The 142,813-nt window shown below is 35.5% G+C and overlaps 15 protein-coding genes and 1 non-coding gene across 23 annotated transcripts in view; 7 read left to right on the forward strand and 9 right to left on the reverse strand.

Annotated features, from left to right (window-relative positions):
* The first annotated feature begins 6,660 nt into the window (after positions 1-6,660).
* LOC122281902 (transcription factor ORG2-like) lies at positions 6,661-9,113 on the forward strand. The gene is made up of 3 exons (XM_043093764.1): positions 6,661-7,133; positions 8,354-8,722; positions 8,804-9,113. Exons 1-3 carry the CDS (start codon positions 6,822-6,824, stop codon positions 8,930-8,932), a joined length of 810 nt encoding a protein of 269 aa, XP_042949698.1. The 5' UTR covers positions 6,661-6,821; the 3' UTR covers positions 8,933-9,113.
* A 10,395-nt stretch (positions 9,114-19,508) lies between these two features.
* Positions 19,509-26,646, forward strand: LOC122281806 (cyclic nucleotide-gated ion channel 4). Its single transcript, XM_043093607.1, has 7 exons — positions 19,509-20,162; positions 22,067-22,282; positions 23,657-23,970; positions 24,626-24,734; positions 25,317-25,553; positions 25,706-25,792; positions 25,902-26,646. The coding sequence occupies exons 1-7, from the start codon at positions 19,593-19,595 to the stop codon at positions 26,418-26,420; spliced, it is 2,052 nt and encodes a 683-aa protein (XP_042949541.1). The 5' UTR covers positions 19,509-19,592; the 3' UTR covers positions 26,421-26,646.
* A 1,517-nt stretch (positions 26,647-28,163) lies between these two features.
* Positions 28,164-33,521, reverse strand: LOC122280923 (dynein light chain 2, cytoplasmic-like). The gene is made up of 2 exons (XM_043092056.1): positions 33,166-33,521; positions 28,164-28,638 (listed from the first exon to the last, which is right to left on the reverse strand). The coding sequence occupies exons 1-2, from the start codon at positions 33,301-33,303 to the stop codon at positions 28,447-28,449; spliced, it is 330 nt and encodes a 109-aa protein (XP_042947990.1). The 5' UTR covers positions 33,304-33,521; the 3' UTR covers positions 28,164-28,446.
* A 4,836-nt stretch (positions 33,522-38,357) lies between these two features.
* On the reverse strand, positions 38,358-38,464 carry LOC122283501. The gene has a single exon (XR_006230903.1). It is a non-coding gene; the product is annotated as a small nucleolar RNA R71 (small nucleolar RNA).
* A 14,298-nt stretch (positions 38,465-52,762) lies between these two features.
* Positions 52,763-55,505, forward strand: LOC122281191. The gene is made up of 2 exons (XM_043092523.1): positions 52,763-53,508; positions 54,663-55,505. The coding sequence occupies exons 1-2, from the start codon at positions 53,050-53,052 to the stop codon at positions 55,020-55,022; spliced, it is 819 nt and encodes a 272-aa protein (XP_042948457.1). The 5' UTR covers positions 52,763-53,049; the 3' UTR covers positions 55,023-55,505.
* Positions 55,506-55,677: 172 nt separating this feature from the next.
* On the reverse strand, positions 55,678-59,188 carry LOC122281192 (vesicle-associated protein 4-1-like). Its single transcript, XM_043092524.1, has 7 exons — positions 58,509-59,188; positions 57,925-57,995; positions 57,610-57,691; positions 57,316-57,434; positions 56,468-56,545; positions 56,262-56,381; positions 55,678-56,168 (listed from the first exon to the last, which is right to left on the reverse strand). Exons 1-7 carry the CDS (start codon positions 58,768-58,770, stop codon positions 56,109-56,111), a joined length of 792 nt encoding a protein of 263 aa, XP_042948458.1. The 5' UTR covers positions 58,771-59,188; the 3' UTR covers positions 55,678-56,108.
* A 2,134-nt stretch (positions 59,189-61,322) lies between these two features.
* Positions 61,323-61,812, reverse strand: LOC122281217. The gene has a single exon (XM_043092564.1). It carries the CDS (start codon positions 61,661-61,663, stop codon positions 61,400-61,402), a length of 264 nt encoding a protein of 87 aa, XP_042948498.1. The 5' UTR covers positions 61,664-61,812; the 3' UTR covers positions 61,323-61,399.
* A 1,154-nt stretch (positions 61,813-62,966) lies between these two features.
* Positions 62,967-65,636, reverse strand: LOC122281215 (PAN domain-containing protein At5g03700-like). The gene has a single exon (XM_043092562.1). The coding sequence runs from the start codon at positions 64,045-64,047 to the stop codon at positions 63,100-63,102; it is 948 nt and encodes a 315-aa protein (XP_042948496.1). The 5' UTR covers positions 64,048-65,636; the 3' UTR covers positions 62,967-63,099.
* Positions 65,637-65,778: 142 nt separating this feature from the next.
* Positions 65,779-66,319, reverse strand: LOC122281216. Its single transcript, XM_043092563.1, has one exon. The coding sequence runs from the start codon at positions 66,201-66,203 to the stop codon at positions 65,937-65,939; it is 267 nt and encodes an 88-aa protein (XP_042948497.1). The 5' UTR covers positions 66,204-66,319; the 3' UTR covers positions 65,779-65,936.
* A 1,564-nt stretch (positions 66,320-67,883) lies between these two features.
* LOC122281214 (diacylglycerol kinase 5-like) lies at positions 67,884-74,911 on the reverse strand. 4 transcript variants are annotated; one of them, XM_043092559.1, is made up of 14 exons: positions 74,506-74,911; positions 73,405-73,506; positions 73,024-73,231; positions 72,775-72,897; positions 72,511-72,639; positions 72,064-72,149; positions 71,840-71,963; positions 70,387-70,435; positions 69,750-69,832; positions 69,378-69,445; positions 69,219-69,290; positions 68,821-68,908; positions 68,567-68,683; positions 67,884-68,431 (listed from the first exon to the last, which is right to left on the reverse strand). In XM_043092559.1, exons 3-14 carry the CDS (start codon positions 73,216-73,218, stop codon positions 68,105-68,107), a joined length of 1,461 nt encoding a protein of 486 aa, XP_042948493.1. In that variant the 5' UTR covers positions 73,219-73,231; positions 73,405-73,506; positions 74,506-74,911; the 3' UTR covers positions 67,884-68,104. The 4 variants fall into 4 exon arrangements, with proteins under 4 accessions (XP_042948493.1, XP_042948492.1, XP_042948495.1 ...); XM_043092558.1 differs by having other exon boundaries at positions 73,366-73,506; XM_043092561.1 differs by lacking the exon at positions 73,405-73,506 and adding an exon at positions 74,017-74,229.
* Positions 74,912-101,462: 26,551 nt separating this feature from the next.
* Positions 101,463-103,833, forward strand: LOC122280337 (transcription factor MYB41-like). The gene is made up of 3 exons (XM_043091186.1): positions 101,463-101,741; positions 101,951-102,080; positions 102,745-103,833. The coding sequence occupies exons 1-3, from the start codon at positions 101,609-101,611 to the stop codon at positions 103,604-103,606; spliced, it is 1,125 nt and encodes a 374-aa protein (XP_042947120.1). The 5' UTR covers positions 101,463-101,608; the 3' UTR covers positions 103,607-103,833.
* Positions 103,834-106,042: 2,209 nt separating this feature from the next.
* LOC122280336 (probable serine/threonine-protein kinase abkC) lies at positions 106,043-111,181 on the forward strand. 3 transcript variants are annotated; one of them, XM_043091185.1, is made up of 6 exons: positions 106,601-106,872; positions 107,753-108,713; positions 108,861-109,094; positions 109,587-109,856; positions 110,569-110,715; positions 110,987-111,181. In XM_043091185.1, the coding sequence occupies exons 1-6, from the start codon at positions 106,829-106,831 to the stop codon at positions 111,104-111,106; spliced, it is 1,776 nt and encodes a 591-aa protein (XP_042947119.1). In that variant the 5' UTR covers positions 106,601-106,828; the 3' UTR covers positions 111,107-111,181. The 3 variants fall into 3 exon arrangements, with proteins under 3 accessions (XP_042947118.1, XP_042947119.1, XP_042947116.1); XM_043091184.1 differs by lacking the exon at positions 106,601-106,872 and adding an exon at positions 106,043-106,572 and having other exon boundaries at positions 107,753-109,094; XM_043091182.1 differs by having other exon boundaries at positions 107,753-109,094.
* Positions 111,182-111,472: 291 nt separating this feature from the next.
* Positions 111,473-113,274, reverse strand: LOC122280338 (cytochrome b6-f complex iron-sulfur subunit 1, chloroplastic-like). Its single transcript, XM_043091187.1, has 5 exons — positions 113,114-113,274; positions 112,716-112,957; positions 112,240-112,357; positions 111,825-112,007; positions 111,473-111,733 (listed from the first exon to the last, which is right to left on the reverse strand). Exons 1-5 carry the CDS (start codon positions 113,150-113,152, stop codon positions 111,632-111,634), a joined length of 684 nt encoding a protein of 227 aa, XP_042947121.1. The 5' UTR covers positions 113,153-113,274; the 3' UTR covers positions 111,473-111,631.
* Positions 113,275-113,898: 624 nt separating this feature from the next.
* Positions 113,899-126,542, reverse strand: LOC122280335 (ubiquitin carboxyl-terminal hydrolase 14). Its single transcript, XM_043091181.1, has 20 exons — positions 126,243-126,542; positions 125,378-125,549; positions 124,590-124,702; positions 124,164-124,500; positions 121,356-121,450; positions 120,807-120,940; positions 120,677-120,733; positions 120,510-120,587; positions 120,189-120,243; positions 120,067-120,105; positions 119,610-119,690; positions 118,112-118,310; positions 117,973-118,030; positions 117,778-117,900; positions 117,241-117,329; positions 117,073-117,162; positions 115,550-115,720; positions 115,255-115,382; positions 115,005-115,134; positions 113,899-114,383 (listed from the first exon to the last, which is right to left on the reverse strand). The coding sequence occupies exons 1-20, from the start codon at positions 126,336-126,338 to the stop codon at positions 114,205-114,207; spliced, it is 2,424 nt and encodes an 807-aa protein (XP_042947115.1). The 5' UTR covers positions 126,339-126,542; the 3' UTR covers positions 113,899-114,204.
* A 5,515-nt stretch (positions 126,543-132,057) lies between these two features.
* On the forward strand, positions 132,058-134,123 carry LOC122280939. The gene is made up of 2 exons (XM_043092073.1): positions 132,058-132,753; positions 133,417-134,123. Exons 1-2 carry the CDS (start codon positions 132,421-132,423, stop codon positions 133,990-133,992), a joined length of 909 nt encoding a protein of 302 aa, XP_042948007.1. The 5' UTR covers positions 132,058-132,420; the 3' UTR covers positions 133,993-134,123.
* A 315-nt stretch (positions 134,124-134,438) lies between these two features.
* The window catches only part of LOC122281563 (tRNA (guanine(37)-N1)-methyltransferase 1), an 11,028-nt gene continuing 2,653 nt past the window's right edge, over positions 134,439-142,813 (forward strand). The window contains exons 1-4 of one of the 3 annotated variants that reach the window (XM_043093163.1): positions 134,439-135,423; positions 135,784-135,882; positions 136,706-136,825; positions 136,979-137,145. In XM_043093163.1, coding sequence (XP_042949097.1) covers positions 134,560-135,423; positions 135,784-135,882; positions 136,706-136,825; positions 136,979-137,145 — 1,250 coding nt within the window. In that variant the 5' untranslated portion in view covers positions 134,439-134,559. Of the gene's footprint in view, positions 135,424-135,783; positions 135,883-136,705; positions 136,837-136,978; positions 137,146-142,813 lie in introns of all 3 variants that reach the window. The other 2 variants (XM_043093162.1, XM_043093164.1) reach the window with 2 other exon arrangements.

The raw sequence follows: 142,813 nt of genomic DNA on the forward strand, positions 1-142,813 counted from the left end.
GAGTACTCCAATGGTTGCTCAATAATTTGATGAGCAGAAAGATCCATTTCATCCTTGTGAAGACAATAAAGAAATTCTTGGTCCTGAAATATCTTATCTCAGTACAATTGAAGCCATGAATATGTGATTATTTTATCAACATGGATCAAGTCCACAGTTAGTTGAATATACAGACACGAGTTATCTTTCAGATCCACACAAGAAGATCATTGCTATTCACGAGAAGAAATGTGAAATTGATACGGTCAAGTAATAATCTGGCAAATTTATTCAATAAAGCATTACCAACTGCAACATTTAAGAAAATTGTGCAGAACATTGGAATGCAGAGACTTGAAGACATATTATCATGCACTTTTTAGGGGAAGTAATGTTTTGAAGACTTGTGCTGATTGTACTCTTTTTCCTTCGCTAAAGTTTTATCCCACTGGGTTTTTCTTTGCAAGGTTTTAATGAAGCAATCTTAAAGCACTTGATGATATACATGAATATTGTACTATTTTTCCTTTGTCATTGGTTTTTTTCCACTGAGTTTTTCCTTGGCAAGGTTTTAACGAGGCATATTTTTTATGTATGGTCATCCAAAGGGAGAGTGTTATAAACTTATTGTATGACCATACATAGCCATTAATTAAGACCATTGAAGTCATCAATGAATACCAATCTTTAGCCATTAATTAAGACCATTAAAGCCATCGATGAAGACCAATCTTTAGCCATTAATTAAGACCATTGAGCTATACCTACTTATTTGTACTCCTATATATATGGGTATCATTCACTTGTATATAATCAAGTTTTGCATTTGAATAACAACTTTTTCTCTTGCAATATTCTCTCTCTTTCAATATCATTTCTCTTTTAGTTTTATAACAGTTCACAGTAATATTTTATAAAAATAAATTTTAGAAACTGATTTAATTTATTTTATATACTATATCTATTATAATATATAATTTAACGTACGTTTATGTCAATTTGTGAAATTTTTTATTATATGAAAATTGTCTGTGAATTTTGTAATTCTCTGAAGAAAAATAAAAATTATAAAAATTATTTTCTATCCGTGTGTTTATTCTACATATGCAACAGAATTCTAATATTAGAATCAAAGTTTTGAATACTGTGCAGAATGTCGTACCGATCAATGTACTAGAACAAAATATTTTGATACCAGTATCGTTTAGAAATAGTCGATATATAAATAAATTATATATATAAATTATATTTTAAAATAATAGTCTATATATGAATAAATTATACATAAATACATATATATAAATTATAAATAGTCTAGTCTGAATTGAGAATAAAAAAATAAGCTTACAGTTTGAAAAAATGATAAAATAATATAAATAAAGACTGAAATACCGACTGGTACGAGCTGGTATGTAGGCCAATATTTGAAACGGTACGAAACAGATATAATACTTATACCATATCAATAACCAGTATAGTATATTCCAATCGTACCGACCAGTATGGTACGGTATTTGAAAAAGTGATTAGAACAAGTCAAGAGGTAACTATAGAATATTAGAATATTTCATGTTCTGAATTTGAAAGAAAGGTATTTATATACAAAGTGAGTGCATAGAAAATGTAAGAATGATGAATCAAGTTTATTTATTTATTTATTGGCACAGGTGTTTGAGAATAGGTCTTGACTAATTAATTAACTAATTTATTTCCAATTCGATAGTTCTTAAAAATTATTTACAATCGATCATATTTCGAAAATAAACAAAGACTACTAAAAAATTATTTTATTGATTGCTTCCCGATACATTCAACACAGCACTAATTTATAACTCTTTAATATCAGCTAGCATGAAAAATATTAATATTTTAACTTTTATTTAATTAGAATAATTAGGAGAAATAGTACGGTAGTGAGCTTATAACAAGGGTAAATTGGGCTCCAAATGCATGCAGTTGCTTTTGAATGACCAAACAAGTGAATCATAAGAAACTTGAATCCTTATTTCCAAACAGCACTTAAAACCCTTATCATGTCCATGTTTGTATTGAAGGAATGCCTACGACTAACCGTCTAGATATCCCTCCTACGACTCACCATCTTGATATCCCTCCTTAATTAATAACTCTATACCATGTAGAGATTAACGTATATACCATGTATTCATTAAATTATCACTTATTTCAAAAATTAAAACTGATCGTGTGAAAATATAAATTTAATTATTTGTATTATATTATTAAACAAATATTAATAGAGAAGGAAATTTTTTAAACTCACTCAACCGAGTCTAGTGTCGTTTATTGCTATATATATATATATATAATTACATGTGTATGTTAAAGGAATATACAACTTTAGGAAACTAGGCTATACATGGAAAGAATACAATCCTAGATGGTCTATTGCATGAGTCACGTGGCCTTGTCTTGTACAAGTTAGGTGATGACATTGATTTCCTTATTAAACACTCGTTACTCTCACACCTCATACTCTTTTAACGGATGATTTAATATGTGAAATATTTAAGTAAATAAAAATTCAAAATCTTCGCTTTAACACGTATTATATGAAATCAGAAATACTTGTCTTATGAAATATAGATTTAAGCTAATGAAAAAATATAGATTTAATTATTTATATTATATTTTTAATATTAATTCGAAAGTTAGGTCGTTGGAAAAGATTATATATCCTGAATTTCTCAAGAAGAGGATGAAGTACAGGTGACTATGTCCAATATCTCTCGATATTCTCTCTAGTTATTGAATTCACGAGCATGGTTAAAATGTTTGTCAAAAGTATATTAGGTTATACGGTGCAAGTTTTCTTTATAGATGATCATGTCTCAAATAAATACTTGCAATAAAACATATTTTCGATCGATTCTAGAAGACTCGACGATGGACTTCGTCGTGAAGAAGTTAATTCTGATTAGCTAATTACTACGCAGTACGTTATTGAATTTGTCAATAATGTGAAAGTCTTTGAATCGAACCAATTGGAAGTTTGTCAATGGTACATTTTTCTATTGTTTTTATTTGTATTGAGCTTTGACTTCGATGCCGACCTCCTTTGCCGTAGTCCCAAGGCTTAAGCGCGCCAACGGGCATATATGCCGGCCGGCCAGCTGCCATCCGTGCATGGGATTTTTGTAATTTGCTGATCGGAGTTCAGGCAGCTAGGTTCCGTATGTTAGGTTGCCGGTGGTGCAAATGCATGGCCACGCATTCAGCTTCCTTCTGAACTGGGAGATATCTCGAGTTTCCGGCAACTTGGTCTGCAAATTGCGATATCTAAATTTTTCGTCATCATCCGAAACTTGATTTGAAAAAAAGACTTTAATATATGGAGAATATATATCTCCAGCGAATCTACAGGGAGATATTCTCTAGATCCTCAATGGAGAATGCGTTGACTTAATTTTATATATGCTTACAGAGAAAGAACTAGTGAAAACTATAAACTAAAAGCAAGAAGATTGACAAGATGTAAATTTCACAAGAGGAAACTCCATCTAATCATTTGTTGTCTTTTAATTAGTTTAAAACAAATATTTTTGACTCGACATCTCAATTATTCTCATAATTCTCTGAACATCTCATAATATATTTAATATTAGATAATTAGAAATTATTTATTAAATTTTATTCTTAAACTTATTATTTAATGTCACATTATAAGATAATAAGAGAATAATGAGAAATGTGATGATGAATAGATTTTTTTTAAAATAATATTATATACAATCACTTTTACGTACTCCACTCCACTTAAGTTATTCGTTGCGTCAATTTTTTAATATACAATCAATTACATCGATAAAATACACAAAAAAATATATAAAAGTAATTGTACATAAAATTTATATTTTTCTTTTATTGCAATACATTTGTTTTGTTTTGTATTGACCCTACAAACCCAAAGCAGAGCTGGCTACTTTTGTACACGTGGATAAGGTGCCATGTCACTAGGACTGCATTTGCAAGCAAGCACGTACTCTTATTGTTCCTCGCTTAGCCCTCTTTTTAGTCGATTTTAAAATTATTTTTATTATAAAATAAATTTAATTTATCTCAATAAATTACATTAATTTATGAGTTTATTTTTATATATGTAATAGTTCTCTTAAAACTAATGTCAACCAAAAAACAAATGGTTATGACAATTTATGTACAATCAATAATTTAATAAAAAAATCTACACAACCTCCCAACACCCCAACATCCCACCCTTTTTCAATTTTTTAATATTTTTTTAATTTTTTTTTTGAATTTATTTTTTTTAAATTAATTTAATTATTTTATTCATTATTTATATATTAAATATTTAATAAAAAATAAAATAATAAAAATTAAAAAAAAGGTAGGGTGTTGAGGTGTTGGGAGGTTGTGTAGCAAAACCCTTTTTTGTTTGCCTATATTAAAAGAAAAATTCTATTTACAGTCCACACTTAAAGATTACATGTGTAGATACTTTATTAAATAAGAAAAAATATTATTTTATGGTGAAAATTTTTGTAATTTAAAAAAAAATTTAAAGATAAAATTGCTTACGTCTACATAGCAGTCTCTAAATGGGAACTATTCGTAGCATTGCTCTATATATAGATATTGCTAGTGAGCCGCCCAACATTTATTGCTCGTTAGTATATTTTAAAAAAAATCTTTTATTTTTTTAATATCTTTTCAACATTTTTAATTATTTAAAAAAATTAAAAGTTATACAACTTTATTAATAATCACTTACTTAACCATTAAATAAAAACAATGAATGAAAATAAGCAAGCGGTAAGTTTGAACGATAAATTTGAGGGCTTCCACTGACATTTTTCTACATATATATATTTTGAAAAATAGTGAAACCTTATATAGCTTTTGGTTACAGTAAAAGCATCCACATTTGGTATAGACATATGCACATGCAAAGTCATATTTATATAATATGAGTCTAAATTTATCTTCATTAGATTATGCATCTTCAAATATTTACATAACTATAAACAGTATTTTTACATATTTGAAAATCTACTATTCATTTCCCAAAACATATTTTACTCATTCACTCTTCAAAAAATATTTTACTCAAATATTTTACATATTTGAAGATCAAACTCGTGCATATCTCTCTCACAAGTTCTGAGTACATGTATTAGATGTTAATTGCATATATTAAAACAATACACGTATTAACTCAATATATGGAAATTGTAAACTCTATAAAAAAAAAGGTAAAAATAAAATAATAAAATGATAATATTTTATTATTATTTTATTTCAAATATACATAAGCTAATGTGTGTTTTGTTTGAATGGTAAAATAAATCTTCAAAAGAGGTGATTTGCATATGCAAAATGAATCAACGTGGATGCTGGTAGCTAGAGCATATATATTTTGACTGGCCTTTGTAATTTCTACCCAACGATAATAGTAAGGGAGAGGGGGTGAGAGGATTTCTTTGGTTCCAATTAGGGCTGTAATCGAGTTAATTTTTGACTTGTCGAGCTCTCGACTCAAAATATTTGAATTCGAGCTCTAGATTTCTTTTTAAATTTTTGTTTGAGTTCGACTCGATAAGTTAAAATCTCAACTCAAACTCGTCCTACAAACGACTTCGAATCGAGTCGAGCTCGAGCTTGAATTTTTTTTTTTTTAGGAATAAGATTTAATAATTAATAAATTAAATAAATAAATAAAAAGAACTAATATCAAATTTATAAAACTAACAAGTAGAATCTCTATTAAATTATAAAATTTTAAAAAATTTATAAATAATTAATATCTAACTAGTTAATATTTATTTAAAATAATATATTATACGCCTACATATATTATAAATACATACACTTAATATGATAGCATATATTTATTTCATTATGGCTCCCACATACTATTATATGAAATTATTAAATTTTATCGACTAATTATTATACAAATTATAAAATATATTTATGAAATATATTCACCATATAAACATAAGTAATTAGAATATATATTATATATTTAATTATAAAAGTGATATGTTTATATTATTAGCTAATACATATATATATGCATAGGTATATTTATATATTTATTAATATATGAATGAGTTTTAATCGAATCGAATTAATGAGTCGACTCGAATATAAACAAGTAAACCTTAATTGAATCGAATCAAATTTTATCAAATATATGTCATATATAGATCGAGTAGACATCTATTTTTACGAACAAATTGTTTTTTTCACGAATTGAATTTAATTCGATTCGAATTTGACAATCGAACGGGTATCGAAGAGATTTGCTCATTTAAAGCTTCCAATCTTCTGAGTTCCGCCTGGTTGCTCTTTTTCTCCTTTAAACTTGTTACGTCAGTCGATGTCACGATGACATGCCTCTCTCTCTCTCTCTCTCATACACGCAATGACGCTCGCACATGGCACATCCCTTTAAACTTGTTACGTCAGTCGATGTCACGATGACATGCCCCTCTCTCTCTCTCTCATACACGCAATGACGCACGCACACGGCACATCCAGGGAAGATAACGTGTCATTTTCCTATCCTTTGTAATTTATAAATGGAACTAATTAAATATATATATTGACCAGACAAAAGTATATACATTTGGTAGGTAGTGGCACATGTCACATAAATATATATATATACTCTATTAAAAAAATAAACATATCATTGACGTCTTCCAAACCAATATACTTTTTAACTTCTATTTTATACATTGCGGTCACTCAGTGATTTGCAGAATTTTTTCTATATTTATACCATTCAGAGTCAGCCCAGTTTCTTGGAAGATCGACACGCCCAATCTGCCATAGACAGATGTACAGACTGATCTATCATGTTTGCACCACCACCCACTTCCCTTTGCACGATTGCAAGTCCTTCAGATCATGAGGATTTGAGAAGCCGTGCGCAGGTCAAAAGCTACGCCTATTCAGAAATTAAAGCTTCAGAGTTATTTGGTGGTCATTACCCGCCACCAGAGCCAAACGCCGAGCTCAATCGCTCAACACCATGCACGTCAATTAGCAGCGACCCCACCATGATAAAGAAACTTTACCACAATGCTAACGAGCGAGATCGTCGTAAGAAGCTCAACAATTTGTACCTTACGCTGCGTTCTTTACTTGAGCCTGCGGCTGATCAAACGGTACACAAAATCTTTCTTTATTTTTGTTTATATTTTTGTTTTGGATTTCTTGAGAGTTTCATGGGAACAAATTAAAGGAATAAAACTCAAACAAGTGTTAATGTCAAAAAGTGCACAACAAGTCGAAATGATAAAAAGAATCATTCTTAGTCTGTAATAAAGATTTAGATCTCGATCGATATGATCTGCAGCGCTCAGCGTGGTCCGGTGCGGCTGTGTGAATGTCTATGATAGTGAATAAAAAATAAATACTGAAAATATAAAAAAAAAAATATACACAAATTTACGTAGTTTGGTATAAAATATAAGTCTACGAAAATTTTGAAAATAAAATATCTATTATAATAAGTCTATGTAGAGTCTTTTGTAATCTCTCGTCATCATTGTATAATAGATATCAGTGGTTTATCTTTTGATTAAGAGATTGTTGTTGGAGTTTATCTCCTCTGCTTGAAAAATCAAAGTCGAGATTAAAGAAGAAGTCTCTTTTAGCAGTCTGATCCTTTTTCTTTTATCATCTGCTTCTTTCTTGTTTTACGACGTTATATCACTCCACACTTATGTCACATATTTTCTTTTTTTTCTTGACATCTTTCTATCTTTTCAGCCTTTTCATTTTCTCTTCCTATTCTTGTCTTTTCTTTTTTCCTCCTAACGAGACCCTTGGACTGGACCTAGTAGACTTATTTTGGGTCTAGTATATTTTATTCATCCAAAAGCACTAGAAGAGTTTTCAATGCTGGCCTACTTTCATTGTCATGGCAAGTATTTGAGTAGGGGAAAACATAGTTTTAATTCCTAGGAAATTAGGGATGAACTCCTTTCCCTTGATATCTTGCCAATACGGCCCGTGTCGAGATTCTCTTTTGCGAAGCAGCTGGTCATGTGACGTGCTTATTTTAAGAATTATTTCGAGGAATAATTCTACTATCATCTCTATATTATATACTTTCTTTTTTTTTTTCTTTGACAAAATAAAAAGACTCATAATATATATTTATATATATATATATATATAGTCACGACAGCAGATTCAATTCATATTCTTTCTAACCATCTTTTGTGTTGTAGCCTTCGATCGACGACTGAATCTGGTCTGGTGCTCTGCTGGGTAAACAACAGAAATAATTGGTGTTTAGCACAAGAACTTATTAAGCAATATTAATATATCCCATTTATTTGTGGTTTTCATGTAATCATGATTGCTGATGTTTTTGCAGAAAAAATTAAGTATTCCGGCCACAGTTTCACGCGTGGTAAAATTCATACCAGAACTACGACAGCAAGTAGAGGGACTGATTCAAAAGAAGGAAGTGCTTTTATCAAGCATTCCTAGGCTGCATGGAGAACAAAATCATATGCAAGAAGATCGAAGGCATGATATGTCATCTCGCAACTCTTTATCTGCTGTTTCGACAAATTGGCTTAACGATAGCGAAGTTGCGATACAGCTATCCACATATAAAGTTCAGAAGAGTCCATTAGCTGAGATCTTGTTTAGTTTAGAGGAAGATGGGTTTCTACTGCTAAATGCTTCTTCCTTTGAATCCTTCAGATCAGGAAGGGTCTTCTATAATTTGCACCTCCAGGTATATATGTTTTCAGTCTATTCACTTGTTTCTTAAACAATACGATATACTTATTTATATGTATTTTGGAATATTCTACAGGTGGAAAGGACTACTAGTAGATTGGAGCGTGAAGTTTTGAATGAGAAGCTCCAGTCATTGTGTGGAAAGGGAAAAGAGTTCAATCACGAATATATTGGCTCTATGCATTTCAACGATTTGCCTATTTAAGTCTTAATGGGATTATATGTTTATTGATCCTCCTTCGCTTACTTAAGATGATTAGGCAGAACCAGTCGAATTTGATTCAGTTATGTTTTTTTAATTTTATTCGAATATGAGTTGAGGTTGAGCTCATTATCATTTGAGCAAGTTCGAACTTATTAATAAACTCTTTAATAATAACAAAATATGTTCATGTGTCTTGTAATTTTATATGATAACTGATACAAACCTAAAAAGATTATATAAAGTAAACTCATAAATTGATGTGGTTTCATAGAATCTGTTAGATCTACTTTATAATAAAAGTAACTTTACAATCTAATATATTATACCAAGTCATATTAATTTGTAAGTTTATTTTTGTGTAATATTTTTGTGGTTAAAGTGTTTTTCATTTTTTTGTAATACTTGCAATATTCTCATTGTAGAGTAAAAAATGATACTAAAAATTAATAGATACAAAATTATTCAGATTTATACAAGCATATAGGATTCGAGTCAAGTTTTATACATATTATAATTTAATAACTAATCATAATTTTATTTAAAATAAATAATTTTGTATTTTAGTTTGAGAGTCGAGACAGTATTGGAACATGGAGACTCCGAATCCCTAACGTAATAGAGAGAAAAACTACATGGTAGGAGGCCATAGCCCATAGGTTGGTTACCTACCGCACATAATACTAGGTTGTACATATGTCGCTCCTTAATACCATAAGGCAGGGCCATGGATTCAGCACCACGGCTAGAAAAGAATAGGCCCAAATCAAAATCTACGGGCCTATATTTTCTTCTTGGACCGGTTTTTTTGTTTCCATCAAGTTGATCGAGTGCCAGTTCTGGGTCCAAAGGACCATGATATATAGGTGTCCACGTTGTTCTCTAATGAGATAGATTATGTGTGGGGGATAAGAGTTTCTCATGCTATGGTTTGGTGGAAGAAAACTTGAGCGGTGGGAATTAAGAAGAGATTAATGAATGGAAATTTTATATTTCGCAACATAAGATTTACGGAGGAAATTGACAGCTCAACTTATCAACTTGGAAAATCTTTGGAAGTTACGCACTCGGCTTCAAAATCAGTCAAAATAAATTCAGCTTTTCCCGGAAAACAACAATATTTTGAATATGGCCAAACACAGTTACACACTGGCTGCATTATGAAGGAAACTTCAACCCGGTTTTTCCTGTGGTCTTTTTCTTTTTCTTTGCTTTTCCTCGTGACCTCAAATGATCATCTACATGGGACATGCATGGTAGGGATGATAAATGTGGTCCTTTTCGAGAAACGATAGATTCGACTATCGGACTAAATATTAAGTAGGCCAGGGCTAATTCATAGAATATTGATACTCTCTGCGAGGAAGAATTATTATGTATACGTCAAAATACGATTATTATAGTACGGCTACTGCTACACAGCCCACTCTTACACCGAATTTGTACCCGATTTTTATTTTATTTTATATTATTTTCACTTTTTCGATATAAAATCCAAGAACTGAAAAATAAAAAAATAAAGAAGTAAACAAAAAAATGTCAAAACATTTTGGTTTGAAGGGTTGTTCAAGTATCATTTTTCCTTAGACTAATGCTCTATATAACACGTACGTACACTTGTGCCATGATGTAAAATGTAAGACTTTTATTATTTTTTAATTATCTTTTATTTTTGTAAAGAAAAATTCAATGATTATTGGGCAGTGCCACACTGCCAGCCCATCATTTTCCTCTAATTCCTTATTAATTATAATCCAATAGTACCACATTTGTGATGTCTAGCTAGCTTGATCAAATGATTGATCTCGTCCCTTACATAAATGACACTTTCTCGTCGGTCTTCAATATTGGAGGTATATATGCATTTGTGCCCTTTATTTGAAACAACATTGTTTATTTGAAACATTTTCTCGAAATTGGAGTAAATTAGAATGGAAGACTAGAAAGGCGAGGCCGGAGAGCCAAGTCTGCAAAGGGCACTGGATATTGGAAGGTGCTAGTATTATAAAGAAATTATAAAAAAACAGTACACCTTGTCATAGTTTGACTTAATATATGATATCTGTTATAAAATTAAAATAATTTTGAGATCTTAGATTATTAAATTCGTTTAGTTATACAATTTAGATAAAATTATATTTTATTAATATTTAAATAAAATATTATTATAATATAATTTTTTAACATTAATTTTATTTTAATATTTATAAAAATAAAATTATTTATTATATTTTATATAAAAATTTAAAATAATTATAATAATTATATTAAATAAGATAAACTAATTAAGATAAAATAATTTAATTTTATAGAACCAAACAAACGTAAGTTTTCGCAATTATTTCACGTGATCGAGGATGGTCCAATCCCAAAAAGGAGACACTGTGTCCTCGTGGAAGCATTCGTGACCATCAATCAAATAATAGAGTGTTTTTTTTATAATTTTTCTAGTTTTGTCTTGAAATCAATTGTTATAAATTAAAGAAAAAATCTTCTTGTCATCTTCATACTTCACATATTATATTTATTTTAATTTTTTTTCATTTTTTTATAATAAATATGTAGTGTGTGGATGATAAAAAGAATAATTTAATTAGTTTAATAAGAATAAAATAAAATAAAAAATAAAAAAATAAAAAATAATATTTTAATATATAAAGTGTGTGGTGTAGCTTATAGGATGATATGTAACATTTCTCTAAATCAAAATATAGAGGCTGTCATGGTTCTTCAATGCGGAAGCAACCGAAACTTAGCCTTGTTTATTTTTAGAAATAAGATGAATTGAATAAAATATTATTAAAATATATTATTTTTATATTAAAATTAAAAAAAATTATATTAAAATTTGAAAAAATTAAATTATTTATTTTATTTTATATAAAAATTTTAAAAAATTATAATAATTAAGATGAGATAAAATGTCACGAATCAAATTATATTGTGACCGTTAGATCATATATATAGACGATGCCAGAGGAGTTCCACAATATTCGTTGATGTATTTTAATTTATCTTTTTAATTAATAGTTAAAGAAGATAAGTAAGAGATTGTTGATAAAATTATATTTTTTTATTTAATAATTTAAAATTTGAAAAAATAATTCTCATATTTGTGCTAGCTTACATCCAGAAAGCACTGGACGCCGCGCTTGCACCATCATACATACATACATACATACATATATATATATATATATATATATAATAGTACTGCTATTATATATGTTATTCAAGTTTGTTCATTTGGTGTATCTCTTAAATTGTTTAGATAGTGAAATTAAATTAGAGAGTTTTAGATGAAAGATGAAAATTAAATAAAATATTATTATAATATTATTTTTTAATATTATTATTATTTTAAAATTTTGAATTGTTTATTATATTTTGTATAGAAATTTGAGAAAATTGTAATAATGAGATGAGATGAAATAATCCAATCGGTCTAGTGTATATTGTACTTTTTTATTTTTTACATTTTATTTTAAATATTTTTTAAATATATTTAAATATTTTTTAAAAAAATACAAATATACTAATAGTCACTTATTTAATCATTAAATAAAAATAATCATTTAAAATAATAAAATAAAATATATGAGCGATCAAATTAAAGTGTATAAGTTGCTATGTAGCAGTATCCTTAGTTTAAATTTTGTAGAGAAACGATGATTTTACATAATATCAGAACAAAAGTCTTAAAATCGATTGAGCCTATATTTCGTCAATTTAATTAAATATTTTATATATTATGCTTAATTATATATTAAATGAGAGTTTGATCCACACATAAAGAGGATATTAATATAAATATAAATAATTTAATATTTCTCTTTCCACGAGCTTAAGGACACAAGTGATTGTTGACGAAAAACGTCTCTTAGTTTCAAAATGTCTAGCTTAATGTTTATATAATTTTTATTGTCACTGTTTGCAAAATATATTCTGCCCCGTCATAAAGTATTGCTTTATTTACAATGCAAAATATTCTTCAAAACCCTATATATATCGAAGGAGAAAGGAACGCGATACGAATTCATAAGCAGCAGCCAAATTGTAGTTATATATATATATATATATAAAAAATAAAAATACTGATACTCATCATTCTCACGTATCAAATATTATTTATTTATTTTTTACACCTTCAGTTGCGGGGACTGCATGAGTTGTTTGTCAGGAGTACTACGTGGCCACGACATACTGAATAATGAGCCAAATCATATTCAAGTGACCTTGTATTCTGAAGATCACATGCAATATTTCTGTTTTCTGTATTTTTTTTAATATATATATATATATATATATATAAAGCCTAGTATCCTTGATCAGTTACATGCCATGGCCTACAAGCTGGGAATTAAAACGACGTCCGTTAGCTAGTACTTACGTTTATGTTTTGTCACATAGAAGTAAAATTATATACTAATTTATATATTAATATTGATTTATTTATATTTAAAATTTAAATTAATATTATTTTAATAAAAATTATTTATTAATCAATCATATTAAATTAATATATATATATATTTATACATAACTAAAATTATAATTAAAATTTTCCATTGTATATAACTGCGCCTACTCGGCAGACTGCAGTGTCGAATTATACAGCTCACGATCTATCAGTTTTCTCTCTCCTTGGTACTGAATTAGCAAGAAAACAAAGAAGTTGTCATGACGTCTAAATCAGCCAGATCACAAATCTATACGGCCTATCAAATTGATGCGCTAATTGATGGGCTTTCATTGTCATTGGGCTCATGAAATTTACCCTCGCGTTTCTCATAAAAGCTAGGTAATTTTTATTTATTTACTTTCTGTCTGTTATACAATAAATTTCAAAATGGAGATGATGCATCACATGAATATAGACAACAGGTCAGCATGCAGATCAAGGAATATTGATTACCATATATTCGAGCTGGCCTTCCTTTCCAAAATGACAACCACAACTACATACACATATATAGATAGAAAGATCATACTAATTAGTATGGAGTTTCCTAATCCCTACGTAAAGTTCGATCTTGTGCAGGAAGTTGAAAGCTCCGCCAAACTGAATTACTAATATTGAACAATATGTTGATCACTGCCCTTTGTTGGACTACGTACGTACTGCTAGGATAGGGACTTTGGGGTTGGTGTGTTAATAATTAATGAATATTGCTCGATTTCTTTTTAGTTATTTCTTCCACGCGTGCCGTTGATAAGAATGTGTGTGTGTGTGTGTGAGAGAGAGAGAGAGAGAGAGAGAGAGAGAGAGAGAGAGAGAGAGAGAGAGGACGTTCCATGTTGCAAAATAGAAGGTACATAGTAGTACTAGTTGATGAGTTCGAATGGCTAAAGCTACTCCTCGATCAATCAGGCAAACTTGATAGGTCAAGCAACCCATGCATTTAGGATAATTGATGAAGAAACAAACAAGATAACGAAGCTGCATCGAACCTGACCTTTCCGAACTTATTTGCGAACCAACTCACATCCCCTAGTCCCTTTCCTTACCCTCCTTGCGCTACCCATTCTCGTATATTAATCTCTCTCTCTCTCTCTCTCTGGTCTATTACGTTCCCGAAATACCCTTAATTTCTTGTAATATACCCTTAATTTCTTGTAATATCAAGTTTATGGCATGATGAGATAAATGATGAGATTGTGATCAAAATGATTAGGTTTTCATGCACCATAAAGAATTTAGCTACTATTTCTTTTTCTAAAAGATAAATTATTACAAACGTACTTTAAAATGTAGCTACGTTATAAAATGATGATATATTTATTTTTATAAGTTAAAAATACTTTTTATTTAATGCATAATTGGGTAAAAAATTTAAAAAAAAAAAAATTATCGTGTACTTATCATGAACCGTGCTCATGTTGAAAAAAAAAAAAATTCATGAACCTTGCTTATAATCTTCCATACATATGCATATATAGTTTCTGCCGATGGTGGAGAGAATGGGATTAAGATCAAAAGACTGGAAACTTTCTTTTAGATTTTATAAATTCAGTAATTTTGTATGGTTTAATTTCCATGATCTTGAGTCTTTATTAATCATTAATGTCTGACAAAAATGGAGCCAAATCAAGCCTTAGGAGGGGCCCTCTAAAGGAAAATCCGAGGTTCTGGGGCCTTCCCAGAATATCGTGGCACATGTGGTTATTTTTGAGGGGCGCATGAGTTAGTGCCCCTCAAAAATAATCGTGGTAAATGCCTATACCGTTAAAAAATGTGCTATATTTTTTTCTTCCTGATTTTGTGGTCTCCTGTATGGAATTGGTGCTTAACTTCCAGAAAATTTACTGGCAAAAATGATAGCACGTTGAACTTAGACACTTTGTATAAACAATACTTTCTTCTTAAAATAAAAAGTTACATAAATAATTAGGAGGCTAGGCTAGGCTTAACTTGCTGAAAGTTGCATTCAGTGACAACTTACCGGTCAGCTAGCTAGTGCATGCATGCACACCTCCTCATGCCAGCCGGTGGAAAATTGATGGTGCAGAAGTTCGGAATATTATTGGAAGGATTTTCAACAAGTTAACGCATGTGATGATCAGAATTGTCGACTGAGAGACTATATATAGTATGAAATTTTACTGTACGTTGAGGTTTAATTTAGAGACAAAATCTAGATAAATTTTTGAAGGAAAATCGTTCATTTTAATTTAGTTTAAGAATATGCAGATCCTCAAATATTGTAAAACCAAGTTCAAAATCTCAAAAGGCTCATTTTAGTCGACCATATATTATATATATATATATATATATATATATAAGTCCCCACAGAATACGTCCGGAGATGCATGAACTGTATATATAACTGATCGAGCTGCATAATAGCAATTAGAAAACTTTAAATGATAATTATACACACCTTAAAGAAAGATATAGGAGAGGTTTGGATAATAATTACTTCATCAAAATGAGTTTAGATGAGATGAAAGTTAAAAATTAAATATAAAAAAATTATTTTTTAAATTATTTTTATTTTAAAAATTAAAAATTAAATTATTTATTATGTTTTATATAAAATTTTTAAAAAGTTATAATAATTAAATTAAATGAGATTAATTAAGAGGGTCTCTCAAGTAATCCAAACAATCTCGTAATATAACTATAAAGCTGTTTACGTACATGTAAGGTATAGTGGAGAATGATAAGACTTAGAGTTGTACAATGGTCGGTCCGGACCAAAAAAATCGACAGGATTGATCGATTCGGTCTGGTCTGGACTGGACCTAGAAACACGAGGTTCGGTTTTGGTCCAAGACTTCTCAGACAAAACTCCACAGTCTACGATTTCTCGGACTGAATTGGACCAGACCGACCGAATTAAAAAATATATATTTTTGATTATATATATATATTATTTTATATAATAATTATATAATTAATTATGTAATTTTCATCTAACTTATTCCAATTTATAATATAAAATTTTAAATATATAATTATAAAATAATATTATACTAATTAAGTAGTGTATATTATCAATTAACTTATAACTAATTCACCATTAAGTAATTATTAACATCTACATTTGTATCTAATTAAAGTTATTAGATAATTTTTTTGTAAATTACCTAAGTTGTAAGTAAATATAAAGCAATTGGTATATATAATTTATAATATGTATTATGTATATATATAATTTATAATTTATAATATATATTACTGACTATATAAAATATTTTTTTAATAAATAAATTAGTTACAGAATCTATATTAATAATTCACTTAATTTTAATTTAGTAATTTAAATAAATTTTTTAATTAATTTATTTAAAAAAATAAAAAAATAATTAAACTAGACCAAAAGGACAGATAAAATGAGACTGAACCGAATACGGACCAAACCGATTGGATTAACTAGATGTTTGATTTGAAAAAAATGATGACTGAATCGAACCGGACGATACCAGACCGTTTTCACCATTAAGACTTGACTGCCCCCACGCATCTGCTTCTTTTTAGGCACTCGAATATTCTAGCTTAGCTTTTTACCTATCACAAGCCTAGGATTTGAGAACGGATTAATCATCCAACACCAGCCAGCGCTTCCCGTCTTTTCCACAGGGAAAAAGCGCCTCTCCTTAATTTGCTCTCAAATAATATACTTTGCGGATGGAAGTAACATCGGGAATCCTAGAAGAAATGGAGGTTGAAGAATTATTAGAGATGAAAAGGGTCACATGATATTTATTTTTGGTAAATATTATAGTATCAGTTTTAACAATGTATATATCATTGTGATTTGAATTCTCTCGGATGGGTTGAATCTCTGTGCATATAGCTTACGTTGAAGTGAAAATTGATTCTCAACTTGTGGTAAACTGGTGGGAGAAGGGTGTGCTTGTCCCTTAGAGGAGTCAGAAGTACTAGAATGAAAAGCTAAATTGATGGCACATTCGATATTGGAGGTAGGGGTGTACAGAAACCGACACCACCGGCCGCCTTCGACGCAAACCGACCGGCCGCGTCAGGAACCGGCCGGAACTGCCTGTGAACCGGTCGACGGAAGGTAGCTATTCTTCAAAATCGATCAACGTCGATTCGGCAGCGGTTTGACTCTAGTTCAAACCGCTGAACCGGCCGACTTAATAAGGTATATGATTTTTTATTTATACCTTACTTAAATGACGCCGTTTTACTTAAATAAGTGAAACGACGTCGTTTAATATCTGAAGTTTTAAAAAAAAAACTTAATGAAACGGTGCCGTTTTATTTTAGGGTTTAAAGTCCCCCGGTACCCTTCTTCTTCCTCCTCTCTTATTTCATTTGTTCAACGCCGCCCTCTCTCTCTCTCTCTCTCTCTCTCTCTCTCTCTCTCTCTCTCTCTCTCTCTCTCTCTCTCTCTCTCTCTCTCTCTCAGTGTCGCACCTCTCGGTGTCGTCTCTCACGGTCTCACCTTTCGGCAGTCACTGTGGCGTCATCGCCTGAAAATAGGCTCCGTCGCCACCGAAGACTCCGATGAATCGATCGGAGTGACGCCGAGACTGATGTAAACGGTTTTCTCTCCTTTAAACGGCCAGTTTCGGTCGAGATTCATCATCTTTCAATGATATCGGTTCGGTTTCGATTTTGGTCCAAAACCGAAACCGAATGATCGGTTTTCACCCCTAATTGGAGATTAAAGAATTATTAGAGATGAAAAGGATCACATGATATTTACTTTTCGTAAATATTATAGTATCAGTTTTAACAATATCATTGTGATTTGAACTCTCTCGGATGGGTTGAATCTCTGTGCATATAACTCATGTTGAAGTGAAAATTGATTCTTAACTTGTGGTGAACTGGTGGGAGAAGGGTATGCTTGTCCCTTGGAGGAGTCAGAAGCACTAGAGTGAAAAGCTATATAAATTGATGGCACATTCGATATTGGTGGTTCGGATTTTCTACTCTATTAGATAAACGAATCACGCGCAGAGAGATTAACCAAGTTGGATTCTATTGGTAAATGAATCATTTTTTGAGAATAAAAACAGCTTGGCGCCTAAAGACATCCTGAGAGCCATTAGCATGGATCAATGGTTTACACGTAATTTGACATAAATAACATGCTTGTATACATGCTTAGTTAGTTTTATTTTATTAAGGTATGTATCTTGCTTTCCCTTTTCGTTTTAATGCTTATTTTATTATCTTGTATAGTACTTGTTATTTATATAATTATTTTTTATGCATGTATTTGGATTTTATGATTTATTGTAACCACTAGGCGTCGGTTGTAACTACTATATTTCTCCACCATAAGTAAAGGTTATCAATAAAATTGGGATGCCGTTCTTTTCCTAAAAAAAAAATACTTGCATTGCTAATATTGATTCTTATTTTCTTTATATATATAGACCACATGATGATGATCTAATTGAATCATCTTGGAATGTGATAATCTCTCTCGTGAGTTACTGGAAAACAATCTAGTAACGGACTCATGACATTATAATCCTGGAAGCCATGAATTAGTTGTTGGATGATATTAATGCAGTACTGATTCAAAATAATTACCACATGATCACATGGAACTGGAGCTTCTCGTCCATTGCATATGATAGATCATATATATTTTGTGGCTCAACATGCAATTTAATATCAAACCGCATGCAAGCTATATATTAAGATTCGTATATAAAAGTACCAACTACGCGCATTGCGCACAATCTGATAAAATGGGCCGCAGCTTCCAATAGTTCACGTGGAAGCATTCTCAACATGACCAGGCAACGTACGTACAGTTGAATTTGAGCATGGCATTTTGTGCATTCTGTAGATATGTTGCTCATGAATCAGGAAATAATTAACTCGACTGAAAATCCACTCACCATAGACATCGATGTTTCTTACCGTTAGACCCTCAGGTAAATGTGTTCTCAAACGTATAAGAGTCTAACGTCCTAATAACCTATACGTATTCGTATAAATTATTTAAGTGGAAAAGTAATTAATCGCCAGGGGATCAGAACCGGAGGACAATCTGGTACATTCAACAAAATTTGTCATTTTCCTACTACTCTATCAGTTCCACCTCTCCAATTATTGTTTCCTTTTTATGGGCTTTCCATCCCACCCTGTAAATATCTGTGCTTGCTCCATATTTACTTCCAAATTAAATAAGCTCTCTCTCTCTCTCTCTCTCTCTCTCTCTCTCTCTCCATGGCTAGTGAGCAGGAAATCTCAAATGCTTCGCGCATGCACTATATGACCGATGACGACCACAGCGATACTAGCAGTGAAGAGGAAGAAGTAGCAGAAGAAGAAGATCATGGAGACGAAAATGAAAGCACGAATATTAGTGATTGTAAAAACAATATGTATTTCATGTGCGTGCCTCGCCGGAGGCAGGGAGGGTGGTCCCTAGGGCAGGTCTTGGACCCGAGGACCAAGTGGGTTCAAGAATGGAACAGGGTTTTCCTCTTGGTGTGCGCCACGGGACTCTTCGTCGACCCTCTCTTCTTTTACGCGCTGTCCATAAGCGACACCTGCATGTGCCTCTTCATAGATGGGTGGTTCGCCATCACGGTCACGGTGCTCCGGTGCATGACCGACGCCTTGCACGTCTGGAACATGTGGTTGCAGCTCAAGATGGCCGAACGGTCCTTTTCCGCCGGGGGCATGAGTGGGCTGCTCAGGCCGGATACCACTCCTCGCTCTGTGGCTCTCCGGTACTTGAAGGCCAAGAAGGGTTTTTTCTTCGATCTCTTTGTGATTCTTCCACTTCCACAGGTGAGGATTTTCTTTACATAATTAACCTCATCAATGATAACTTGCCATCTTTGTCGTGTCCTCATCAATATTATTTATTATAAATTTCATTGCCAGAAGGATTCCGATTATAGCCACACAAACATATCATGCCATTTTGTCAGCTAGTGTTCGAGGCGATGACAAGTGCATGACATTAGTTGTTTTATCCATGCAGATTGCCCCTCACTCATAATCTGCATTAAGAACATGTGATGTACCCATGTCCTTTCCTAGGTGTTTTAGAAGGGCTATAATTGGAAATATGAAACTATAATTTATTTTATACTTGTGGGAATTAGTATTAGGCCGCTAATATAATTTTTGAAGAGCCGGACTCCAATGATGTCACTAAAAGACATTAGGATTTTAGTATGTCGTTGCTAGTGGTAGATTATTTAGATGGTCGCAATTAATTTTTTTTTAATAAACTAGGAGGCATTAAATATATAATTGTGATACCACATAAAAAAGGTAATGATGGTTGTATAAATTAAAGGACATAATAATATTTTTCCATGTTTTAAAGTTCCATTCATATAATTTCTCATTTTAAGTAATAATATTAAGGGCAATAATTCTACACAATTTTTATTTATTATTCACATGTTTCTTAAATATTGTGTGCGCATTAACTTTCATGACAGGTTCTTAAATCTTAATATTCTCAAGTTAAATAGTTTATACTTACTTAGCCGTCTGTTCTAACTTTTTCTTCATTGATCATTAGTGTATCTTACTAAGTTTTTATTTTATTTTTCCTTACCAACTTCTATGTTGATATGCCTCTCGTCTTATCTTTAATTTTATTAGTAATATTATCTTGATAAAAGAGTGGTAAACTGATATAACAAGTTTTGAGTGATCTAATTAAAAATACGAATAGAATTTTAAGAAATCTATCGTGAAGTTTCCAAAAAATTAATGGTAATCCGAAAATATTTGATGAAATTTTAAATGTTCAGAGAATTAAAAGCAGCCTCTGGTCTTTTCAAAGATCAGTTACACTGGCCTCTTTTCATGAAGTGTAGGCAATTTTTGAGCTTGAGACTTCCCATTTCTAACTCAAGTATGAGAAGTGTACCTACGTATGCTTAGTTTTCCATCAATATTCGATACTAGCGACTGATGATCTTGTACTTGGGGAATAGGATAATTGGCAAATGCATGGCTCGATCGGCCTTTTTTATGAGAAAAAAAATTGATCAATAATTTTCTATACAAAGAAAATGATGTGAACAGCATCAGGTCCTTGATAAAGTAGATCGACAGCAAACTAAAATTTACGATAAGCAATTAAAATGCAAATATGCTCAAGTTTGACTGGAAAAAAAACTATGTTATCATAGAAGCACATGCATGCATATTGGTCTGCAACTCTCCCCTAAGCCACAGTACTTCACAAAATATCTAACTCAGCTTTATTCACTGAAGAGACCAGCTAGCTGTCTACATTTTTCCAGATTACGCGTCATGTCTAATATTTTTCTTGTCCACGACCCAGGCACAAAAACCTATTAATGGATCCATCCAGCTAAGGTTGATTTGATGTTGAATAATATATATCATTTCTCACATAGCTAGGAGTCCTTTAAATACTAAGAGTCTAGGGGCAGGCACGTATGTATAGATGAAGCCGAATGTGCTATATCCCCACATTTGGAACGAGCTAGTAATAAATGCCTTCAATGAAATTTGGGGTACTTTTTTTTCTGCCCTGCCAATAATTTCAAATACACACACATATCTATATATATAGAGAGAGAGAGAGAGAGAGAGAGAGAGAGAGAGAGAGAGAGAGAGAGAGAGAGAGAGAGAGAGAGAGAGAGAGAGCTTTTATTGTTTAATTATACTATAATACTACTAACAAAATGAACATAATGCAGGTTGTTTTATGGGTAGCTATTCCCTCTCTTCTGGAAAGAGGACAAATAACCGTTGTGATGACGGTTTACTTAATCATATTCCTTTTCCAATATCTACCAAAGATCTACCATTCTGTCTGGCTCTTGCGTCGCATGCAAAACCTCTCTGGCTACATCTTTGGAACAGTTTGGTGGGGAATAGCCCTCAACTTGATTGCATATTTCGTAGCCTCGCATGTAAGTTCCCCTTTTTCCGGTGCAGTATTTAATTAGTTCCTTTCCTGTGAAGTTATAATCCCTTGATTTGTCGCTTAGGCTTTAACTAGTATCATTTCAAATAAAGAGCTAGCAGTAAAAATATAAAAGCTAGATGAAAAGATTGGGAAATGTTACGAACGTTTGTACAAAGCTAAACCATTAATTAGTTATGCGCCATGTGAACCAAAAAAAGGTATCATCCTTGTCCTTCTTTTTAATAAAAAAAGAAATAAACGAGAATAACGATGTAACGTAAGTACTTATAAAGACTAGATAGAATCTTCATGTTAATTATGCAGTTGAGTACTTTAGTCTATAGTATTACAGTTCCAACTGTTCAAGTCTTAACGTTGATTTTGGGGTTGATCTGGAAGCGAAAAAATGTCTTGCCTTAGGCTTTAACAGGGAGAGAAAGTAACCAATTAAAAGAAAAAGCCTTTCGCAAAACAAATGTGAGAGAATTTTTCGAGGGGTGAAAATACAGGAAGTGGGGCATCGTGATCCATGTGATATATGGTAACTCGATCCTGAAAGGTAATATATATATATATATATATATAATTAAGCTAAAAGACTTGCAAATGTTTATTCACATACCGACATACGTACATGAGAAGTTCTATGTCACATTCAAACAGTCATGAGCTTGTGATGTTTCTTCTTTTGCAATCTTGGTACGTAGCAGGCACTAGGCCTAGGTAAAAGCCTCATCATTGAGGCTCTAGGCCTTATTTGGTTAACTAAAATTAAAAATCATATCTCATCTTAATTCATCATTACACATTTTTCAAATCCCAATACAAATTATAATAAATAATCTAACTTTTTCAAATCTCAATACAAAAATAATATTCAAAAATTATATTATAACAATATTTTATTTATTACTATTTAAAACATCTCATTTCATCTCATCTCATCTGTGTAACCAAGCGGGGCCAAGTCTCATTTCATTTTATCATTATAATTTTTATATAAATATAATAAATATTTCAATTTTTTTAAATTTTAAAATAAAACTAACATTAAAAAATTATATTATATTAATATTTTATTCAATTTTTTTAAAAATATTTCATCTCATGTGTATAAACAAACAAGGAATAACAAGATCGTGCTTTACTACATGATCTATAGGACTGCTAAATTCCTAATTACTTCGAAAAGAATATTTCCGAGATTGATCTCATCCTTTAATTTCTCTAAAATAAATAAAGAATGGCTTTTTGCTGAAAAAAACTCTAATATTTATGAATATGAACTCCATAATCAAATAAATCTTGTTAGAAGTTGACCTCTGACGCTCAATTTTTTGAGACTATGTTTCACTGTTTTTTCCTCTATACGCGTCAGGCGGCGGGAGCATGTTGGTACTTGCTAGGAATCCAAAGAGCTACACAATGCCTGAAAGAGCAATGCAGAGCAACTAATAGTTGTGGTTTCAGAATGCTATCTTGTAAAGAACCCATATATTACGGAACAACAAGCATGGTGAGAGATGGAGCTAGATTGTTATGGGCAGAGAACAAGCAGGCAAGGTCTACCTGCTTAGAAAGCTCTGAGAATTATCAGTATGGAGCCTATAAATGGACTGTTCAAATTGTTACAAACGATAGCCGCTTGGAGAAGATACTTTTTCCCATCTTTTGGGGTCTAATGACTCTTAGGTACTACATATTTTCTCCCCCCTCCTACGTTTTTGGTTAATCCTTCAACAGTAAGCGTTAAGTAATGTCTACACGTTTTCTTAAGTTGTTCTTTTCCAGCTTGTTTTGTTTGGTAGTTAATAATTAAGCAGATGGAGTGGACATTGGGGTGAGAAAAAATGGAGCATAAACAGTTATTTAAACAGTTCTTAAAGTGCTTTAATTATATGCCTAAAGGTACTATGTCTTATGCATGCACATCGCTTTTTACCTGGCCTCTCAAAGCATATATCTTTGACGTATATATATGCGTGGGGCTAGCTTCATGTGTGGATAGACACAGACTTGGATGGATGCTAGCTTTTTTCTAGAGGGGCATATATATTCGTCAAAGCAGTTCTTTTTGAGCATTAGGATATTGCTCATCAATCATTATCTGCATAACGATCATTTGGGAATATTAAAAACATGAAGAGTATTTTATATTCCTAATGATTTTGGCTTATGCGCGCGCATGCATCGATCGCCTTTTGTCCTTTCAAATCATCGGTGTCTTTGACGTATATATGCGTATGTCTTTTTCACTTGCATGTGAATCATAAATAGGTTCGGTCAAAGCACAGTTCTTTTCCGAACATTTTGATATTGCTAATCGTTTCTAGCTTGTTATGAGCAGCACCTTTGGGAACTTGGAGAGCACTACAGAATGGTTAGAAGTTGTTTTCAATATCATCGTTCTAACCAGTGGACTCCTTTTGGTCACCATGTTGATTGGAAATATCAAGGTAATGCTTCATGCCAAAATTTAACCGCACAGTGAGCTCTGCATATTATCATATAGAAAAAAAACCTATATTCATAAATTTTTTCCCAACAGTTTGAGACTATTGAGTTTATGGCATAAGTGGATATTATATTTGGCAAATCATTATATTAATCTATCAAATTAATTGAAAAGGTGATTTTCTGTTAGTAAGATGGAAAATAATAGTTCACTTTTTGCTTCTATTGAAGGGTGAAGCGTGCGTGCGCTCATATATATATATATATATATATATATATATATAATATACACCATAAGAGGAGTGCTACATTCATGGACAAATTATATAAATGTAATCCTACAAACTAACGTGATTTTATTTGATTTAATAGATATATTTTATATGATAAAATAACTTTACATTATGATGTAACACATCAGATTACGTCAATTTGTAAAATTACTTTTGTGTAATCTTTTATGAATAGAATATTTTTTGTACGTAATGATTGTTAGCTAGATAGTTGTTTTTTCTTTTCTTCTGTTTTTGTTTCCTAATAACAAATGTTGTCATAGTTAATCCTATGGCCATGTATACATGCAGGTGTTCTTGCACGCAACTACGTCAAAGAAACAAGCAATGCAATTGAAAATGAGGAATCTAGAGTGGTGGATGAAGAGGCGGCGGCTGCCTCCAGGGTTCAGGCAGCGAGTGCGTAACTATGAGAGGCAAAGATGGGCTGCAATGCGTGGAGTTGATGAATGCGAGATGATAAGTAACCTCCCTGAAGGCCTTAGGAGGGACATCAAGTACCATCTCTGTTTGGACTTGGTTAGACAGGTAATTAATTTTTCATTTTTATTGTTTTTTGCTAGACAGAGATAGGTGATTAATTAACATCATATATATATTATCGATATTTCTCACCACATGAATTTTCAAATGGCAGTCTATTAATTAATAAGCTGCTAACTTAGTCGAATCCGTTTCAGGTCCCATTGTTCCAGCACATGGATGATCTGGTCCTAGAGAACATCTGTGACCGTGTGAAGTCCCTCATATTCACCAAGGGAGAAACAGTAAGTAGCAAAATTCAAATATTTTCATCGCAACATCACTACGAAAATAAGTAATATTGGAAACCTAAGTAGTAAAGGTTAACCATGAAGTTGTGTTCCATGCATGCAGATAACTAGAGAGGGCGACCCAGTTCAGAGAATGCTATTTATAGTGAGGGGTCATCTTCAAAGCAGCCAAGTTCTTCGAGATGGCGTTAAGAGTTGCTGCATGTTAGGCCCCGGAAACTTCAGTGGTGATGAACTTCTTTCATGGTGCCTCAGACGACCTTTTATCGAGCGGCTGCCGTCATCTTCATCGACATTAGTGACTATCGAAACAACAGAAGCGTTTGGGCTAGAAGCGGAGGATGTGAAGTATGTTACGCAGCACTTTCGTTACACATTTGTGAACGAGAAGGTTAAGAGGAGCGCCAGATATTACTCGCCCGGATGGAGAACATGGGCGGCCGTGGCGATTCAATTGGCATGGAGGAGGTATAGGCACCGGTTGACGCTGACATCTTTGTCATTTATTAGGCCCAGGAGGCCCGTTTCTCGGTGTTCTTCAATGGGAGAGGACAGGCTCCGGCTTTATACGGCTTTGTTAACTTCACCAAAGCCCGATCAAGATGATTTCTTCGACTATTGAAATTAATCGATCAAAAGCTAGCTACCTAGCTGTACGCAGGCTTCCTGAATATTTCACTTAATTTGCTTGATTTGGCAATAAGTACTTTACACTTCCATATTTCCATTACTGGGGAAAGTTTTTGATAGAGGAAAGGAAAACATGGCTCCTAGCTTGTTCTTGATTCCTAAAATTACTTTTAGGTTAAAAATTAATAATGGGAGGTTCAAAAGATAGTAACTGCTAATTTCTTGAGGCCGTCTTTACAATTTGATCGAGGTGCATGAATGATGTTCTTCTTCGAAACCAGTACTACACGTTCATTCCCTCGAAGATGGATTTACTTGGCCGTCTTTCAACTATCATGTGGTGTAATACATATGGTACCACGTTACCTGAACGCAATTAGCTTAAGTGTTAATGATCAATGGATTTGAGAATGGCTAAAACCGTACCCACCATGCTTAAACAAATAATGTTTAATCAAGTTGAAGCATAGAGAATTTTGGGATAATCAGATCTTTCGGATTATTTTTTTTATTTTGGATTAACTACTAAATTAATGGTTCTTCTGCTAGGCCTTAAAAATAACAATTTTGCTATATATAGTTACTTTTATATATTCTTTATGTATTTATTTTATATATAAAAAAAAAGTGACGCAGTCAATCATATCAACAATATGAACAAAGAGTATACAAAAGTAATTACATATAAAATTTTTGTAAAAATAAAGTTACTCCATGCCTTTAAATTATGGGTTATACTCCGCCCGTGTTTTTAAAATTGATCCAATTAATTATTATGTAAACTAAACTCTGTTCCTAAACCATTAAATTTGCTACTGTGTGACACTATTACACCTGGCATGCCAAGTGTTTAATTTATTTCTTTTAAAAAAAATGGAAATAGACAATAACATACAAAGATTATATTCCAAACTTCATCGAAATAACAAATTCCATTCAATATGAGTTTCTAAAAAGTAACAATAAAATATTATTATTTTTATTAAAAATAAAACTATATATCCCACTTGGCCCACTCAAGGGGAGGCCACCGGCCCACCATCGGCTACTCCCAGAGTAACCTAGATCGGGCCTCCATGGCTAACCCAATGGGGGTTGGGTGGACCTGAACAGCCACTCATAAGGTTCCCTAAGGTGGACAGATCCGTGTGCACAAGGGTCAAGCCTAGAAACACCAAGAAGATCAGGTCGCGTCTCCTGTTTTTTTTTTTCCCTTTTTTTTGTTTTTCAAATGAAAATGTGCAAATTATTACGTGGTTAATTTGGTAATTCACTGCGTCCATGAGAACCTTGACTTTACGAAAAACACAAGAAAAATAAAAAAAGGTTCTTGATTATAAGATATATATGAAGAATTGATATCTGCGTGGATAGCTTGCTGAATTGATGAGTCAATTGTAGGGTGATTTCTCCAGTAGTCGAGATAATTAACCGGCCCTATCGTGCATTTCTACTAGATAAATTTCTGCTTTAATAGCTAGCTTGCCCTACTGAGAAGTTCAAGACCCATTGGTTTATGAATTTTTACCCCTTTATCAGGAACTTTTTCTAATTTTTTATGTACGACAGGTTTACCCCTCTTTTCAACTATAACTTGTGATTTTGTGAACAAGGCTTTGTATTCTCATTGACCATAGTTATATTATTATCACAGTCTTCAATTACAAGGGACAACAAATGGCTTGGACCTTGCGTACGTAGACATCAAATCATGTTGACTTCCTCGCTTCTCATGCCTATATTAATCTATGTGCTTGCACTGATCATGAAACTGTTATATAACTATATGTTTCTCAAAATGGTAATCAGCTGCAAGTTTCAGGGGCAGCGCCTTGGGCTGAGAAGGTACAGAATTCCAGGACCAAAAAATGATTGGAATACGAAAATAAAGATAATATTGATGGATGGATTTAGGATTTTGCCCAAAAAAAAAAAAAAAGATCTTTCAGGTCTACGAAGTTACGAACAAGTTGGACCGGATTAGAGAAGATGAGTAATATGGAGAAGAAATAAAAAAATCAAGCTTTCACTGTCTCTAGGGCTGCAAAGTGGCTTGTCTCAACTTCTGGACCCGCAGAGCCCCTGAAGAGCAAAATGGCAAGGATGCCTATGCAAAAATAGATGAAACAGCCAGAGCAATGGGTGACAAACGAACCAAAATCTGTCCCGACAATGCATTGCCACCCAGGTCCGTATGCACCATCAAATTCCTACAAAATAACAATCCCAATCAATAATCTAGAAGACTAGTCATTCCGATGTTTCACTTTTGCATAGATGCATGGACCTTTAGGGAAGTTGCATCCATTATTCATTGGTTTTGCCAGCTAGTATGAACCGATCATGCATTCATGTTCGTAAGTGTAAAGCTGCATTCATATGTTGATTTTGAGGCAAGTAAAAAGCTGGCCTTGGTGTACCTCATTTAAATTTTGACTAGGTTTTTGTTACATATTATCAGAAGAATAAAAGTTGTTGAAGATATTCCTTTGTATTCATTGTATATAACATTGTGCCCATAGACAGAGTATATATAGGCGTGAGGTACAGCTAGTAATAACAGAAAGCACGTAAAGGAAAATGATGTTGGTTACAACAGAATCAGAATAAAAGGAAAAATGCATGAAAACTCTTAAAGGTTCTAGAGCTGCTGAGATGGCTTCTGCTGCTTCTTATTTTGCTGAGTGGCATTATCTTGGCTTAGGCTAATACGCCCTCGCTAGTCAAGTGGGGTGTCAAGAACATAAAGACTCGATCGAAGAAGAGAAAAACGATCAGAGACCAATGGTTTTGTGAACACGTTTGCCAGTTGGTCTTTGCTGCTGCAGAATTTGACTTGTAATGCTTTGACAGCTACTTTGTCTCTCACAAAGTGAAAATCAATGTCCAAGTGTTTTGTGCGAGAATGAGACACATGATTATAAGTCAAATATGTGGCCCCTAAATTATCGCACCATAAAACAGGTGGCATTAAGAGAGAAAAGTCAAGCTCCTTTATTAAGGTTTGTAACCAAATAAGTTCTACAGTGGTGTTGGCTAGTGACTTGTATTCCGCCTTAGTGCTAGAACGGGCAACAGTACGCTGCTTCTTTGAACTCCATGAAATAGGATGATTACCCAAAAAAATACAATAGCCTCCAATGAATTTTTTGTCATCAGGACATCCAGCCTAGTCCGCATCGGAATAGGCATGTAAGTTGAAGGATGATTGTTTTGAGAAGAAAAGACCATAGTTGATGGTGGATTTTAAGTAGCGAAGAATTCGCTTGACTGCTGTCCAGTGAGAGAGTTTGGGTTCATGCATAAATTGACATGCCTTATTGACAGAGAATGAGATGTCAGGTTTAGTTAAAGAGAGATACTGCAAGCTGCCAACAATGCTTAGATACAAGGTGACATTTTCAAAGGACGGAGAATCAAACTTGGAAAGTTTTGTCGAGGCCGACATGGGTGAGGAAATAGGATTAGCACCACTCATACCAGTTTTTTTTTAAAAGATCAAAAATATATTTCCTTTGACAGATGAGAAGCCCGTCCGAGATATACTCAAGTTCTAACCCAAGGAAGTAAGACAATTTTCCCAGATCTTTAACTGGAAAGGCTATACTGAGTGAGGCAATAAAAACATCAACAGCCAACGAGGAAGATGAAGTAATTATCATGTCATCAACATAAACCAGGATGAACATGCAAAATGTATCTGTGTGCATTATAAAGAGTGAGAGATCAACCTTTGATGCAGAGAAACCATAAGTAAGTAACCATGAGCTCAGAGTTGAGAACCAAGCTCAGGGAGCTTGCTTAAGGCCATAGATGGCCTTGTTTAGTTTACAAACAAAATGGGGCCTTAATGGATCAACAAAGCCTTTCGGTTGTTCCATCAAAATTGTCTCAGAGAGTGGAACATGAAGAAAGGCATTTTGGATGTCAATTTGCCTTAAACACCATCCATGAGTAATGGCAGTAGAGAGCACTGACCGAATAGTGGTAGGCTTTACCACTGGGCTGAAGGTGTCGGTATAGTTTATACCAATTTGTTGATGAAAACCCTTAGCCACAAGCCTCGCCTTCCTTCTTTCAATAGAGCCATTTGATCTCAGCTTCATTCTAAACACCCACCTGCAGCCAATTAGGTTAGAAACAGAGGAGGGAGAAACTAATGTCCAGGTATTGGTTTGGACAAGGGATTGGTATTCTTGGGACATGGTTGTTGTCCATTCGGAAAATTTTGAGGCTTCTGTGAATGAGGATGGCTCATCAGGTACCGTAGTAGTGGAAACGTAGCATTGCTGAGAAGGGTAATGGACAGTGCCATCGGTGAAAATGCGTGGGCGAGAGGAGTTAGTGAGAGATCGTGTAATAATCAGAGATCTGGAAGGGATTAGAGTGGTGGGGACAGGAAGAAGTGCATTGGACTAAGGAGAATGATTTTCTACAAGGGATGAAGACGAGGAACTCTGGGAAGAAGATGAGAGTGAATCGGACAGATGTGATGAGGGAGATACGTCACAAGATCGGCCAAAAGTGAGTTGTGTAGGACTTGGACCAGAAGTGAGTTGTGTAGGAGTTAGGTCAGAAGTGGGTTGTGTAGGAGTAGATTGTCGTGGGCTAGGGGAGGATTGTGTAGGAGTTAGGCTAGGCTGAGGTGGCTCAAGAGTATTTGTTGAGTTGATGTCTTGGGTTGCATTAGACGGGGAGGGTTATGGGCTAAGAATGGAATTGGAAAAATGGGGAAGAAGAGTGGTAGTAGAGGTAGGTAGAATAGAGAGAGGAGCAGAGCTGAGTGTCTTGTGTGGAAAATTCATTTAGTTAAAAATCATATCAAGGGAGATGTAAAGATGATTTTTATGATAATCAAGACACTTGTATCCTTTATGAGATGAGCTAAAGCCAAGAAATAAGCAAGAAGTGGATCGAAAACTTAGCTTGTGGCAAGGACGGAGATTGGGCCAACATTTACAACAAAAAATTTTTAGAAATGAGTAATCAGGTAGTTTATGATAAACCATGAAATATGGAGATCGGTTTTGTAAGACCGGGTTAGGTAGCAAATTAATGAGATAAGTAGCAGTTTCAAAAGTATCGGCTCAGAAAGAAAATGGGAGAAAAGCTTGGGCTAGTAATGCAAGCCTAGTTTCCACGATGTGGCGATATTTACATTCAACTAGACCGTTTTGTTGATGTGTATGTGGGCAAGAAAAACGATGAGTGATGACAAGATTTTTACACAGAGCATTGAAAGAGAGAAATTCGCCTCCGGCATCAGTTTGTAAGGAAATGATTTTTGTGTTAAAGAAGCGTTCAACAAATTTAATAAATGAAATAAAAACTGAGTGGACATCATACTTATTTTTTAAGGGAAAGAACCATGTAAATCTTGTGAAATGATCAACAATAGAAAGATAGTATTTGCAACCAGTTCTTGAAACATAAGGTTGGGCCCCATACATCGGCCCATAACAGTTCTAATGGTTTGGCAGATTTCGTATCACTAAATGAAGGAAATGGAAATTGATGGGCTTTTGCAATGGGGCATTCAGGACATACAAAAGATGATTTACTAGGAACATGAGGCAAACAATTCTGATGCAAAACACCAGAGACGATATAATCAGCTGGATGACCAAGTCTGAGATGCTAGCAGCTTAAGGACATTTCACCGAGATGGATAGAGGATGAAGACAGCGGCAGGGAGGAAGGAAACTTGTAGAGGCCATTATGGGTTGGTCCGCTAATGAGGAGCCTCCCTGTCAGTTTGTCCTTCACAGAGAAATGTGTATCATGAAATTCAAAGAAACACGAATTGTCAGTGCAGAATTGTAAGACCGAAATCAAATTTTTGGTGATAGATGGAACATGAAGAAGATTATGAAGTTTAAAGGAAGAGGAGTTGATGGAAAAATAAGATTCACCAATATTTTGAATGGGTAGACTTGTACCATTTCCAACCCGAATATGCTCATTTCCACTGTAAGGTTCTGATGAGAGGTTGAGTTGAGAGAGGTCATGGGTTATATGGTGAGTAGCACCACTGTCTAGGTACCAAGTAGGATCTGTGATAGCTGATGGGGAGGTATGGTTGGCAGAGAATGAGGTGGGCGGATCATATTGGTAAGCATGATCAAAACGATAGTAATATTGCAATGCAATATGCCCAGTTTTATTACAAACTTGGCATGTGGGTCGCTGGGTGGTATTCTGAGAGGAGTTTCTATAATTGGTGGAAGACCGCCCTCTGGAAGGAGGGAATCTGCCACGGCCTAGATTATTTCATCCTCCACGATAGTATCCACGGCCTCGTTGGTCTCTAGTATTGGCAGTGCTAAGATTTGCTGAGGGTTCAAATGGTGAGGATTTGAGGTTACGATTGGCTTGGCTTAATCTGTTCTCATGAATGAGAAGGAGAGTTCATTGGAGGATATGGGCTTTGCTCGAGTTGTAATGGAGGTGACAAAGTATTCATAGGTTGGACCTAAGCCATTTAGCAGGTAGGTAACATATTCTTTTTCAGAAAGAGGTGTTTCAGTTGCAGCAATAGTATCGGCAAGCATCTTTACTTTGCTGAAATATTCAGTGATTGATTGGTCACCTCTGGACAGATTTGTAAATTGAAATCTAATTTGGAATTCTTTGGCTTAGGCTAATACATATACAGGCTAAGGTACTAGGCAAGATTTTGTGCAATTTCATCTTTTAATTAACATGTTGAAGTATTGAAAAAGTGATATATACTGTACCTTTTTAATGAAGCGGGCAATCTCAGTGGCCTCGGTGACATCGAAAAAGTCGAGCACTTTTTTTGCTAGATCAAGGGCATCATGCTGCATGGTTTGGAGCATATCAGTCTCTCCAATAACTACTTTTCCTTCTAGCATGGTTAATACAGTAGAAAGAAGAAAACTAATTACTTTCTCTGAGACAGTACTCGGACTTGGTGGTGGTACTCTTCGCAGTAAAGCGACAGAAGCAAATTCTGAGACTGGATTTGAGGATGAGGGTATGATGGCATGCACGGAGTGGTAGAGATTATATAGAGTTTGGAAATAAAGGGGCCGGTGCTAATGAGCCAGCCACGCATATTCTTTCCAAAAGAGCAAAAGGGTTAACCACGTATTTCGATCCTTTGTTTGTGGTCACCAAAGTATGCTGTGGACTTGACTCTACCTTAACTTGCCACCGTTATGCTCAGCAGCACATGGAGTAGATGTCTGGGGAAGAGAGCCTGGTAGTCCCAGGCTCGATACACGAAAATTAACCACGAATTTTCTGGTCCTACTTTATTTTGGACACTTCATTCTTTCTTTCTTTATGGCTTATGATCAGTAAGACTTTGCCATGTGTATAGCACACCATGCAAGTGGACGCTGCTTAATTATTTAGTCAGTATCCTATAAAAGAAAGAGATCAAGGCATTGTACGTATAAATAGCAGGAACTGTACATTGTCTCAAATTCACCTACTGGCTCAAGAAAAATTTGGTGACTATATATGTATACCTCCGGTTTCAGAAATGATATTTGAATCTCATCTTTTATTCTTGAAATCAAAGGCCCTCTCATTTCCACTCGTGTTTCTTTCTTTCCGTTTTATGTGGTGTATGGGAAACCTGGCTATTTGTCTGAATAGACACCAAGGGCGTACTCACTATCATTGTCCAAAAAAGAACATCAACTTTGGCAGGCCACCATTAAGGGAGCTTGGATCTTCTAGCGACCTAAAAGTCTAAGAATTTTATCTCCATCACATAACGACTCCTATGGGCATCCTTACCTTTTCTGGCTCATTGTGGTCCTTAATATTTATTGCTCAGCTTCTACAGTTAGTAGGGGTTCCTGTAATCTTCTATATGGCATAGCACCTTGTGTCTCTCATGAACTCTGATACTTTTACACTTGCAAACATGTCAGCCAAATTGTGCCCTTAACAAGCAAGTTTTTTCAAGAACTTGAATCACTAAAAGTATAAAAATAGATTCTAAAATTGAAAGAATGTAAATATTGGTCTTCAAAATTATTCAAGTCTTCAAGATATGGGAGAAAAATAACGCATGGCTGAAATTCTTGGGATGCTTTTCAAAGTATACCACGTCGAATTGTGCTGTCTATGCTTCTATGGAAGATATCAATAACCAAGTAACAACAGATATCCATCTAGTGGTGTAGTTCGCAATCAAACAACTACTTCAAAAGCCCACAGACAGAGAGAGAGCAGTTTCAAAAGTTGCAGGAATGTTAGTCTGTTTATTGGGCCCTATTTTACTTATTTTGGGCCACATTGAAGCCCATATGAATAAATGGTCTGAGGATGCATCGCGCATTCAAGCATACGCGTCAAACGACAAGAAAGGGAACGAGAAGCTAACAAAGTTTGAGCGAGTACCAAGCAGCAATACGTAATTTCAAGTTCCATAGAAATCCAATCCTTATTATGTACCAGAGTAGTTCTACGGAGCATCCACTGTAGCAGTGCACTCAGTGCACTCACTACGTGGATGATACTGTAGTAAATAATTTAAAAAAAAAAACCCAAAACATGCGTTTTGATGGGTTTTGAAAGTTTGTTTCTTTGCATTCAAAATCACCCTGCGAAATTGCTGGCCTCCTCCCTCGATAGCAACCCGCGCTAGGTTCGACGTACCCAGCTCCACCAGTCAACACCGGTTTTCTCGTCAGCGCCACCGAATGAAGGTCGTCCCTCTGGCCAACGCCTCTGCTCCCTGCAAGCTTGTTGAATAGATTAGTAATTGTGTGCATCCAGCGACAGTGCTCTGGTGGAGGAAGGTTTCGCCGGCGCCCCTACTCTCGCCGTTAGTTAAGAGTCTAAGGTCCATTTTTTCTTCCATATAGAACTTTGTTCTTGTGTACTGAGATAGGTGAATCTAGGGTTTTATGAGATGGATGTTGCGGGTTTTAGGGCATGGAGAAAAAATTATTTTGTGTTTTTATTTTTCTGAACTTGTTGTTCATGATGGAAAGGTTCCGATTTTGTTTATTTTTTACCTTTAGTTTGCTGTTTCCGCATGGGGATACTGACTGCATTTTAGCTGGTATACGGGCAATGGATTTCTGCATCACGCACATTACATGATGGCCTGTTGTTGGATTTCTCTGTTGGGCCCCTGAAGATCACTTCCTGAACTTTCTTCAATGGATAGATGTAATGAAACCGTGCAAAAAATAGGAAACTCTCTGGCATAAATGAATGACATGATGAAGTTTTAAAAATGAATGGTAAATAGAATATGAACACAGATTTCAACTTCCTGTCGAGTGAAAAACACCACATAGAAATTTTTTATTATGTCGAGTGAAAAACACCACACTTATTGTAATTGATTTTATCAAAATATATACAAGTGTACATATTCTATTTTAAGAAGGAATGCTAAACTCATATTCTATTTTAAGTTGGAATACTACACTTAAGCCTACAATTACTAAGCATTTAGCTAATAAATATGTAGCTGTTACAGAGTATTTGGCTGCTGTTACATGTACATTTTCAGCCTTAAATCAGGTCTTGTGAGCTTGATCTTGATTTTCTTGATTTGTGGTGTGGTGTCTTCCCTTATATGGCATTCACACATGCAACGGATTTATATGAGCTGGATAAATAAATATTTGGTTCTGCATCCAATATTATTTACTTCAGATTTATTTACACCATAAGTTTGAAAGTTTTTACAACAGATTAATGTTTAAGAGTAAATAAAACGATTCAAGGCCATTTTAAGTTGGAAAAAATGTGTGCTTTAATAAGGACAGATGAAGTAATTGTTCTTGGGTTCCACACACAAGGAACCCTTTATTTTGAGAATTCTCTACAAGACAACTTGAACTTTTTTATAATAATGCACACTAATGATAACGCACAGTTTTGTAATTAAAGGCATCTTATATAGTTATTTGGCTTCAGCTAGCCTATCCCATCAAAAAGTGCTTATTATATATATATATATATATATATATATATATATATATATATATATTAACGGGCCATTGATGACTTGTAAAATTTCGTATTGCAAATTTACAAGATCGTTCGAGCGGAGGCTTTAGGCCGCTCAAGCGAATTCAGGCAGATTCAAATGCTCGATTGCCGCTCGACAGATCGCTCGAGCGGGTTGCGGGAAAACAAAGATCGCTCGAGCGGAGGCTTTTGGCCGCTCGAGCGAAATCAAACAGAGTTGAACGCTCGATGTTCACTCGATAAGCTGCTTGAGCGAATGTAGGCAGAGTCGAACGCTCGATGCTCGCTCGAACGAATACCGTATTTTTTCAGATCTAGGGTTTTCCGCCGTCAAAGCATATAAAATGGATTTTTCACCATATGGCTGTACCTTTTGATTGGAGAACACTTTTGGGACAGAAAAACACAGATAGAAGGATTCAAATAATCTGTTTTGGAGAGGGAAGTCCATACAGTGCACGTACGTTGGAATCATACACAAGCACAAACGGGAGAAAAGCATTGAAACATTTCCTTGAGTTTTTGAAGACGAGTTGCGGCTGCGAGGAGTATTTTTTAGCGTTTATTTTCTTCCAATATTCTCAGAACAATTATGATGAATTCGTTTATGTTGAATTCCTTTTCTAGCATGAGCTAAATTTTATTTATTTTAGGAAAACGATATAACCTAGTTCCGAACTATGCTTGATTGTCTATGCTAATTTAAGGCAATTCTCTCTTTATTTATCTGATTTATTCTGAATTTATTACTTCTAATTAACTGGCCATTGATTAGATGATATTTAATCTTGTGATTTGCTATCGAAAGAGGGAATCATAGGGTAGATCTTGAATATTTCAGCATAGGTAAGTATAGAGATCGAAAGTCTTGTATGAACCTATGTAGTAATTAAATCATTGGTCTTATTGCTTTCTTGATTATTTAATTTGTATATTCTTATGCGAATTAATAAACAAGAATAATTTCCAATCGACTATCGAAAGAAGCTTTTGGATGAATTAGAGATTTGCTAATAGACAAAAAGAATTAAATTAAATTAGTTGGATGAGTAAAGCATAGTGAAGAATTAGGTGAAATTGGTTTCCTAAAGGTTTTCTTTCCCATTAATTTGATCTTCGAACGTCAGTTTTATTTCCTTTGCGTATTTCTCTTTGAGTCGATTTTAGTTTAAATTGCAACTACAAAAATCTTAGTGATTCCTTTAGATAAAATCGAGATTAGTATAATTTTAGTATTTGGCAAAAGTAATGTACCAATTCCTGAGAACGATACTCTTCTTATCACTTTATTATAAAACTACGATACTGTGCACTTGCAGTTTTGCACTGGTCAAGTTTTTTGGCGCCGTTGCCGGGGATTGGTTTATTCTTATTCTTTTTGTCAATATCGATACTAAGTAATCTTGGTTTTAATTTAGAATTTTATTTTAAATTGTTCTTATATTTTATTGTTCTACAGGTGTGTTTTTGATGTTGGATGCACCGTGCTAGATCTCGTGATATTATTCATTTTGATTCAAAGATTGAAAGAACTCTTAGACCACGAAGAAAAAATAAGATACTAGCTATGGCTGAAAAAGAAAATGAGGCACTGCCACGCACCTTGAAGGACTATGTACGTCCAGTTGTAAATGGAAATTACTCGAGTATAAAGTGCCAGACTATCAATGCCAACAACTTTGAGGTCAAACCAGCTTTGATTAGTATGGTGTAGCAGGCTCAATTCAGCGGATCACCACTTGATGATCCTAATATTCATTTGGCAATGTTCCTGGAGATTTGCGACACTGTAAAGATCAATGGTGTTACTGAAGACACCATGAGACTGAGATTATTTCCTTTTTCTTTGAGGGACAACGCTAGAGGTTGGCTACAATCTCTACAATCGGGAAGCATCACTAGTTGGTAAGACATGACTGAGAAGTTTCTTGATAAATTCTTTCCTCCTGCAAAAACAGCCCAACTCAGGAGTGAGATTGGTCAATTCAAGCAAAATGATTTTGAGTCACTCTATGAAGCGTGGGAAATGTATAAGGACTTGGTTTGACATTGCCCACAACATGGATTGCCAGATTGGTTACAATTTCAGATGTTCTATAATGGGTTAAATGGGCAAACTCAAACTATAGTTGATGCTACTTCTGGTGGAACTTTGATGTCAAAGACAGCTGATGGTGCTACTGCCCTTTTGGAAAAAATGGCTTCAAACAACTATCAATGGCCAACTGAGAGGACTTTGACTAAGAAAGTTGCTGGAATTCATGACTTGGAGCCGATAGTAGCCCTTTCAGCTCAAGTTGCTACTCTATCTCATCATATTTCAGCCTTGACAACACAAAGGATACCACAAAATACTGAATATGTTGCATCTACAAGTATGATAGTTCCAAGTAATGAAGCGAGTCAAGAACAAGTTCAATACATCAACAATCGGAACTACAACTATCGTGGTAATCATATGCCAAATTACTATCATCCAGGGCTTCGAAATCATGAGAATTTGTCATATGGAAATACAAAGAACGTGTTGCAACCTCAACCTCCTCCAGGATTTGATAGCCAACCAAGCGAGAAGAAGATGTCACTTGAGGATGCCATGGTTTCCTTTGTTCAGGACACCAATGCAAGATTTAAAAAGACTGATTCACGATTGGATAACATTGAGACTTATTGTAGCAATATGGGAGCTACTATGAAGAATCTTGAAGTGTAAATTGGGCAACTAGCCACCACCATTAATGCCCAACAAAGAGGAGCTTTTCCTAGCAACACTGAAGTGAATCCAAAGGACAATGCAAGACCATCACACTTAGGAGTGGAAAAGAAATTAAGAGGTCACAATTAAAGGAGAGCAAGACCACCACTACCGCTGCGAACATTAATGGCCAAAGTAAAGATCAAGTAGAAGAAGAGGAGATTGTCAATGATACACTAAGAGAGGCAGACTTGCCTCCAGCAATTTCATTTCCTAACAATCCTCCTATTCTTGCTCCTCCACTTCCTTATCCTCAGCGTTTTCAAAAGCAAAAATTAGATAAGCAATTTTCTAAGTTTTTGGATATTTTTAAGAAAATTCACATAAATATTCCTTTTGCAGATGTCTTGGAACAAATGCCAAATTATGTCAAATTTCTGAAGGACATAATTTCCAAGAAGAGAAGGTTGGAGGAGTTTGAAACAGTGAAGCTTTTTGAAGAATGCAGTGCCATTCTTCAAAAGAAATTGCCTCAAAAATTAAAAGATCCGGGGAGTTTCACTTTACCTTGCACTATTGAAAATTCATTTTTTGATAGAGTTTTATGTGATCTTGGTGCTAACATTAATCTTATGCCACTTTCTGTTTGCAGGAAATTAGGAATTGGAGAGATGAACTAAACAACAATTTCTTTGCAACTAGCGGATCAGTCCATCAAGTATCCACCTGGAATCATAGAAGATGTATTGGTAAAGGTGGATAAATTTATCTTCCCTGCTGATTTTGTAGTGTTAGACATGGAAGAAGATGAAGAGGTCCCTCTAATTCTTGGCTACGAGAAGAGTTTTGATTGATGTTCAAAAGGGTGAATTAACATTGAGAGTTAATAAGGAAGAAGTTATGTTTAATATCTACCAAGCCATGAAATTTTCAGAAGATCCAAGTACTTGCTTTCGAGTTGATGTCATTAAGCAATGTGTAGAAGAGACATTTCAAGAAAATATGCCATCCGATCATCTAGAACGATCATTGCAGTAGGTTACATCACTTAATAATGAAGTGGGGAAGCTAGAGCCGGTGGTACCAAAGATTGATTCTATGAAAGCGGAAGAATAGATTCAGCAAAATACAACTCCGGAGTTGAAGCAATTACTTGAGCATCTTCACTATGCATTCTTGGGTGATAGTAATACATTTCTAGTGATTGTTGCTACATCACTCACACCCGAAGAAGAGGAAAAGTTGCTGCGTGTATTGAGGGAGCATAGAACAGCCTTGGGATGGACTATTTTTGACATAAATGGAATAAGTCTCTCCATTTGCATGCACAAGATTTTAATGGAGAAGCTTTACAAACTAACGATCGAGTACCAAAGAAGATTAAATCCAGCAATGAAGGAAGTTGTGAGAGCTGAAATTTTGAAATTCCTTAATGCTGGAATCATTTATGTTATTTCAGACAGCTCATGGATAAGTCCAGTACAAGTTGTACCAAAGAAGGGTGAAATTACGGTGGTGAAAAATGACAATAATGAGTTCATTCCTACAAGAACGGTCACAGGATGACGTGTATGCATGGATTACCACAAGTTGAATAAAGAAACAAGAAAGGATCATTTTCCGCTTCCATTCATTGATCAAATGTTGGATCGATTGGCTGGGTACTCCTACTATTGCTTTTTAGATGGTTATTCGGAATATAATCAAATTGCCATAACTCCTGAAGATCAAGAGAAAACTACATTCACATGCCCCTATGGAACATTTACTTTTAGGAGGATGCCCTTTGGATTGTACAACGCCGCTGCGACATTTCAACGTTGCATGATGGCTATCTTTTCTGATATGGTGGAAGATATAATGGAAGTTTTCATGGATGACTTTTCATTTTTGGTACATTTTTTTATCATTGTTTGCATAACTTAGCTCTTGTTTTGCAGAGATGTGAAGATAAAAATCTAGTCCTGAACTGGGAGAAGTGTCATTTCATGGTTCAAGAAGGAATCGTGCTTGGCCATAGAGTTTCATCTAAAGGAATTGAGATGGATCGAGCCAAAATTGCAACCATAGAAAAACTACCACCTCCAAAGAATGTGAAGGGAATCAGAAACTTTTTGGGACATGCGGGATTTTATAGAAGATTTATCAAGGATTTTTCTAAACTCTCTAAACCTTTATGTAATCTTCTTGAGAAAAATTCTGCATTTGACTTTGATGCTGTTTGCTTGCAGGCCCTTAATGCAATCAAGGAGAAATTAATTTCAGCACCAATTGTGATTGTGCCTGATTGGAGTAAGCCTTTTGAAATTATGTGCGATGCAAGTGACTATGCAATTGGAGTAGTGTTGGGACAAATGCGAGACAAACTGTTTAGAGCCATCTATTATGCAAGTCGGACATTGAATGAAACTCAATTGAATTATAAGACAATTGAGAAGGAGATGCTTGCTGTGGTGTTTGCTTGTGACAAATTTCGATCTTACCTCATTGGTACAAAAGTAATAGTGTTCACTGATCATAATTCGTTGGATCCTCATTCTTCAAGAATTTGATTTGGAGATTCGAGATAAGAAAGGAAGTGAAAATTTAGTGGCTGATCACCTCTCTCGGTTAGAGCAAGAGGAAGAAAAACCAGATTCAGTGATCCAAGAGGCATTCCCTGATGAGCAGTTGTTTGCATGTGAGATCAAGATTCCGTGGTATGCTGATATTGTTAACTACCTAGCTTGTAAAGTTTTACCACCTGATCTTACTTACCATCAACGCAAGAAGTTTTTGCATGATGTGAATTATTATCTTTGGGATGAGCCTTTGTTGTTCAAAAGATGCTCAGATCAAATCATTCGAAGATGTGTGTCGGAAGAAGAGATGCAAGACATCCTCCATCATTGCCATTCCTCATCATATGGAGGACACTTTGGAGCCACCCGTACAGCAGCTAAGGTACTTCAAAGTGGGTTCTTTTGGCCTTTTATTTTTCGTGATAGTTACACTTTGGTGAAAACTTGTGACCGGTGCCAACGTATGGGGAATATTTCAAGGCGTCATGAGTCACCACTGAAAGGTATTTTAGAAATTGAGTTGTTTGATGTTTGGGGAATAGATTTTATGGGGCATTTTCCTCATTCTTTTGGTTTTGCTTATATCTTATTAGTAGTTGACTATGTGTCAAAATGAGTGGAAGCAATTGCTACAATAACAAATGATGCAAAGGTAGTGTTCAAATTTTTGTACAAGAATATATTCACAAGATTTGGCACTTCACGAGCTATTATTAGTGATGAAGGGACTCACTTTTGCAACAAATTGTTTGATAATCTTCTTTCTAAATATGGTGTAAAGCATAAGATAGCACTTGCTTACCATCCTCAAACTAATGGCCAAGCTGAAATTTCAAATAGAGAAATCAAGAACATCCTTGAAAAGACCGTCAAAACCAATAGAAAGGATTGGGTGAAGAAGCTTGATGATGCTTTGTGGGCATACCGTATAGCCTGTAAAACACTTATCGGGATGTCTCCATACCGATTAGTGTTTGGAAAGGTATGTCATCTTCCTGTGAAGTTGGAGCATAGAGCTTATTGGACTGTAAAAAAGTTTAACTTTGATTTGAAGGCAGCAGGTGAAAAGCGACTTCTTCAATTGAATGAGATGGAAGAGTTCCAGAATGATGCATATGAAAATGCAAAGATCTATAAAGAAAGGACGAATAAGTGGCATGACAAACAGATTCTTAGGTGAGAGTTTGCACCAGGACAACAAGTTTTACTCTTCAATTCACGACTCAAACTCTTCCCAGGAAAGTTAAAATCAAGATGGACAGGTCCTTATACAATTCATGAAGTTTTCTCTTTTGGAGCAGTAGATTTGAAGGACAAGACAGAGAATATTTTTAGAATTAATGGTCAGAGATTGAAGCATTACTATGAAGAACAAGCGGAGAGGAAGTATGCATTTATTCCTCTTGGAGATCCCAATGGATGAAAATTGAAAAGTCTGGCTGTAGATTTTAAAACAAGCGCTTATGAGAGATAACCCATAGATCTATCTTTCATTCTGTCATTTATTTTATTATCTTTATTTATTAGTTTTAATAATTTAATTTTTGATGCAGCTTTATTTAGCATGAATAAAGAGCTGAAAAATTTTAAACTACGGAAGATTCATCATGAAACCAGTGAAGTTCCTTTTATTTCTTTAATCCTTTTTATTTTTGCATTACAATGAGGACATTGTTTAGTTTAAGTTTGGGGGTGTAAACTCCTATAGTTATTTGATCCTCTTGTTTTCTAAGTCTTGGGTTGTTGATGGGTTGTCTGATTCTCTTACCAAGCATCCATTGGAGTAAGATTTAATTCTCTATGATTCTGAAATTTGTGATTGAAGATGGTTTTGAGAGAAATTTTCAAAAATTTCTTTTATGTCAAGTGGAGTTTTGTGGGTAATTTGGTTTAAATCTTTGACCTTGAATATAATTGAGCACATAGTCATTTTTCTCTTATTCCATTTTGCTTATGAAGAGAAGAAGTTGAATTAATTGAAAGAGAGAAGTTCGATTTTGCTTTACTCTAGAATCCGTTGATGGGTTCTTGAGGAGAAATCCTAGTTGAGACCAAATATTAGAGAAATGATCTAGGCGTTTCTTTGGCATAACCAAAAAACTTTTCCAGCCGCCCTAAATATCATGCCATCATTACATGATGTGTTTCCATAGTCAACCCCATTGAGCCTTCATAAGCCTTTATTTATTTTTTGAACTACATAAACCATGTCCGCTTTAAGCCTGAAAAATAATGAATCTACCTTTGATAGTTTGAGAAAATACTTTGGTGGAGAGTTACATTTAAAAGAGAAAATTTGTTTCATAATGAACTGTATTATGTTTGCTCTATTTGATCAAAGAAGAAGAAGAAGAAAGAAGAAGAAAGATAGTAAAAAAAAAAAAAAGTGAAAAAAAAAGAGAGAAAAAAACAAAAGAAAAAGAAGTCATTAAGCGGAGTATGTATCACCTCAGATTTTGTTAAAGGAATTGTTAGTATTGCTTCAGTGATTACAGCAACAATAATGCCACAAGTATGAGCATATTGCCAAGAAAGAGCTATGATTTGAATCATGTGGGTATCTCTTTTAGTGTTCTTTTCACTAAGTATTTTTCCAGTTTGTTTTGATTTTCCATAGCTAGTTCTTTCTTAACCCTCACCCTGTGGCCCATCATTACAACCTTATTAAAGACCTTTTGATCTCTGATTTTTGGTATTGACTACATTAGTAGATATGATTTCTGAAAACTGGACTTATGAGGTTAAGTTTTGAGAGAATTCTTCTGATTTTAGTTGTTCTACTTTTATCTGAGTTTGCAGGTGGTTTGAGGTTAAATTGACTATATCACATGCACACTCAAGGTCTTAGCTTTAGGTTGAAATAAACGCCTAACTCTTGCTTGACAAATTGTAAAATTTTTGATTGATTTTCTTGTTATCTTTGATGTTAAAAGAGTAAGATACTAGTGATGAAATCTAAATTCATAAAAACTTGGTGAGTGATGATACTTCTCTTTGGGGTCGAGTTGATATTGCCTAAAGTATCAATTGCTTTTCTTTTTGTTTGACGACAAACAAAGTTGTAAGTTTGAGGGTATTTGATGACTTGTAAAATTTCATATTGCAGATTTATAAGATCACTCAAGCGGAAGTTTTAAGCCCCTCGAGCAAATTCAGGCAGATTCAAAAGCTCGACTGCCGCTCGACAATGAGCTTAAGCGGGTTGCGGAAAAACAAAGATCGCTCGAGCAGAGGTTTTTGGCCGCTCGAGCGAAGTCAGACAGAGTTGAACGCTCGATGTGCGCTCGATAAGCCGCTCGAGAGAATGTAGGCAGAGTCGAATGCTCGATGCTTGCTCGACACCTCGCTCGAGCGAATACCGTATTTTTCCAGATTTAGGGTTTTCCGCCGTCAGAGCATATAAAAGGAATTTTTCACCATATGGCCGTACCTTTTGATTGGAGAACACTTTTGGAACTATAAAACACAGTTAGAAGAATTCAAATCATCTGTTTTGGAGAGGGAAGTCCATACATTGCACGTACGTTGGAATCTTACACGAGTACAAACGGAAGAAAAGCATTGAAACATTTCCTTGAGTTTTTGAATACGAGTTGCGGCTGCGAGGAGTATTTTTCAGCGTTTATTTTCTTCCAATATTCTCAAAACAATTATGGTGAATTCATTTATGTTGAATTCCTTTTCTAGCATGAGATAAATTTTATTTATTCTAGGAAAATGATGTAACCTAGTTCCGAACTATGCTTGATTGTCTATGCTAATTTAAGACAATTCTCTCTTTGTTTATCCGATTTATTCTGAGTTTATTACTTCTAATTAACTGGCCATTGATTAGATGATATTTAATCTTGTGATTTGCTATCGAAAGAGGAAATCATAGGGTAGATCTTGAATATTTCAGCATAGGTAAGTATAGAGATCGAAAGATTTGTATGAACTTATGTAGTAATTAAATCATTGGTTTTATTGCTTTCTTGATTATTTAATTTGCATATTCTTGTGCGAATTGATAAACAAAAATAATTTTCAATTGACTATCGAAAGAAGCTTTTGGATGAATTAGAGATTTGCTAATAGACAAAAAGAATTAAATTAAATTAGTTAGATGAGTAAAGTATAGTGAAAAATTAGGTGAAATCGATTTCCTAGAAGTTTTCTTTCCCATTAATTTGATCTTCAAACGTTAGTTTTATTTTCTTTGCGTATTTCTCTTTGAGTCAATTTTAGTTTAAATTACAACTACAAAAATCTTAGTGATTCCTCTAGATAAAATCGAGATTAGTATATTTTTGGTATTTGGCAAAAGTAAGGTACCAATCCCTGAGGACGATACTCTTCTTATCACTTTATTATAAAACTACAATACTATGCACTTGCAGTTTTGCACCGATCAGCCATACATCAAAATGTGTGTGTGTGAGAAAGAGAGAGAGAGAGAGATGAAGGAAATGAAAGTTCAAATGGGCCATACATGTTTTTTTGTCTTTTCTTGATTAAGGTTGTGGGTTTTTTCTGGTCTTTTCTTGATTGAATGGGATTATTTTTTTTAACAAATTTACTTGCTTTATGATAGGTAGCTAGAGTCTACTTCTACTTTCTGTAAAGATGTCATACCCTATGTCACACAATCCGGTAGAGTTTAACCCATTTGATGATTCATTTCGGGTTCATTTATTTGAATTTTTAAATTCCATACATCTACATTTTATAAAGTTTAGAGTATTTTACCTAACAATGTGTTTGTTTGAGCAGATGCCACCATATATACGTTCCGTGCCACTGAGTAATCCAAACGACCTGAGTCAAGAAGCGCCGTCGGCGTCGACTGTGCATACTAGTGTAGAATTTGAACAACATGTTGGAAGTCCATTCATGATGACTGATGAAAATTTGCATGATGCTGATGGTATTAGAGTTTTGTTTGCTTAGATTTTTCGCTAATTTCAAAACAATACTAATCGCTACTAATCGCTCCATATGTTTATTTTTTTTAGAAATGCTCTTCGACATAAATGAAGATATAGATGAAGAAGAGGATTTAGAGAGTACTACTGTTGTTTCGGATGATGAGGTACGAGTTGAAGCACCAAGGTCGGGTATGGAATTTGACAGTGCGAAAGAGGTTATGACCTACTACAAGCAATATGCCAAGCAAGAGGGTTTTGGTGTGCGATCATTTAGGACTAGGAGAGATGATGAAGAGAGACCGGTGTATGTGACATTTGGTTGTTCCCGTGGCGGGAAGTACCAACCTAAGGGTAATAATATCTCGAGGCCATGGCCAACAACCAAAACAGATTGTAAGGCGAGGGTAAATGTGACCTTGAATAAGAATGAGAAATGGGTATTCACCACTGTTGTAAATGCGCACAACGACATCACTGTGAGCCCCAAGAAGACAAGACTTTTGCGATCTCACAAGTGTCTTGATTAATACAGTCAAAGGATTCTCGAGCTTAATGATAGAGCTGGTATATGAATGAGCAAAAATTATTATTCGCTTGTCATTGATGCGGGGGGTTTTGACAATCTTCAATTTCAAGAGAAAGATTGTCGAAATTTTATTGATAAGGCGTGACATTTGAGGTTGGGCAAAGGAGGTGGTGACACCCTTAATCAGTATTTTCAAAGAATGAGAGATCAGAATGATGGTTTCGTTTCTAATATGGACGTGGATGATGATGGAAGGTTACGGAACATGTTTTGGGCTGATGCTCAGAGTTGAACGACCTATGAATATTTTGGCGACGTTGTAACTTTTGATACAACATACCTAACAAATAAGTACGGGATGCCTTTTGCCCCGTTCGTTGGTGTTAACCATCATGGGCAGTCCATATTATTAGGAGCAGGGTTGCTTTCAAATGAGGACACAAATACTTTTATCTGGTTGTTTCAAATGTGGTTGGATTGCAGGAATGGTAAGGCACCCAAAGTTATCATAACTGACCAAGATCGGGCAATGAAGAATGCTATTGCAGGTGTATTCCCCCAAACTCGACATAGATATTGTTTGTGACATATTATGCGCAAACTTCCAGAAAAGTTAGGATCTCATGTCAAATTCAATGTCGGGTTGAAGACTGACATTCAAACTGCATTATATGACTCACAGACCACTACAGAATTTGAGGAAAGTTGGGGTCAACTACTTGTGAACTATGATTTGGTCGGCAATAAATGGCTTCAATCCTTATATGAGGAAAGGTCTTCTTGGGTTCCAACTTACTTGAAGAGTGTATTTTGGGCTGGTATGAGCATGACCCAAAGGTCTGAAAGCATGAATGCTTTTTTCGAAGGGTATGTCCATTCTGGAACGACGTTGAAACAATTTGTGGACCAGTTTGATAACACCCTTAGAAAGAAGGTCGAGGTAGAGACAAATGCGGATTTCAATTCTACCAACCAAACTATTCCCTGCTTGTCTCATTTTAATATCGAGAAGCAATTTCAAAACTTATATACAAATGCAAAGTTCAAAGAGGTCTAAGGAGAGTTGCTGGGCCTAATGTGTTGCAATTGATGGTTGGTAAGCACACACGGGTGCATTTTAAAATATGATGTCTTGGATGAAATATCTATTGATGACCACATTAAAACAGTCCAATACTCTGTTTACTACAACGAGGAGGAGGTGGAGATAAAATGCACATGTGCATTGTTGGAGACGTGAGGGATTCTATGTAGGCATGCACTTAGAGTTTGTTAGTTGAAGAAAATTAATGTGTTGCCTGATGTATATGTCTTGGATCGTTGGAGAAAAGATATCAAAAGGAGATACACTTTACTTAGAAGTAGTTACGATGACCAGCGGGACAGATCAGATGCAAGGAATTATGAGCTTGTGGTTAAAAGATATTCACAATTGGCAACCAAAATTTCCTCAGATAATGAAAAAATCAGTGCATTCCTGCATGTTGTTAATGACTTTGAGACAAAATGTGAAGGTTCAACACTAGAGTCGACATGTGAGCAAACGAAGGCACAACCAAATGTGGTCTTGGAGAAGGGTAAGAAAATATTAAGTTCCATCGTGGTCTGAGGGAAAGGGAGACCCCCAAGTAAGAGGAAGGTTCCACCTGTGGAAAAGATGGCAACAAAGAGGAAAAAACTGTAATTACAAAATTTGAGATATGCCTAATCTTGTTTTCGAATATTCTGATTCTAATATATGCTCACTTTTGTTTTCAAACATAGACATGCAGGAAAATTTTGGGGGATGCAGATGCAACACAATTGGAAGACTCATCGAGATCTCAAGAACCCCAAGTTGATGATGGAGTTGGTGTTGGAACGCAAAGCAACATTCTTACACAATCAACCCAGCCGTCAAATGAGGTTAGAGAAAAGACATCCTGTTAGAGATGCTTGTACTTAAATTGCATGTGTATTGGTGGCTGGCTTTAATTTTTATTACCATAAAAATGTTGAAATGCTCAAGTATAAAATACACATCTAACACGCGTGCTTAAAAATGAGGACTCAGAATTGCATTTAATTGTTCAACCAGTATTTGTAGCAATTAATGCACAGAAAATACATTAATTGCACAATTACCATTTCAAGTTTCCTGCACCTGAATTGTGTCTAACGGGATGCATTTATAGTTTCAGGGGTGATAAATAAAGAAGGCTGTAAATCTGGAGCAATTAGTGCTGAAATCCGGAGCAAAGATTTCACTGATTTGAAATGCCCAATTTCTTGCACCTGGACTTCCACTTCTTTTTGATGAAGATGTAATTACATTCTTAGCATTTTTTGTACACCTGAATTGTAATTCAAGGCTCTAGGATTCAATGCTTAATGTAAAATTTTGTAATTATTATTTTTTGGTAAAAATAACTCTCGGACATTTGATATGTAAAATCAGGGAAATCAAAATCAGGAATATGTAATTACATGGTGTGCATTTTTTGAACACTTGAATTGCAATTGTAGGCTAGCTATGTATTTCAATGCTTAATGTAAAGTTTTGTAATTGTAACTCTTGGAATGTAAAATCAGATTTGCTTAAATTTTATTTACAGTCTACTAACAACAGTTACAGTTTGTAGTCTCAAGAACAATACATAACAACAGGAATTTTGATATTTATAGAGAGCTTGCAATTTACATTACAGTACACTTGAGACAGGTCCAAGATGTTTCTGCAGATCATAGTACGTTGGACTTCCACAATACATTCTACCAACATTTACATTCTAACAAAAAATCAGTTTGGTATTAGAGTTATCAAACTATCCAAACTAATCCCAAATAATTACAAAAATCACAATCCAATACAAACATAATAATTTATGATTTTCCCTACGAAGACTTGTCTCTCGCTCTCGCACTTTATCTTCCTTTTTACGAACCTCTTTCTCGCGCACCAATATGTCATCCAACATATTCCAAACTGACTCTCTCTTCTACGAATGTTCTCCTCTACCAAGTGAAATATATCTGCCCAAATGAAAAATTCACATTTCCTAGTTTCAAGTTGCACACAATAAGAACATTTAATTAAAATCAAACTCACTATACTAATTAAGATTAAATAACTTGCTTTACCGTCTTATAGTTTGGGCAGACGAAAAATTTCCTTCCCGGATTTTTCATAGTGTGCGATGTCTTTAGGGGTGCTTTCAAACCACACCAACAACTTGGTGTTTCCAACACAAATTCATCAATTACAGACGATGATGATTGTGTAGAAGCCATGAGTGATTAAAAAGACACTGCACAGAAGTTCAGATTTGTATAAACATGAAGTTACTAAAACAGGAATTTCATGTTACTAAAACAGGAATTTACTAACACATATTAGTACTAAAACATATTAGTAAAAACAGGAAATTAGATAACAGAGATTAGTTTAGTACTAAAATAGCTTACTAAAAACATGAATTTACTAACACAAATACATACTAAAACAGATTAGTAAAAACAGGAATTTACTAACACAGATTACTACTAAAACAGATTAGTAAAAACAGGAATTTACTAACACGGATTACTACTAAAACAGATTAGTAAAAACATGAATTTACTAACACAGATTAGTTTAGTATTAAAACAGATTACTATCGACATAAAGTTACTAACACAGATTACTACTAAAACAGTCTAATAAAAACAGGAATTTACTAACACAGATTAGTACTAAAACAAATTAGTAAGAATAGAAATTTACTAACACGGATTAGTACTAAAACAGCTTACTAAAAATAGGAATTTACTATCACAGATTAGTAAAAACAAGAATTTACTAACAAAGATTAGTAAACAGGAAACAACTTGAACTTCTTTCTCAAATTCTCCTGTTTTTCTCAACTTTACATTTCAATCATTTCCATATCAACACTTTAACTTCATGCATAGGTAATATTGTTATGAGGGATCAGTGCACCATACAACAATTTAACTTCAAATAACTGTGGCAAGTAGAATGCAAATTGGAATAAATAATCACAATGCAACTTGGAATAAATAATCAGGATGCAAGATTTTACACCATAACGCAGAACCATAGCTATAACACAAGAAATTTAAACAAATCACCATAGCATAGCGCAGAACCATAGCTATAACACAGGAAATTGAAACAAATCACCATAACGCAGAACCATAGCTATAACACAAGAAATTTAAACAAATCACCACGATCCATAAAGAAATAAACAAATTTAAACCCTAGAATCAGAAATTCCCTCACGCAGATCTTTTCGCCTCGGTGCTATTAGGACTTCGGGACTGAGGGAATAAGGGGTTCGGTGGACTGAGGACTTGGGGACTGAGGGATGGTTCACCTCATAGGTTTGAATGGACCGACCTTCGAGATTGAGGGATGCCGCGATGGGCTTCGATGGCTATCGACGAAAACGTGATGCCCAGATGGGTTAGACGAGACGCTGCGAAATAGCTTTGATGGCCTTCGTCTTCTCTTTAGGAGGGCAGGTTATAGAGAGTGGGAGATGCTGGGGGGTGAGAGTGAAACCCGATGGCCTTCGAAGAAGACGAAGTGACGAAGGGCTCTCAGGGCTGAGAGAGTATGGGAGATGAGTGGGGGGTGAGACTTTGGAGTAGGTGAGACGTATTGATGGAAACCGGTTCAGTGTTTAGTGATCCCGGTCCACACGTCATGAGTGCGATGGTTTCTCCCAAACAGTGGATGCTCCGAAGACTTATTCTATGTACCATGTATGGGCGGTTATTATGACGTAGACTATTTTATCACTCTAGCATACTGTAGAGTCAATACTCTGTTCTTGGCCAGAAAGTAACAAAACACCACTTTCTTCAAGATAACATGAAGTGCGCATGAGCCTTCATTTGGAATTTTCATCTATCTTTATTAGAGTAACGTTAGATATTGTGATAAGTTGTACAAGTATCTTTCATATATTTTTTTTAAATTAGGTCTTTTATTAAAAAATAATTTTTTTACAAAAATTTTATATTTATTAAAAAAAATATGCAATATTTACAAATACAATATATAATTACAAATATCATATCTCCTTAATAAAACCCTTGTTGTTGTAATGGGCATTGAGTAATTTTCCCATGTCAACCCTTACATTCTAAAAATAACTTCAACACGAACAATTAGTTAAAAGGAAATAAGTAGTGTTAAAAAACAAGTAAAATAAAAAGAGAAAAAATATTTATATTTGTGATTATATAAAAGTTGTATAACCTCTTTAAAAAAATAAATTAATATAAAATTTATATAAAATAATTAATTTTTTAATTATAAATTTTATTTTTTTTAAATAATTACGTAACGTTTATACATTTTAAAATTACTCAAATAACAAACTTCATTGAATCACTATCTTGAATATCTAGCACAAACAACGTGGCCGTTGGGTGGTCGTGCCACCCCATTGACGATAAAGCCAACCTTCCAAGATTTTCTTTATGATTTATAGTCGAAGATTCCTTGTCAAGCCCTCTACGCTTACACGTAAAATGCGGTGGCGACTGCTGACCCTCACTGACATCGATCCAACCCACCCCTGACAAACAACGTGGCACCGACACTTCCGTGTCGGCCACGCAAAGCTACCTAACCAAACCAAATCACAACACCTTGTCCTGTTCCGCAGACAAATTAAGCAAATGCCCCCCGCCCCCAAAAAAAACTTCCAAAACCTCAAATTAAAACCTTCGCAGCACCTTCTTAGCCACTTTTCTCTCCCCACCACCAGCAGTACATTTTCTTTCACATATTCCCTAATATTACGTTTCCTCGATTCCTCTTGAACCTTACCTCTCCACATATCTATCTCTGATATACGCAACACATTCTCTTGAATAAGAGTTATCTCTATCTTCCCTTTTGCGATCTTATTCACCGCCACAGCCACCTCCACCGCGACCGTTTGTCAACCAGGCGACGAGACGACACAATGCCGCGTCGTTTCTTCGCCTGCTTCGGCAGAGAAAGCGCTTCTAAGACGTCTTCTGGGGAACGGAACAACGCGACGGCGGACGTATCGGCGGAGGAGCAGCGGCATGGCGGGCCGGTGCTGGTGGAGCTGTTCTCGTCGCAGGGCTGTGCCACGTCGCCCGAGGCTGAGCTGGTGATGTCTAGGCTGGGTAGGGGGGACTTCGATGGGCCGGACCTGCCGCCCGTGGTGGTTCTGGGCTTCCACGTGGACTACTGGGACTATATGGGCTGGAAGGACCCGTTTGGGTCCAGCCAGTGGACCGTAAGGCAAAAGGCCTACGTGGAGGCCCTCAAGCTTGATACCATGTTCACGCCCCAGGGGGTGATCCAGGGTAGAGCCCAATGTATTGCCAATGATGAGAATGCTCTGTTGGCCGCCATCAAGGACGCACCCAGATTCCCTGCCCCCACGTTCCAGGTTGGTACCATTGATCTTTTATTGTCACAAAATATGAATCCAAAATTTGTTGAATTGCGTTGGAGTTGTGCTTTATTTATGTGATTTGTGTGCGTGCTAGTATGTTGTATTTTAGGTGGGCTAAGAATCATTACTCCAAGATCGCACTTGCATTTATAAAAAACATTTGGTAGAACACACTCAATTTCCCTTTTTCCTTTCCGGGATGTGGTATGTGTTATATTGTTCACATTGTCCTTATATGCATTCATCTCCTTACACTTCATCAATAAATATGAGGGACATTTGGTAACTCTATCTTAGATAGAGTTGTGCTGTCTCTTAGACTTACGTCTTTAGAGATTAGCAGTCTGGACTAGACTATGTCAACCACTTTAGTGTGTTGAGAAGCTATCAACCGTTGTAACTGACTTGATGTTTAAGTCAAATTTGTAAGTCCTCTTAAATGAATGGATGTGATCTGTTATTCAAAAAAAAAAATATGAGGGACATTTCTTGGTAAATTTTATATTATCTTTTAGGAACATATTATACTTCATGGAAAATAAATAGATGGAAATAGTGAGAGTTAGACGGTTAAACTGAGTTCGTTGTCAACATGTCAGATGGAAGACTTGTGGAACAAAGAGTTTTCCAGCTGTGGTATATGGTGTAGGGTGGTGCGCAATTATAGGTGCCTTGGGGTTTCAAGTTAGAGGTTCAGGCTGTGCAGCGTGATGTGGAACTTGAACTTGAACTGAACACGTTTCACTTTGTTTTTTTCTGGTAAATCTGAAAGAAATGTATACACTAGGCCACCATGATTGTTGCGCAATACCCAAAGTTGGAAAGCGACTTCCTCACCTAATGAGTGGAAGCCACCTGTTAACAATCATCTATAAATGATATTATGACTGCATTGACACTTTCATTTGCTACCCTTGGTCCAGCTAGATAGCTTGTTGCGTGAGTTGATAGTAGATGGCTTCAAGATAAATTATGATTATATGAACTGCTTCTATTGACTTAAATCTACTTGGCTGCACAACAACAAAATATACATTCTTGATAAATACATGTTGGAGTACTTTCGCCTCCAATCCCGTATGGAATAATGAATAACCATATTTTTATGTGTGAAACTTTGATCACTCTGCACGATTTAATTCCAACAGGCAACCTTCCGAAGTCCGACGACGGACTCCTTGCAAGTCTCCCTAACAGGAGCTCTAAGGAGCAAAGTGGATAATCGTGGTGCCAATGTCATGGTGGCACTGTACGAAAGTGGGTTGGTGACTGACTGTCCCAAGGGGGAGAACAAAGGGCGGGTTCTATCCAATGATTTCGTTGTTAGAAAGCTTGAAAAGCTCTGCACCGTCAAAGACATTTCTGCCAAGAAGACTGTATCAGGAACTGTTAGTTTCTCCCTATGGCAAGGATTCAATGGCAGCAAATGCGGTGTCGTGGTCTTTGTTCAAGATAACTCTCATCAAATTTTTGGTTCACAGAACTTTCAGTTGCCCGATAACATGTGATGAGACACAATAGCTCTGTCTGTTCTTTAACCATAAATCATATTCACAGCATGAAGTTTAGGCCAGGCTGGATTGGATACAAGTGATTTTATGGGAAGGAGTAACAAAGGATGAATCCCACCTGTCCAATGCGGGTTTCTGAGAAGCTCCGGAGAATGTACCTCTCTCCCTCTTTCTCACTCCACAAGTCACCGGGACCTAATTTCAGGCAATAATGTACAGGATATGTTCTGTTTTAGGGTATTTTTTTTCTTTCTTTCTTTGTCCTGTCTGTCTTTCCAAGTACTGGTTGGATCTTATATGTAGGAGATAAAGAGAGGGAGAGAGTTGCATTGCTATATGTCTTCTTTTTATGTTTGGAGTTGAATTCCTGCGTATTGCATTCTGTGGGGGAAGTGGTGTGGTGAGCAACTTTAATTGCTATATTTGTATTTTGTTAAATTTTCATTGCTTTTTTTGAGTAATCGTAAACTCTTTTATTCACTGCCCTGTGCTTGGTGGTAGACACTTCCTACATGATATGCATATGAAGCCCAGCAACTGAAAAAATAAACGAAAGCCACAGGCAAAAATGTAGCAGCCCCTAGTGAAGAAGAGAGGCTTGCCTTCTTGTCCAGTCCTATATAATGGCATGATATATATCCCCCCATTCAAATTAGAGACAAAGTTCGCACCCTCTTATGAATTATTACCATCAAAATGATGACTCAAGTACAAAATACCAAAATACATTCCGTGGAAACCGATAGTTCATCAATAACAACGTAGACTACCAAGAAACAAAGACTAAAAGCCTGACATAAACTGGGCAGCCTAGCCACAAAGATTTACATGCACTTATTCTTCATATAAAGCAAAATCCAATATCTACGAGTAGAAGGCCAAGTCCAAAATCAGGAATCTTTACCCTCATACTGCTCATCTGGAGGTTGGTCATGACATAATGTGTTGTTTCTCTCTACATAAAGCACTGGACTTGCCAACGTCTCCGCATCTTCCCACAACAGATTACAACCTAATGAGTGATGGGTTAATTGATATTCATTCTCCTCGCAAAAGTAGTCGCACCAGGAGAAAAATCGCACACTACGCCGACTCGATTGCTTCAACCTGTTGTCGAGCCAGATATTTCTCCCTCCGCTCTTTCTGAAATACACAAGTGTTAACAGCTATAAAACAAGGAAAGGAAGAGGAGAGTTTTAGGATAAAATTACATCAGAAAGTGCATGAAACCCATACCCATTCATCTATTACAAGCCCTTCTCCCACAACCCTAGGTCCTGTATCTACAGGAGGTTTCTTGCGTGTTTCCAGTGCAGCCTCAGCTTCGGCTAGTTGACGCTTAAGTTTATCCAAAGCCTAGGAAGTAGGGAAAAAACTCACATAATGACACTTGTTAACAAAAGACCCTGCGGTAATTAAAAACTGTCAGAAATTCAACTTACAGGACTAGGACGCTCCATGTCTAAAAAGACAACCCGCAAAATTCGCTCAACTGTTGCTTGATCCTTTTGTTCATCAAACTGTGAGAAAAAGTTCAATAACAAATATTGGGTCAGCACTGGCAAATATCTCACAAGCCAAGAACACACAAGGGGTGGTGGGCTGGGGAAGTTAGAGCAACGTGTGCATTAGTTTTGGAATGGATTATTTAAGCACTACAAACATATTTACCACAGTTGTTTAGCTTAAAACTGTAAAGCGGTTAGAGTTGTTCGACCCCACCACTTCTACATTTATTTCAAAATGAAAATGTAAAGTGTAAAGATCTCAAGATGAACATTTTCCCATAGACAAGCAATAAACATTGTGCATCACAAAGGGTCATGAAACAAAACATAAATGCAGAAAAGAAAACAAAATGACAAATACAAGAACTGAATTAGCATTGCCATCCATGAAAAACATCCAATACAGCACAAATGAACCTCAATTATAGGCTTTTTTTTCTTATCACAAGCAAAAATAACTTTAAATATTTGAGCCTTCTCAAGTACTGACTAATGTTAAAACTCCCTAGCACTACTCTGTTTTGAAAAGTATCATGGCCATTAGTACTCTTGAAAGAGAAATGCAGAATAAGCCATCAATCAACAATTATGCTCAACACAAGTTACAAGACTTCAGCATAAATTCCGCTGAAATATTTGAGTACTGATTCTCCAACCTAACCAATTTACACATTGATTTCCTTATTTGCTTTTGTTTCTCATCCATCAAAATAAAATGAGTTTCAAACTCACAGAGTAGCATTGATAAACTAGCATATTGGTACGAAGGCCATAGAACTTACCAGCTCAGGCACATACTCCATTCCTGCTTTCACCTTCAGACTCATGATCTTGAACTTAATCTTACTCTTCTGGTCCAATTGTTTTTCATTGTTCTCAGTATGCTCCACAAACTTGAACACTGACCATTCAATCATGACATGGAAGAGAAGGGCGGGGGGGAGATGGAGGGAGAGAATTAACGAGATCGTACGTTGGGAAGAGCAAACAAACACAGCAAAACGATTCTTGTAGAAAATTACAAGCCGAATCCCACTTCCCCTACCAATAAAAATTTGAAATTCCAAGAGTAATACCAGTTGCAATAATACTTTCTCCGGGAGCAAGGATACCACCAGGAGGGCGCATATAACAGCTCTTTGGTGCTGTAGTTTGAAACTGAAGCAGGACAAACAAAGCCTTAGATTTTTCTCGTAAATTATTGTAAGCACAGATAAAAGATATTTAAAAAAAAAAAAAAATTAACTGCCTCAAACTCCCGTATAAATTAGAACAGTGGTCCATTATGCTCGGGACTACAACAATTAACACGGACTTTACAGAATGCTACAAACTATCAGTGAATACGGAAACAACGTTAAAAGAAAGAAGCATAGAGAAGATATCAATACCTTGAAAGCAACATGAGACCTGCTTGTGTTCTTCAACCTGATCGCGCTCTTAACCTGTTTACCAGGCTCATCTTCGCGATACACACAACGCAATGTAAGGCAATGAGAACGAAACTAATCTCGAATTTGAAAGATAAAGAATGTGCAGATGTGTGCGCGAACATAGCACATAAACTCGATGGCTTCTCATGTAATCATGCAATCAGAATTCCACCGGGCTAAACAGAAGCTAAGGGCGGTGCCTGATTGACATCTAGAAAGCACTTTTAATGTTTTCATGTTGCTCATTTTTTTTTTATCGCTCAAAATTCCAAAACCTTGAAAAAGTCAATTTTGGAAAAAGCACTCTTTTTTAGCTTTCCCGTAAAGATCTCACCTTAAAAGGGTAATGAAAAAAAAAAAAAAAAACAATTTGCAGGCATTTTTTAGAAAAGGCGAGCAAAGGACGCACAGAGATGATTAAAGAACCCTCCAATAATGAAAACGAAACGCTTATCATCTAATTGAGCAGACCATGAAACAGCAAGTTCTTCGGAATTGATCAAAAGGTCAAAGCAAAGAGCTCGAAGAAAACGACGACGTACTTGGGAAGTAGAGGTTGTTGGTGGGGTCGAGCCGGAGCCTACGCCGAGGAGGGAGCAGCGATCGGGCCACAGACGACACAGTTTTGGAGGACGGCTTCGAATTGGGCCCCACTACGTGTCGGTTGCTTAGGCTCCCGTGGTTACTATGCGTAAGGTGCTGCGTAGAGGAGGAAGACGACGACATATTTCCCGATTGCCAAAACGGGCAGAGTCGGAAAACCTTAACGTCGGAGTGCGACCTGTGGTGGTCCGCGAGGGCCATCGTATCGCCGGAACTTGAGACGCAGCGAGCTGCTATTGGGTCCGCTAGGTCCGTCCGTCCGTCGCTGCGATTGCCTACGTGCCGATCGGAGATTTTAAAGATGATGATGCCACTCCAGATTGCAATATTGTGGGACTCGGAACTCGGAAGTCATTAAGTTAGTTATTAAAAGGCGAATAATAGTCATGACTCCGTTTTATTCAGACCTGGATTGCACAGACACCGTACTCCACGACGCTGTGAAATCACCCACTCTCGTACAGGCGCGTCGGATCCACATCCATTGGAAAAGCAAAGAGAGAACAGCATTGGTGTAAGCTGTAACGTGGTGTCACATGACAGCCCGAGAGCGTGAAAGACATTGCAAAGGGAATTTAGTTTACTTAGTTCGGAGTAGATAGAGTTGGTCGAAGATGTAACGGCATTTCTTTTCTGAAGGTGGGGAGAGGACATGGTTGTAATGATGGTTTGTAGAGATTTAGGTAAGGAGTGATTGTACGGAATTTATAATGGCATTTGTGTGTATTTGGATCTTTTTGGAATTTTGGTTGGGAATTAATTTGGTGAGTTATGATATTTCCTGCGTGAATTAGTTTATTTTAAACGATTTGACGTTTCGGGTTTTCTTTTTTCTTTTTTCTTTTTTTTTACTGCATGTCAGTAAAATCAGGGAAAGAGTAATGCTCCAACTCAGGCCTAGATCTCTTTTATAAAAAAATTTATTTTATTTTATTTTATTTAATCAGCATAATTTTTTAAAATTTTTATATAAAATAAAATAAATAATTTAATTTTTTTTAAATTTTAATATAAAAATAATATATTTTATTCAATTTTTAAATTTAATTTAAATTTATCTCATCTAATGAAAAAAACCGTAGCTCATGGTCTTCAAACTCTTAAAAATAAATTATGTAATTCCCATTCAAATTTGAGCTTTGCAGTTTTGCATCACAGGAGTGGGGCCGATTGAATAAGCTCCTCCGTTGACATTTCCATGAATGAATGAAATTCAGCGCCGGAGCAATACAAATATAAAAATAATTTTATAAATTGATATAATTTTAATTTCGTGAATTAAATTTATTTTATAATAAAAATAATTTTATAATTTATAATTTTTTTTTATCAATAATATGTTTATTTTTTTATTTAAAAATTGGGAAAAATGGAAATAAACAAAGACTTGAAAAAAACAAAAGGAAAAAAGTGGAGGACGAAAACAGGTGATTGTAAGCACTCACTAAGCATAATCCTCAACTTTGAGTGAAAGGACTCGTGACATGTAGTGGACTAGTCTGGCAAACATATCTAAATCTTTTCAACAGATCTCTCCATAACCTACACTCAATGATTACAACAAATAAAAAGAGTTAATTGGGTCCCCAGTAAACTAGGTGAAAGAGGCACTCAGCCTTCTCTTCTTTCCTTCTCCTCTTCTTCTTCTCATCAGGGCATTGTGGCTGAGTCACAGTTCCAGCACTGCGCCACACGTTGTTTCCCTTATTGCCTACAGATTCTGCCACAGCATTTCTATTCTGCTGCATGTTCTTCAATGCCATCTCAAACTTGCAGATCTTCCCATTACCACCCATCTCCTTTTTTTTTTTGTCTTTCTATCTTGGAAATTCGCAGGGGGGTAGAGAATGCTATGAAAGCTGGTTTTAAGAAGGTAGTGACAGGTTGGTCCATAAATATATACTGGGCATTGAGCAAGCAATAAAAGTGGGCTGGCTGGAAATGAAGTACTTTATCTAGAGTTTTCTGGGAAAGTGGTTTCGCGAGAATCTGGGGTTAAAGTGATTGGGTTTCTCACAGCTCCCAGATTTTGTGACACTGGTTTCTCAAATCCCAGGGGTGATGTGCTTGGTTTTGTAATTAATTAATTGAAGCACGTGATGAAGGGGCTGTCGGTTTGGTAATCGGTATTTCACCTAAACGCGGAATTTCTAAACCTATGGTGGTCCAACGTGAAAGAAAGGAAAACAAGAAAATGAGACGTGTCGATTAGGTTCGCTGTCTGTTAGAAATATCAGAAATGTCCTCAAACTTTATAGGTTAATACTTCGTATAGGAGTCAAGAATACAATGATTTTACATGATATGTTAAATTTATTTTATAATAAAAATAATTTTATAATTTAATTTACTGCATCAATTATAATTATATTAAATTGGAGATAGAATATTGGGTCCTTAGATATCTACATTATTTATACCCAGCATCTAATATTATATGATCTACAGAATCTATAATTCCTTAAATTGTTGTAAAAAAATGAATTTAAATCCGAAAATTATAAAATCTATACGGAGTAGGCAAGTGAGTGTAACTTCTTGTTGTACGACGAAGGGATGTAATTCTGAGAGTACGGCTGTTGTTAAGGTTTTATCATCTATGTCAGGATGATTTACTCTGCTTTTTTCTTGGGTATTGCAGCGAATTAGAGAAGCATTTTTTCTTGTATTGATTGTCATGTTAATAAGGGTTTTCAAATATTGTCAAGTATATGGCTGGGCACGCGCATTAAAGTTAAGGATGGAGAGAACAGTTTTCTAGAAACCATTAACATTTCATATCCGTTGAAAAATTGGAAGAATATTTACAAGAATTGGAGCGTGGGGGAGATCAATTAGGACCCCAACAGCTCAAGTACATGACTTTTCTCAAAGACTCTTCGGACTTGTCATGATTTGTAACTTTACTGCTGGATATAGCAGAGGAAGACTGAGAGGAGAGTTTCTTGGCCTGAGAATAGGATCTGATATTGTTCTTGGCATGCTGTTGAAGTGATCTTAGAGGCTGGTTCCATCTGCAAATCCCTTGGTCTTTCAAGGCCTCCACTGCTCCAATACTTGCTGCCACTATCCAACCTCTTCTTGCTGCACTCATTGCTTTCTTTCCTACTGAGACAAAATTGGAATTGACAAGTGTTGTAGATGTAAAAGGGTTTGTGTATTGATGGTATTAGATTTGAGGAAGCTGTCTTTCTATATAAAGAGCGTGTGGAAAGAGATGGGTGAGCGTTGCAAAACTAGTGGCAGTGTTACGCCTGCTGTTTGGGAGAGAAGGGAGAACCCCTGGTATTCGGGGTTCCAATTTTCCAAAACCACTTCCTTTGCTCATTTCCTGTTTCCTTTGAACCTGGATGCTTAGAAAGCGACAGGGCTAATAATAAAATAAAGGGGTCACTAATACATAATTTGATTTTTAGAATTTTGCGTATAAACAGTCATTCCGTCTAATAAACTCTATTATGACTTTTAAAAATGCTTGGTGGGTGTTTAAAATAAAGGCAAAACAGCTCTATATATCCATTTGGGCGTGTCAAGTAATTTCTTTAAAAATGAAACAGGTGAAAGTTCCTCCTTAAGTCAATAGTGGCGTGGCCACTCTTGCGACATGCGGGGGAGTCCCGAAAGAACACGTCTCCTTGTGGACGTGCTACATATTTTTAAATATATTATATATATTTATTTTAATAATTTTATATTTGAATTAAAACTCTTGATAATTAAATTAAAGATACTATTTATTGAAAAACTAATAGTTACCTTCTTTGATAAAAGGAAGCAATACTTAGAAAGTTATAGATAAGAGTCTTGATCTATCTATATATAAAGATTTGTAATTTTCCATCAGTTACATGCATTAATGTAAATAAAGATAGATTAAAAACCTCTATTCAATACTTTTTATATAGAAATTTATGAAAGTTTAGAATTTAAAACTAATCGATTCTTTCAAATATTTGATCAACAATGACTTAGTATTCTAATAATTATTTTATTATTAGATTTTCTCTCAAATCTAACAAGTGCCACCCCTTTTGATTTTTTTAAAGTGAGAAAATGATAAATGTATTAAAAAGAGCACAAACACAGAGATGCCGGTTTGAATACAAAGTTGGATTTCCTTTTTTTTACTTGTTAATTAATCTGGGCAGAGATACAATAAAGCTAGAATAAACAAAGAAAATAAACTGCTTTTTGGGTTTCGATCTACCCTAGTGTGGATTTACTTGGTTTCATTTTTTTAGTTTTTATTTGTGACTTTTTAATCAGGGGTTTATTAAAATAAACTCAAGAATACAAGAGGAGAAGACCATTTTCAGTACACATAATGTTTTAGATATTTTTTAAAAATAAAATTTTTTTAATTACTTTCACCTCTCTCTCTCAATTTTCTGTTGTATATTGAAAAATAAGAAAAAGTATTGGAAGCACCTGTTTAGAGCAGCCGGGCGCACACCATACGTGACGTGCATTAATGACGAGAATGTCTCTGCTTTCCATTCCCTCCCTCAGCATTTTCGTACATTTGATTTTTCAGAAAGAGAAACAGAGGCCGTGTTCCCTCCTCTCTCCCGAACGCAAGAACTCGAAATCCCCCAGTAGGCTGTATACCAGCAGTCTTCCCCCACTGTCCCCCTCGTCTCGCACAAACTCCCCCTCCCGAATCTCCTCATCCTTTTGATTTTTGAGAAACTCTTGAGAAACTGGTCGCTCTGGTTTGCTTTCATTTTGATACATGCCCACTGGTTTGCTTCCATTTTGATACATGCCCAGATATCTGTCTGTGTTTACTTCGGCGTAAATCGGTCCTTGCCCTTCGACTAACTCTGCTTTGGCCTCCATCGCTGTGTGTTTGCAGTATATCTGATCAGAGTTCGATCCAAAGTCCGTGTATAAGCCCCAAAAGTCGTAACCTAAGCGCATCGAGTAAAGCCCATTCGATGAAATCAAAGACATGTTGGCGGTCAAATTTTGGGTCTCAACGAGGGTATCAGTGGGAAACTCAAAACTTTGCCAGATAACTGAGGGGTGCTCGTCGAGCTTTTGTATTTGGAGATTCGAGGAGTTGAGGAGTGCGACAAGGTCACCGTCGGTCCGAGTAGACCAAAACACATTCGAGAGAGGATCTGAAATAACGAGACTGCCATTGAAGAAGAGCTGCGTGGTATCGGACCAGCTAGCTAGCTTAGTTAGGTTGGCGAGCCAGAGTGATTCGGAGGATGGCAGGTGGAGGACGGCGAGGGCCAGCTGGCTCTTGTTGACTCGGAGGAAAGCGAGTGAAAAATTGCCTGTGGAATCGTTAAGGAGAGGTTGGAACGACGACACCTTAGGGTCTGGGGTGGCTTTGAAGCCTCGGAGAAGCTCCTGGGCGGTGGCTCCAGCGCTAATATGCTTCCATATGGACGTGAAGAGAATATAGGCAGTGAAAAGGAGGAGCCGAGTTTCACGTAGATGAGTCACCAATTTGGCGAGTGCGTTCATCGCTAGAGATAAAGATATAATGCAGATTGAGTGAGGGACGGGGGTCTTCGCACTCCAACTGTTTGCTCCGTTCAATGCTTTCCAGGCAATGGCGGCTCTGTGCGGATGAAGTAGCGTCGCTCGGTCTTGCTGGGCAGAGAGACGGCGCCACCGGTGGTGCTGGGCGGAGGAAGGTGACTGGGGCGAGGGAGGAGGGGTTTCGCAAGAGGAATTCGAAATTTTGTGTTTCCTTTCAACCAATCGAAATATGAGGTTTTTACATATCTAAAATGCACGTTTGGAATTAAAAATAAATAAATAAATAATGACGCCGCGTATAGTGTGCAAAGTGTGCAGCTGTACAGTTGTAGATGCGTAGTCTTACTCGAAAAATAAATGTCACTGTGACGCAAAATCCAGTACAATTGTTATTAGAAATAGACAAGTCAGAAGATACAAAATCCAGGCGTATTAGAAATTCAAGATAGAATCAAGTCTTACCAATTGCTCTTTATTCAATCAAAAAGTCTATTTGGACTCGGTAAGGAACCCCCGCACACGTTCCTCCTCGTGTTCAAATGAAACGGTGTCTTTCATGTAAACCAGTTCTTCCCCCCTTTCCTTAGTCACAGACACAGCAAACAGAGCAATAATCTGCTTCTCGTAGCTTGGAATCTCCAATCTCTCCAAGACATAATGACCTATCAAAGCTTGGGATAATTATTCAGATACATTGAACTGCCGATTCTTCTCCAAAAACTCAGCCTTATTATTCATCTGCGTCCCCTTGTTACAAAATCCAAGATTGATTTTTCACATAATAACTGCTTCTCTTGCGAAAGCTTCTCTCTCTTCGAGATCAGGCTTTATTATCTCATTCCCGAAGCTTTTGTTAATAACTTAATCCTCTTTGAATCTGCCTGAAGATTGTCTCTTTTCTCTTTCTTCGGTCAGCTCGTGGATCACCTTCTCTATGACCACAAATGAGTATTTTATATTGCAAATTTTCATGCTATCCTCAAAGTTCAACATGATCGGTAATAACATAACGGTAAAATATTTTTTTCTCTTTTAGTTTTTCTTCTTGAAATTTTCGTAAAGGGTTCAATATTATATAATTGGTTACCTGGAAACCGGGAAAAGATGATGAAAGGAAAGGAATTTTTCAAGTGATGATAAATTTTCTTATGAGTGTACAAGAGTTGGGATAAAAATCGGATAAAAAATTTTCTTGGGCGCAGATTTGGCTGGGTTTCTTGAGAGACTGATTTTACTTTTTTATTTTTTATATATCGGCCACATCAGCCGATTACTCCAAAGGTACCCAACCTCCGGGTACCTGTAGCAGTTTTGGTAATGCATCTCGTCCTTCAACTGTTGGTAGGTAAATCGCCAATCAATGTTCGCTGAGTTTTGAAATTCTGGATCTGTTAACTAAAATCAAGACGTTGTATTTTATTACAAGGGAATTGGGCACCGGATCCATAACAAAATGATACATTTGAATTTCTTCGAACCCAGAATTAAAAAAAACCAAACTCTTCGTTACAAAACGCAGTCTTTATAGCCTATCTTGCTTCATTAGGCCAGTGGTCTGTCTCTGCAGAAAGTTTACCAGATTGATCAGGAAATGTTTTTCTTATGATCTTTTCCTGACATCTTCAGGAATATAACCGAATTGAAGGGGCTGCCACTCGCAAAGGAAAACCCAATTTCTCCATCAAGAGCGAAAAATTATAATGGGACGCAAACTGAGTGAAATGGATAAAGAATTTCGACAATTGTGTTTTGGGCTCAAGTTGTAGGGAGATACAAGTGACAATAAAGGGAAGCAAAGAGAATACAAGCTCTCATGAAACAAGAAATCATTTCTTGGAGGACAAATGATTACATCTTCATAGAATAATATACTAAAATCTGATTGTGCTGGGACCCCAGCAGCTCAAGTCCATGACTTTTCTCACTGACTCCTCCTTAGAACGCTTCATCTGATTAGAAATAGCAGAAGAAGTCTGAGCAGAGAGTTTCTTGGCCTGATAGTAGGATCTGATGTTGTTCTTGGCATGCTGCTGCATTGACCTTATGACAAAGTTCCACCTGCAAACTCCTTGATCTTTCAGGGTCTCCACAGCTGCTATGCTTGCTGCCACTACCCAAGCTCTGCAAGCTGAACTCATTTTTGTTTGATCTTTTGAATTTTGGGTTGAGAGTGTTTTTCGCTTCTTTGTATTCGTGAAAAAGAGAGATCTGAGTTTTTTTATTTTGATGGAAGTGTAGCAGTATGGTGGTCTTTCTTATATAGGCAGGTCAGGTTAAAATCTTCGAAACCGTAAACTTGGCAGGCAATGGAGTAGAAAACCACAGGCAGTCGCTCCAATTGTATTTGGAAAGTGGCCCTGGTATTTGTTGCCAAAACCGCGTGACTGGCTTCCCTGGTAAGCCTAGCTTTATTAATTCGGACGCGAAAGTTCCGGAGCTATTGCTATTATAAAAGTAGAACTGCTGTTTTTGAAAGAGATCTTATATAATAAATTTATCAGAACTGCTGGATGCCGTGGTAAATATAAATGAGATGTGAATGATTGTACGGAAGGAATAAAAATAATTATAAAAATAATTTTTTTTTATGTAGGTTTTATATTAATTTATTTTTTTAAAATGACTGCACATTATTTATACAACCACGACTACAAATATCATTTATTTAAATTTATAAATGAATACGATTTCGTAAAAGGTTTGCAATTCATTATCCTACGTACTATGCATCATTTTTTTTTTAAACATTTGATTTTATTATTCTTATACTAATTGAATTCTTCTACTCATCATTTATACATATATATTATATATTCAATAAATAATAAATAAAAAATTATGTATAGTGTGTAGTGTATGAGGATAATAAGTATAATTTTTTTAAAAAAAATTACTTTTATAAAAGATCTATTTATAACTAAAATATTTATGTTTTTAAAAACACTTGCGGAGAAAATGTAAAACTTGAACACGAAATGGAAAGTTATCAGTTGGATTTATATATATATATATATATTTAAAAAGGGGTGCAACGGAAGAATTTCCATCGGTATTGAATAGATTACATAATATTTAATATTGTTTGAACGAGTTTTTTAAGTAATAATAAATATTTAATAAAATATATAAGGATCATTTTTAAGTATTTATATATTTTTCATTGTTTACGTTAACAAAACCATTAAATGTACAAGAGTGTTTCAAACTGGTAGCCGCAGACAATCTTGCCCAAAACTTACTAAAAAAATACAAGGTGCTAAAATTAAGAAAAGTGTTTCAACGAAATTTCCTTATTAGTCAATCCAATGGTCGTATCAACTGCTTAAGGTTGATTTAGAACTTGTTTCGATATCAGATTTTTTCGAAAACAATTATGAAACTAAATATGAAAATCTCTATAGAGAGACTTCTATAAGATTTTGTAAATCCACGGAAAGTAAATTTGGAGTGAGTACCTGGTTTTTTAGATATATTTTGAAAAAAGCGATTCCATCCATTGAAACGATATTTAGAGATTACTTAAAAGCTTTTGTGATTGTTTCCTAAATGATTATTAACTTTTGGTGAAGGTGCATTAGCTTGTTTGAATGCCTGTGTGCTGATTCTGTGTGCTTCCACTTTGGATCAACACTTTCTTTAGGCGATGAACGTTTCGGTGGCTGTAAACTGGGGCCCGCAGCTGTGAAAGACACAGTGTGAGAGAGAGATCTCCATGAGCTTGCACGAACTCCTCAAGTCAATGCAAGAAGGTGGTACATCGGTTTTAAATTCAGGTGCACTGTACTATTTTCACTTTTCCCAGATTTATCCATTATATGTATGTAAAAAGATTTCAAATTCTACTAGTAAAGTGAAAGGGAAAAAAAAACTGTCTACAAGAATGTACACTGACATAAGAATATCGATATGGGGCTGCAGTACAAGTAATTGGACCACAGCAACTACAACCAACTCAGAAGCAATAAAAATTTGAGGGCCAATGAAGGAGGAAAGGCTGGATTTATTTGCAAAAAATGAATGGGTCAGATCTTTGAAGTACTTAGCTGAGATGAGCTACATCAAACTCATCGGGAAATTTAAAAGTATCGGCTGCACCAAACTTCTTTCGCTCTTCAAAATCTTCCATGGTTTCTTCAATGCTACTATCCTCTCCTTCCTCATGGTGACTGATAGGCGAGGAGGGGTCGTATATGCTTTTAGATCGGCAATCTGGTGTTGCAAGCATGCTAACTTGACCAAAGTGAGAGATTTCAACCACAACGGTGTCATCATCAACCGGTAGGGGTTGTTTCCATGGCTCCCCATCTAGCCTCATGAATGTATGGTCAGCTGCACCCTTATGGAACTCGAAACGGATTCTATTTGCCTACATAACAGAACAATCAAGCATAAAACTTAAGAGAGAAATTTAGAAGGTATTGGATTTCTCTGAACAAAAGAACAGGAGAATAAAAGAATGAATGCAATGTCACCTTGATATTTAAGTTACTCCATTTCATACCTGTGCAAGACGAGTCCCATGGCCATTCGGAGAGAGCAAAACAAGCCCATGCCAAGCATTTCTAAAACCGACAATCTCAATTAGGCCGTCATCAACATATGGGGGAGTGAGGTCCCTCTGCAAATTTATCCACAAATAGCAGTTTATATGTGCCAGTGAGAAATCTTTCTTCAAATTTACTGCTGTTTTTAGGGACAGCCTCTGTTTAGTAAGTAGCTTAGTCATGGATATAATAGAGATAAAAAATTACTAACATCATGCAATTTCTTCTTATTTGGTGTTCCCCAAGGATTGAGTCCCCCAGAAAAACTGGGCAAGTTGAGGCAAACAATAGACCGGATGCTGCAAATCACAGAGAGTGAATTAGAATTGTGAAGTAAAATACTTCATCGAGTGTTGAGTGAAATCATGGAAAGCAACAAATAAGAAAGCATACTTTGGACAAACTAAAATTTTGTGAACATGGCAATTCTTTAAGAAAGCAAATATAAAGACTTCTTAATCACTGGGGTTGCAGTGAAACAGAACTTGGTGAATGAATTCTATGAAATTACGACACAGTGAAAGTACAGACAAGGTTAACTTTGTTGGAAATTACAAAAGCACACATGTTGGATACAAAAGAGTGAAAAAATGAAAATTGGTATATCACCTGCGAGGTATGCAAAGATCCTCCCATTCACCTTGTTTCATGATTTTAACCTTTGTCAGCTGTGCTATGTTCCTGTGAGAAAAATAATAAAATTTTCAAGAAATATAAACCTTCACTCGTGATGTCATGCCACTTCCAATAACCTCCACAAATACTCACCGTGAAGAAGGATGAAATAGTGAAGCACAAAACCATCCTTGAGTGCATCCAAGTTTCAAATAGGTACTCTGGTCCACCCCAAAATAGAAAAGGAATATAAATAATTAGTGGCTCTTTTCCTAAATAAATAATTATCAAAATAATCATCCATTTCTAAAATCTAAAAGAAAATGGAGCTGGTACAGACATGTCACTAAGGGTGGTCCAAGACACCAAAATTAAGTCATAGACAAACGTTATTTCGTCTATGCAGCAAAAGTTCGGAAAAATAGAAAAATGGCATGCTTTATTTATTTCTGGACTGTCTATATGCTTCTATGTAATTAAGGTCCAATTACAAGTCGTTACTATTAGCATACTAAAGAATAATACCTGATTAGCTAACTGATTTTTAAATTTCTCAGGGTGTAACTTTCTCTCAGAGTGAAAGGCATATGATACTTGAGCATCCATTCCTGAACACAAAAACAAACATATCAGTGAGAAACTTGGCAGTGCCATGAGTTTGGAGGCATAGAAATGTGAAAATTTATTGGACATTTATCCTTTTCGGTTATTTCATCCCAAGTATTATAGATATAAAAACCATTTACAATAAAGTGAAATGACGAATAACAACAGTATTCTATCTCCCTTGGTTGTGTATGTTATACACTAAACAGATTGTCATGACTACCCTTTTTTCTTCTTGTTCTAAGCAATGACTAATAACCTCTGACATAGTGCACAACATCTTTTTAAGCTCTATATAAACAGTCTTTATACCTAAAATAAGTTCAGGCGTAGAAGCAATTTGCACTCGCAACAAAACAATCAGAAAACTATATTTTAGACTTTGCATGATATTATATGCTTGAGGAAAATTTGCTTAATTTGGTCATCTTTTCCATTAATTCTGCGTTCTCTAATTTTCCTGAGCTGCAATGCTAGGGGTTTATAAAATTGTAGTTTGTCGACACAAGCCTCTGAAAGATTATGAGAGACCAATACACATTCTTAAATTTCTTACCCATGCTGAAGTAGTTCCAGAATCCCCCTCGAAATGTGTGGTAACCCTCCTGAGAACAGTAAACCAACTTCCTACTCAGCATGCAAGTCGACACCAAATCCAAATAGAGCAAAATTTAGAACACAAGGGAAATCATGAAACTTAAAGAAAGATTGTTCAAGTTCCCAGATTGATGATAAACTATGCATAGTTTGAGTTGTAAATGTTACCTGACACAGATACCTGGAGTTGAACCGTACACAATGGTATCTATAGAAGAATGGTCTGGTACTATCTTGTACATGAGAGCCCAAGCATCTTATTTAAATATTTAATTAATTAAATGTCTTTTAGAACTTTGAAGGTCGCATTGTAAGAGATTCAGGACGCAGGATAACAATAATCCTAACCGGGCAATGCACCTAATATGAAATTAACACATGCCCAATTGAAAATCAAATTACATGATATTTTGAGTGCCAAATCTCTACTGACAAGATACAGCTATGATGGATTTTGCAAGCACCAGCTGCCCACTCATCCGATCAACTTGCATGTAAATAAATAAGATGCATGCACCATGCCTAAGTTTCAAACAAAACATCATCTGATAGATTATATACTAGCTGAGAGTTAAGTTTCAAACAAAACATCATGTGATAGATTATATACTAGCTGAGAGTTCAAGCCCTTCAGTATGAAATGTAAAAGAAGTTGTGTCTAAATTAGAATTTGTACATATTGATTTCGTGCTAAACGTTGTTATCACAGTTCTCTTCAGTCAATAAATGCACCATCCAAACAAGATAATCAAGGCAAAACTACAGAGATCTCCTTTTTGTACTGACACTCACTGCCATCCCCTTGAAGCTTTGATGATACAGACAAATCTCTAGCAAATGTTATTAATTGAAAAAAACGTTAATAATTTTTTCTAGAGCTGAAAGGAAATAATAGTTAGGCAGATAAGGCTATTAATTACAGCCCTCAGTAATAATATTGTTACTGATAAGGGAGGTCAGAATGCCTTCACTTTTCCTCAAGAGATTCCAGTCTTAATCTCAGAAATCTCAAGTGAGCCTATGTGATGTACTAAAGAATCAATTATACTCCACAAAGACAGTTAATGGAAAGAAAAAAATGAATGCAGAGGTGACCTGACTTGCATTCTTAAATCACAAGAGAAAATTACTAAGTAGGAGAAATATATAAGGCCCGTTGTATCCCCTTTAAGCTCAAATGTCTGCATCATCATTGCTGTAATTGCCGATTCTATCATGCTTTCCAGCATGAAGGTCATCTTTTCCTCTATGTATTTTTTTCTTCTTTGTACTTACCAGTAATAATATTATCTAGAAAAATTTACAAACAGAGATTCCAACCTTGATCGGATGGTAAGTTAGTGTTGTGTAAATCTGCATTTCTTCTTGGTATACACACAAATAATAACTACTGAAAAAAAGAGAAGATTTACCATATTCAGTTTATCTGTCTGTGAGACTCGATGAAATGCATGCAAAGAATGTGGTAATTCAAGAGGTGCAATAGGGTCACATGCTCCTTCTTTTAGAGCCTTCATCCTCATGATAATATGCCAGCTGAAAAGTGAAAAAATAACTCAGAGAACAAAAAAAGTTTCAAGCTGACAGAATGCCCGCTTTATTATGTCAAAAAGCTTGAACTAAAAGGACATGTTACCTGTCAATTTTCATTTCCTTTGCCGTCTTTACTTGATTCAAGAATGATTCCACAGAATGCTGATCTGTGCCTGGATTTTTCTTTCCCTGTATATTACCATCATGTCATGCAAAACTTCTAAGCTCAATAAGCTTTGAATGGTGACGACAAATATGAAGCATTAATCTCGAGATGCAGATAACTGATACAAATCCATATTAGATTTTTTTTTATAGGTATCTGTATAACACCAAGAAAAGGTGGTGTTTTCTTCTATGACCAACATCAATTGTAGCTAGGGTTATAGGCAAGAAAATTCACGTCATTAATAGCAGTTCCTGATCTATAAGTGGGTCAGTCTATCAGGGAAAACATAAATTACATGAGGAAATTAAACCACAAAAAACCATCATTATATTGACATTCAAACGTTTCTATTATTCAAGATCAATAAACATCATGTCGTACCCAGCCAAAAGAAAATGGTAGGTTGTTTCCGGTTCCCAATGGAACTGTTGCGATGGGGGGAGGCTGTGGTAGTTTGAGATCGCATACTACTCCAAGCAGCCAGCTGGCAGTCCCATCTCCACCAGCAACCTAATGATAAATGCGTATAATAGATACAAAAGAAAAGAAATCAAGGTTACGATATGATTATTTGCAAGGACTTGTGCATTTATGCATGGAAACTGGGAAAGAAATAACAAGAGCCATACTTGAAAGGAAACTCACAATTATTCTCAACCTCTTTTGGATTTCAGCTGCCAAATCATCTTTACTGCACTTAAGAGCTTCTAGGGTGAGGTAGAGCTGGCATAGTACCTTATCAGGAGCCATTTCTCCCAAATCAAAAACCTGAAAAATCAGACACCCAATGTCAATCCCATTAGGGGCTTGAAATTTTATAACCTTGACCACATATCCTATTGTTAAGATGTCTTTCACCAAGAAATCTAACTTGTGTTTGAGTAATAGAATTACCTGGTTTTTATTTAGGAGAGCACGATATGTAACAAGAAGTTCCCCTCCCAGCTGGCCTCCGCTTTTTGAATTAATGAAGACTATCACAGGACAAGTAGGTATATAGGAAGCATTGCTAATTTTTGAACCAGGTACAAGTATGTAATCTGGAATGTAGAAGTCCTCCAAAGTTTTATCAGATATGGTGTCCCCCATTACCGCTTCCAAACTGCAGATTAAACAGGACCATCCAATTTAAAGACTAGAAACTACCAATCCATTTGTAATTTAACTAAAACAATGTTGATACAATTTAGAGTAGCAATTATTCTTTAGCGGTTCTAATGCAAACAGTAAGTATACCCTTGATCAAATTCCTCCCTTGGGCAACTAACTGACTACCTCAAAAAATGGGCACCAAAAGTGCTATATGCTTATCATCATACGTATGTTACTGTTGACACAAAATCTGTTTAGTTGATGGCTTAAACCCTTTCTTTTCACCTGTAGAGGTGGGAGGGGGCGAAGAAAAGGAGAAAAATCAAATGGAATAAGAAAATGTATGAATCTAAAACCTAACCTTAAACACAAACTTGTATAGTTTATGGTGCACTTTTCAATGTTAGATTTAAACTGTAAATACATTTATAGATAAACTTTAGACTTCAACCAACATGGTAGAAAGATGCGCATTGCAAACTAACGGTGCAGATTCGAATGTGGATGATTCATGGACGAACCAAATCGCGTCCTTGATGAATAATATAGTCAAACAACTCGTATTTGATAAGCCAACGAGCAAAACTCCACATTATATTTGCGATGAAACAAAATTAATCAAATCGCCTATTCACTACTCCATCCATAACACACATGTACTACTTTGCGGACCCAATCTTCATAAGACCAGGAATAATACACAAATGATGAAAAACATGGAGATATGGCAGCCACCATCCCACACAATTATTTTTTGAAGCAATAAGGGAGTAGCAGATGGTAAAAACAGAGTACAAGACTAAAGCGGCTCTTTGCAGTTGTGGAATGTGGAACGAATTGAGGATGCTCTCGAGTGGGAATGTGATTTACTTGAGAAGCATTGCGGCTCTTTATGCCACAATCCCACACATAGCAATAAAACTACGAATGTAACCCCGAATATATCTGGAAACGATTTGAGAAGCCAGTGACAGCTCACGCAAACGGCTCCCCAAACGGAACGCAATCCTGTACAAGAATTCGATTTCCCATCTACGCTACGTCAAACGATCAGAAAATCAAATCACAAGACAACTTCCAAAAAATGAAAAAAAAAAAAAAAAAAAAAAAAAAAAAAGAATGACCAGACAAACAAACAATTTCCCGGAACCTCTTTTGCGTACGATTTGCTTGAATTTCGTTTCCAGCAACCAAACAGGTCGTTTAGTTAGTAATTCAAAGGAGGCAGAAAACATCGTCGAAAAAGGTAGGTAGCTAGAATTGAAAGAAGAAGATCCTCTTTACCTGTAGAGATATACTCACGAGACGAAAAGAGAAGGAGAGATTCGATTCAAAGCGATGAAAAGAGAGCACGGAATCGCAAGGGATCATATATATTTATACATGTAAAAATGTGATTGTTCTTTGTTTCAATTTGGGTATTATATTGACGCGGCGGTTTGAGAAAAAAAGGTGGGAAAGAGAGAAAGCAGAAGGAAGGTGCTGATCGCCTAGCTCTTTAGGCATGAGAGTGTGGTACGAAGAGAGAGGGACTTGGCCATTTGCGTTGCGTCGTGTTGTGTTTATGCGTGAGTATGTTTCCGCGGGATTCGTCAGAGGAGAGGTATTTAATTTATGTTTGGTTTTTGCACCTTCAACAAAGGAGCAGAATTGGTACAGTACAGGAGCGCTGCTTCAATTAACATTTGGAAATTGGAAAGGGACTGCGCTGCCTGGCGCGCATGAGCTCACTGAGCTTTTACCATATATACATTATACACTACGGTGGAAGAGCGTCGCGGTCAAACCTGGAGCGAGGTTATTTATTAGGACGAGGATGGCTCATGGCTCTACAGCTTCCGCAGGAGCCTGGGGGCTCCCATTACAATATTTTATATATATATATATATAAATATTTTTTTAAATAAAAAATTTATAATATTATTAGAAAATATTTCATCAATTATTAAGTAAAAAAATTAAAAATCCTACTAACATTTTCCATTAGGATAAACGCTTACAGTATTTTATCAAATATGTAATATATTAAAATGATAAATCTACTATTTTCTAAGTTTATATCTATTGCGCCTCGTATTTCTAACTTTTACAAACTTTAAACCTTGTTTGTTTATAATGAGATGAAAATTAAAATTAAATTAAATTAAATATTATTATAATATAATTTTTTAATATTATTATTATTTTAAATTTTAAAAAATTTAAATTATTTTTTATATTTTATTTAAAAGTTTGAGAAAATGATAATAATTAGATGAAATGATTTATAAAAACAAACCAGACGTAAAAAATCTTATTTTCATAGAAGTGTTACTTTCTAAAACAAATTTTACTTATCAGCTCTATACTATATACTTATTTTTATCTTTTTCTTTATTAGGTATATGGTGTAGAGTTGTTGAGTATAATTATTTTTTTAAAATGGATGATACTAAATACAGTCATAAGTTATGCAAATTATGCATACTCCTCTTGAAAAATAGTGGGACTTATTATTAAAAAAAAAAAAAATGTTTGTAAATTTTATATTTATTTATTTTTTTAAAAATAGTACGTGATACTCACACATTTTATGATTACAAGCATCATTTCTCTTTTTTAATTATGGGTCAAAACATATAATTTTAAGAGTAAATTTTGACACGTATTTTGCAAGAAACTTACCTAACACACGGCAAGTGTGTAAGAGTGTTATTTATTCAATCAAGTAGCATACCACGAAATGACAATTTTTAAATAGTACGCGTTTTAGTAATTTTGATGTTTTCCAAGAAAAAGAAATATTGGATCAATTGAATAATGTTTTTTAACCTTTTACACGTATGCGGGCATGCAAAGCGTAATCAATTTGCTTCTTAACTAACTGTTCCACCATAAAGGTTCCTTTTACAACTACTTTTGTACGTGAATGTTTATTTTTCTCGGTGAAATGTCCTTATGGTACATGACATTTCATTTAATTAATACGTTATTTCTTATTTTTATCATTTTATTTTAATTCATACACATTTAAGCATTAAAATAAAAAAATAAAAATGATATATTATATTTTGATTAAATAGAAGTGTGTGGCATAAGTTTTTAATATAATTTTTTTTTTTTTATCTCGTGATCAATGTTATTTTAATATATCTACATCACATGTTATTTATGTGATATAATTTAATTTATACGATTCAGATTTTAAATTTTAATTTAGAAATTAAAATATGTCACATATTACGTAACTTATATTTCTTTTGTCAATTGAAGTGATTTTAATTTCAGATCATATAAAGCAATACTACGTATAGTCTCTAAATGAGGACTGCAATAAAGATATAGGCAATTTTATCTTTAAAACTTGTTAAAATTATTAAAATATTATTCTTAAAATGATTTTTTCTCTTTAATAAAAGGCATGTATATGCAGTCACTAAGTAGAGATTGCAAATATAATTTTTCATATAACATATATATCATGATTAATATTAGCATTTATGATTATAGCCACAAAATTGAATGTTTAATTCAATCTTATAATGTTTAATGTTGCGTGTATAGTAAGTTTAAGAATGTGGATTTCATATATGAATATTTGATGTCGTGTATATCTATCTGTCTTTATATAGACCATTCAATTCAATAAACAATTATAGAAGATCCTGGGTGCTACCCGAAAAGATTGACCAATTTAATAGTCTTGACGTTGTAGTGTCGTTATTTCGCATGATTAGATACGTGTATAGACGCACCAGACCAGAAGTAAAGGGAACATGATATAGGAAAGAACGCGGCAACTTCTTTAAATTTGATCACATTTGAACCCACGAAAGAGGGTGAGGGCTTAATCGTCCGGTCAGGGAGGTGACAAGAAATTGCTTATTTGCCTTGTTGGCTACGCAAACCGACCTGGCAGGCATGCATGCATGCATGGGCCTTTCGGTCACGGATATTTTGATTTTGCGCCAACGTCATGTGTAGGCAGCTATGATTTGCAACTTAGAAAAAGTCTGCCCTGTCCGCCGTGGACTTTGGTATGTAACATTTTGGATTGTGCTGAGTATTGATGGGGACAGAAGAGAATGGGCTTGTTTTTTTTGGGTTGGGAACTCAATCAATCGACTCGTTTGGGAAACCTGTATATCAGGACCCGGCTTCCAAATCCAATCCAAAATCTCCATTTTCGGCCCATAAAATGAAGATTTGTAGTCAGTTTTGTCTCCTCACACGTGGTATCTACATCCTATATGTCCTGTCCAATACTGGATTCGCAATGGACTCAACTAAAGCATCATGTAGCTCTAAAATCCGAGTAATAATATATACAAGTTTTAAATATATAAATTTAACATAAATTTTTTATAAAAATATAGACTCAATTATTAAAAACAAAAGTGTAATTTTTTTATTTGGGATTTACTTTCTTACAAAAGTTTTACACAAGACTTATACATTTGAGACTTGTTCTTAATGTTATTCAAAATTATAAGGTATTTGTGAATTATCTTATTTCTATATTATTAATTTATTTTCTGCTTCTTTTGTTGGGGTCGATTGAGGCCCGAGGGGGAGTGTTTTAATTGGGAAGGTTCGAGATATTTCGTGAATTGATATAACTTAATACATAGCTAGGATGATATTGCTAGCTAGGTACATAAACCTGTGCTTTAAAATATTAATAATATATGCAAGATTATATCAAGGATATATATCAAGGATTACGATATTACATGCTGGTCTAAATGCCCATAAAACATAATAATCTATGTTTGTCAAGGGTACTAACTACTAAGTATGGAAATTACCTTTAAAACTTGACAAGTGTCCAACAAAATTAATTTATAAACTTGTCCATATGCATTATCAGCAAGTCAACTTAAAATACAAAAAAAAATTTAGATAGTGAGATGAAATATTTTTAAATAAAATTTAAAATTTGAACAATATATTATTAAAATATTATTTTTTAATATTATTATTGGTAGAGAGAATTTTTGTTAGGGGTATAAAACCCATGTGAATAGCCCCAAGCTCATTACCTTCCTTGGGCTCCATGAGCTGTCAGGCTATCACCAGTCTAAGCTTGTGAGGGATCCCATCAACAGCTCAGAGCAAACCCCTGAGCCGTGTGGATCGGAGGCAACCACCTGTGATGAGATAGGACGTTGCAAGAATGATGTGGGAAATCTTAGTCAGAGGAAATGGAGAGCAACACGCAAAGTAGAAGAAACGAAACTGAGTAGTAACATCATAAGACCACACTGCATTTAATGAGGACGCTATATAGCCACGCCACATTAAATGACTGACACCAGGAGATTATGCTACATTAAAGACAGCATGGCGGTGGAGTCACCATTGGGGTGTCAAATCGTGTTAACGGGTCGTGTTCGTGTCATATCAAGGTATATACATTACACTTAATGGGTCAACACGAACACGACCTATTAAGAATTTCGTGTCAAAGTTCTAAACATGAACATGACACGGTAAGATAACGGGTTGACACGACATGACCCATTATGACCCGTTAATGAATAAAAAATAAATTAACATGAAACGACATGACCCGATCCATTTCAACCTGTTTACATTAATGAATTGAACATACATGATACAACACGACCCGTTTGACTTGATTGAAATTTTATATAAATATTTAAATAAAAACATTATTTATAAAAATTAAAAATTAACTACAAGTCTAAAATTATAATCCAAACAAATATGATCCACACATATTGTAATAATATATTAATATTACATCCCAAAATAATAAACAAAACACACATAGTAAATATATTAATGTTACAATCCCAAATATAATAAAAACACATATCTAAACAAATTTAGAGTTTCAAGAATGAGGTGGAGCGTCCTCCTTGCCCTTCTTTTTCTCCAACTCCATTATATATTCGGTTAACTCGTCAAATTTAACTTTTTATGTTTTTATTAAAAAAAAGATATCAGTAAAGTTTTATATTAAATAATATAATTGTATTGAAAAATTACAATTATTTATTCAATGAGATAAAAATAATATTACCTTGCTCCTGGCCATATAGCCAATATCTAGTGTAGATTAATGCTTCAATAATATCTGCTTTTAGTGCACTCCTAAACTGATTAATGATACGCCCACCAACATTAAAAATAGATTCAGATGCAACTGTAGAAACTGGAACACTCAAAATATCACGAACCATACAGGCAAGATCAGGATAACAAAATTTAATTCCCTTCCAAAAGAAAAGAATGTCAATTTTTGCATTTCTATCTGCCCTAGATTCATCCAAGTAAAGATCTAATTGATTTTTTTGCATATGAGCAGTAAGGTCATCATGTCTAAATGAATCAAATTTTTGTATACAAAAAAATATAAAAACATTTCAAGCCAATATGTGATATGAAACAACAATATAATATAAATAATTAAACAAAAAATATTATTTGATATTACCTGAAATAATTGTTTATTGATCGAAAATTGACTTTTCGCTCTACAAAAAGTGCTATCAGAAGTCGTGGTAGAATATGTGAGAGTACTAGAAGAACTATATTCCATGAAAAGATATGACATTTTATTCCGAATATTCATATACTCAATGGAACAATCTCCATGAAGTTTTGTATAAGAAAAATCAACAAAATGAAACTTGTATCGAGAATCTAAAATAACTGTTATAGCCAACAATACATTGAACTCAGATGACCTTACAAGTCATCTTCACCCTTAGAGTACCGCTTTAATGTAAAATAAATCAAAAACACTGCTGAAAAATATAGATTGGCTGTAAGGTATTTGGTCCCAAAAAAATCACAAGTGGCTTCATAAAAAACTCTCAATAAACTGTTAATCTTCTCTACTTTTTTCCAATCACATGTTGATGGACAATGCTTAAAATTAGAATCAGTCAACTCCAAATGACTGAAGGCACGACGATAGAAAATAGTACTCTCAAGCATAAGAAAAGTAGAATTCTATCTAGTGGGAACATCCTGTCTCAAGCCTTTCTTGCTATCCAAAGACACTTAATTTGTTGAATCTAAAAGTTTTACTTTCCTTATTTGTGACCCTTTGACATACTTGATACTTTCATGAACTTTTTATATAGCATAATCATTTCTCTTAACCTATCTTGTACTACCAAATTCAAAATATGAGCGCAACAATGAAGATGAAAGAACTCACAATCACAAAGAAGAGATTTCTTAATGTTCAATTGAGTTCTTAACAACTTCACTGAAACATCATTAGAAGAAGCATTGTCTAAAGTCAATACAAAAATCTTGTGTTAAATTTCCCACTCACATAGAAAATTATAAATTTTTTCAAACAAAGATATATCATTATGTGGTGGTGGCATAAAAGAAAAGTTCAAAACCTTTTTTTCCAAAACCCAGTTCTTATCCAAAAAATCTGATGTAATGCACATATAACCATCAATGGTTATATAAATCAACAAGTTAGATGTTAGACTAATTCTACCAAGAGAATCATTTAACATGCATTTAATCTTTTTTTTTTCTCGATTATATATCTTAACCAAATTAGTCTTGGCAGTATTCTTAGAAATAATTGGAACATCCGGACATAAATATTGTAACAAAGATCTCACTCCCGAGTATTTAATAAACTGAAAAGGCAATTCATGCTTCACAATAACGACTATCAAAAGTTCTCTATACTGTTTAGTTTCAAATTTAGGAGGGCTTACTGAAATAGATCCACTATTTTGTGATAACATCATCTGACCAATATCTTGTGAATTTCTCCTAGGGCATGCATCAATGTGACTCTTCATATTTTCGATTCCATATTTACTCGCAGCCATGTAATTAACTCCATACATCTTGCACTTGGCTCGTGGCTTGCCATCATTGTTCTCAGACTCAGGAACCATTTCAAAAAAAGTCCACACGTTTGACCGTTTCCTTCGTTTTGTTTTAGATTTCTCATTTTGAAAACTTTCTTATTCAAACGGATCTAAATCAATCAAATCATCATTTTCACATGCTGCCGAACTCATTTGAAAAGAAACAACAAGAACAAATGTAAATTCCGGTTGTGTAAGTTCACCTATTCAGAAAAGATCACCTATTCTAGTGCACCTAGTTGGCAAGGCAAGGTTAAAAATTTCATAGTAGGATGACTAGTTCTGTCAAGCTAAAGTCCATATACTAGCTATCTATGTGTCTCAAATGAAATTCCTTATAATATTTAGAATTTGAAATGAATGCTCTGTTGACATATCTTAGGATGACAGATTTTACTGAAAAATGACCAATTACTACGATTGTGTCCACATACAATTGTTTCATTACCAGTTGTGTCTACGATTGCGTCCTTTTCTTATACTTATTTTTCTTATCCATTATTCATAGCAATCGAACTCAAAAGCATCTATACATAATATATGACCCTGAAATATTCTTTTTTCTTTTGTTTTTTGAATTAATTTCCTTGCTTATAATTTCCTCCTTTTTCTTTTGTTGTTTGGAAGCATCAGATGCCAGTGTCTCCACATTTGAGAGAGTGTGGGACAATATATACATGCAATATTATTATTAAGATGAATGCCCTTTGCTTACTCACAAAGAAATATATATATATATATTATGAACGAAGGATGATGATGCCCTTCTCATCAGTCACCATTTCGCTAGGCCAATTCTTATTCTCCACGCATTGATTAGAAGCATGCAGTGCCGTGATTCCTACCCATTCAATTCAAAACTATGATTCCTTTATACTTGTTTTTTTCTAATGGAAAATTTACATGGTGATTGTCTTTGATTCAGTAAATTTACATGAAAATTTACAAGCAATGTCACAAACCCAAATGTTGAGCACAAAAAAAGAGCATGACCGAACTGCACTGAAGATGAAAAGAGGCACAAAAACATAGCACAACCACGCATGAAACTGCACTAAAGATGAAAAAAGGCACAAGACGATTCAGATTTCTAACCCACTAAGGAAAGACCATCACATATTCACATCATTTTTGCATTTTTTTTTCTTTCTCAGCAACCAAACAATACATAAAGGTAGAGAGACCTCAGCTGTAGAGTACAAATCTATTCATATATTCACTTAAAGTGGGTGACAGCCGATTGGTCTGGGGCTGTGGGCAATGAGACGTGTTGGTTTAGGCAACACCATGACAGAGCAGATTTCAGACTAAGGCCGGCGCGAGTTGCTTGGTTGAAGTGACCAATAGGGGTGGTGATGGCATGCAACAGCACAGTGCAAAAGAGCTGGCTGGAGCGGCGGAGCCTAGAGGGGGGGTGTCGATGACTGGGGGAAGGATAAATGAATGATTCACTGGAGGGGGGACGGGGGGTGTGCATGGGTTATTAGATTTAGGGTTTTACTTTTTCATTTTCAGTCTTAACCTCTAGTTCTTAATTAAGGATATAAAAGTAAATTTTATTTCCTTAACGGGTCATAATAGGTTGACCCGTTAAGTAATTGTGTATTAACGGGTCAACCCTTTTGACCCGAACTCGTTAAGTATAAACTCTAACCCGCTTTTATCGTGTTGGGTTAACGGGTGTGTCACATATTGCCACCCCTAGAACTCTCCAGGGAGGCCTTCCTCTTTCCCAGAACATAGCGTATGGCCTCCTGATTGAAGAAACTGAGTATAAAGAGACGTCTAGAATTACGAGATAGGGAATCGATAATTGAGAACAAATTGTTATTAGAGTACTCCTACATTTTCCCTTGAACATTTATGAGAGAAAATGAATGACTTAGGCATCGGAGGCTTCCCAAGCTACTGAGAGCTACCCCTTTTCTTGTTGCAGGATACTGATCGAGTGAAAGCCCAGACTGCTGAGTAGTCTGACTTAAAAGTGTACGAAACATGACGTTAATAATTATTATTTTAAGATTTGAAAAAATTAAATTATTTATTATATTTTATATAAAAATTTAAAAAATTTATAATGATAAAATGATATAAATTAAGATGATTTCTAAATCCAAACGATCATTTAAAATTTGTTGACATCAAAGTCTTTAGTAGTTCAGGAAAGTTCTTCAGGACTCGTGAATTCATTTTATATATAAACTGGGTTGGTGTCCCGATCTCCTTTAAGAGCAAATTGGTTATATATAATTAAATGTTTGTAATTAAGAAGTGCATATATCATAAACAACTCATGATCTCCTCCCCATCCCAAAAAATAAACAGGAATCATGCATGCACATGCGTATCTACGTTATTGGACTTTTCGAATTCATCATTATTCTCTACATTTTCTATATATAGTACTACTGCGAAGCACGCTGATCATCTTTTATGTTATATTTCCATGAGGCATGCAAACTCAATAATTACATAAATAATTCTTATAAAAAAATAATTCAATAAATAATTGAATGGTGTATATTCTATCCTGTCATGTCCTAACTCGTCTATATATTTTTTTCAAAAAAACTATATATATAATATAGAGTTATTATATTTTCAAGCCGGTCATATATATACTGTAGAACACATGACATGCCATTCACTTAATAGTCATATTTCATTTTGTAAAATTTAAAATTTATCTTTAAAATTAAATTATAATAAATAGTAGTAATCTAAATTTGGAAATAATAGTTTGGAATATTCAAAGCCTCTACAACATCGTCACAGCATCTTGATTATAATAATGTTGCCCGAAGTTTAGGTAGATCAAACAATCTCGATCAAAGTACCAATCTGAATGGTTCACAAGATCGCCATAATATTTCAGTGAAACACGATCGAAACACATGTTTTTGTGTATTAAGAATTAATGACCATGTACCACGTCACAATTAAAGTATGTAATATATAGGACATGTAACTGTTAAATCTAATTTAATTAATTAAGCAAGATTGAAGGCTGCCACATAAGCTGCCAATTAGCTGGGGCTAGCTTGTACAACTACTTAATTAAAGCCAAGCCCGCGGTATGATGCTCACAAATCCCGTTTGGTACTTTTGTTCATGCATAATATAATTACTTTATTTATAATAATATTAGATATAATTCTTAGATATTTTACAAGTTTCAGGTACGCAGGTGTTATATATATATATAAATCATTTTTCCCGAATTTATGGGATCAACAATGCATTTTTTTTTTTTTTCCTTTCATTTTCTGTAGTTCTTTATATAAGTACTTCAAGCTGGGATTTTATTAAAGAAAAGAAAATCAAGAATATTTTTCTCTAAAGAATAATGATATCCTTAAGGAAAATACTTGTGTGCCCCTTCCCTATGCCCCCTCAAAGTGACCGCTGGTCACAAAAAATTTTTTTTTTAATTTTTTTTTACTTAGTGATTAAGGAAGTGTTTTTAAGTGTATTGATATTTTTTTTTTTATTTTTTAAAAATGTTTAAATATATTAAAAAAATATGAAAAAAAATATGAAAAAAAAAAAAAAAATGACCGTGCGGTCAAATGGAGCGGTGCACTCTGGGCGGCAGAGTAGCACCGTCCTATCCTTAATCATGGATTTTATTATCTTTAATTAATTATATTTGTCGAAATGGAATATTTTAAATAATTTTAAATATTAATTAAATAAATTCTATGACTTTCTCTTAAAATATGCTATACTTTTTTGCACCATAAAATATGCTATACTAATATGAAAAATTGCAGTATTTGCATTATCAGAAACATTGCATTTTCCATTTGAACTTGCTAAATCGATGCAGGTGGTGACCTAATATATAATTAACCATCCATTTATGGCATATTTAAAGCAGTCAACATATTTAACATATTTGTAAGATGGTATGGATATTGAATTAAAATGAAAGTTAAAAGTTAAATAAAATATTATTAAAATATTATTTTTTAAATATTATTATTATTTTAAGATTTAAAAAAATTAAATTATTTATTATATTTTATATTTAAATTTAAAAAAATTATATTAATTATATGAGATGAATTTAAAATCTTACACCGCCCTAATTCTAGTCATTGGATTCATTTTGATGACGACGAGTCAAATATTATCAACAAAGTAAAATGTGGACCCTGGCCTATATGCATTAGCTTTGAAAAAATTGCGTCCACGCAATTAATAAAATATAAATAATATTTATAATTTTATAACTTATAAACCTGCGACGGAACCACATGTTTGAATAAGACATGCATGTCGATCGGGCCCAAAGGACAAAAAGACTGCCAGAGGGCCACAGCCATAGAAATTACAAAGGAAAATAGTAAATCGCTAACCAACCACGTAGACTTTTTTGATCAAATGGATCTTTTGATGGTTACCTGATGCTCGGTATGTACCTCCCCCTGTCGTTTCAGTTTAGTCGCAGAATACCTATTTTGATGTTGTGTTGCGTGGTCTGAACAGTTCCACGAGGCTCATTCTGAAAAACCTGCAAGATGAATAAAGAGGAGATTCAAGTTAAGCATCTGAGTCATCCGATAATTAAGTTAGTTGAGAATTCTAGTATATGTATGATAAAAGAGTATCTAATCTTTTTTCTTGAAAGGGATTGGAATATTTATACCTAGCTTAGATTTTGGCTTCAAGGGAAAACGTGAGATGCCATGTCGTGTTTGGTCAGACCTGTCGCACTCCTGATCCGGCAATGTTCTACCATATCGTGGCTGTGTGGTTTCAGGGGTGTGCCATTGCGTGTAGGTATATTCTATTATACAATAAATGTGATGTGTCCTTGACCGCCTATAATTGGGTAAGTCTGACTTTCAACGTGTCACCTGTTTTCTCGCTCGATGTGACCTGTCAAACTCCAATTCTTGTAATGGCTTTGAGTAGCTTGAGTTTGTGAAAGGCCTCTTAGTCAACTACAACCCACGACCTGGGTCCCCTCTCATGGGACTAAAAAAGGGGGGAGGGGGGGTCGCTAGGACAAGCCCGGTCTTTCCCTCCCTAGCCTCTTAATATCTCATTCGTTGGGCCTAGCCCTGAGCTGCCATAGCCTCCCTTTATTCATTTGGGCTCGAGGTTACTTAGAGGCTTTGGACTGAGCTGTTGGGCCTAACCCATCCCCTCACAACCCACAAAACTAAGATGATCTGGTCAGAGATTCAGAAGGGATATGTCCAATTGTCCACCTCTAGATTATATATGTTCTTGCTAACAGTGACAGTTTCGTGATTGATCATTTCTAGCCCCATAACTCGAGTTAGTTTCAAGAGTGAATATTTTGCAGCCAAAAAAAGAAAAAAAAGAAAAAAAGGAGAAGAAGAAGAAGAAGCCCATAATCTGATATGACAATTGGACATCTTAGAACTTTGAAATGAGAAGTACCAAAACCCAACAGAAAGTGCATCCAAATTCTTTCCTCAAGTAATGAAATGACATTTTTTTCATGGTTGAAGCATGTAAGAATCTTTCTAGAAAGGCATTTTGTTGAGGCCAGTTGTACCGGCCTTCTATCCTCCATGCCTAGACAATTAGTTTGTGAACCCAAAAACTTCCATTTTTTACTCTAATGAGGTTCCATATGCTCTTGAAAACTTCTAAAACTAGCTGTAAAGGTTGACATTCGTTAATTGGCAAGAATGTGTCTTAGAATGTGTCTGTCATGTCATTTTGTGTGTATCTATTTCTCGTGTCTTTGCAACATGCAGATACGAGTACGGTGCGGAAAAGGCAGTCAATGTCAGCCTACCAGCATAATATTTACACATGCATGAAAATAACTAAATTCAGCTTAATTTACAGAAGAGATGCATTACGAGCACCGCATACATCGCCAAAAACAAATCGCTTGACCAATTCATTGCGCTGTAGATGTTGATGGTCAAAATTGTCTGTAAAAGGGATGAGAACTGCTGGCGAGCAGATGTCGATATAGCAATCCTAGCTATAAAGAAGCCACTAAAGGTTCAGCAAAAATCCAGATTCACATGTCTCTTAGGGAAGAGACATGTCGAGCTGGCCAAAAAGACAAAAGAACTGACAGATGGCAAGAGCCAAAGATGATATGCAGGATCTATATATATGGGTGACATCTCCATCGATCACGACCATATTGCGTTCCATGAAATGTTCCAAACTTCTCCCAAACTTTTGTTGACGAGAAATCATCTAATAGTGAAAAATCTGTAAAATAGTGATGGAAAAGATAATGGGAACCTGCAGGAAGAAGAGTGTGATAGGGCCTGGAAATGATTGGTAGGTAATGGGTACTACAGTACTATGAAAGAAGCGTTAATGGCTACTACAGTAGATACGAAAGAAACCTGATATGATGATCTTGTCATTGGGCACTTGACCAAGTCGTAGTACTGGTGTTTGCCTCGGCTTTTAGTTTATTCAAAAGATCAGTTACAGATAGGCAGGTTAATTTTAAGAAACTAATTCATTAAGATAACATGAGATCATGATGTCTGTGCATGAAGATGAGCAAATTTTTTTGATGAGCTTTTTTTTGGGTGTTAGGCTGTATATATGGCTCTCATGATGATATATATATATAAATATATATATATATATATAAGAGTAGTGATAGACTTACTACTTTATCAATATCCATTTATTACTTATAAGGTATTACATTTTTTTATTTTTTTATCATTTTCTGTTAAGTATTTTTTTAACATCCTTAGACATTAAGAAAAATTTTAAAAAATATATAATTTTACTAATAGTCACTTACTTAACCATTAAGTAAAATTAAAAATTAAAAAAAATTAAATACAAAATAAGTAGTAAATAAGTAATAAAATAATAGTAATCTTATCCTTTTCTAATATATAATCATGTTAGAAACAAAAGTTTTGAAAAAAATAAAATTATATAAAAAAAATTCTATTCTATCATATATCACTTCAAGTATCAATTATTGATGAGAAATCAAATAGCTGTAAAAAAAAAAAAAAAATTCTAATAATTTTGATGTGATGTAAAAAAGTAAGAAATATTGATGCTTAATAAAAAGAAAAATTTTACTCATTATTCTCACATTATACATTATATTAAATTTTTAATTTTTTTTTCTCTTACTAACTACATAGTATATGGATCATGATGAGTATAGAAAGAATAAAACCAAAATTAAAATAAATAAATAAATAAAAATAAGTATAGTGTGTGAAGATGATGAGTAGCTAGCAAAACTCAATTTTTATTTTATTTTATTCTTACTAAACTAATTGAATTATTCTACTTATTATCTATATACCACATACTTGTTAAGAGAAAATTGGAAAAAAATTACAAGAGGTGTGGTCATCATGTGCTATGTTGAGTCTGGGATGATAGGTAGAGTTAATTTTCAAATAATTATGATTGGGCAAATATAGCTAGCAAACCGTACTAGCATTGAACTTTTATTAATACACCGATATTACATGATTATTATAACAACTCTGCATGATCTGATCTGGCTAGGATTTGTTAAATACCTGCATGTATCTGTGCAATTCAAAAGTTAAATACAGTAATTATATACAGTAATTATAAGTATAAATGTCCGGAAAGACCATCTGATCGTCGAAGCTCTATCCTTTCCGTTAAGACTTCCTTCTATTAGAAGTACATTGGATAGATCACTTGGACAGCTCATTTTGGACAGTCATTATGCAGCCAAGTTAGCATATATAACATATAAAAAAGACTGGAGTTAGCTAGGCAGGTAGATCACTTGGTATTCATAGCTGACAGTTCTACTTCTTGTAACTAATTTAACGGTCTTTAGTTTACAGGGCTTAATTTATACGGATACAAGATAGTAATTGTAACCTGCACAATTCAACCAACCGTCAATAAAATTCAGTTAAGTATAATAAAAAAAAACATGAGTACTCTCGCGGTCTCTTTCAACTCTTGTTCTTGTTTCTCATGCTTATAAACTTCTCCTCGAGTTTCTTCAATTCATGATCAGCAGTCTACAATCTTTAGTGGATGCTCTGCATTTTTTGTTCAATTTGAACAGGGAAATTGCGTAAAACTTTAGATACAGTGGTCAAAAGCAACCATGGAAATTATTGCACTCAGAGGAGCGTGGTCAAAAACAAGAATTAATGGAAAGGACTGATAGATGACTTCGATGGTCATAGATTTGTCAGTCATGTGCATGGTAGATAGTTGTCTCAAGGTTCCTTTCATGTCCCATCCATTCTAATGAAAAATTTATAGTATGGCATGCATTTTTAGTGGTGGGGGGGAATTCGGATAACTATGGACATCGGTCACTATGATTAATTTATAAGATGAAAGCCGCCTCCTGCCAATCCTAGCCATTCCTTTTCTTTGCCCTGAAGTCACTAATACTAGAGTACTAGCTAGCAGTGCAAGACTCGTCGACAACTCTGTCCAAATCAATCCCATATACGCCAAGAAGAGATGTTTTATTACTCCTGGCATGGATCTTTCATTCTCGATCTGTATTAATATCTCCGAATGAAAATTTATGACAAAACCCTTTACGTACCGATCCAATGCATAGGATGAACTATGGTTTCTTCACGCTAACATGCCATGATTAAATGGGAACCTAATGACTTGTACAGGTTATAATAAGACTATCATGTGAAGCTAGCCCAGCCTCTATAATTATTAGTCGTAGAAATATTAATATTGCATCCGTCATGCGTGATGTGCAAAAATAATATAAAACATTTAGTGAAAGGCATATAATTTAATTGGATGTATTAATTAATTAATTTGTAATTTGAACTTAATGATATATTACATAATAATAACACATATGAGAAGTAATTAATGATATTGTTTTATAGAACTAGTTATTAATAATTAATGTAATAATTATAAAAAAATTTTATATAATAACCAGTCATTAGCATGTAGATCATATATTAATACAAACCTTCCTTCAATATTATATAGTACATGAAGTCATTAACATGAAAAAAGATGGATGCTTAAGAAAATGTTAGCTCTCCACTTTTGAAAAATTCAGAGATTGTTGATGCAAGTCTTAATTTGTTGCATGCATATCTTTATGATCATCAAGTGCAATAGGCCTCGTAATTAATTAATGCAGGTAGATATGATGAAAGCCTTCAATAAGCATCACGCTATAAGTAGGGATCAGCATGATGGAAACCACTGGGTTGGATTGGCCCGGGTCCTTGATTGAATTTAATTATTTATAATCTTTGACTGGAATTATGGGTTTCGTAATGGACCAAAAAACCTTGCACTTTGTAGTCACGATCATTGGGATGTGAAAAGAACAAAAGATGCTCAAGAAAATGAAAGATGTAAAAAGAACAAAAATCATGCTTAAGAAAATGAAAGATGTAAAATGAACAAAACTCATGCTTGAGAAAATGAAAGCTCTCCGGCCACCATTGAAAAATGCAGGGATTATTGGTGCATATTATATATATTTTCAGCATATCTTTATCAAGAAATCAATATAGGATTGGCTTAATGCACATTGTGACGAAATCCTACAATCAGCATCGTGCCATATGTAGGGAGGACTAGCTAGCATGCATGTAGTGTTCGGTTAGGTTTCGATCAAAGTATGATCGGTAGCCTATATATATATATATATATATGGGAAACCATTGAGTTGGATTGGGGTCCTGGATTGATTTCTTTTCTTCTTCTTTTTTCTAAAATAATTTAAGATTTCGTAATGGAACAAAAAAACAATGAATTTTGTGGCCATAATTGACTGGGGCATGTGTTGTGAAAAACGATGACAATGAATTGAAATAACACCGAATGAGAAAAACGATCACACACGCAATCACACACGACACAAGATATACGTGGTTCGGCAAATTGCCTACGTCCACGGGAGCTGCAGAGGATTTTATTATTGAGGAATCACACTACAAGATGGGTCACAACACTGTTCATCCACAGTGTTTTCGTAGCTGCTCTGTTACAGACAAAAGAGGCAAAAATCATATATATAGTTCAAACGGCGGAATCCCTAAAACGCATGTTCGCTCGAGCGAACTTCCCTTCCGCATCCCGCTCGAGCTCACTGTCGAGCTGACGTCGAGCGTTCGACTCTGCCTGATTTCGCTCGAGCGGCCAATGCCTCCGCTCGAGCGAACTCCTCCTGCTCGAGCTCACTGTCGAGCTGACATCGAGCGTTCGACTTTGCCTGATTTCGCTCGAGCGGCCAATGACTCCGCTCGAGCGGTGTGGACCAGACTCCACAGTACTCAACAGCATGCTCTTGTATATTCCTCCGAAGATAAAAAAACAGGGAAAAAAAGAAGAAACAACGCTTGGTAAAAGAAAGTATACTCTCGGTCGCTAGATTTTATTTAAGAATTTTACTATATACAAGTATAGTCGCACATTAATCTGTATATTAATATTAATTTATTCATATTTAAAATTTAAATTAACATTATTTTTAATAAAATTTACTTTTTAATCAATCACATTATATTAATATATAGATTTGTTGCCCAGATGACTAACACAAGAGGGGGGGTGAATTGAGTTGTATTAAAAAAAATTAACAATTATAAATCAAATATATAATATAAAATATAAACAAAATATGAAATAACAATAAATATAAGGAGTAAGGGTAAGAGAGAAGCAAACTCAGTATGTTAACGAGGTTCGGCCCCACTGCCTACGTCCTCGCCTCAAGCTACCCCTTGAGGATTCCCAAATTCACTATTCAACCTCCTTCAGGTGGAGATAGAAACCTATTACACCTTTGAACAACACCGCTACAAAGGATCCGTGTAGAACACCCTCTACACTTGCAATCACCTTACACGTGGTGATTCAACTATTCCCTGTGTAGAATACTTTCTACACACACAAGGGTTATACACACCCTTTTTCTGATACAAAAGCTGATAGTGGGTAGGTTATCAGAAAACACTCCTCAACGAGTGAAATAAAAACAATACAGCGCAAGCTATATCTCTCAAAATGAACAAGGATTAAGGCTCAATGTTTAGAGAAGAGAGAATGAAAGCTTTGAATGAATGTTGTATGCTCTTGGTGTTGTGAATGTGAAGCTCTCAAATGATCTATTTATAGGCATATGAGACTTCATATTCAAATTTAAAAAGATTCACATGTCAAAGACAACATCATTCACTTTTTCAAAAAATTCAAATAAAAGGTTCTTCTTTTTCAATTGTCAAAGACAACATCATTCACTTTTTCAAAGAATTCAAATAAAAGGTTCTTCTTTCTCAATTGTCAAAGACAACATCATTCACTTTTTCAAAAAAATCAAACCTAATCTTTTACTTTTGGCATATGACAAAATGAGCACACTTTCATTTTCAAAAAAATTCAAACCTAATCTTTTACTTTTTGTATAAGTCTAAAAAAGCATCAATCACTTTTGAAAATATTCAAATAAAACATGCACATGTGAAAGATGACAATCAATCATCTTTAATATTTTCAAAGTTCAACCCTTTAATCAAGGCATGCACATGCAAAAGATGACAATCAATCATCTTTCAAAATTTTCAAATTTAATTTTCAAAAATATTCATGCACATGTGGAAAATGTATTTTAATGCTTTATGATAAAATATTAATTTTGAGCATTAATCCTAATTTCGAATTTTGAAGAGATTTACAACATTACTCTATAATTTTAATGTGAACTTGTTCCCTTCTTGCTCATGCTTGTTTCCTTGATGTGCTTGACTCCATTGTGTAGACAACTTGAGCTTGAGACTTCTTTATTCTTTGAATTCATTTGTTATCATCAAAATCCATGTGTAGATTTATAATCACATGAAACTTGAAATCTTGAGTTCAACAATCTCCCCCTTTTTGATGATGACAAATATTTGATAGAACTTGAAACTTATATTAATACTTAAGCTCCCCCTGAAAATATGCGTTAGTTTTTCAAGCAAAAGTATAAATATAATTCCAAGCATATATAACAAGTTTAGCAATTTAAACAATGTTAATGTTCTAGTATAACACTTCTCCCCCTTTTGGCATCATTAAAAAGGATCCGCAACAAGAAAATGGACTGAAGAAAACGATGCGTTTAATAGTCACTGTAGATAGTTGAAAAATGGAGCCGTCCGTGACCCGACAAGTGCTGCAAAGCCTCGAGGCCTAACTCTATGAATTTAATACGGCTGAAGATTTAAACAATCGCCTGATGTTGTTGACAAACGGGATTGAAGGCTCCGAGTTTCTATAAAAAAATGATCATTTTCATCTATCGGATGCCAAAAAAATAATCACTTCTTGACCTGAGTTCTGTTTTTCCACAACGATAGAATGGCTGAGCAATTCTCTTCCACTAATGTTCCAGACTTGAATCAGGAACCCTTGACGCATCAATCATCAATCTTCTCTCCTGAGGCCGTCAATACCATGATAGGAGCAGTGAACCGTTTTTCTAGTAAGGCTGATTCTGAGATTATTGCAGAATCAAGAATGCTCAGTAATCAATATGCTGCCTCTGTTACGATCATGTCTCGAAGGTTAATGGCGAGGGTGAGTGAGATTGATCATCTTAACATGCAAATATCTGAGTTACGACATGATCTGCAACCACGAATAGAAGAGCTGGAACGAGAAAGGGTTCAGATACAAGGTCAACATCGGCAGATAACAGCAGAGGTTCATCGTTTACTAGAAAAATAGGGACAATCTACTGTTAATCTCGCTGGCTTAGTAAGAAAACTTTTGACAATGTGTGTCCAGCATATCTTGTATTTCTTTTGACTAAATAAGATTTGAAGAGAAAATAGTTTGTCTTATTCTTTATGCTATCTCTATAAAATCAGTCCTGAAGTTCATCTAATCCGCATCAAGTTTTCATCTCATCTCTATAACTCATCTGCATTCCTTCAGCATTCTCGTTTTAAGCCTTCTATTCTTTTCTCAATGGCTCATTCTTCTAACATTTCTCTAGATCCATCCATGAGGCATTCTGCATCTCAACCTCCTGTTCTTTCTGCAGCTACCATTGGTGCCATGTTGCAGCAAGAAAATAATAATCTGACTAATAAGTCAGATTCTGATGCTATTTATGACTTGGTGAGTCTTGGGACTCGCTACTCTTCCTCTATTGTGGCTTTTTCTCAGCGGCTACAAGCCAAAAATCACGAAGTTGAAAAGCTCAAAGAACAAATTGTTGTACTTCAACAAATTGTTCAAGAGTCTCACACAAGGGAAGGAATCATTCGGCAGAAGAATAAACAGTTGAAATCTTTATTAGATTCTTCATTCCGCTTGCCGGTTCCCATGAATAAGAATGACATGATATTGTATGAAGAGAATGAGCGTCTCAAACATGAGGCTAAGAATCTCAAATTTATGTAAAAGTATTAAAAAAAATCTATCTCTATTTTTATTGACTCTGGTCTATCTTTTAAGAGATATTCATAGCATGCATCATACCTATTTCTCTTCTGATCATACATAATCTATCTTCTGGTAAAGGTTTTGTGAAAATATCTGCTAACTGATCGTGTGTGTTTGTGAACTCTAACATTATATCACCTTTTTGCACATGATCTCGAAGAAAATGATACCTTATTTCAATATGCTTAGTTCTAGAATGTTGTATTGGGTTCTTTGAAAGATTTATAGCACTTGTATTATCACATTTGATTGGAATGTGATTATACATGAGTTTAAAATCTTCAAGTTGTTGCTTCATGTAGAGAACTTGAGCACAACAACTACCCGCAGCAACATATTCTGCCTCAGCAGTAGATAGTGCAACAGAATTTTGTTTTTTACTAAACCAGGAAACTAATGCATGACCTAAGAAATGACATGCTCCACTAGTGCTTTTTCGATCTATTTTACAGCCAGCATAATCTGCATCTGTGTAGCTGATTAAATCGAAAGATGTGTGCTTAGGGTACCATAACCCTAGGTTAATTGTACCACTAAGATATCTAAGAATGCGCTTAACTGCAATTAAATGTGATTCTTTTGGAGATGATTGAAAACGTGCACATAAGCACACACTAAACATAATATCTGGTCTACTGGCTGTTAAATATAATAAGCTACCAATCATACCTCGATATATCTTCGAGTCAACTGGCTTACCGGATTCATCTTTATCAAGTTTAGTTGATGGGCTCATTGGTGTTCCAATTTCCTTAGCATTTTCCATCCCAAACTTCTTCAGTAATTCCTTAATATATTTTGATTGATTGATGAATGTCCCACTTTTTGCTTGCTTAATTTGCAATCCGAGAAAGAATGTAAGTTCACCCATCATGCTCATCTCAAATTCTTCCTGCATAGTCTTAGCAAAAACTTGACACATATTTTCATTAGTAGCACCGAATATTATATCATCAACATAAATCTGAATCAAAAGAATATCATCATTTTCATATTTAATGAAAAGAGTTGTGTCGATTTTTCCTCTTGAAAAACCTTTTTCAATCAAGAAACCACTGAGTCTCTCGTACCAAGCTCTAGGAGCTTGTTTAAGTCCATATAGTGCTTTTGTGAGTTTGAAAACATGATTTGGGGAAATATGATTTTCAAAACCTGGAGGTTGCTCAACATATACCTCTTCATTTATAAAACCATTTAAGAAAGCACTTTTAACATCCATTTGAAAAAGTTTGAAATCTTTATAACAAGCATATGCAAGTAGCATTCGAATAGCTTCTAATCTTGCGACAGGTGCATATGTCTCATCATAATCGATTCCTTCTTCTTGATTAAAACCTTGGGCTACAAGTCGAGCCTTATTTCTAGTAATGACTCCAGACTCATCTTTCTTGTTTCTAAAAACCCATTTTGTTCCAATAATAGTATAATTTTTGGGTCTAGGAACAAGTGTCCAAACATCATTTCTTTCAAATTGATTCAACTCTTCTTGCATAGCTAGAATCCAAGATTCATCAAGAAGTGCGTCATCAATATTTTTGGGTTCAATTTGAGATAGAAAAGCAGTATGATTACAAATATTTCTAAGAGATGATCGAGTACTTACACCTTGTGAAGGTTCTCCCAAAATTTGTTCCACTGGATGATCTTTCACAAATTTCCACTGTTTGGTTGCATCTTGTATTAAATTTTGATGATCTTTCCTGATGGCTCCATGTTGAACTTCCTCTATTGCTTTCTCTTTGTTGAGATTGAGACTTTCTGTGTTATTTATACCTTCTATTTCTTCATCAATAGATTTCTTGGAGAGTGGAGAATTAGATTCATCAAATACTACATGCATAGATTCTTGTACAGTTAAAGTCTTTTTGTTGAATACTCTATAAGCTTTACTATTAGTAGAATACCCGAGAAAAATACCTTCATCAGATTTTGCATCAAACTTGCCTAAATTATCTCTGTCATTCAAAATAAAACATTTGCATCCAAATACATGAAAGTAACCAATGTTGGGCTTTTTCTCATTCCAAAGCTCATAGGGGGTTTTATCTAATTTAGACCTTAACATAACTCTATTTATAACATAACATGCAGTACTTACCGCTTCGGCCCAAAAATAACTAAGCAAGTTGTTCTCATTGAGCATTGTTCTTGCCATCTCTTGAAGAGATCTATTTTTCCTCTCTACTACCCCATTTTGTTGAGGAGTTCGAGGAGCAGAAAAATTATGAATAAAACCGTTTTCATCACAAAATGTTTCAATATTTTTATTAACAAATTCTTTTCCCCTATCACTTCGGATACTTGAAATAGTATAGCCCTTTTCATTTTGAATTCTCTTGCATAACTTGGTAAAGGCATTATGTGCCTCATCTTTATGAGCAAGAAAGATGACCCAAGTATATCTAGAGAAATCATCAACAATAACAAATGCATAATATTTTCCTCCTAGACTTGCAACTCTATTTGGTCCAAAAAGATCCATGTGTATCAGTTGCAATGGTCTAGTAGTGGAAATATGTTTCTTAGTTTTAAAAGAAGTTTTTGTTTGTTTACCAAATTGACATGCATCACAAATTTTGTCTTTAAGAAAATATGTTTTTGGTAAACCTCTCACAAGATCATTTTTTGAAAGTTTGGAAATAAGTTCCATGTTGGCATGACCTAATCTTCTATGCCATAACCAACTAGTTTCATTTTGAGCTGACAAGCAAATAGCATCTTGTGAGGTAATTTCTTCAAAATCAATTGTATAAACATTATTGTTTCTAAAAGCAATAAAACAAATATTACAATCATGATCATTCAAAATAATGCATTTATCCATTTTAAAAGTAACTGTAAATCCTTTATCACATAATTGACTTATGCTCAAAAGATTATGTTTTAAACCTTCAACAAGTAGAACATCTTCAATTATGAGAGAAGATTCATTACCAATTTTACCTATTCCCACGATCTTCCCTTTCGAGTTGTCTCCAAATGTCACGTGTCCTTCTTCTTTAGATCTAAGATCAAAGAACTTAGTCTTGTCTCCCGTCATGTGTCTTGAACATCCACTATCTAAAAACCACTTATTTTTGCTTGTGGATGACTTCATGCATACCTATAAAAACAATTAAAATGATTTTTCTTGGTACCCAAGTTCTTTGGGTCCTTTATTTATTAGTATTAGAAGAAACAAGATTTTTAGGTACCCATATGACCCTAATAGTCATTGTATGATTTCTTCTAATAGGACAAGTATGATAATTATGACCATTTCTATTACAAAAATTACAAATAGCATGTGACATATATGAAAAACTTGAATGATTATAATAATATCCTTTTTTGACAAAATTATTTTTATGAAAAGAATTTTGAATATTAGTCTTTGAGGTAGAATGATTATCAAAGAAATTTTTATAAGGTTTGTATTTTTGTTTTGGCATATATCCCAAACCTGCCTTGTCAAAAACACATCTTTGACTACCAAGAAGTTTTTCAAAATTTCTTTTTCCATTCGTAAAGTTTTCAACAATATTTTCTAAATCGGTTTTCTTCTTATTCAATTCAAGATTTTCATCTTTCAAAATGATACTTTCTTTTCTTAAAATTTCAATTTCGTTTGTTAAAGAAGAATTTTTCTTTTTCAAAGCAGTATACTTGATACCCAATTTTTCAAATTCCTCATAAATCTCTTCTAAAACATTTTGCAATTCTTCATATGAAGGATTTTCAATATTATCAAGATTTGTTACCTCAATGTCATCTTTAGCCATAAGACAAAGATTTGCTGATTCTTCATTGCTTGCTTCACTATCTGAGCTACTTGAATCATCATCCCATGTAGCTTTCATTGCTTTCTTGCCCTTGTTTCGATCTTTCTTTAGCAGAGGACAATCTGGCTTGATATGACCAGGTTTATTGCATTTATAACAAATTAAAGTGTCGTTTTTACCTGAATCTTTCTTGGAAAACTTTTTGAAAGATTTCCTCGGAGGAGTTCTATTTTTCTTCAAGAACCTCTGAATTCTTCTTGTTATCATCGCAACTTCTTCATCTTTATCGTCATTTTCCTCATCTTCATCACTTTCACTTTCATGAGGAACAGCTTTAAGTGCTAAACTCTTCTTTGGCTTTCCTTCTTCTTCTCCTCTTTTCAATGTGTACTCATGGGTGATAAGTGACCCGATGAGTTCATTGACTTCGAGCTTCTTGAGGTCTCTAGCTTCAAGAATCGCTGTAACTTTTGATTCCCAACGTTTTGGTAAAGAGTTGAGAATTTTTCTTACTATCTCTACCTTGGAATAAACTTTGCCAAGAGCTGTCAAGCTGTTTATGATGTTAGTAAAACGAGTGTGCATACTAGAAATAGATTCATCATCATTCATCTTAAACATTTCATATTCATGAGTAAGAATATAAATTTTTGATTCCTTGACTTGCGAAGTTCCTTCATAAGTTACTTCCAAGTTATCCCAAATTTCCTTTGCCGTAGCGCAATTCATTATTCTATTAAACTCATTTCCATTAAGAGCATTATATAATAAATTCATAGCAGTTAAATTTAAAGTATAAAGTCTATCGTCTTCACGATCAAACTCTTCTTCTTCCTTTTTGACCTTTACTCCACCAACCACTTTTGTTGGAATATAAGGTCCATTTACAATACATTTCCATATTTCTCTACCTTGAGCTTGAAGAAATATTCTCATTCTAACTTTCCAGAATGAGTAATTATCTCCACAAAAGAGTGGAGGCCGACTACTAGATTGACCTTCACCAAATGAAGCTGCAATGTTAGCCATAAGATCTTAACTCAAAAGATAGTTAATCTTATAATAGAGCTCTTAGCTCTGATACCAATTGTTGCCCAGATGACTAACACAAGAGGGGGGGTGAATTGAGTTGTATTAAAAAAAATTAACAATTATAAATCAAATATATAATATAAAATATAAACAAAATATGAAATAACAATAAATATAAGGAGTAAGGGTAAGAGAGAAGCAAACTCAGTATGTTAACGAGGTTCGGCCCCACTGCCTACGTCCTCGCCTCAAGCTACCCCTTGAGGATTCCCAAATTCACTATTCAACCTCCTTCAGGTGGAGATAGAAACCTATTACACCTTTGAACAACACCGCTACAAAGGATCCGTGTAGAACACCCTCTACACTTGCAATCACCTTACACGTGGTGATTCAACTATTCCCTGTGTAGAATACTTTCTACACACACAAGGGTTATACACACCCTTTTTCTGATACAAAAGCTGATAGTGGGTAGGTTATCAGAAAACACTCCTCAACGAGTGAAATAAAAACAATACAGCGCAAGCTATATCTCTCAAAATGAACAAGGATTAAGGCTCAATGTTTAGAGAAGAGAGAATGAAAGCTTTGAATGAATGTTGTATGCTCTTGGTGTTGTGAATGTGAAGCTCTCAAATGATCTATTTATAGGCATATGAGACTTCATATTCAAATTTAAAAAGATTCACATGTCAAAGACAACATCATTCACTTTTTCAAAAAATTCAAATAAAAGGTTCTTCTTTTTCAATTGTCAAAGACAACATCATTCACTTTTTCAAAGAATTCAAATAAAAGGTTCTTCTTTCTCAATTGTCAAAGACAACATCATTCACTTTTTCAAAAAAATCAAACCTAATCTTTTACTTTTGGCATATGACAAAATGAGCACACTTTCATTTTCAAAAAAATTCAAACCTAATCTTTTACTTTTTGTATAAGTCTAAAAAAGCATCAATCACTTTTGAAAATATTCAAATAAAACATGCACATGTGAAAGATGACAATCAATCATCTTTAATATTTTCAAAGTTCAACCCTTTAATCAAGGCATGCACATGCAAAAGATGACAATCAATCATCTTTCAAAATTTTCAAATTTAATTTTCAAAAATATTCATGCACATGTGGAAAATGTATTTTAATGCTTTATGATAAAATATTAATTTTGAGCATTAATCCTAATTTCGAATTTTGAAGAGATTTACAACATTACTCTATAATTTTAATGTGAACTTGTTCCCTTCTTGCTCATGCTTGTTTCCTTGATGTGCTTGACTCCATTGTGTAGACAACTTGAGCTTGAGACTTCTTTATTCTTTGAATTCATTTGTTATCATCAAAATCCATGTGTAGATTTATAATCACATGAAACTTGAAATCTTGAGTTCAACAAGATTAATATATAATTATATTTACAATTATATTTTTCTTTTATTTAAACATAGCAAGTTAAGATAATCAAAATGAAGAGCCAAGAGGATAAGCGGGCCGCCCCTGCATAGTGCACGCAACTTACCTGCTTGGGGGGTTGTGGATTCCATGCATGCATGCGTGGTATGGTCGACGCCAGAGGTTCCTGTTACGAGGTCTACGGAGACGTCAGTCGGTTACTCACGTGGCGAAATACTGTTGGTGCCAGCTAATACCCAAAAAAAAAAAAGGGTACATCGCGTCGAAACGATTTGATTTTGGTGACAGCAAATAGCAACAACGTTTTCAGTATGCCATCCACTGTTCTACAAACTGAGACAGACGGACCCGGTGCAGAAGAATAGAGGCAAACCAGATGAGGAGCTAACATCTGCTGCCTAGTGCATGCCATACGGGTTTCAATGTTTTGCCACTACAGCCAATAACATATTTCCACATCATGATACACATAAATGATAATTTACGATGGTTAATTACCATATTTGCGTTAATTACCTTAAGGTCAAAAATGTTCTTCTTCTCTGATCTCACTGATTACGAGAGTAGAACTTTCTTGGCATTTAAATATAATTTAGATGAGAGGCAGAGAAAGTGAGATAAGACATCGTGACTGCGCCTGTAATTTTTTCCACAGAACAAGACACGTCTCTTGAAGCTAAAAAAAGCTGGTACCGAATCCCATTGACTTTTCTTACCTCACCTTACCTTTAGTATTTATATATAGGCAACACAGGTTACCTACAGCAACACTTATTTTCCAGTTAGAGCTCATAGCCTCATAATCTCTTAGCTTCCTCCGTGTCTCTCTCCAAATATAGAGTACGGAAACACACTCTTAGATCTGTGTACGTATTTATCACAAACTTTTGTGAAGGTACAATGGGAAAACCTCCTTGTTGTGACAAAGATGGACTGAAGAAAGGCCCATGGACTGCAGAAGAAGATCAGAAACTGATTGATTATATTCAGAAGCATGGGCAGGGTAGATGGCGAATCCTTCCCAAGAATGCAGGTGCAAATAATACTGAATTCTCCATTTTTATTAGAAATTAATTCATGAATAATATTGTTGAACGTGAAAAGATAATTTGATTCCCAGTTGTTTAATTTGTAGCTTTCTTCTGCTTTTAAGTCCATCTGTTGGTTTCATGGCTGAATTATTGCTTCTTTCAGTTTACGATGATAAAATGGTGGGTTTTTTGTTTGTCATTTATGTATCAGGTCTAAAAAGGTGTGGAAAGAGTTGCCGGCTTCGCTGGACAAACTATTTGAGACCTGACATCAAGAGAGGGAGGTTTTCATTTGAAGAAGAAGAGACCATAATTCAACTGCACTGTGTTTTGGGAAACAAGTGAGTAAATTCATTCGCTCCCTTTAATTTCAACAAGGTTTTTGTGTTTCCACGCTCATTTTTCTTATCCTTTACTTATTATAAGCACTATGCAATCGATAAATGCTTATTAAAAAATAAAGAATACCACAAAAATTATAAAATTAATTTCAAATTGACGTGTTTTATATAATTTATTAGATCTATTTTATAATAAAAAATAATTTTATAATTTGACAAATTACGTGATAATCAGTTCTAAGATTATTTTTATATAATCTATCAATTATCACTCGAGTATTAGTCAAAAATAAAAATACCTACCTCTTGGACTTCCATGTGTGCAAGCTGGTCAACGATGTCACAGGCTAGAACTCGTGGCAAGTATTTAAAGTTTTAGTGCGCTCAAATATATATGTTTCGTTTATGACTTTCTTTATTCTTTATTTTTTTTTTAATTTTTTTAAAGGAAATAAGTTTACTTTCTTGGAATTTTAAATTAGGGTATAATTATACTGTTCGTTTTGATGGTCGAATCTTAACTTGAAAGCGTAAAATAAAACTTAATTATGGTTTAGGTTACAAATTTAAAACTTTTGTATTTTCCTTGGTTCTTGTAATTTTCATCCAATAATCGTGTTCTTCCATGTTTTCTAATTAACGTTTCTCTGGTGCTCTATCTAAGGTGGTCCGCCATTGCTGCCCAATTGCCGGGAAGAACGGATAACGAGATAAAGAACTATTGGAACACCCACATCAGAAAGAAGCTGGCGAGAATGGGAATCGATCCAGTTACTCATACCCCACGCCTTGATCTTCTCGACCTCTCCTCGATTCTGAGCTCATCTCTCTACCACTCATCTCAACTCAGTCTACCCAGTTTGCTTGGGATCGGACCTTTTGTGAACTCAAATATCCAAAATCTAGTTACAGCTTTCTTGTCATCCCAACGCAAAACCTCGGACAATACTTGTCAATATCTCCAGCAAAACCAATTTGACAATACCCTAGTTGGAAATCATCAGTTCCAGTCCTCCCAACCAATTCAGCCGAGCGCAATTTACTCTGGACAAGCAAACCAGCTCCACAGCGGACCAATTCAAGAAATTCAACACTGTCCAGCATCAAGCACTCTAAGTGCTCCATTTCAAAGCGAAGTACCCCAGCTCACACGAGCCAAAATGGAGCATCTCTCGCCAAACCTTGCTTATTTTAGCTCCCAAAACTCTCCACCAAATTTGTGGCCAAATATTGGAGAGCGTCCTGATCATTTAGTTATGGGTGCTATTCCTAATTTTCCAGAGTTTGACTCCATTGACCCTAACTCAGAAAACCATGTTTTACACTCAAATATCGAGCAGATACCGGATTTCAGTTTTGACTCATTCATAACAACACCTTCATCTAGTTCCACTCCCTTAAATTCATCGGCTACTACCACCTATGCCATCTGCAGCAGCACTGAATATGAGAGGGATAGTTACTGCAGCAATTCTTTGATGTATAATATACCAAATAGCTTAAATGCCAGTGGACTGCGTATGTAAGACAACAGGTTTACATGGTACTTCAAGCTCATGCACTTTGCAACTGCATGATCAAGCTGATCACATTTTCATATATTTACTCTGCTTCTAATGCATGTTTAACGTTCAGATTTTGTTGGGATTTTAGTTGTAATCTGCACGACAGCTTCAACATACGATACTAATGATGCATTCTTTCTCCATCGATCCTTGGAGTTTCATATATAAAGTCATTTCAATTTGTCTTATATGCTCATATATTTTTTCTTCCTTTCATCTTTCTTTTCAATGCAGAACCATGCATATATATATAGATATTAAACACGTAGGTGCGTGGTTCACGTTGCATGCATTTGGGCGAAACTTTACCGTACAAATTAGCATCAGTATCAAAGATTGCCTTTGCAACTTAAGCGGTAGAATAATAGTTTGAAACTTATATAATTTTAAGATAAACGTCCTTTAAAATAATTGGTGTCTAACATGATATTAGAGTTGAGATTTTGAGTTTTTCAACCCTAACTTCCGCCCGATCCTCATTTCAATTGATAATTATATTTATTGACTGGATCGAATAATTAAGGAAGAGTAATCGGATTATCGTAAAGAGACTATTAAAACATAAATTAAATAATTAAATTAATATATTTCCATTACTCTACTATATATATGTTTGATAATTTAATCATCAATGCAGGATTATATATTTATGTTCTGAGACAGAAATGTATAATTATTGTCAGTCCAACAGGTCTAAAAAAGCTTGTGGATATAATAGAAAAAGAACAATATTGGCATGTACTAAATGAGGCGAATTAAGTACTGTTTGGACTGCCCGAGAGTCAACTGATAATTAAAACACAGAAAAAGAAGTTTGAAAAAGAATTGGAGTTCCGTCCACGGTTTAACCTCTACGCTCGTTTGCTCACATTAATGCTGCCGACGAACTCAAGCAAACCCGAAAGCCCGAGGCCTCATTTAATGCACATGTGAGTTCCCGGCAGTCGCTGCTTAATTGCTGCTATAGCTATATATATATATAGATAGGATTAGGCCGGCAGGGGCTGCGCTGGCACGTTTCCAACGACTGAGGTGATTAATATTATGGTTGCGTGATCAGACCATGGCCTAGGTTTGGTTTGCTACCATTGCCATAACTATCATGGTTTCTATGGATCTAAGATTTTGACAAACACTTTAATTAATTCCGAGAGCTAGCTAGCTAGGAAGATGATCAAGCTAACCTAGCTAATATCATCCAAAATGTCCGAAATGAAAAATTATCCGTTGATCATGTCATGAATAATTAATTCTGATATATGTATCTATTGAATTGAGCTGTTTTCAAGTTTTATTTAAACGTAACAAATTCGATCGGAATAAAGATATATAAAATTAGTCATATAGTATTTATTGAACAATTAATTAATTTGCACATCCTAAATAATTCGTACGCTACGTTATATCCTTTGAATAAGGCCCACAAGTGTCGAGGAAGACAAAAAGTAAAAGGTAAGCCCACGAATACTCGACGATATTGGGCCACATCGCACAGCTTTCATTGTCCAATTTGAAGTATGGTGACCTCCAATACCTCTGTGTCTCATTGCCATCTCTTAAACGTTTGATTGGATTTAAAAAATATTTTATTTTATCTTATTATTATAATTTTTTAAAATTTTTATATATAATATAATATAAAATTTAATATTTTTAAACTTTAAAATAATAATAATATTATAATAATATTTTATTTAATTTTTATCTTTCATTTAAAACCATCTCATTTCATCTCATCTTTGATGTCTATTTTTTTAACGGAATGTTGAGGATCTAATAATCTAATATTCTTCATAATTGATATAATGCCCCCACTTTAAAGTTTCATAATTCATGCACATTCTCAAATTTATGCTCCAACTTATTAGCAAATGAATAATTTTCACTTCAAGTGTTACATTTTTTAAAAAATGAAAAATTGGGCTTGTTACATTGACTTATATAAGTAGGTAGGGCTGTTCATATGGGCTGGGTAAAACTCAGTCCAGTCCGAAATCCGAACAAACCGAATTCTAGTTACGGGTTCTGGACCGAAATAAATCCAGGGCGATACTTGCATCTTTAAATCTGGGTCTATCTAGTCTGAATGCAGTTTTAAAACCCGGGTATCGGATTTAAAATCGGTACTTGGGTTTAATTTAAAAACAAATTATTCATCCCCTAACCGCTCCTTCGTCCTTCCCCCGGCCCCCTCCCCCAGGCTCCAACCCCACGGTTTCACTCTCAGAAAGGCTGCTCTATCTCTTCTCTCTGTCCTGCTCTCTCTTTCTCTGTGGTCTCCGATGGGGTGATGCCTTACGCCTCCTTCTCCCGATTCACCTTCTCTCATCTGTGCTCTCTCTCTCTCTCTCTTTCTGCTCTGCTATGCTACTTAAAGTAGGTAACTCGTTTAAAAAATTAGTGGATAAAGCTTAGATTAACATATTTGGTACAGAAGTTGTACCATATCAAAGCCTTCGGCTTAAATGGTATGAGACTAGCCTTGAGGTGTTTGCGCCCCTCCCCAAATTCTCTAATAAAAAATAAAATAAAATAAATTGCTTGCGTTGGAATATTCGAATCTCCGAGTAAATTGTATGCCAATTTTGTAACGAAAGGAAAAATTATTCTAAAAAGAAAAGAAATTAATGGTATTTAGGAGGAGAACAAACACGGCAAAAGTTAGCGTGCCACACTGCTACTGACCACCAGGCTTGGTCAGATTCCCTTTCACTGACATCTGCCTCAGTCTGCGACGCGCACACACACCACCACAAAGAACACCGTGCGCCACCTCAGCGCCACCAATCGAAGCGGCGATTGCTGAGACGCGGCCAGCGCCGATGCATGTTTCGGAAAAATGACGGCCACGTCGGCTAGTGACTGTACTGTGCCAGCTGCGTATTTCAGAGTACAAGCTCCAATCCCGAAACCATCGCCATGTCCAGGTCCTTAGCTCTAATTTTGTGGCGCTCTGTTTGTGCAAAGTGAGGAACTAGAAAAAATGACTATTTATTGCTGAATTGAGAAGTCCACCTCTTATTGGGCAAGTAGTTATATCAGTCTTATCTTTATCTTTTGGAGAATTCTTGCTCCGATCATGAGAAAAGTCAGCCTTTAAATAATAAACTCCTTCATTTTCCTTCTTATCATCAGCCAAACGAAGAGTAGTCGAGGAATTTCTAACTTTATTTCGAAAGAAAGATGTTCGATCAAGTAATCTTATGCTCTGTTATTGGTGTGTATCAGTGAGTATTCGTGTTCGTCTCATTTGCGTAGTGCATTGCTATAGGTGGAGAAAATTTTGCTTTAAGTTGCTGTTAAGATATTACTTAATGTAGTTAGAGTTGTGCCCTTCCTGAGAGGATTGCGTGCACCTTGATATGTGTATTCCTTTTGTTTTGATTCTGAATGTGCTTAGTAGAAGAAATTGTGAACGGTGTCGAATGAGGTATGTAACTGCAAAAGTACTGTTTTGTAAGCTGCATTGTAGAAGTCATCGCACGTATCATCCGAAGGAAGCGGGTACATTTGATGCGATCAAGAAAATAAATTGACACACGTTATTAAATGACACTGTAACTGTAAGGGTGATATTAGTAATTTGTGTTGTAGAAGAGTTTGCATAAATTATCTGAAGGAAGCTGGTATATTTACAATCTGGTATATATTCTCTAGATAATAGTCACTTATGCAGTTTGTCAGTAGAGCAGTTCTGCTGTTTGCCTTCACCATGAACAGGCTAGTAGGGGCCAGGGGCAAGGGAACTGTTTGCATTATCCCCCCGAGATGTATGGACTCAACAAACTAAAAGTTTAAGTGAAAAGAGTCAAAAGGCTATTAAGTCCTTGTCTTGAAGCAGCCAATAAGTGCTTGCTCAAATATATTGCACCATATGAGGTTATAAATAAGACTATATCTTGATCATTCTTCACTCATCTTTAAGCATTAACATCCCTAAAAATCTGCATAACGGGCATAATTATAATAATTTTTTATGTTAATGTTCAGTATTTTTCTAAAGAATTGTAAAAAAAAAAATGTTAACGTTCAGGTTCATGCCTGTCATATACTATTATCTTTGTTATCTTTGAGCATGGAGTTCTAAATACATTGTTGAATGTGCAGTTTTTGGACCTATGGAAATGTTAGGAGGATTGCACACTCACTCTTCCCAAATCCGAAAACCAGCTGCTTTTCAGTAAATGGTGGGGAGGGACATAATATCCTTTGCACCTATTATTCCCTAAGCAGAAAAATCTCCCAGCATAGATTTTCTTTTAGAGTACCTTCTCCTTTTGCATTATATAAAGCAAAAAATAAGATCTTGTTACACGGTAGTGGTTACATAAACTTCTATGGCCTTCCAGTGAGTAAGACAATCTCTCAGCAGCTGCGAATTGCTTGGAGAAGGTTTTCCTCTGCATGTTCCAACAATGGGCCAGCTTTACCACCGATAAGTCAGATTGTATGTGCAGTGAGCCTGGCTTTGACCCGATCAAATCTTGTTGCCCCTGGTGTTATTGCTATCATAATTGGAGAGCTTGCTTGGACACGACAAACATGGGCAGAGGCAGAATACTTGCCGACAAGGGATACCTTGTATATGCATGCCCAAGATGGACATGTTTATCTGACCTCATTTGTATATTTGGTACTGGAGGGTTTTATCTTGTTGCTCAGGGCTATATACTTAGCAATTTTGTTCTCACCGTGCATAACTATGGCTCCTTTTGTGGATTCCCTTGGTGTTGAGTTTAGGAAAAGATGGCTCCACATTGTCCATCTTACACTAGAAAAGGCAGGCCCAGCATTTGTAAAATGGGGTCAATGGGCTGCAACAAGACCGGATCTCTTCCCCAGAGATTTGTGTAGTGAACTCGCAAAACTTCATGCCAACGCGCCAGCACATAGTTTTTCATTCACCAAAAGAACCATTGAAAGGGCATTCGGTCGAAAGCTGTCCGCAATCTTTGAAAATTTTGATAAGAAACCTGTGGCATCAGGAAGTGTTGCTCAAGTTCATCAAGCTACGCTGAAATACAGATATCCCGGTCAGAAGATCAAACCTATTGTTGTTGCTGTAAAGGTTCGACATCCAGGTGTTGGCGAAGCAATTAGAAGGGATTTTATGATAATTAATTTCATGGCAAAAATTTCTAGGTTTATCCCTACTTTGAAATGTTTGAGATTGGATGAAAGCGTACAGCAATTTGGTGTTTTTATGATATCTCAGGTTGATCTTTCAAGGGAAGCTGCTCACCTGAGTCGCTTTATTTATAATTTCCGAAGATGCAAGGATGTCTCATTTCCAAAGCCTCTATACCCCCTGGTGCACCCATCCGTTTTAGTGGAAACTTATGAACAAGGTGAAAGTGTTCTGCATTATGTTGAAGAGCTTGAAGCACATGAACAGATTAAAAGTGCCCTTGCGCAAATCGGAACCCATGCACTTCTAAAGATGCTTTTGGTATCCTATATTCTTTGCAACTCTTTTTTTCCCTTTTCTTTCATATTTCTGCTGGTAACTCATGGTTCTAAATGTTTTAGTTGATTTAGTGGTTCTATAAATCTGGTTGTATTCTGCATTTGTCCTGGAAAATTTAAAGATTTTAAATGAAATCTGTCTGTGAGTCACCCTAGAACCTGTGATGATAGGATACAGCCATACTGGCTGCATGACTACCTGTGCAAGTGAATGATAAAAAGCATGCGATTCATTATTGGGGACTTATTTCATTCAAGCCATGAATGAGAGAGTCGTGAATAAGGGAACCTTATTTCTGCACTTCAACACTTGTATCATGTATCATCCTCCTTTAGATGGAGTTTTCACCCATCAAGATTATAACTGTCTTGAAGTGTAGTTGGCGTTGCCAATTATAAATTCTCTTTATGAAATTAGATGTCACACGAGTGAGGTAGTTGAGTGTATTATGCTGAGAAATATTTTCTACTTCAGGTAGACAATTTTATCCATGCGGACATGCATCCTGGAAATATTCTTGTCCGAGTAACACATAGCAAGCCATCACATAAGCAGATCTTGAGATCAAAGCCTCTAGTCATTCTCCTTGATGTAGACTTGACTGCTGAACTTTCAAAGAAGGATCGAGTGAATCTAATGGATTTCTTCAAGGCTGTAGCACTTCAAGATGGTCGGACTGCTGCCGAGTGTACACTTAGATTGTCTAAACAACAAAACTGCCCAAATCCAAGGGCTTTCATTGAGGTAATGCTTCTGCTACGCTTTTGGGTGGAAGTGACTTTAAGTTCCTGAAAAAAAGAAAAATTAAGGACTGGAAGCTTATTTTTAGGTTTGTGGCTGCTTCTGAAAAAGGAAATCATTCATTTGTCTTTTCCAGTTAATGCAAGAATCTTTTTTTTAGCTGTAAATAAAGATTGTATTAATGAGAACTAGGCATAGCCGGTTAATGCAAGCATCTTGCAAACAATTATCACTCGCTAGCCCAAATCATTATCATTTCTTTTTAAAGTTATATGGGTGATTTGGGTTTTATAATCTATAATGCATTACATTTTCATATACTTCCCAACTTCTTGAATTCTTTCTCATACATTAAATATAAGGAAAATTTGAGTGCAGTCATTGCTGCACTAATATTGAGTTAGGGCACCCCTGTATCATGGATGTTAGTTCCTCTGCCTCACAGAATCACAAGCTTGGGTGAACAGATATTGAGGAAAACAGTCAACGATAATGACTGGTTTCTTGGGATGTCCAAGTAGGCAGGGCAACTTTTGTTACTTATAGAAACCGTGCAATATTGTTCCTTTGACTCTATCATTGAGAGTTTCAAGGCAGTTAATTTTGTAATGCTTCTAGCTGTTAGTTCAAATTTACCTTGAACATAAGCTTCTACTCCTTGTCATAATTACTATAATATCAGTAAAAATTTTAAGAGGTTGTGGTGGTTTGACAGGAAGTGGAAAATTCTTTAGGTTTCTGGCGCACCCATGTTGTCCACCCTGCGGATTGCATGCAGCAATTGCTGGAGCAAGTTAGGCGTCATAAGGTGAACATTGATGCGGATATTTGTACTGTGATGGTAACCACTTTGGTGCTTGAGGTACTTTCTGCCACTTTTCTGTGCGCCCTGATGTTATACTCTTCTGTCTTTGAAATATAAAGCTAAACAGATTTGGACTTCCTAGCTGCGAACTCATAGACATACTTCTTCGAATGTTTTCCTTTCTGCCTTGGCGGCAAGGAAAATGCCATAGGCTACTATCAGATCAAGATGCCTGAAATAACATATTCATTTTATTTTTATTTTTTTTGTATCTCATAATGCGGTAATTAAATCTGATTATGTTGCATTTACTGAATCGTTCCCGCAGGGATGGCAGCGGAAGCTTGATCCGGATTATGACGTGCTACAAGCTTTGAATTCATTACTGTTTAGAGTTGACTTGGCGGACTCTCTCTTCGACACTATTGAAAAACTCATGGCCCCCTAAAGAAAGCTCCACCTCTTTAACTTGTACAAAAACTTTAAAAAAATAAAAGTAAACATACCATATTAGCACTATCAATTCTGCTGCTTATCATGGGATCATATCAGTCATAAAATAAAATACAAATAATTTTCCATACTAGGTAATAAAACACACAAACAAACAAACAAAAACTTTTTTAAATTTTAAAACAAAAATTATATTAAAAAAAAATATATTTAAACAATTTTTTAACTTTATAATCAACGTAGGCTAGTTTGAGCTATACTAACAAACTAACAATACGCATAAGCAATTTAGTTATGCTACGTAGTTCTCCCAACCCTTTCCAAAAAAAAACTAACATACTAAGAAGCAAGAAGGCCTCGCTAACAATAAACATAAGCAATTTAGTAATACTCAAAAGAATAGAGATTTTAGTGCTTTAGGTATTTATGATTATATTTGGACATTTCATTGCAGCTAACAATGATGGAATTGACAAATGAACACGGGGCGACTCTGGAAACTATTTAAGGTGGAGTTTCTTTAAGCCCACCAGGGGTCCTCGCCTGTTCTGAAATCGGTTTCAACCCACGGAACAAATAATACCTTCCCATCATCAATGTCTGCATGTGCCAGAGCCAACGACTGTTCCAAATAAAGAGTACAAGGTCAATTAACACACAGATAGAGAGAGATAGAACCAATGAAAGGGATTCTCAGTCACTTTGTGACATACCAGAGGAGCAGGTCCCCTAACGACTCTGCCTTGGTAGTTGTATTGGGAACCGTGGCAAGGGCAGATGAACTTGTTTTCAGCAGCATTCCATGGCACCACACAACCTAGATGTGTGCAGACTGCGTTAATGCCATAGGTTGCCAGACTCCTATCATTTTCCACAACAAGGTAGGTTGGGTCTCCCTGCAATTTCGATTTTCTAAGACATCACTTGTAAGTTTTGTTCTTGAAGAAGGAGAAATGGACTATTTGGACTAGAAGAATGGATTTGAATGTGCTGGCTATATAAATTAGATATATGGTCAAGGATTATGAAGCGGTGTTACAATGGCTGATTTGTCATTAGTTTGCATTTTGCAGAGCTTATATTGCTTAGAGAATATATGGATATCCTAAGTAAATATAGGATACGTACCTTCAACCCTTGGGTTAGGGTTCTGTCACCAGGCCCATGGTTCTTAAGCCAATCAGATGCAATGACATCATTTCCAAGAGCATCCTTTGCTATGGTACCGCCACCGGCACCACCAGCCCTGTTCAGTTTCCCATGCTTAAGGTAAAAAAATCAAAACAAAGGAATTGCAGAAATCATAATTTGGCGTTAAAGTCCTATAATGGAGTTCAAGATTTGGATTGAAATAGGTTTTGCACTGTGGAACATACCATTTTCAAGGTAATTCAAGAATCTATATATATAAATATATATATATATATATATATATATATTTATACACACACACACACACACAACAACAACACTTCAATATGAAAGCTGAACGATATGTGTTGAATATAAAGTTTCTTAAATATTTTGGAAGGGTAAAAATTATAACTAGGAAACTTAAATTTATTAGGACGGGACATTAGAATAAGAAAGAAAACTGAACTCACCCTGGTGGGACGAAAAAGGAAGCATAAGGAACCAACATGCCAGCCGTGGGAAGAGAAAGAGCCCCTAACAAAAGCAGATTCATGAGCTCCCTCTTGCCCATGTCAGGTACGCGGTCGGATGGAATGCTGGTGGCCTGGCAAGTAATTTTCACACCCGTTTCCTTCTTCGCCAACTGGGTTTTTGTGGGCTTCACCATCAAAGCTTGGGACGAAGAAAACAATCCATTCTTACTTGAACACAGCTGAAAACAAACATGAGCAACTTTGAGCTTTGATTTTCAGACATCATATCGATATTTTGAGTTTTCAGCCAAGTCGCTGCATTAATTGGTTGCAGGAGTCGTAAAGTCCTTGAAGAGGATGCAATTTAGACTGTATATGAAGAATCGAGTACTTACCTGAGAAGTGGTTGAAGGGGAAAGAGTCGAGGCAGCCATGGAAGAGAATTTGAGAGGGGAGAGATGGGGGAGGCTGTACTAGATATGTGGAGGAGAGAAGGTATGTACATATTAGTTTCTAGATAAGGCAAAAGATTCGACTGACGGAGAAAGACGGTCTCATAGAGCCACATGTTGCAGATATGCAACGTTAGTGTTCAGAAGTCCTATCTCCTTTATGAAGCTTGTTAAACTACCTAAATAAATGAGTCAGTCCGGTTATAATTAAGATTGATTTTATATTTTTCGTCTGACGATTAAGATTAATTAAAAAAATTGATGCTAGCTTGTATATGAAGAATGTAATTTCCCCAAGATCAAATTATTTTATGTGAATCCAAGAAAACAGAACATTAAATCATATCTCACTCGGTTTTCAGTCTTTCCACCACTTCAAACCAGTGACATGCGACGGGACCGTAGTTCTTTGTTAGTTTAACGAAAATTACCATAGCGTTAACGTATTTGAACCTCCATGATTATTTAGTATGAATATATTTATGCATTGATTTCATTCAAAAAACCAAAACAAAACCAAAAAAACCCATCAACAAGTACATTTTGGGACAATTTTTTATTTTAAAAATACAAACATCTTGGACTTTTAAGTTTTAAGCCTTTCTACGACAACTTGGACCCTCACCCAAGTGGACGCTCCCTGACATGTAATCAAATTTCTTCAACTCTTCCTTACATTTGTTCAAATAGAGGCATTTCGGCCAAAATTGGATGAACAAAAAATCGGATGCAACACAAAAATCTCCTCGCTGATTGCTCCACCAATACAAATACAGATAAACAAGCAATCTCGTTGCAGAGCAGAAACATAATACAATACAAAAACTTACAGTGAAAAAACAGGTAAATTGTTGTTTCAAATTTTTCTGTGAATTTCATAAAGTTCATTTTTTTTTTAAATAATTGATCATAATGTCTATATCCGCAAATGCTCTACAACCCAAAGACACAGTTTGGTGATAGTCCAGATTCTATGAGACTTCATGGTACCTATTTCCTGTTGGATTGGAATTTCCTAATCTGCCAGGTGTCACTTAACTGTTAAGCCTCTCAAAGAAATATAGATACCCCATATCTTTGGGGGGATTCACGGAGGCACCGACTTTGTCATCATTGTAAATAACCCATCTACCTTCTTTAAATATGTGAGCGACATAGTGACCACATTGAGTGGAGGTTCCAATGTGGCTAACTATTCCAATCAGTCTATACCCTGTGGAATTCAGACATTTTAATCAAATGTTGTCAGAAGCGAAATAACTAGAGAACTGTCAAGTTAGAAAAAGGACAACAAAAACCAGTTTTAATAGTTACCAATGATACAGTAATATAATCATCTCATGAAATATGGACTATAATCGAAAGAAAACAACAATGATTAGTAAAGAGCAACTGCATTATCAGCTTTAGTCCAATTGTGTTTTTGAAAATCTGGACATTTTGAAATGGAGTACAAAACGTGATAAATATGCAGAATACATAGTTAAATCTCCGCAAGTGAAGAAGCATTGTATATGTTAGTCAACAGCCTATCCTATGGTCATGTGAAATGCACCCAGAGCACAAACGTAGATAATAGAAACAAAGATAAAAACAAATGAACTGATTATCTAAAAGCACAACTTTTTTGATTGAGTTTACTTTGGCACGTGAACTTCAACAAAAGGAAGCAGCTAATACAAATGCTACACTAGTTTGCATGCGGAAGAAAAAATTGTGCCCACGACAAGGGAAGCAATAGCAGCCAAGCCACACGGAAACATACTCAAAGAAATACAAGTATGAGACAGTATAACATTAAAAAAATAAATAAACTTATAAAGAAGGAACTCACTCCCTCCTCCATCAGGCAGTCCAGCATCGGTGGGAGTAGGTGCAGTGTTTGATGTGGTAGCATCCAGATCCAATGAAGAAGGATCAGGATTGCTAAAAATCCAATCTGTTGCTTTCTCGATGTCACCACCCTGAAAATAGAAAAGGGCATTACAACCCAAAATAAGATAGGAAATTTCCAGTATTTAGAAACCTAATAGTTATGTGTAAATGCTGTTCTGAAAAGAATTGAGAAGGAACAAAATACTTACCGAAACCTTCAGTGCTTTTCTAGCAATTTCTTCTTGAAAACCAAATGAAATCAAAGTATCAACTTTTGATTGGTCAAGGCTCAAAGCCTCAGCACCTTCTGCCTCTTGGGAAATAGGAACATCGATATCTGGGAAAGCAAAAGTGCATAAACATCATTTGGTGTCAACACAATAGAACTCAAACAATTTAGGTAACAGCTCTCAAAAGCTGTATTTTTTATAAGTTATTGAGCTAAAAGTTATTGTTTTCCATGGTGAAGTTTACTTTTCTACAAGGTAACACTGTTTCAAATACCTGGATCATCCATATGAGAAAGTAACCAATTCATTGCCTCTTCGACACCAGTGTTTGAGGTCCTTACGGCAGCTTTCTCACAATGAAAATGGTTGAATCCCATTGAGACAAGCTGAGAAACAATATCCTCATCTGGTAAGGGCTTATTTGGTTCTCTGTCACCCTCTGGAACTGTGTTGTAAATAAAAAAATGCCAAGAAAAATACCATATCAATTGCCAATGCAAGCATACCAAAGCAAACAATATTTAAGTCTCAAAAGCCTAGGCAATTTTTATAATGCTAACTAAGACATGCTAAACGAGCAGCAAGCCAATGCACTTGGATGGGGCAATTGCACATGGTCATCCGCCTATTCTTCTCTCAACAAAAATGAAAATAAATACCGACTCCAACCCCAGTCAACCGCATAGAACACACTCATTCTTCAGCCATAGAGACCAAAAAAAAAAAAACCTACTGAAATGGGGCTTACCTGCAGCTACCAACTTAAAAACACAAAACACCAAAATATGCATCCTACTAATTACAACTTAAGCATCTAATCAGTTCAACCACGAACATGAAAAGAAGTCTGGTTTGAAGGATGTCAACAACTATATCCTGAAGTAAGTTTGGGATGTGTGTGTGCGCGCACACGCACGCCCTACAACAGAAGACAGGGACTGGGAACACACACACACACACAGAGTATATGTACAGAGATTCTATAAAGTGTGATTGTTAATTGAGAGAAAATATGTAACTAGACATAAATATGCAGGCATAATTTATAGTTCAAAGGTGGTGCTGGGAAGGGAGGATAGAATGCTGTGGGTTCACGCAGGAAATTCCAAGTTCTCTGTTTCTTCTTCTTACAGAATTTTAACCTGTCACAGGAGCTGTGAGTTTCCTTGGAAAAATATTTGGAGAGTGAAGGTACCTACCAAGGTGGCTTTTTTCAGTTGGGTGGTATCTCTGGGCAAAGTTTTGACCACTGATAATCTTAGGAGGAGAGGTATGTGCATAGCTGATTGGTGTGTCACGTGCAGAAGGATGGAGAATCTGTAAATCATCTTTTTCTTCACTGTGACGTGGCCATGTCTTTGTGAAATGAGATTTTTAAACGGACAGGTATACTTTGGGTAATGCCTAAGGACGTGATGGATCTACTTGCAGGTTGGCATGGTTTCAAGGGAAGAAAGAATGTAGCTGATATTTGAAGTTGATTCTTTCATGTCTGATGTGGTGTCTCTGGCTTGAAATGAATGGGAAATGCTTTAAAGACAGAACATTCGATGGGAGAATTTTTCTTTAGTACTTTTGTATTTGTGGGCTAAAACTCTTGTAATGGCTGATGTTAACTTTCTGAATTTGTATTAGCTTTTCTTTTGTTTTTAGAGTGATGTAGGTATTTCCTTTGTATACATCCTGTATACTTGGGCTTTTCCTATTCTTGGGAATAAAGTTTCTCATTAATTATAAAAAAATAAATCTTGTGACACGAGTTAAAGGAAACTTCGAAATTCCAGAAAGATGACATACCGCCATCCGGTAATAGCTCTTCCCCAGGTTGAAGACCCTTGCTGCGCATGTGACTGATATCTATGATATCAGGAACATCAATGTAGACATCTGTATGGCCAGATACAATATACTATAACAACAGTTTTGAAAGTAAGCTAAAAAAATGCGCAAGATGCAGAAAGATACCAAGCTTTTTTGGCACCCAGCCCGCCTCCATAACAAATTTGCGCATGTGCAACACCAAGTAATCAGGGAACGAAGTCAGACCTGCAGTCCTGCAGTATGAAAATGAAAGAGAGAAATGAACAGAGATAGCTAAACATAACTCTCTTCATCTCCAGGAATCAATCGCCTAATATTCGGGATGTGATTGTCATTAACAGTTCATCCTTCCTAACTCCAAGAAAAGAGTGACTACCACTTCCTAAAAAGAAAAGGCTAAAAAGGAAAGAAAAAACAAGAAAGACCTAACCAATCAAAATGGACTTCATTGGTAGAAATATGAACCATCTGATCACTGACAAGATAACCAGCCTGCGGCTGGTAGGTGAATCACATGGATAGGTGAGCCAGTGACAAATTAGCCTGCTTAACTTTTATAGTATGCATGGATATACATTAATATATAAAACAGGTATCACATCACCAAATAAGTAGCACTCTAAAACAACATATTTCCAAATAAAAAATATATTAAAACCAATGAAAAATAACAAAGCTTACTTGACTGCCATTGTCTTAGCCTTCAAGGCAGTGCTGTAAAATTCATGTATCTCCTCCGGAGCTGAAAAGCTTGCAAGGCATGCTTCTAGAGGCACCCTTGGACGTACAATTTCATCGCTGGATCTGCATAAACTAGAAATTATAAGCAAGAAATCTAATGGGCAAAAGCATGATGCTGGACCCATTAGAACTTACACTTTCTTCCCTTCTGAAATCTTTTCTGCTTTCAATTTCTGAAATACTTCTAGATCTTCTGAATCCTCAAAACAATAATACCATTAGCATAGTAAGTTTGGGAAGAATCTTCCAGAAAGAGAGGACTACAGAAATTTACCTTTATTAGTAGCCTCATGCAATGGAATATTTAGTGAAAGGATGTAGTCAAGCCTTCTATGGTAAGTAACTTTTCCAGATGAACATAATATTCGATCTTCGATACCAAACTTGAAGCTCCTTGCAGGATCCAATTCAGGGTTTGCAGCATTAGCTCGTTCAACTTGGTCAAGAAAATGTAGGAAGAATTCCAGGGCATCCTAAATACATTGGTAACAAGTATAAACATAAGACATAAGCATGAAGTACAATAACATAATATCATGAAGGGGACAAAATAAGCATTTCATAAACTAAGCCCAAGGCAGGTGCGGAAGCTAGGCATTATTCCCAATAAGTTGAAGCACATAGAGCCAATATTGGGCCATAGATAGTTAATAAACAAAACCAAGACATAAGCACATAAACAAAAAAATAAACAAAACCAAGACAGCAAAGACAAAAGCACATAGTCACCTAGATGTGCTGTTTTCCACTTGAAATTGATCAAACATATTGCACATTTAATTTTTAAAACAGCACAGCCTCCTAACAAAAGGTTAATTGTCTGATATCATAAACCCATTCTTGCAGAAGGTTCTCTAATCAAGTTTGCGATTGTAATTATCATAAATCATAAACCATAATCAGATTATTTTGAAACATCTACCATAATAAAACTTTGCCAAATTATTTAATAAGTGATCCAAAACATTGGAATGCTAGTGAGTCGAAGGATCTAGAAACCACTCTCTAACAGTTAGTTTAGTTCAGTCCAAAACTTTCTAGTATTATTATTCATGAGATTCAACGCTAGAATTTGGTAAAAATTCTCCCTCATTAATGCAATTGCTCTTCAAGTACCAATTAATTCGCTTATGTATGTGACTATTAAAAAGAAGGGTTTTCTACTGTTTTCGTTATTCATGCATTGAGGTTCCACTATTAGGTTGGCAAGTGACGTTGTGTACAAACAGATCTCTTTGACACTGTTGTCCAAGCTGGACAATGGGCCATTGCTGTTTTGGAGGTCAATTCCATCAATCCAGATCGCAAGTCATCAAGAGTCGGTTCAATTATTGTCAGAAAAAACTGACGTCAAAAAACAAGCATTGAACTGACCACATGGTTTCACTAAAACAACTACTCAGTCAGAGGTCAGTCAGAGGTCCCACATAATTTATGCATGTTTGTATAGTCTACCATCCAAATCTCATTCAATTGACCTGCTCATGCAGCCCCCAAATGCCATATGCAGTGTTTATGCTAATTGTCACGGTTCTCTTTTCTTATGAGTTAAGAGTCACAAGTTATCTTATGTATTAGAAAAGGAGAAGGTATAATATATAAGAACAGTTCGCATATATTAAAAAATCTTTTTAACATTGTAAGTAAAAGTAACTTTATTGAAGAGAATGAAATAGCCGTTGCCCAATTACACAGCGGTTTATAATTAAATACTTGCTAAAAAATCTATAGTTTATTACAAAACGAGTTTAAGGAAAAGAAGTTGATTATACCTGCTGTCTCATCGTAGAGAATTCAGGATGGCTAGCAGCAATAACTGCCTTGAACATTCGAGGGGGTATACCTTCCTGTTTCTAATATTTACACGAGATTGCAGAAGGAAACAAATGTAGAACATGTCAAAGTACCATCTTAAAAGAAATTTAGTTAAAATTCAACGTAGAACAATAAATAGCAAAGTGAAAAATTTGAGTAAGAAGAGTCTATAACTAAAAATTAGATAAGAAAGAAAAAAGGTTTCAGAGAACAATTATAAAACATGCAGTATGGATGTCAAAGTTTGAGAAAGAACAACAACACAGATGATGTGATGACAATCCAAAGCCTGCTTGAAAACTTCAAGGTTTAGAAATCTCATGGCATTCATAAATCCCGTGGAATAATTTAATAACTTAAAAGTACAAAGCTGACACCCTGAACACGAATGATATTCAACCAGAAAAAGCTTACAGCGGTTGTGGTTGAGGTAGCATTTGCATTATCATCTTTCTGGATGAAAAATAAGAAGATGTAAACCAAACAGAAGCATAAGCCATACTCTCGAGGAGCTTATTTTGTTAGAGTTACCATACCTCCAGTGCTGGAATAGAGTATTTACCGGATAGCAAACCATGCGACAGCTTAGTTCTGCCAAAGAACAAAAAAGCCTAAGAATATATCTACCACATGCAACAAAGATGATTGTGGCCAATTGAACACATGAACAAATGCACGCAAGTTTATTAATTTAAAGTACAGTACATAATCTCAGCAATCTGCATATGCATAGCCAATTGATTTATATCACCAGGAACGCCTCTAATCTTGTTTTAATTAGCAACATGAAGAAAACCATAATTATCAGAAGAAATTGCATGAAAAGAATTAACAGCATTAATTTGCTAGTTACTTACAACTGCATATTAAGGTCTACAGTTGGATCAGCAGGAGCCATCTCAAAAGCCATTTTTAAACTTTGGGTCATATAGTATCTGATAATATAGTCACAAAAAAAATGTAAGTAAAAAAGTTTCATTAATATTCACAGGGAGAGGGGACAAAATAAAAAAACTATGCTCACCGTGAACCAAAAGAACGTGTTGAACACACGACTTGCATAGTTGCTGCCAAGTAGCAGCTGCAAGAAGGAAACAAGAAAACATCAAATGAGTAATTATTACCGAGCAGGCCCTAAAAAAGGTCAAATTTACCTGTTTCCAAGATTAACAAGTCCGGTATAACCTGGTCCGCATAGTGGTTCCACTTCCTGTCCACTTTCTTGGATTCGGTTCCAATCGAAATTAGTATTCTGGTCCAGTTCTCTCTCAGCAGTTGTCATTTCAGTCTGAAACAATAAATCGATAGTATCCCGATCAAACTAAATGTTAATTTGTTATAATAACAAATATAGTTGAGGTCAATACCCCCACCATAGTTATAGAAACATCAGCAGACAAATCAACAACAGAACCTTGCATGGTATAAATAGGTAAATAACAATTGAAGCCTGGGTGTTACTATAAAAATTTAATTTAAAGAAAATGCTCTCTAGATTATATAGGGGGTCTGATATCCAGGTAAACTGCCAATGCACAAGATGGAATCAATCAAATCCAAAACTAATTAACCAGACCCCAACCTAATTATAGGTGGCATATATTATTGAACACTGCACCTGACACAAGGTAGGATCATTAATACCATGCACAAACAGGTACTAAGGCATAACATTGATCTATAAGAGAAGAAAAGGAGAGCACCTTTTGTAATGAAGAAAAATCAATGCCAAAATGTGCTAGATGCTCTGCTAATAGAGGGTCCAGAACACTTTCATCCTCTGGGTAAGAGAAAACATCTGAGCTGCCCCAAGACATTAATCATCATTAGCACTCGTTACATTCAAGAATAACTCAGACAAAAACATAATATCGGCTTAGATGTTAATAATTAAACCACTAGGGCACTTATGCTTAGTCTGTTCAGACTGCAAGGAACTTTTTCAGTGCCAAGCAGCACATTTCTAATCGACAAATATGCAAGCAATGCAAGATAACATTAATAAATAAATTAATTAATTAAAAAAAAACCCAAACGTTTTTTTTTTTTTAATAAGAAAAAAAAAACCCAAATGTGAAAGAATAACAGCTCAACTGGCTACTGATTTTCTCAGAACAGAACAGTATCATTAGGCTTTACACAGTCTTTTGCCTGTCATTTTTCCTATCTCCTAACAATTTTGAGATCCTGTTCTTAGAGAGGAGATACATTTTTGAGACATTAAGGGCATGTTTAGGTAATAAGATGATATGAGAATTCTGTGAATAATAGTGAAACGGTTTGTAAATGGTAGTGAAATTGTTTGAGTTAGGATGTTTTATTGGGTTTTGGGAAATGAGAGAGAAAAAGTTGAATAAAAATATTAGAAAGTTAAAATATTGTTTGGATATAATTTTGTAATATTATTTTTGTTTTGAAATTTGAAAAAGTTGTATTGGTTTTTATATTCTGTTTGGAAGTTTGGGAAAATTGTAATGATTCGATAATGATTAGATGAAAAAGTTTGAAATTGAAAAGTGTTTTATGTTTGAGTGATATTTGGGAAGGAAATCATGAAAAGTTTTGATCTCATCTACGCGTCCAAACATGGCATAATTATCAAAGACAACATTGATAGATTTCAGAAATCCCAAAAGGCAAGGAGGGGACACATTCCCTATATGGTGGGAGTCTGGAAGCACATACTAGAATCGCAACGGGCTAGAATAAAATTCTAGCATGATATAGGGCATGGAGAAAGAGACCTTAAGGATACATTCCCTCTAGTTTTTACAATTGCATGTGAAAAGGAGGGGCATAAGTGGCAGACCTCGTGGAGATGCCGGGTGGCTCAATCCAATGGAAGTTGGCAGCTTTTCTGATTTTTCAGCCAACACCATGGGGTTGAGAACTCAGGGAACTAACAAAATGTGGTGGGTACCCACTATAAAAGGTAAATTTTCTGTTCACCCCTTCTATAAGACCCTCACAAATCCACATAGCAATCATAGGTGCCTCTCAAGGCGGTATTTTTCCCCAGACAGCTTCTTTGGGCAAGATTTTGACTACGGATAACTTGCAGAAACGCCAGGTGATTGTTGAGAAGTGGTGCTATATGTGCAGGAAGAAGGCCAAGATAGTGGATCATTTGCTACTACATTGTGAGGTCATAGGGTGTTATGGGATGATGTCTTTAGAACATTGGAGTTAGCCAGGGTTATGCCTGCTACTGTGGTCGAGTGTCTGGCCAGCCAGACGAATTTGGGGGGTATTCCACCAATCACAGCTATGTGGAAGATAGTTCCTATTTTTATTCTATGGTGCCTATGGAAGGAACGAAATGATCAGAATTTTGAAGATAAGGAGCGCTCATTTGTGGAGATTAAGTTGTTCTTCTTTAATACTTTATTCCTATGGGCTAAAGCTGTGGATTTCAATGGCCTAGATTTTTATGATTTTGTTGTTTCTATTTCTCTCTCCTAACTAGGCTTTACCTCTTGTATGCTCCCTGTGTACTTGGGCTTTGCCTATTCTTATTAATATAATCTTTTACTTATAAAAAAATATAATGATGTAAGACAATTAAAATATAGAAACCCGGCCACCAATGAACGAGACAACTATAATATATAACGCCAGCTTAGACTGAAATCCCAAAGCATATTTACTCCAGAGTTCAAGATCAAAGAACTAGATCGAGAGTAAGGTTGAAGTTCAAACCTTTTTTTTTTTTATCAGTTGAAGTTCAAACCTCACTCAGTACTTATGTAACTTACCAATAAAAGAAAATTACAAAATGAAAATATTTTAAGAGATCGTGACAGGGGAAAGGATTTTATGGTATCATGTCAGAAAATGGTTAGTTCTAACAAGAAACTGGCAGTTTGTGAAATAAATCAACTTTTTTAAAGACGAAATACGGTTGCTTCTACACAACAGCTCCAAACCACTTTTCTCAGCCAGCTAGGTAATCAGTCCTTGCAAAAAATAAAGTTTTCTGGCCCATGGGGCTACTGAAGTAAAGATAGAATCTTGCCAACAAAAAAAGCAAAACAAGAAGATAAATAAATTCAGAATTATTATTAATAAGAAACCAGCATATTCTATCAAGATAATTAATCAAATACCGATCAAATCCAATTGGCAATTACCATTAAGCACAACTCAAATACCTACGTAATTATGGATATATGGGCAATGCTTGGAATTAACAATTTAAAATATAAATATAACAATGAATGAATCCTTCCACTGTCCTTAGCCCGGGGTAAAAAGCAAAGTAAGGAAAAAGAATGAACCCTTCCAATGATGACATTGCATATATCAATCCAAAAATTGTACAGATATAATACTTTTTGAAAGAAAAAAAGTACATTTTTTTCCATGCAATTATCTGCTGCTTTAGCTTAGTTACATCAGTGAGATCATTTTTTTTATTTATTAGTAGTATAAAGATCAAAAGTATGTGAAAGCACATTTTCCAAATAGAAAATTGGAAACTTATCCCAATTAATGATGCCAGGCAGCATTACCTGCTGCTTCCAAATCAGCTGTAATTGTCCCAAGCTTTACAGCAAGAGGGTAGCCTGTCTCCTTGTAGTGTTCAATGGCGTGATTGTTGCCACCAGTACCATCCCAATTTCTTCTCCCACAAAGGATCATTCCATTAGTAAGATTTAACCAAAGATTGTCCTTTTTATCACACTTTGCACATTTCCACCCAGATGGAGGGATAATGACACCATTGTCAATCTGTAGCAAATTCACTGCATAGGAACTTGTTTGTTTCTTATCAGCTATCCAAGCTGCAACTTGCTCTTTCCGCTCGGCACCCTCAGCCATCAAGATAGCATCAACAGCCAACCTGACCTGCAGTATTTTTCCATTAGTTAACCAAATCATGCTCTTGTTTGAGATTCTTTCCTTAAAAAAAAAAGAATGAAAAAGGCAATAACCACCTTCTCAGGCAACTCAACCGACGGAAATGGAAGAGTAACATAATCAGGTAATATGACTATAGTGAGAGTTTCTTCATATTCAGATTCACTGTTGTCAAATCCTCCATCAACACCTATAATTTTGATATCAAATACAATGTTAGTATTAAAATGTATATCCACTTCAGAACAGCAAATAATTAATAAAAGTTAAAATATATACTCGGTATTTCTACAACAGCCAGAAGATCACCTCATAAACTACTACTAATAACACTTTCAGATGAACGTGACCAATAAAAATTTCCCTCTATGCAAAACAAATTACAAGACTAGTAAGAATTGAAGTAAGAAATCTGGTACAGACCAGATCCAGCATATCATTTTTTTTTTGTTGGGGGGGGGGGGGGGGGGGGGGGTGTTTCTTTTGTCTAGTAGGTAGATTGTACCCTTTTTTCTTCTGATAAGCAATAATTCTTCATTAATATTCCTACTGTATATCTACTCCTGGTGGTTTTGATACTCATAGTTCCTGGGCACTCTAAATAAATTGTAGCATCTACTGGTATTTTAATATGACAGTATGATATTGTCTTACCCTCGTTACTTCAATTCCACTCGTAGATCTCGAACATAGATGATTTTTTTATAAGTAAGAATTTATTAATATCAGTAGGCGTAGGCAGATTTCAAACAGAGATGATTGTGCTAAAAATAACAATTAATCCTCCAGACAGCATATGAGGGTGTACCATCAAATACCATGACGATATATCATAGTAAGGCAAAGACAACAAAACTTCAAGTACCTATAGCCAAGAGAGTTGGTTTTTTGGATGGCCTATCTTCGGGAACCGCCTTTCTTATTTGCTTTAAATGCAAATAAACCGGGTTCCCAGTCTTCTCGTAATTCCAAGCAACACAGTCCTTCCCAAAAGCAAGAAATGTATTCATGTCGATAAACAACCCACCTTCTGATCTCTGAAATCCCAAAGATACCACAACACACAATGTAAAAAATTATGAACGGTATAATAGAGATTACATTAAAATCTTCTTATTTATATTGGGATATACAGAAAGTAGCTTGACAAAGCTTTGAAAATTTGAATAGTGTTACACTGCTTTACTTAATATTCTCAAAATCTCAAACAAGATAATCCAGAGAAGGAAAGAAAGCAGTACAAGATGCATTACAAATTAAATTTCTCACGCTCATAAGGTTTCACCGTTTCGTTGGCAATAAAAACCATTAAAAATGAGAAAGTCCCAATTAATTTTCTTATATTTCCTCAAAATCATAAAAAGGTTGTGCAAGATTGGCTAATGACACAACCAGAACAGGATAATCCACGAAAAAACCCGAAGATTGAATACTTGAACTTCACTTTCTAAGACTAAGCTATAAAGGTCCTATCATTTTTCTCCGTTCCCTACACTTCCTCATCAAGCAAGCGGGATATAGAAAGACACAAACCATCGAAGAGAGCTTCCGACAAACAGGTCATCTTGGGAAAACAAGAATATGAGACAGACACAAGCACCAAAGAGAACTTTCTACAGACACCAGAGCCTCAATGGAGTAAGCCAATAAACTGGCAGATAAGTTTCTTTCTTCCGATTGAACTCACTTCTCTCGGGAACGAAACGGAAAATGATGGAGGAAGAGAGTACCGGAGTGTCGAAAGAGATGCAGCATTCTTGCTTGTAGATGCGATTGGTGGGCTCCGGGATCCGAACCCGGGAGAGATTGGATCGGAGCAGGTCCATGGGGGGTGTAGAACGTCTTTCTGCAAAACCAATAGGGTTTAGAACACAGTAAGAGAGAAAATGTGCTTTGCCCTAGCTAATGTTTGCAGAGTCCCTTTGGGAAGGGGTAAAGAACATAAAGAAAAGAAAAAGAGAAAAAAGGTTTCTTGCGCGATTGAAACAAGCCTTCTCCGTCAGTTTTTGAGTAAAACTGAAGCGGACATGTAAAGGGAGATAGAATCATAGATAGTTATCACAAATAATTATTTATCATAAATATTTTAGTAATTAAGAAAGATAAAAATATATTATGGAATTTATATATATACTATAGTATATAAATTTTTTTCGTATTTATGATAATACTAAATTGGAATATTCTTGTTAGTATAAGATACAAATATATTATGGAATTTTTTTAGTATATATTATAGTATTAAAGTCAATAAAAACTATAATATTTTTTCTTTTAGAAAAAATGAATTATTTGAGAATCGATAAATCCCATTAATATTTAAATTGTAAATAAAGTAATATTATAAAATAAAGGATAACTCTTATATGACATTGAGTGGCTGACTAACGTCAAATCTATCAAAAGAAGTAAAATGCAAATGATTAATTCAGTGTCTTTTACAGCTGTGCATCTTTTCTTCGGTGCCTTTTGCTCCGATTTGAATTTTGTCTGCCTCGCAACCCAATAAATTCTAGTGTTTGAAAAACTGTCCTTTAAATTTTGAGTCGGCAGCTCGGCCTCTGGAACTTGCAAAAGTTGGCATACTCCAACCGTGCCCGAGTCGTATTTGCCTCAGACCATTGAGCAGTTGGTGTCGTGGTGACCATAGTGGAGAGAATATGTCACGTACAATTTGTAACCCATAAACGTTTCGGGCAGGAGCATTCTCTAAATGGAGATAAACAAAGACAAATGAGGGAGTGACACGTAAGTCACCCTTCGATTAGATTGGTGCGCCCGGTGCAGGTAATTTTTTTATCACTGTTTCTGTTCAGCCAGTCTCGCCCCACCCCTCTCTCTCTCTCATACTTCAAGTAAGCAATACGAATTCATTAACTGCCACCATTAACAACTACCATTGGGGCTTTTATTTCCATTGTTTCTGTCCAGCTAGTGAGAGAGAGAGAGAGTGCCTTTTGAAAGATAGCACCGGTGGTCATTGTTCACATTTTTTCTTGAAAATCTGTCTAATTTTTAAAGTGACAGTCCAGATTTCTTTCAACTTCTTTCTGTATCCAAAGCTCGTTAGCCACCAAACGGACATCCCTTCCAACAAATTTGATTAAAATTAAAGACAATACCGAAATTGAGTTTTACTCCCATACCCCGAGAAAAGGTAAACTATAAATCCATTATATGTTGCTGTAAAAGCAAGCACTACGAAGCCAAACAATACCTCATTAACTTCAGAAGAGAAGAAGTCAAGCAAATGATACCCATTAGTCACTATCACCACTGCTACCACGAGCCACAGCTTTTGATGTTTTGCTTCTCTAGGTTCAAAAGAGACGTAGAGAGAAGGGAGAGTTGCCAGAGAGAGATCCGAGCATGGGTAGGGGTTTGAGTTTCGAAGGAGTTTCAAAGGAGAGCTTTTAATGGATGGGTAGGGGTTTCGATTCTCCAATGTTTTACTTCTCTAGATTCGAAAGAGATGCAGAGAGAATGGAGAGTTGCTTGTTTCTGTGTTGCGTGAAGAGAGAGGTTTCGAGAATGGGGTGGGGAAGAGAGGGGGGGTGTCTGCGAGTGAGTTCCCATACGTCGTGATAAGAAATTTTGAAGATGTAGCCGACACGTGGCCTTTACCTATTGGCCTCCGATAAATAGGCGTTGCAGGAATATCCGGTGAGAAGTTATTCTCTTTGTAACCACTACTGCAAAGTTCACTTCACATGCTACGGGCTGGTCGGTTTCGGTCCATTCCAGCCCGATTAGAAAGAATAGTCAATAAACCTGCACGCTATGATAGTACTTGAACTCCAGTTAAACTCAAGTTAAAGTGTTTGGATAATGAAGGAATATGACATCAATCTAGTCTCTATTACTATTTATTTTTATTTAATTTTTTTATTACTATTTACAAATTATATCACTTCAATAACCAAAGTAAATCTTTTACCAGTTCACAGACAGTGGTACACAAGGACCAAAAACGGAACGCCCGTTCTGAACTATAAAAACCGGCATCCATTTGTTGGGCTGGACCCGACTGTGCAATCACGACCCAATTTTGAACCTGCCTAATTCAATCCAATCCAATTCTCACGGTGGACGTCGTATTTATGAGGCAAGATTCGGGCAAGAAGCATGAAATGGGTAAAATAATTCCCAATTATTCATTTATCTTATTCCTTAAAATATATTATTAAATTTTATTAAACATTTCATTTCTATCAATAAATTTGTAATATCCATATATTTCTTTTTATGTTTGTAATATATTATTAAATATAATGTAATATAATTCAGTCATAAACACACAAAATAAATATATATAACCCAATTAAAAATCAAGTCAAAATATGAGAAAATTGGATAAATAATATTTACAATATGTTTTTAAAAAAAAATGAAATAGATGTGTTTTAAATGATAATAAAAATAAATTGTATTGAAATGTAAAAGTAAAATAAAATGAGAGAGTAAGTGAAGTATAAATAATAATAAAATTATTTGGAGGATAAAAAGTAATCGTTACACGTAGCGGGCTATTATAACGATTTTTATTTTACATTTTCTTTCACATAGTCTGATGGAATTCATTTTATGAATAATTCTTTAGATAATTTATATTTTTTGTATTATACATAAGCCATTAAGCATGCAATCAATACTTTTATAAAATTTAAAGAAAATAACTTAAAATGGCGTTCAACTGATTATGTATTTCATATTTATTTTCCAAGTAGCTACATTGATTCTGCTACATTAGCTGATACTGTTCATATCTTTAAATTGTTTTTAGAAAAATGATATTTACAGTCGTGGTTGTGCAAGCGGCGTACAGTCGTTTTGAAAAAAATGAATTAATATGAGACCCACATGAAAAAAAATTAACTTTTTAATCGTAGACCTCACTCTTTTTCAAAGCGATTACACGGCGTTTGCAATTTTACGACTGTATGTAGCATTATTCTTATCTTTAATTGAGTCATTCTAGAATAACGAAAAACATGTTTCGAAAAAGTGTCCCCGAGTAGTGTATTTTATTTTCTTTTTTTATATATATATTTTAATCATAAACATTTAAAAAAAATCACAAAATCATTTAAAGACAATTCTTTTATCACTAAGGAAAACAAAAAAAGTATTCGGGACAATTAGAATTTCTGTTTTTAATTTATTTCTCTCTCCTCCGATTCTTCTTTCAATGCTGTTTTTGTTTTGTCTAATTTCATTTCAGTGCATGTCTTGTTCGGTGTCATCTTCTTCCTCTAGTAAAACTGGAGCTGTTTTTCATCAGTGTCATCACCGAGTTTTCTCTCGTGGCAACAATGGCTGCCTCGTCTTCATCTAGCAACACTGGCACTGAAAGTAACAAAATTCTCTATTTCATCCTCTCTCCAAACATCCAAAAATCACAGAAACTGTCTTGTATAATTTCTTTTCCCAATTTGTTGGTTTTTTTCTCTCAGTTTCACTGTCTAATTAACTCTTCTAAAAAATGTATTAAGGTTTAACTTCTGAGTTCTTCACCTGAATCAATAGAGCTTTTGTTTATGAGCTTTGGGTTAAAATGGCGCAAGCGCAGCAATTTGAAACGAAAACAAATTGCTTCAGTTTAGTTTTGTGAGAGATGAGGGAGGGTGAGATCTGGGATAGGATATTGCAAATATTAAAGACATAAAATATTATTAATAGTTAGAAAAAATATTTGAAATGAATAAAAAAATTATTAAAATAAGAATATTTAAATGATTTAAAGAAAAAATAAATAATCTAATATATGATGTATTGTAAAAATTAATATAAAATAGAAAAAGTAGATTTTGATAATGGAGCAGTGTTATATCTAACACACGAGACTCTTCCCGATAAGAACAAAAATATTTTTTTTATTTTTATTTTTTTCATCCTTTTTTTATATTGTTAAATATATCTTTTAAAAAAATTCATAACATTACTAAAAAAAAAACACTTCCTTAAGTCATTAAGTAAAAAAAATAAAAAATTGTCAGGACCTAATCCAGACTCAACAATTGGTGACTCTAGAATTTTTCTTGGTAATGTATTTTAAAAGGAAAAATGCTAAATATACTTAACAAATATTTATAAAAAAGCTTATAAAATGAATATTATAAGTAATAGTGTAAGTATAATTATAAATACACGTAACACTACCCTTTTAAAACATAAGATTAAGCAACCATTATGAATGCTATAAGATCCGACAATCACGGAATTGATAGCAATCCTTGACCACAAATTTGCGCAACTATAGTTTGAAATTGTTGCGGTGGTCTATAATAAAACCGGTCCAAGTCAATAATTCAAAGGTCTTTATTATGTACAAAGTACAAACGTTAAACATAAGTCTAATTGTCCCTTACAAGTGGAAGTCCACGCCCAAGTCCAAGTCCAAGTCCAAGTCGAGTCAGCATAGAAATGGCGAAAACTACGCCCACCGGTTGAGACCATGTCACCGTTTGAACCAAAGCTTTTTGTTTCCATGGGAAATAGTGATGATATACGGCACAGAAGAAATATCCCCATCTACACCGCACCGCACCAGATTTCCAAACAAAACAAAATATGCATAGAAAAGACCTTTTGTGTTAAACTTACCGTCCGCCTGCCAATCCATTATTCCGCTTTGCTAACTCTTTTGAAGATAATAACAAATGATTATCTGTTAATATATATGAATTCTACTTGTTTATTTCGTATATTTTTGGGATCTATGGACCCCTACTTTGAATATCAGAATTTGATAACAGCCCTAATGTTTGATTTTTCTTATAATTATTTATTATTATGTAGCTGTACCTTAATTGTCTTACAAGCATTCTGCCTTCGAATGGAGCTCTCCAATACACTACTTCTTCACAAATGTAAGAGCACTGAATTTTAACATTAATTAAATAGATTATTTTTTTATAGCAAAATGACTCGCTCTTTCCCCCATTTGAATAGTGAAAATATTTCATTTCATCTCATACTAAATAATTTAATTTTTTTAAATCTCAAAATAATAATAACATTATAATAATATTTTATTCAACTTTTAACTTTCATCTAAAACCATCTTACTTTATCTCACTATCTTAACCCCACCTATAAAAAAAGATAAGATCGATCTTGTAAAGAAAAACCCACACAGTAAATGGAGAATAACATTGATTCTCTTTGATTAATGTTCAGTTTGGATATCAAAATCATCACAACTCATATCATCTTATTATTATAATTTTTTAAATTTTCACACAAAATATAATAAATAATTCAACTTTTTCAAAATTTCAAACAATAATACTACTAAAAAATAATATTTTAACAATATTTTATTCAATTTTCATTTCAACTCATTGTCTAAACCACACTTAAGTTGTTTTTTGTTTTTGTTTTTTTTACTATCTACTCCGATGTTCAACGAAAACAGTTGACATTGGGTTAAGTTTGGAAAAAAATTCAACTTTTTAAAAAAACCAAAAAAACAATAGAGGGATCACATTCAACTGATTTCACTACAAACACCATCATCTCGTCTTAATATAGTACTAACAAAGAGGTGTAAACTAAGGATTACCCTTTATTGCCGTCCTCCGTTTGCGCAATCTGTGAGATTTCTTTATTTTTAGAGCATTTTTTGGGTGGAAGTTTAAAACGGAGCTAGTAGTACTAGTAAATGATGCCGTGCACTGCCGGCTCAAGAACAACGATCCCTAACGCCAAAATCCCCGCACTTTCCATTTTATATAAAAAGCGCAGGGTGACAGATTGCTTGCACGAACGCTAACACCAACACAAAAGCAAAAAGACCACATTTCCTAGTTTTCTCAGAATCTGTAACCCAACATTCTCGATAAAGGAACAGCCCCCTCTGAATTCTCGTAATCACCACCAACATAGTTCGTTCGCATCCACTTCCTTATGGAATCCACAAAGACCAAATTACAGAGCAAAAGCAGAAAGAAGAGTGAGAGCATGAATAAGAAGAATAGGTTATTTCAGTGCTTTAGACCGGTCTCCATGGACGGTTCTCTTAAAACCGTATGTCGTACGGACGGCCGACCGGACGATCCTATTTTCACACGTATGGCTGCGGGAGATAAAGAGGGCATGGAGTTCCGGAGGATATCGCCGCCGATTTTGGCGTTGGATCGTGCGCACAAAGAGGAAGAAGGCAGCGTTGACAGGCGAAAGAAAGACGGGAACGGCCGGCTCTCGAGGATATTGAAAACAGTTTTCACCGCGAATTCATTGGTTAGTGCTTTTACCTTCTAGTCTTGGCCCGACATAGGCACATACACACTCGGTTATTGCGTGATATTCCTGTTTGTTAACTCTGTCTTATGGATTTGTAGTCCCTTCCTGTTTCTGCTTTCTTGCGTTTGTAATTTTTTTTCACTTTTCAGTCCACCATGCAGAAAAGAATAGACACGTAACCCAAATTTCACTCTGGCTCTTTTGTTTTTCTAGGAAACTCCAGAGCATCTGTTTTAGTGACTCTTCAATCTCACTCTTCTCAACACATTAGTTTTCATTAAAACAAAAAGAAAAAAACAGAGAGATGCTGTTGATCATATAATATTGAATGAACTTCTAAATTAAAATGCAAGTTTTGTTTGCTATTTCTTTCTGCCCTTATGTTGACTGGGCTAATTGATTTGATTCATAGTTTTTCTTTGTTTGGATAAAGTCGATCAATCAATATTTCGATATAAGATTTAATTTTCGATCTGATATTACGCTTCTCACGATTGTTTTTATTATCCTGTGTTTGTGCTGTTCAAGTGCTCGTTACATGGCTTATTTACTTGACAATCCCATTACATTGTTATTATTATTGTTGTTATTTTTTTTGCACTCTCGAAATCCTCTCCTCGCTTTTTATGGAACTGATAATTCATACATTGTCTTCGTCAGGCTAAGAAAAATAAGAAAAGAAAACTTGGACGAGGCTCGTTTCGATCAGAATCCAATATTAGCGCAAGCTCCATTGCTATGTCAGACTCGCTGGATGAAAATTCAATGCATAAACCCAAACTGTTCGATGATAACAACCTAAGAGCTGATTCGAATGTTTCTTCATCTTTACGTTGTTCTTCTGCACTCACTTCGACCTCCTTCGATTCTTCCCGTTCTAGCTCATGTACTACTTCCGATACGAGGTCTTCATCTCAGAGATCCAAGTCGTTTGGACCGAATGCAGCAGAGTCTAAACAGAGGGGGCAAGATAGCGTCCAAACTGCTTTGTGTTTGATTCTCGTTAGTCTCGTGGTTTTGATATTTTGCGGCAAGATTTGCTCTATTTTGTTTACTTCAACGTGGTTTATCTTAACACGTTGGAGCGCCAGACACGAGTATCTCAATCTGGAGGATGGGGCAGAGTCCCCAAAGATTGTCTCGAACTTGGAGTTAGAGTCGGAGGAATATAATAAGAACAAGTTCGTCGTGGAAGGACCATTGAGAAGGAACCGTGCTCGCTTATTGACATTCTGATCTTTATCTTGTTCCATTTTTGTTTCTTGGATCTGGCAAAGAACGAGCAATAAATGGTTAAATGGTCTTGTATTGTGTAGTTCTTTTGCCTTTTGTATATCTTTGAGAGGTATTTGGGAGGTTTTGTTGCATAAACGAGTGTAGAACCCCATGTTATACAAAGGAAATGACAGGTCTTGTTAATGGGAAATAATTTTGCAAAAATTAAATACATAAAAGTAAATATATAAAATAATGTAATTTAGTGTAAGACATCATATTATAAAATTATTTTTCTAGTAAAATAGATTATATGAAACTAAGTCAATTTATGAACTTAGTTTTATATTCTCTCTTTGTATCTATAATTCTTTTTGCAAATATCTCTAAAATTCCAAACACATAAATATATTTCTAAATTTATTACTAGTTATTATTTCTCTTTTTACCCAAAATGAAATCGCTTTGATTATTACGAAAAAAAAAAAGCCTAAAACCCTGGCTAACCCCCCTTATCCTTTTCTTCCCCTGGCGGACCCAACGAAACCTTACCCACGACGGTTCATCTCAATTTTTAATCCCGACGCCATGGCCACCAAGCTTTTCCTCAGACTTCATTCTTTTCCACTCACTACGTCTACGCTCCACGCCAATCTTATCTTCCCCAGAAAACATTCTCTCCCCAAACCCCTCTCCGTCCATCTCTTTTCCGCCAGCAGCAGCAGCAGCAGTAGCAGCAGCCAAGCCCTAACACAAACCAGAATTCCAGACCCAACCCTCTCTTATGGACCCTCCCTCCACAAAGGTTATACTCCTGAACCCCAACAGCACGAACAAGAAGATAGCATAATTGACGAACAAGACTTCACTCGGGTCTTCGACCTCGCGGCGCTTCGTGTACCTGCAAAAGACTGTTTTGCTCTCGAGAAGCGACTCCGAGGCCACCTCTTGAACTGGCCTCGCATTCGCAACATTGCTCGAGTCCCCGGTGATGAGGTTGATCCCGAGCTGGTAAATCTATTGGGAGACAGAGACGAAGAGCCCGAAGAAGATCTCGTTTCCTTGGAACGAAGAATTTATGGGAAAGCAGAGGGCGACGGCGACGTTTTAAGCCCGGTGCTGTATAGGGAAAAGCTTGCCAGGACGTTTAACTCGCGGGGGTATGTCAAATTTCGAAATTTAGCGAAGATTTCGAGGCCAACGAAGAAGAAGAGGAGGATAAAGGATGAGGGGGAGGAGGCGGCGAGGGGTGAGGGCATGAGGGGAATTGGGAAGAATGAAATTGCTTTGGTGGAGATTGTGGAAGAGGAGGAGGAAGGGGGGGATTTGAAGGGGTTGTTGGGGGATGAGTTTGAGGGGAGGGTGAGGAAGTGGACGGGTCCGACAAGGCTGTTGCTATTGGACGAGCGTTACTCAGGGAGGAAGGTGGAGGACCTGCCCGAGGCAATCAAGGTGGCTGTTTCCAATAGTTTTGGTACTCTCTTAGTTCATTGGATGTTTTTGTTTTTTTCCTCCAAACTTTGCCTTTGGTACTAGTTTAAGTGATGCTCTGCGTTGTATGATAGCGATAAAGTTACCTGATTTGAGATGTTTTATATATAATTCCCTTCATTGTTTCGGCTTTCTACAGCTCTTAATCTTAGATTCTTTGTTGATCTTGTGTAGCCTTACGCCCGTATTATTGTTATTCTATTATCGGAATCCATATTCTGCTAATATACCTTTACCTCTTTTCTGGTCCTTTTACGGAAGGGTTCGATACATAACTTGCTTTCTCTTCTTAGTCATTTACAATTCTCATCCAATTATCAGGTTGGTCTGAAAGAAGATATGAAGAAAAGTCCAAAATCAACCTTTGAGCTTGTCAGATGCAAGCTCACATTGTTTTACAATTACTGGCAAATGAATGAGGTAAATGCACCAAGGACACTCCTTCTCAGGTTAGGTGCAATCTTTAATCAACCATGTTTCTCTGAATCTTCTAGACATGAAGCATTTGATATGTGAGATAGTAGATGGAGGGGAGAGGCCTTCACCTACCTGAAGTGTTCACTGATAACTGTTACTCTACTGCATTATTGGAAATGATTAGTACAAATATAATAAGCTAAATTAACAACTTTGATTCAACTTACTGATTGTCGCTTGAGCCTTTTATGCACTAGAATGCGGGATGATGCCCCCTGTCCATTCAGTCGTAGACCCATAAACTTGTACCCATAAAAATTGTTGGAAACGTTTTATGGGCAGTAATCGCATTGCTGATATTTGGAAGATGATTCCTCTATGCTTAAAGTGGTGTCTATGGCTGGAAAGGAATGGGCACTGTTTTGATGACAGAGAAAGCTCTTTGGGAGAACTTAGAGAGTTTTTCTTTCGAATTCTGTCTTTGGGCGAAAGTTCTTGTATTGAATGGGGATAATTTAAATGGTTTTGTTTCAGACTTTACTAGTTCCTAGTCCCTAGCTTGTATTTAGGTGTTTCCCTACTCTTTGTCTTGGGCTATGCCTATTTACTTGCATTAATAAAGTCTCTTATTACTTATAAAAAAAAGTAGAACCTTCCCAGATCTGGATAGATTGCCTCCCTCTCTCTCTCTTGGATACGCCTGCATGTTTCAGGGACAGGTCATTAATTAGGTTTTACCACCCACTTGTTATGGGAATTTGACACTCAAAAATTGCTGTAAGTTTGCCAAGCCAATGGATATATCAGATCCTGTGTGTTCTTGCAGATATTGGAGGCCATGCTACCAAAGCATATAATTGTTCCTTCAGCTTTTGAAACAGTTGGGCATGTTGCTCACCTGAACCTGAGAGAAGAACATCTGCCGTACAAGAATCTTATAGCAAAGGTGTTTTTTTGGTATATCCCTTTTACCATTTTGACAATGTGCCGTAGAACCAAAAAGTGATTTTGTATCTATCAAACAACTTAGTCAAGAAAAAGAAGAAATGAAAATTTAACTTTCCATCCCTTTACAGAAGGAGGCTGTTTTGGTTTTCAGGTCGTTCTTGACAAAAATAAGCCAAAAATACAAACAGTTATCAATAAGCTCGAAGCCATTCATAATGACTACAGAACAATGCAGCTGGAGGTCTTAGCTGGAAACCACTCTCTTGTGACTACAGTAGTTGAGAATGGAATGCGATTTCATGTTGATTTAGCAACAGTGTATGTTTTTCTTCATTGCAATGTTATGGAGAAGTCCATTAAAGTTATAAATGCATGCCACTATTATGATATACATCGATGTAGGAGGGTGGTCATAATTGGTTGTATTGTTGGTTATAATGTAACTGGGGGAATTGAGTGTATGGTTTCAAATTTTTTGAATCAGCAATATATAGATCAGACTCAGTGGGCATTGAGGGAGTCTTACAAAGTAAAAGTGATTGTAGTATTAAAGAAGTTAAGTTGGAGATTTAGAGGGGCAGATCATGTTGAGCAGAAGGCCACCATAAATACTTTTTTTTGGGGGCGGGGCGGGGGTTGAGAATATGTCATTCGATAAACAACAGGCTTCTTATACTATAGGCTGGTTTGACAATTCTTTTTTTTTGATAAGTAAAACGGTAGTATTAATTATAATAGGCATAGCCCAAGTACACAAGAAGGTATACAAGAGATAAGACCTATCTAGATCGCTATAGAGGTTGCAAGGAACTCATGTACATTTAGACCATTAAAGTCTATTGCTAGAGTCCACAGAAACAAAGTACTGAAAAAAATAGAACGAAGCTCCTCGTTTGTCCGCTCCTTATCTTCGAATGTTCTCTCATTGCGCTCTTGCCAGATACACCACATAATACAGATAGGGACCATCTTCCACACCGCTTTGATTCGTGAATCACCCCCCGGCATCGCCCAACTGGCCAATAATTCTACCACTGACTCCGGCATTACCCAACTTAACCCTACTTGGCTGAAAACCTCACACCACAAAACTCTAGCCATCTCACAATGTAGTAGGAGATGGTTCACTGTCTCGCCAGTTTTCTTACACATACAACACCAATCTGTGATGATGATCCGACGCTTTCGCAAGTTATCAGTAGTCAAGATCTTTCCCAACGCTGCTGTCCAGGTGAAGAAAAGTGACTTTGAAGGCGCCTTATTCCTCCACAAGCTTTTCCATGGGAAAGGAGGAGATGGAAAAGTTGTAAGGGCCTTATAAAATGAACAGACCGAGAAAATACCCTTACCCACCGGTTTCCACCATAGTGTATCTTCATGTCTTCCATTCATCTTCATAGAGTACACTAGGCTGAAAAACTCCGTGAAGCTATTTACTTCCCAATCTTGTGCTGTTCTACAGAAATTGATGTTCCAATGGACTTGGTCCCCTGAACGAACCAGAAGTTCCGCCACCGAAGCTTCTGGATCACAAGCCACTCGGAAAACCAACGGGAAGGAATCCTTCAAAGCCTCTTCCCCAACCAGATATCTCTCCAAAATTTTATGCGTGTGCCCTCCCCCACCAAAAGTTTCGTATGGTTGGCAAACACCCCCCACCCTCTTCTTATATGCTTCCAAATCCCCACCCCATAAGGCCCAGGCCCCTCTCTAGTACACCATCCCCCCCATAAGCTGCCATGTTTGCTCTCAACTACTAATTTCCACAATGCTTCCGGTTCCCTATTGTATCTCCATAGCCACTTCCCGAGCAATGCCCGATTGAATTTTCTTAAGTTCTTTATCCCCAACCCACCTGAAGAAATTGGTCTGCATACCTTATCCCAACTGATTAAATGAAACTTGAATTCTTCTCCCATCCCACTCCAAAGGAAATCACGGTACAATCTTTCTATCCGTGCTGCCACGGAAACTGGAATAGGGAAAAGAGATAGAAAGTAAGTAGGTAAGTTAGAAAGAGTACTCTTTATCAGGGTCACCCGTCCTCCTTTCGACAAATACAATCTCTTCCATCCAGCCAATCTTCGCTCTATCTTCTCAATCACTGGATCCCAGATAGAAACAGCACGTGAAATAGCCCCCAACGGTAGTCCCAGATAGGTCATAGGGAGAGCAGCGACCTTACAACCCAAAGTACTAGCCAACTGACTCGTGCTACTGACATTCCCAACAGGAACTAACTCTGATTTATCAAAATTCACTCTCAAACCTGACGCTGCTTCGAAGCATAACAGAAGTGCTTTCAGAGTCCTAAGTTGTTCTTGTTCAGCCTCACAGAAGATTAGAGTGTCATCTGCAAAAAGCAAGTGGGATATCGAGATTTGGCCCCTGTTCAGATCACCCACTGAAAATCCAGCCAGCAGTCCATTAGTAACTAACGCCATTAGCATCCTACTCAGAGCCTCCATGACAATGACAAATAGAAAAGGGGATAAGGGATCTCCCTGTCTTAACCCCCTCGAACTGTTAAAGAAACCTTCTGGACTGCCATTGATCAAAACTGAAAATTTTGCCGTTGAGATACACCATCTAATCCACCTACACCAACGTTCCCCAAAGCCACACCTCTTCAATAGATAGATGAGGAAGTCCCAATTTACGTGGTCATATGCCTTTTCCATGTCTAGTTTACAAATAATCCCTGCGATACCAGACTTTAATCTACTATCCAGGCATTCATTGGCTATTAAGACCGAATCTAGAATTTGACGACCCTTGACAAAGGCATTTTGTGGCTTTGAAATTATCTTGCCGATGGCTACACCCAACCTGTTTGCTAGCACCTTTGAGATAATTTTATAAATCCCATTAATGAGACTAACAGGCCTAAAGTCCTTCACTTCCGAAGCCTCGGTCTTCTTCGGGATTAAGGCGATAAAAGTCGCATTCAGGCTTTTCTTAAATTTCCCAAACAAGAATAGTTCCTGAAAGACATTCAAAATATCCTGTTTTACCACCTCCCAACAAGTTTGGAAGAAACCCATCGAAAATCCGTCTGGTCCTGGTGCTTTATCTTTCCCCATTCGTCTGATCACTTCATACACCTCCTTTTCCTCAAAAGCTCTTTCCAACCATGATGCGGTCTGTGGCCCAATCAAATCAAATTCAAGTCCATCCACTTTTGGCCTCCATCCCTCTCTTTCTTTAAAAAGCTGTTCAAAAAAATTCAGCACGTGTTCCTTGATCACAGGAAGCTCCATACAATCTCTACCATTGATTTTCAGCATTTCAATGGTATTAATCCTCCTATGAGAATTTGCCACTCTATGGAAGAATTTTGTATTTCGGTCTCCCTCTTTCAGCCACAAAGCTCTTGACTTCTGTCTCCAAGAGATCTCTTCTAGTGATAATACCCTTTCCAGCTCGGCAGTCAACATTGCCTTTCTAGAAACTTCCTCTGCGGTAAGCAATCTATCTTCATTAAGCCTTTCTAGAACCCGTAACTCCTCCATCTTATATTTCTTTTGTTCCCCTACATCTCCAAAACTTTGTGTGTTCCAAAGTTTTAAGTCCTCCTTAAGCGCCTTAAGTTTGCCTGCAAGAATATGAGAGGGCGTACCATTAAACTGATAAGAAGACCACCAGTTCCTTACCCTATCCAGAAAGCCCTCACTTTTCAGCCACATGTTTTCAAATTTGAAATAACTACGCCTACTATGAATGCCTCCTCCATCCAACAAAATTGGAAAATGGTCTGAACATAGGCGCGGTAATCTCCTCTGACATACCTCCGGATAATGGCATTCCCAATCCGGCGATATTAAAAATCTATCCAAGCCTGGACCACATCTGACTATTAGACCAAGTAAAACGACCCCCCATGAGTGGGAGATCCACCATATTCAAGTCAAAAATGAAGTCGGAAAACTCTGTCATGGCTGGTCGTAGACGGCTGTCACCGGATCTTTCACTAGGGAACCTTATAATGTTAAAATCCCCTCCTATGCACATAGGCAGGTTCCACCAGCTGTGTACACCAGCAAGTTCTTCCCATAAAAGATGTCTGCTGTTGTCTACATTCGGTCCATAAGTTCCTGCAAAAGTCCACAAAAAATTATCTTCTACCATCTCAAAAGAACATGCCACCGTGTAATCCCCAATGAACTCCTCCATCTTCACCACTACCCTTTTGTCCCACATCACAAGAATACCACCCGAAGCCCCATTCGAGGCCAGATACACCCAATCTACATAAGGACAATGCCAAACACTTCTCACTATTTTTCTATTCACCAATTTCAACTTGGTTTCTTGTAAACAAACAATATCCGCCCGCCAATCTCGAAGCAAGTTTTTTATTCTCGCTCGCTTATTACTCTCGTTCAACCCCCGAACGTTCCAAGACACAATTTTTGGCTTCATAAAGAAAAACACGTACCCTTCCCTTTAGCCCTTTCACGGCTTGAACTTCCCTCTTTCAAAGACCAATCCAGTCTCTTGAGCTCCCTACTTTTCTTAGCTCCCTTATTCTTAGAATGCGAGTGACCCACCTCGATGGCTGTGAGAAGAGCCATAAATTGTTCTTCATACCCCACACACTTCATACCCACAATGTGTTGAATATCCCTTACCTTTTTAAACACCCAGTCTGACATCTCACCTTCATTGGGTAACAAACAGTCTAAAGGAATCGGATTCCCTACCCCATACCCCTCAAACTGATTTGTATCTTCCCATTCTAGCACTGTCTCCATTATCTCCAACCCATCCGAGAGGTGATTTTCTTCTTGAGAGTCCGGGACTAACTCCAGATCACTGTTAACAGACCCCAATACCTCTACTTGTCTGGTCGATGGGTTCTGTGTGGTTACAACAGGTAAGGATGCTCCCGAAACACTGTTTTCTACATTGAGCTTCACGGGCTCCTGAAGACTTTCCGTCCCAAACTCTGAAAATGAATCCAGATGATTATTAACTACACCAGGGACCTCGACTTGGGATGAAAACATCTCCCCATATAATTTCGGTTGGTTCTGTGCGATAAAATCTGGAAAAAAAGCCATCGGAGGCTGAATCTCGATGTTTTCCTCCATTCTTGACGGCAAAATCTGTGCCTCTGCCGTCGCCGGCGTAGTCTGTGCCACCGGGGAAGGCTTCGCCGTCGACATCTGCTCCCCCTGGGCCTGGGTCATCGTCGGGTTCTTGGGTTCCGACGTCGCAGGGTCCAACTGCCTATTTCGGATCCTCCAAGCCTTTGGATTCAGCCCATGAGAAGGTCCCAGTTCCTTCCCTTTGTTGGGTAAGGCCTCAACCACAGGCCTCTCTTTGCAGGCCCCCTTTTCCTCCCCTTCCCGGCCCATACCCGATCCATTATAGGCCCGCCCCCATTCCTTCCTTATTAAATGCTCTATTTTCAACTGCAGTTCACTTATCTGTGACTTGGCTTCCCAAAGGAGTTTCAACGTCTCCTCGTCAGTCACATCTCCTACTTGTCTGTTGCCCAACTGCCCCTGAACAGAGCATGGCTCTCTGACATGAAGCTGTCCCGTAGCCTCCCCAACTGGTATGAACCTACCCCCACCTTCAGACCGAGCCACCTGCGGCTGCACCACCATCAAAGCCTCCCTGTAAGACTGTGGTTTTGCATTGGATAACTTCCCCATCAGCCTACCATCCTTCCTCTTTTCATCGCAGAGCTCCCACAGTGCCTCCCCCATCTTACTCCAACCATACCCCACTTCTTCAGGGACAAAGATGAACTTCCTCTTCCCTCCAGCTCCATATTCCACCACTGCCAGATATCGGCCTCTCGCATTTGAACACCGTTGAGCAATAAAGCTACTGCTGCCTTCCCTTATGGTGGTGTAAAAATCGTTTTTATCTTCCTTTGTGCACCCATCCATGGCCTTAGCCAACCATTTTACTGCTGAAGGTCCCAGGACTACCTTGGCCATCATCTTCCATGTCCTTTCCGTTATCACCACTC

The sequence above is a fragment of the Carya illinoinensis genome, chromosome 11 (assembly GCF_018687715.1).
Source record: "Carya illinoinensis cultivar Pawnee chromosome 11, C.illinoinensisPawnee_v1, whole genome shotgun sequence".
NCBI lineage: Eukaryota > Viridiplantae > Streptophyta > Magnoliopsida > Fagales > Juglandaceae > Carya > Carya illinoinensis.

Bases quoted from the DNA above. Each gene is read 5' to 3' on its own strand.
- LOC122280335 (XM_043091181.1), bottom strand. From the start codon at position 126,338: ATGGACCTGCTCCGATCCAATCTCTCCCGGGTTCGGATCCCGGAGCCC. The intron at 115,383-115,549 runs GTATTTGAAACA...TTGCTTTCCCAG, and splicing joins TTCTCATATGGATGATCCAG to ATATCGATGTTCCTATTTCC. The intron at 114,384-115,004 runs GTGAGTTCCTTC...TGAATTCCACAG, and splicing joins ACTGCCTGATGGAGGAGGGA to GGTATAGACTGATTGGAATA.
- LOC122281806 (XM_043093607.1), top strand. From the start codon at position 19,593: ATGGCTAGTGAGCAGGAAATCTCAAATGCTTCGCGCATGCACTATATG. The intron at 22,283-23,656 runs GTAAGTTCCCCT...TATACGCGTCAG, and splicing joins CATATTTCGTAGCCTCGCAT to GCGGCGGGAGCATGTTGGTA. The intron at 25,793-25,901 runs GTAAGTAGCAAA...CCATGCATGCAG, and splicing joins TATTCACCAAGGGAGAAACA to ATAACTAGAGAGGGCGACCC.
- LOC122280939 (XM_043092073.1), top strand. From the start codon at position 132,421: ATGGAATCCACAAAGACCAAATTACAGAGCAAAAGCAGAAAGAAGAGT. The intron at 132,754-133,416 runs GTTAGTGCTTTT...TGTCTTCGTCAG, and splicing joins TTTTCACCGCGAATTCATTG to GCTAAGAAAAATAAGAAAAG.
- LOC122281192 (XM_043092524.1), bottom strand. From the start codon at position 58,770: ATGGCCCTCGCGGACCACCACAGGTCGCACTCCGACGTTAAGGTTTTC. The intron at 57,435-57,609 runs GTATTACTCTTG...TTGAATGGTCAG, and splicing joins AGAAAGTATTATTGCAACTG to TGTTCAAGTTTGTGGAGCAT. The intron at 56,382-56,467 runs GTAAGTTGAATT...CCTACTTCCTAG, and splicing joins ACATGGAGCGTCCTAGTCCT to GCTTTGGATAAACTTAAGCG.
- LOC122281215 (XM_043092562.1), bottom strand. From the start codon at position 64,047: ATGAACGCACTCGCCAAATTGGTGACTCATCTACGTGAAACTCGGCTC.
- LOC122281214 (XM_043092559.1), bottom strand. From the start codon at position 73,218: ATGGGGGACACCATATCTGATAAAACTTTGGAGGACTTCTACATTCCA. The intron at 69,291-69,377 runs GTGAGTATTTGT...TTTTTCTCACAG, and splicing joins CTATTTCATCCTTCTTCACG to GAACATAGCACAGCTGACAA. The intron at 68,909-69,218 runs GTGATATACCAA...TGTGATTTGCAG, and splicing joins GATCTTTGCATACCTCGCAG to CATCCGGTCTATTGTTTGCC.
- LOC122281902 (XM_043093764.1), top strand. From the start codon at position 6,822: ATGTTTGCACCACCACCCACTTCCCTTTGCACGATTGCAAGTCCTTCA. The intron at 7,134-8,353 runs GTACACAAAATC...ATGTTTTTGCAG, and splicing joins AGCCTGCGGCTGATCAAACG to AAAAAATTAAGTATTCCGGC. The intron at 8,723-8,803 runs GTATATATGTTT...AATATTCTACAG, and splicing joins TCTATAATTTGCACCTCCAG to GTGGAAAGGACTACTAGTAG.
- LOC122281217 (XM_043092564.1), bottom strand. From the start codon at position 61,663: ATGAGTGCAGCAAGAAGAGGTTGGATAGTGGCAGCAAGTATTGGAGCA.
- LOC122281191 (XM_043092523.1), top strand. From the start codon at position 53,050: ATGCCGCGTCGTTTCTTCGCCTGCTTCGGCAGAGAAAGCGCTTCTAAG. The intron at 53,509-54,662 runs GTTGGTACCATT...TAATTCCAACAG, and splicing joins TCCCTGCCCCCACGTTCCAG to GCAACCTTCCGAAGTCCGAC.
- LOC122280336 (XM_043091182.1), top strand. From the start codon at position 106,829: ATGTTCGATCAAGTAATCTTATGCTCTGTTATTGGTGTGTATCA. The intron at 109,857-110,568 runs GTAATGCTTCTG...GTGGTTTGACAG, and splicing joins ATCCAAGGGCTTTCATTGAG to GAAGTGGAAAATTCTTTAGG. The intron at 110,716-110,986 runs GTACTTTCTGCC...TCGTTCCCGCAG, and splicing joins TAACCACTTTGGTGCTTGAG to GGATGGCAGCGGAAGCTTGA.
- LOC122280338 (XM_043091187.1), bottom strand. From the start codon at position 113,152: ATGGCTGCCTCGACTCTTTCCCCTTCAACCACTTCTCAG. The intron at 112,008-112,239 runs GTACGTATCCTA...TCGAAATTGCAG, and splicing joins CCCTAACCCAAGGGTTGAAG to GGAGACCCAACCTACCTTGT. The intron at 111,734-111,824 runs GTATGTCACAAA...TATTTGGAACAG, and splicing joins TTAGGGGACCTGCTCCTCTG to TCGTTGGCTCTGGCACATGC.
- LOC122280337 (XM_043091186.1), top strand. From the start codon at position 101,609: ATGGGAAAACCTCCTTGTTGTGACAAAGATGGACTGAAGAAAGGCCCA. The intron at 101,742-101,950 runs GTGCAAATAATA...TTTATGTATCAG, and splicing joins AATCCTTCCCAAGAATGCAG to GTCTAAAAAGGTGTGGAAAG. The intron at 102,081-102,744 runs GTGAGTAAATTC...GCTCTATCTAAG, and splicing joins CACTGTGTTTTGGGAAACAA to GTGGTCCGCCATTGCTGCCC.
- LOC122280923 (XM_043092056.1), bottom strand. From the start codon at position 33,303: ATGCTAGAAGGAAAAGTAGTTATTGGAGAGACTGATATGCTCCAAACC. The intron at 28,639-33,165 runs GTACAGTATATA...GTTATTTTGTAG, and splicing joins TTGCCCGCTTCATTAAAAAG to GAATTTGATGGTGCATACGG.
- LOC122281216 (XM_043092563.1), bottom strand. From the start codon at position 66,203: ATGAGTTCAGCTTGCAGAGCTTGGGTAGTGGCAGCAAGCATAGCAGCT.